This window comes from Nuphar pumila, chromosome 2 (assembly GCF_984573655.1).
Source record: "Nuphar pumila chromosome 2, dmNupPumi1.hap1.1, whole genome shotgun sequence".
NCBI classification, from domain to species: Eukaryota; Viridiplantae; Streptophyta; class Magnoliopsida; order Nymphaeales; family Nymphaeaceae; genus Nuphar; species Nuphar pumila.
Genome location: NC_143250.1, coordinates 62578398 through 62722576, shown reverse-complemented (window position 1 = coordinate 62722576; position 144179 = coordinate 62578398). Strand labels below are relative to the sequence as shown.

General features: G+C 39.4%; 5 protein-coding genes and 1 long non-coding RNA gene across 6 annotated transcripts; 4 read left to right on the top strand and 2 right to left on the bottom strand.

Annotated features, from left to right (window-relative positions):
* The first annotated feature begins 20104 nt into the window (after positions 1-20104).
* Positions 20105-25705, top strand: LOC149845568 (uncharacterized). Its single transcript, XM_089988435.1, has 2 exons — positions 20105-23030; positions 25191-25705. Exons 1-2 carry the CDS (start codon positions 20105-20107, stop codon positions 25703-25705), a joined length of 3441 nt encoding a protein of 1146 aa, XP_089844561.1.
* A 17741-nt stretch (positions 25706-43446) lies between these two features.
* On the bottom strand, positions 43447-63015 carry LOC149845566 (protein FAR1-RELATED SEQUENCE 5-like). Its single transcript, XM_089995838.1, has 3 exons — positions 62808-63015; positions 45758-45817; positions 43447-45672 (listed from the first exon to the last, which is right to left on the bottom strand). The coding sequence occupies exons 2-3, from the start codon at positions 45776-45778 to the stop codon at positions 43654-43656; spliced, it is 2040 nt and encodes a 679-aa protein (XP_089851964.1). The 5' UTR covers positions 45779-45817; positions 62808-63015; the 3' UTR covers positions 43447-43653.
* LOC149845567 (uncharacterized) lies at positions 55995-56376 on the top strand. The gene is made up of 2 exons (XR_016430452.1): positions 55995-56050; positions 56104-56376. It is a non-coding gene; the product is annotated as an uncharacterized LOC149845567 (long non-coding RNA).
* A 3343-nt stretch (positions 63016-66358) lies between the features above and the next one.
* On the bottom strand, positions 66359-77892 carry LOC149845565 (protein RDM16-like). The gene is made up of 6 exons (XM_089995837.1): positions 76712-77892; positions 68946-69227; positions 68277-68753; positions 67995-68189; positions 67754-67917; positions 66359-67662 (listed from the first exon to the last, which is right to left on the bottom strand). Exons 1-6 carry the CDS (start codon positions 77666-77668, stop codon positions 66801-66803), a joined length of 2937 nt encoding a protein of 978 aa, XP_089851963.1. The 5' UTR covers positions 77669-77892; the 3' UTR covers positions 66359-66800.
* Positions 77893-108048: 30156 nt separating this feature from the next.
* On the top strand, positions 108049-115889 carry LOC149845564 (protein LUTEIN DEFICIENT 5, chloroplastic-like). The gene is made up of 15 exons (XM_089995836.1): positions 108049-108409; positions 108758-108968; positions 109137-109208; positions 109302-109412; positions 109544-109735; positions 109825-109986; positions 110542-110637; positions 110723-110824; positions 111865-111897; positions 112045-112125; positions 112220-112302; positions 113895-114026; positions 115071-115131; positions 115325-115390; positions 115463-115889. The coding sequence occupies exons 1-15, from the start codon at positions 108153-108155 to the stop codon at positions 115631-115633; spliced, it is 1830 nt and encodes a 609-aa protein (XP_089851962.1). The 5' UTR covers positions 108049-108152; the 3' UTR covers positions 115634-115889.
* An 18487-nt stretch (positions 115890-134376) lies between these two features.
* On the top strand, positions 134377-139367 carry LOC149845563 (uncharacterized). Its single transcript, XM_089997669.1, has 2 exons — positions 134377-136233; positions 138713-139367. Exons 1-2 carry the CDS (start codon positions 134620-134622, stop codon positions 139052-139054), a joined length of 1956 nt encoding a protein of 651 aa, XP_089853795.1. The 5' UTR covers positions 134377-134619; the 3' UTR covers positions 139055-139367.
* Positions 139368-144179: the final 4812 nt, after the last annotated feature.

Here is a 144179-nt window from a genome sequence, read left to right as displayed (position 1 = left end):
GCCCCATTTTGACCGGGGATGGAGGACATGAAATGACGGGGCGAGGGTAGAGACCTTGTCCCCTGCCCCGGTCCCTAATTGTTCGAAAGCTGGAAGTAATAGGATTTTGAACACAACTTTATCAAGCTCAAACTGACTCCATTATAGAGAGAATGCACTGTTTGAAGTGCCAGACGCAATAGGATTTGAACTCTAAACCTATTTCTTGCTAGCCAAACACTTTAACTATTAACTTAACACTTCATAATGTGATGTAAACATATCTAGAATATTCTTATTACTACTTATACGAGCTTGTAAGAGCTGAGTTGAGCCAAATACCTGTTGTTCAGGTTTGGTTTGCTGAATCTATTACGAGTTTGAATGAGCTCTTTACAAAACGAACAGCTTGTTTCATTTGCTAGAATGCTACTGCTACCAGCACTAACCTCCTTCCAGCCTGTTGACATGCTTATATCCCACCGATGCGACCATTGCCGGCACATGCTTCACCCAATCAGTGTGTTTCCATGGACACAGTTTTTCGCTTACCAAAATGATATTTGGTCACAGCGTTGAGCTTAAAAAATAAGTCCAGACATCCATATGCTGCCACTTGTGACCACAGCAAAAGAAATTTCCATCAACTACCCAACTTTTACCCATACTTTTTATGGCCAACCCAAGTTTCCTGAAAAAAAGTTTTTTTTTTTTTTGAAAAGGCAAGCTGAGGTTGACTGCCACCTGTTATTATTCAACGTATCACTGGGGTTTGAACCTGCAACGTCCCACGACAAGGAGACGTGCATTGACAGCTCCTACCAACCACGCGGAGCCCCCATTGGTTTCCGGACAAAAAGTTGGTACCCGACCTTCACCAGACTGTTTTGGGCAAATGGTATTATGACATTATGGTGACTTGAACACCGGATCAAAGTACTATCTCTATAATTCCTAGCTTTTGAAGATGGGCCACTTAAGGCAGGGTGGTCGTGAACCCAACCCAGGGTTTCCCTCGATGGGGTGCGGGTCCATTAAGTGGCCCAGTTCTCAGCAGCACGGGTTCCTCGTCATCAAAAAAGGTACCATCATTCTATAAAAATGATTGGCTCATTGCCTGGTGTGTTTGCAAAGTGTTGCTGCAATCCGCATTCACCTAGCTTTGACCTTACCCCAAGGGATGTACACACATGGATTTGTTAATCAAAAAAAAAGAAAATGATCGTACTGTATGGCTGACATAATTTCTTAAAAACCCTGCAATTTTTTATACTCTCGATGCCTAAAATCGTAAATATTCGATATCATCAAAACACTTTTACCCTCACAACTGCGAATTTAGGCATTTTTTTGATAAAATTGTATTGCCCGTCAAATATGTCCAACAACCACTTAAATCCAGAAACGCAGGTTTTTTTATGCGAATTTAGATCTCACGAACTTGCATAAATTTATTTGCAAAATCTTGGTGAAATTGAAACCACCAAAATCGCAAATATCATACTCTTTCACATATAATAAATATTTTTGCATAAAAATACTTGTGAAACGTCTCTCGCAAATAACATAGTTTCGTATATATCCTGAAATCGCATAAATTTATGTGTGAATACTTACCACTAATTTTGCAAATATCTTACATTTTCGCATATATTGCACGCTCTCGCATGAAGTTATTTATAAATCTCTAGATATCGCAAATATCATACTTAAATATTTATAAAACTATGATAAATATGTGATATTTTTTATTTTTATGAATTTCTCGAATCATATAGAAACTCGTTGTAGTCCCTAACCTACTTATTTTTGCATAATCTTAGGTTTTTTTTGTCTTTTCTCCCTAACCAGTGGTCCACAACCTACTTCTTTTTCTGCTACTAATTCTGGCAACTATTTTCAACTCATTTGCGTATATCATACTTGTTCGCATATATCTTCCAAAATCTCGTGAAATATATTTGCAAAAATTCTATTGATCGATAAAAAACAAACAATTTTACAAAATTGTTTCTCCATTAACAATTGTAAAAATTGAACAGTCAATATGATTAACATAGAAGTAAATATAGTTGGTTTTCACGAAATCAGATAACTTGAAGTTTAACAATTCAATTATAAAGTTTAACTTAATCCATTTAATTACAAAGTTTAACTTGATTCATCCAATTACAAATATAAGTTTAACTTGATCTATTACAAAGGTGTATAATTGTCCACATCTCAGCTAGCTGGACAAATTCTTTTAGCATCTCTCTAACTGATGTCTTTGCCTTTTCATTATCTTTTGCATTCTTGAAAACTCTTTCTTTTATGTGCTTGTAGAACTTGATTATATGATTCCTTATATATGTGATATGTTGTTGAAAATAACTCTTTATTAGCAAACTAACTACAACAAATATCTCAAACTAGTGGACAACTGACATATAAACACATATATGCATAAAGTTCAATCTCAAATTTCTGCCTAAGTACTACATATATCATGACAAATATACCACAATCATACCTGTAAAATGAGAAAATACAAAGTAAAAAATATATACATTTACAAAATAAGTTAACAAATAAATACAAAGTAATTACTCATTCATTTATTGAGGAATATCCTTCATCCTCTGTTCCATTCAATCTTTGTAATAGTCGAACCCAAATTCTGTTAAAAAAACCTAAAACACATGCACAAAAGGGAAATAATAAACATACACATAAAAAAAGATAACAAGCATACACAAAAAAATACATTATTGTGTAAGTTATGTTATCATACTATTTATTTGAGGTTTTTATCTACTAAATATGTGTTTGGCATGGAATTGTACAGCCTGAAATCATTTTCCTTCATATTCTTTTCCAAAGAACCTAGTGCTTATTGTCCTAGTTGAAAGGTATTAATAGTTGAAACATAAATCTAGTGTAACATCATTGTGCACGCAAAATTTTATTTATAAGTATGCAAAGTTGTGTAAAAACATATCTTGTCACCATCAAAGAAATTATGCATCAAGTCATTGCTCTTCAAGCAGTCAGTTGCCTCACCTTGTTGCCCTTTAGTTATGACCATTTGTTGTGAACAGACAAAGTTTACCAGTTAGTTTTATTAATCGATAGTAAAACAATATAAGCATCGCTTTTATAACTCAAAGAAATACGGGGTAAGGTAAAAGGTCTTCAAAAAGTTGTCTCTTTTCATGTCCTCGTTGTAAACCACTTGGATTCTTTTTACGAATTTTGCTAGATGCTACATAGTAAATCCAATATGATAACAAAAGAACAAAAAAATTTATGTGCAAATGTCATAAAAAAATAAACAAATTAAAATACAAAACTAACACTTACATCACTTGCCAAAAAACTGTTTTTGCTAAACTCATACTCTTTCGGCTCTAGGGTGTTCTCTTCTATAACTTTTTCTTTCTCATTAACCTCCTCTTAACAACAAAATAAGTTATATATGATTAATATCAAATATACACATATGATTCAAGATATTGCTTATATGAACGGCAAATTATTCCTTACTCTTTGAAACTCAGGGCTTTTTTAATCTCTTTATTTTGTAATAACGTGTACGGTCATACATCTCGAACTACCTAGATATATACATAAAGAAGAAACTAATTACAAAATACTAGATATACACATAAAGAAGTGATTAATTAAAAAATACTAGATATACACCTAAAGAAGCAATTAATTAAAAAACAATGGATATGCATACAAAGAAATAATTAATTATAAAATACTTGATATACATATAAAGAAGTAATTAATTAAAAAATACTGGACATGCAAAAGAAAAGTAATTAATTAAAAAATATTGAATATGCACACAAAGAAGCAATTCATTAAACAACATTGGATATGCATATATACTATTATTCGTGGTATTGTTTGTTATGGCCAACCTCTTCACATAGACTGTACTTGTATGGCACAACATCTTTGTGTTTTGTTATCTGTCTATTAACCTTAGGTCACCCTGCTTTGCGAACCACTTTTAGTAGATAGACATTATCCGTCATCGAAAAGAATTGATATTAATTATATGTAACTCGATATGATTCAATTTTGAACCACTTATCGCAATTATACTCTGGTAGGTTGCTCTTATACAAAATGCATGTGATCGCAAGTTCGCAAAGAATCCTACTAACCTGTCACTCTTCATAAGAGCACAAGTGCCTCTAAAGATCAACATTATAATTGTGAGATCGATCGCGAGTTCCGTACCATTGTCGAAGACAATGCACTACTTACACACGTATTTATTGTGCCTTTTTTCAGTTCCTCTAGCTTTTCTTTGACCTTCGGTACTACAACGCTTGTTATATGCTGCCCCATAATCTTTCTTTTCTTAAAAAGTTTCATCAACATAAGATGAAGTGTTTCAATAAGTGAAATTAGTAGCTTGTCACATATGGCGAGAACCCATGAATTAAAGTTTTTTGCTATATTAGATGTTAAGTAATCATATCTTTTAGCTTTAATGTGACAGTTAACCCAATGTTTCAGATCCACATTAGTGGTAATATAATTATATATGCCTGTATTTTGTTCCTTAACTTTGTCAAAAAAATAATTACATTGTTATTTTGTGACTGCTCAAGCTGCACTCCACTAAAGTTCACTGAGTGGTGAACCAATTTTTTTTGAAAAGTTCTCAGTCAAATGCTTCATGCAAAATCCAACATGACATGTAGGTCATGTATGGGGAACAACATACTTTAAACCTAGATGCCTATCTAAGATAACTGTCAATACTCTGCTCTCTCTAAACTCATCGAAGTGTATGGATTCGTGTTTTAATACCTCTAAAAACCATGACCATGAATCTTTGGATTCCTTATCAACAATTGTAAATGCTACAAAAAATATCTCACCACAAGGATCAATACTATGAGTCAAAAATGATATACATGTGTATCTTTCTTTTAAGAGTGTGTCATTTACCATAAGAACTAGAAGACATCCTTTCAAAAACCCATCGATGCTTGTCAAAAGTATAAGAACATGTACTTAAATTGATCTTTCTGATTGGTTTTAATATACCCTAATGATCTTTGGGTAGCATTCATCAGATGATCCAAATTGGCAGGATGCATCTTGAAGGATTGTTCGAATGAACCATATAATGCAGCTTTAGTATGTTCTCATCCACGACATGCTTGTTTGTAAGTAACCTCTACACATTTCTTGTGATTTGTGAATAACACTTAAAATCCACTTTTAAGGCACTTTCTCTACTACAATGTTGCCTATTGATCCACCACATGTATGCTTGATATCATACATCTTCACTTGAAAGAAATATGTTTTGTGTACCTTTATGCAATGAATCTTTAAGGACAATCAACCATCATATGAGTATTCTTTTTCATGCATAAGACAGTGACTCTGTTATTGTAGCTCTTTAAGAATTTTGCTTTATAGTTATTCCTGATCACATGATCTTTCAAAAACTCATGGCAGTGTTGGAAATCATTAAACCTTTTACTCAAAGTGATTTTTTGATTGTTTGAGTGTGTTGATAGCCAATGGAATTGTTCATAATCATTCAGTCTTTCATTACATAATTGCTTATACAAATCAGTATCTCTGCTTCAATGATTTTTAATTGCTCTTCATTGCATGAAAACCCATTGAATGAGAACCAAGGGTTCACATTCTCCAATGTCATTGGTGCATCACTTTCACCCTCTCATATCGACATGGTATACTCATCATCATTGATGTCATCAAATTTTGCATTGTCAACATGATTGTTGTTATCACTAATTGACTATTCAATTTCACTAAAAACATCAAAAATTATTATATCTATCACTGCATTAGCTTTCATGCATGCATCATTTCTGCATTTCCAACATTCAAGATTAACCATAAAAATATCACATTCATCATCACACCTACATCTCAACCATAAATTACATTGAAATTACAACTTTTGCCTAGCAACGTCATATGCCTAGGAAGGCTACATCTCATTCATATTACAGCAATGAAGATCACAGATACTAGTTTGTCTATGTGGTTTCACATCCTTTGCAGTGATTCGTTGATCATGTATAACATCAATATTGTTCACTATTTGAGACAGTTAGATAATCGGCAAAGGGCTCTAATTGATAGATGGTGTCAGAGATAGATGCACATTCTTCACATGATTTGCATCATTCCATTGATCAACTACTCTTTATTTAAGTGCTCATTTATTAATTTTGCATACTTTCAAATAAATATCATTGAATAATATCGATTATACATCATCATCCTCAACATATATCCATATTTCTTAGTTGCTTAGAGAATAACTATACTAAAGGGTCAAAGTCACATATCCGATTTTACGAGTCATCAAAGTTGCAAATTCTTTAAAGGTAATATTTTAGAGACCATTATAAATTTTCAATTAGTGTAATCAAAACTGTGATAGTATACTTTCGCCCTTTCAGACACCATCATTAACTACCTACAACAAACACGATAGTTTACTTTAGGCCTTTTAATGCTTGTGCATAGTAAACCCTAGCCCTATTACACCAACACAAGAACAATAAATATTAACTAAATGACAAACAAATAATCATAAATTGTCTACAACAATAAATATTTCTATAAAAAATCATAAATATAGTAAACCCTAAATGGAAGTCGATCACAAGGATGATATCGCAACCTCTAAAGAAATACGTGTGGGGATGAGTAGGTATATATTGTATGAAACTCACCTTTCAAAATTGTAGATGAGAAATTCGATCACAAAGACGATACCATGACCTTCTTGAAATACAAGAATCATCGCAAGGGATCTAAAGAGAAGTTTTTTGCAGAAACAAATGAGAAGAAGAAACCTTAGAACAAAGTGAGTATATATATGATTTGAAAAAATCACAACTATTAAGAAAAATTACATATAATAAAAAATTTGTAAATATGTAAGTAGCATATTTTTTATTTTGTTGGTTTCCTTTAAGTGGAGTTTTGCATATAAATTTATGCAATTTCAGGATATAAGAGAAAGTATGTTATTTGTGAAAGAAGTTTTGCAAATATTTTTATGTAAAAATATTTATTTTATGTGAAAGAGTATGATATTTGAGCTTTCGATGGTTTCTGTTTCACCTAGATTTCGCAAATAAATTTATGCTAGTTCGTGAGGTCTAAATTCTCATAAAAAACTTGCAATTATGGATTTAAGTGGGTCTTTAACATATTCAATAGGCGGTATAATTTTATCATAAAAATGCATAAATTTGCAGTTACAAAGGGTAAAAGTATCCTAATGATGTCGAATATTTGCAATTTTGGATATCGACATAATATCAAAAATTATAGTTTTTAAGGAATCATGTCAAATTAATCATATAGTACGGTCATTTTCCATTTGTTAATTGTAATCCCGACACACCACCCAAATTATCCACAATGTGGCTCAAAACTAACTGAAACATGACACTGTTTGGCCCACAAATAGGGGTGGGAAACGAACTGAGCAGCTCAGTGGCTCAACTCAGTTTGCCTCATTATAAACTCGTTCATGCTCGGTTCTTCTAGTTAGCGAGCCGAGCCATGAGCAGTTTGTTTGCCTTAAACGATTCCAACACGAATATATGGTGTTCAGCTCGGCTCGGTTGGGATGAGCTGGTGTAGATAAAATACATAGGTTTTTATGTGTAAAAATCCTAGTTAAAAGTCATCTACTTTAAGTGTATAACTGGTTAAAGTAGATGACTTTTAACTTGAAGGTTCAGGGTTTAAATTGCATTGCTATCATCTCTTAAAAATGCATGAGGAACTTTTTAGGCGAGTCAGTTTGTTTGGCTCGGAGCCAAGCTAAATTTGAGCTTGTCTCGCCCAGACAAGAGGCCGCGGCCGAGCCCAAACATTTTCTTGTAGTAAACAAGCTGTGTTTGGTTCGTTTGGCTTGTTTACCAGCTCTACCCTAGACAGAAAAAAGCCATCATATTAGGGCAGCTAGTTGGCTTTGTGTCAAAAAAATGCTCCAAAAGAGCATTGTAAGCGAGCCTTCAATGTCTAAATGCAACATTTTTTTTAGAAGGCAAGCTGGGGTTAGTCTGACCCCTACCAGTTATACAACTATACCATTGGGTTTTGAACATGCAACGTCCCAACACAAGGTGACGTGCACTAGCTGCTTCTACCAGACAGACAAGCGGAGCCCCCCCCCCCCCCATTGGTTAAATGCAACATTTTTTTCTAGAAGTGAACAAGAAGATGCATGGATGCATTTTTCAACAACAATGTGCTTGGAAACGAACGCCTCCCAGCAGCAGCTTCACATTAAGGTACACCGAGTCTCCTTTGATAGGGACCTCCTCCTCAACTCAGATTTACCGTCTATGAAGAGCAGGTGGTTTTTTGTGTGGAGGTGTTGGCTGCTCACTGCATGGTGAGCAGTTTGGAAGCAGGGCCGGCTGGCCTCTTTGAGATTTGAGGCCACCGCCTAGGGCCTCAAATGACAAAAAATATATAAAGCTTATATTTCACATTCTGAGAGCCTTCAGTGAAAGATGGCACATGTTAAGGGCTTCCAATGACAAAAAAAATATATGAAGGAATATGGCCCCTCCAATGAAATATGCCTAGTGCCACAACTTCTCTTGAGCAGCCCCTGTTTGGAAGGAGCGAAACACCAGGATTTTTTAGGACCGGGTTAGGCCGGTTGGTCTCCTTGCTGATTGCACATATTTTATCTAGGGATGGGAGTGGACTAGGGTGGGGTTGGGGGACAAGGTCTTCACCCCCACCCCATCTCAAAATCCTGCCCTCCATCCCCGCACGGGTTTTGATTTTAATCTCCATCCCTGTTTCAATGTCCTCCATCTCCGGTCCAAGCGGAGTGAGGTCGGGCGGAGCCCCGTTTCCCCTCAGTCCATTGTCATCCCTAAAGAAGAATTAGGGATGGTGCAAGGCAGGGATAGAGATAGGGAAGGGGCGGGGCGGGAGAAAACTGTAAGTTCATCCCTGCCTCCATCCCTATACGAGCATTGATTTTAACCTCCATCCTTACTTCATGTCCTCCATCACCAGTCCAAACCGGGCAAGGAAGGGTGGAGCCCCGTTTCCCCCCCCCCCCCCCCCCCCACACACACACACACACACACACACCACCACCACCACACACACACACACACTTCCATCCCTAATTTTATCTGATGCTTTTCATATTATAGTGATCAAATGGCCAGATGGGGACTTTAACTGGATCCATCCTATCTTTGTATGCTGCCCTGTTCTTCTTGCTAAACTCGGATCGATACATCATCGCTCTGTGTTATCTCTCTGCTGAATAATAAAATTTTAAGTTTACTTTCAAAAAAAAATATGACTCATTTAACAAAATGTGATCTTCCAGTTCTCGCTTCCTATCATAACGAGAAGTATCCTTATGCCTCGTAATCTTAGGGATTAGCACTGCTAAGATACCCTTTTGTTGTTGCAGACACAAATCTCGTTGAGTGTGAAGATTAATAACTTGCAAGTTCAAACAAGAATGAGATCATTTAAGCTTCATACGAACTATATATTAAAAAAATAATTAAAACCAAGACCAATCCCAAAACCAAAAAAGGAAAAATAAATGTTTAATGACTAACCAATGGCTAGCTTGATATGTTTTATAATATATGGGACTTGCCTAATGTCAAACTCAACCAGTTTATTATTAGGAAATGCAAAATTGATGTAACTTTTATAGTAAATAAGGGCTATCTTCTGTGGTTCTTTGACACGGTTCTTGTTTACTCCCAACGATCAATAACTATTAAAAAAAAAGTTTAGGCAATGCATTGTATGTAGGGGTGTCAACGGATCGGGGTTACCTGGACCCGACCTGTATCAATCTTATAGGGTCTGGGTATGGTGATAAATAAGAAGACTCGATTAAGACCCAGGTTCGAACCTGAAGGTCCGATTAATACATGTACCCGAGTATAGTTTGTGAAATTTTATACCAGACCCTGGCCCGACCCGAATTCTGATTAGGACCTGCAATTTTTTATTGTAAAAATGATAAAAAAATGATGTTTTACCGGGTCTGGTTCATGTAGTTCTTATCGGATCTGGGTATGGTTTCTCTTATGGTGAGCTCAATTAGACCCGGGTTCGAACTCGATACCATACCCAAAAATTGGGGCCAGGTCTGGTTGCACCTGGGTCCGAACCAAACCCAACCAGTTGACACCCCTAATTGTATGGCTAAACATAAATTTTGTTTTTGTTTCAGTTATTTTTAGCCTTCTTCCTTTCTTTTTCTAGAAATTGTCAGAAAACCCTCAAACTGTAATACCCGTAGAAAAGGGTAGTTTTATGCATTATGAGCATAGGATCCATTACTGGGATCCATATAATAATTGTGGGTGAGTTGGGTTTGGACCCACACTGGAGCCAAATGGACCCAACCAGTGGATCCTACTGTTTATTGCCGACCCGGATCCACTTGCATCCCTCATTTTAGGCTGACCCGAATCCATTTGTGGATCTAGGGGAGAGCTAACCCGGATCCACACAACAGTGGATCCAGCATAGCGGGTCACGGGGTTCGGACCCGACGCCATTTTAAATAAGGGCCGATTACAAGAATTGTTCCTAGGGCACGATTCTTGCAAGAGAGCCAAAGAAGGGGGAGGTTACAGAGAGTAACCAACCCCACCCTTCTCGGAGAGAAGGGGGTGGGTTCAGCTCGTTAAAGGGGGCTAGAGGGGGGGTCTCTCCTCGTCTCGGTCGCTCATCTCTCTCTTTCCCTCCGCCTCTTGTCTTTCTCTCAATTCATCGGGCAACAGTAGGTCCACGATGCCGGCGACCTCCCATCTGCGGCATACACCTTCTCTCATCTCTCTTTGTCTTCTCCTACCCTCTTTGTTGCATCTCCATTGAGCCCTTGCGCGAGCCTTCCCCAACAACTGTTGACATTGACGATAGTCCCCATTGTCGACCCGCGGCCAAGCACCACTGTCGACCAATGTTCCCCTCTTTGGTAGCCTTGTCGATGACCTCTCAGCAGTGTCAGCCTCCTCCTCTTGCCAGTTAAGGTAGGATTCTGACTTTTCTTGATGGCTATGGATTGAATTAGTCTGTGGTTAGGTCGGTCAAGGGGGAAACCTGATTCCTTTCACTTGCTGAGCCTTTTAATATGTTCTTCATTACATTCTTGCTTGACAGAAACCCAACGTTGTGGGTTGGGATTTCTTGTAGGGGAGACGTTAGAGATTTGGGGGTTTTCTTGCTTAACCCTAACTTGGAAAATCCCAAATCAAACTGATTTGGGATTTTGGTTGAAGCAATGGATGGACTCATTCGTGGGATTTTCGATTTCTCGGATTTGATAACCTCAAGTTTGCGGGTTTCCTATTTAGGGGTGTGCGATTTCTGAGGTAGGGTTCTTGTGGTTTTGCATATGCGTAAATTTCCAGCATGCATTGTGTTGTTGTTCGAGCTTGTTTTGGGATTTTTCAATTCAAAGGTAGGATTTCCTATGTTTTCCCCTTGGGTATTCTGCGAATCGAGCATGGTGCGTTGGGTTGCTATGTTTTTGCAACTTTACTTGGTTGCAAGCCTGTAGGGTATCTATAGTAAACCCCAAATTGGTAGATTTGGGATTTCAGTTGTGAAATCCAAAATGAAAGGCATAGTGAGAAGTAGTATCTTACCGTGTCTCTGTTTTATATCTGTATTTTTTTGTGTGTGTGTTCTAGTTCAAGCAGGTTAGGTGTTGCACATAGGTTGCTTTTGGATCTTCGATAGTGGGAGGTTCCGATTTTTTTGGGGGGTTATTGGCAGAGTGAAGGGTTAGAGTCTGAGTCGGTCATCAATGGTCAATTATTTCCTCTTCTTTCTGTTATCTGTATCTCTATTGGATACAGGATGGAAAATCTCGGTTGAGGTATCATTTGAGTTATGCATATTGCTCACCCTACTGTACGTTGTTATTGACTGTTAACATATTAAGTTCTTTTCTTTTTGTATTACTGTTACGTGACCGAATGAATTGTTCTCTATTGATTCTTCTACACAACATTATTTAATTTCTGGTTGTTAGCGTTACTAGTCTATTGGAATATAATTGTTTAATTAGGAAATTTTGCCAGGATTTATGACCACTTACACCAAACTAACTTGGCATGCTTAGTTGGTCACTTCAACAGTACGTAACTACTGAAACAGTAACATATAATTGATTGTCCATAAAATTTTGGAACGAACCCATTCTTGAGTCGTGATGTGCAAATAAAACATGCTTGTAACTATTGTATGTTCATCTCAAGTAATGTCCCTTTGAGGTTGGTGCATGGACGAATGACCCTTGTATAGAAAGTTCTTTCTTTGAGAAAGAATAGATTTTGTAGTTCATTCAATTTCGTGGATAGTGCTACTGATTCCACATGATTTTCTGTCTATGCTAAGACAGTCCTTTAGATTTGAATCCATAAGGCACTACTATGATAGAGCTGAGTCACATCAAGCAGATGGGGAACCTGTCATGATTGTTATAAAGTTACACAACGGAATAAACATGATATATATATATATATATATATATGTATATATATATATATATATATATATATATATATATATATATATATATATATATATATATGTGGTTGAAAGTGTTTGTATGGCTACATCATTAGGTGACACTATTAGGTGGATAGTGTTAGATAATTTTTTATTTTCTTTTAGGTTATGAAAATCTTGCTTTACACAATCATTAAATTGTTATTGTTTATTCCCTGATGAAAATCATGAATTGTAGCTTTTTGAGAATATGTCTTGTTTGAAAATCAAAATGCCCTTTAAAATCGTCAAATGGTGTATGAACGATTATATATGTACTTAATCAGCACTGTGTGGCAGCATGGTCTGTCTGGCCGAGACAGAAAGACGAAATTTGGTTTATGTGGAGAAACTTTGGGTTTTGGCACAGGTCAGTGTTTAAGCATGTACATGACATACATAGTTAAGTCAATGTTAACAAATTTATGTTGATAACTCTATCTATTATTATATACATAAATTTGAGTTTGTGAATATTTAATGGTACGTGTTAGTATGCTTTATAGTTTGCAACATGTGAGGTATTTGGTGCCTGTTAACATATTATTGCAAAGTTGATTTTGGAAAGTGCATACATGAAATCAATGTGTGTTTAGCATGTAAGATCATGCATAAATGTTCTCATGTACTTATGAATTATGGATGAATGCATGTGTGTTAAGTGATTACATAAAAGCACTTACACATGGATGGTGAACACATGCATATGACTGTGGAAGCTCATGCACATTGTTAAAATGGTATGAATGAATGTGTGTTTGGAATCATGTGGGTATTATTGCATACATTGCAAGTTATGATTTTTGCATACGATGCATCGATGGTCTAGATGAATCATCATAGGCTTGGAGAGCCTTGAGCTTGGGTTTGCTTTTTCTTTAATTTTTTAAATGCATCACAAAAACCATACTTTATATTATTGTTCTATATTGCACTATTCAATGTGTTTCCACGAGATGGAGTCTCGTGATGGTTCTCGCAGGGGTTGATGCGAGCTTTTGCCTTGTTTTTGCATGTGGAACTGCAAAACTCAATAATTGGCTCTTAATAAAAAAATAATGAATAAGAACAGTGTAATGTACATTCTGAGATATCTCATCTGGAGTATGAGAATCTTAGAGATCCGATCTTGGGGAGACTGTGAGGATACAAAAACTCTGTGTGCTGTAATTTTGTCCTCTGAACCCGATATTGAGGTTCTTTCTCCTGGCCACGGTTTTAGGGAGAGTCTGTCACTTTACCCAAGAGTGGTGTGTTGGTCACAGCTGTGAGTTTGTTTATGGTATCAAGGAACTGGCACTTGTGGGCGTGGGGTGTCCCTTGTGTCCCCAACATTAGATGTGGAGGTCTAATGTTCCGAAGGTGATTCGGTCGAGGGCTAAGTTGGAACCCAGTAATAAAATACAAATTGTGTGTTAAGCTACCCTGGAAACCTACTTGACCTCAGGGATTGTACCCGTTTGGTGTATCCGCGGGCAACAGTAATTAAAAATAGGAACTTAAATTGTATGCATTTAATAGGGCATGCATATGGAAAGGGAAACTTAAGAAAAGATAATAAGAGGATTCATGCATTACACATAAGTCATGCATTTTCCTGCTATGCATTAGAACATGCATATGTTATCGGTTTCCTTAATTGTTATATGTTTGGTGGATGTGTGATGTTTAACTTTCAATGTATGTTAAATGTCTTGTTGTACTAAAATTGTGCATCATGGTATGGTTTAATGTTTCTTTATGCATAATGGATGTACCTTGTGGTATGAATGCGTACCTAAATTGTGAATTGTCATAATTGCATTTTTTCTGAATAATTGTGTGGATTCATATTATGGTTGTGGGATATATAAATGCTGCTATTGATGTTACCTCCCAGTTAACTTCTGATAAATTATTGACTATCGTAGCATAGACCTTTGTTTATTTTTGGTATATACTGAACATCATACTTGACACCCATATCACATATTGGATTCATGATGTACCACATTAAAAGTTACGGATTTCCTACTTAGACAGTTGTAGTCTAATTACTATAAATCTCAGGTGAAGAATTGGAGTTAGGAGCGGCCGCGGGATGAGGCTTCGATTGGGATTTTGGATTTACTGTTCCAAGGATAGTGTGAGAAACTCTGATCTTAATTTTCATTGATATTGAAATGAAAAGAATGTTTTGGTCTTGCTCCACCTGTAATGTTCTGGAATGCTTAGCCCTATGGTATGACTGGTTTCCGCTGTATAAAAAAAAAATCCTCAAAAAAATCTGGGTTTAGATTTCGGGGCGTTACACAAACGGGCCATAAATAAAATAGTATCCAAACAAGAGCATTTTTAAAATTTGAAATAAAAATAGGAAACTCATGAAAATAAAACAATCTTATCCATCTCTTTTGTCAAAGATTTCAAATATAATTCTTTATTATGTTCATTAAGACTTTTAAGACTGGGCAAGTTGTGTATAGGGCAGGGGTTGTTTATTAAACTCAATATAATTATGTTTATTAGTTAAGTGTTGACAGTATTAAAATAGAAAGGGAAACACTATTAAGTGTTTGTATGTGCCTGCAAAATGGGCTGGATCTGATCCTCTCGTTTTAGATTAGATCCAAATCCGGGTAAGCTGCAATTCATCTCAAGATGCATGCATGAACAGATATTGGCCTATAAGATTAGACTTGGGTCAGACCAGAAAGACCAATCCAATTTTAATTTGAATATCTCTCTCTCTCTCTCTCTCTCTCTCTCTCTCTCTCTCTCTCTCTCTCTCTCTGTTAAACAGCTTCAAAAAACAAACTTTTCCAGTATTTACTTAACCCATATTGCATGAAAAAATTGGAAAAAGAAAAATCAGGGCTTCACGTTACATAGATTCAATCTAAAGCATGGTTTTTTCAATGAATAAGCAATAGTATATAAGCAAAAAAAAAATGAAACTATGTTTTTTAGAAGTATTTAATATGGTTTAAGACATAAATATAAATATATAGTCACTAGAATATGTTTACTCAAAATATGTTTACGAGAGTATGAAGCCAGATTTTGTGGGTTTTTTCTTTTCTTTTTTTTAACATGCTTGGTTTAATGGGAACTGGTTCTCAGATCGGCCGATTATAACACATAAGCATGTTTTTTTAATGCTTGAAAATCAATGACTCGTAATTCTTGTAAATATTAGAGCATCAAAAAATCATATTTTTTGACAAAAAATACATGATACAACCGTCGATTCTTATCAAATGGACCTTGTCGAACGCATATGCAGGGTCAGATTCATGAAAAAATGTTGAAAATACCTAGTTTAGACTTTGGTAAACATATTCTAGTGACTATATATATATAGAGAGAGAGAGAGAGTAGGTGCCTAATGATTTGTGCTTAATGGGTAACTGAAATATGTAAATTGATATGCATAGGTATTTTTATAATTTTTTTATTTATTTTTTCTAAAATTTCATCATACAGATGCAATCTAGATGCTTGGTTTTATAGAAATAGACTTGGATCATCCAATTACAATGTCTAAGAAAGATCTTGTAAGGCTTGAAAATCAACATCTCAAAATCTTCATAAATATTCAAGCATAAAAAATCATATTTCTTGATCCGATTCGGATGATCCAAGCAAATGGACTACACTGAATGCATATGCAGGGTTAGATTTGCAAAAAAAGCTATGAAAATCATGATTCATACCCGTACATATTTTGCTGGTTTATTTTAGTTTCTTATATATATATATATATATATATTCACTAAAATATGGAAACTAGAAATATGGGTATTTTTAACAACTTTTTTTTTAAATCAAACCATGTGGATGTGCTTGACCTGGTGATATATATATTTTGTGGATTGTTTAGTGGACTGCGCGTGTGCTTGTACTGGAATATTTAGGGCAAAAAGCAAGCCGTTTATTAAAGTTGAGTATAACTACAATTGAACTTATAGAAACTAATGTATTGTTTAACACTAAACCCATATAATTAACTGCCTGAAGTTTACATTGCATATAAAAATGTAGAGATATGAATGACTGTGGACTCTTCCTCTTTAAGCCTAATTGTTTCTTTTTTTATGCTAGGTCATAGGTTCTTATGGGGCTTGTTTGCTTTAAATGAGCAAAGGCACGTGACCCTCACCCTAGCCCCTCATGGGTTAGCCCTTCATTTTGAAAAAGAAACAAAGACTAAAGAGGCTGTTTTTATTTGATTATAGTAGCCTCCCTCCACAGTGTGAGAACGTGTATAGATTCGATTTGGGAGCCCCCCAAGGCCATGACCCTAAAAATAAGGGCGTGGTTGAACATTTTTTTTCTTATTTTTTGTGGGCAAAAGTCTTTTCTAAGAACCCCACCACCTTTATCTTTCAATTTAAAATTTTAAAATCAGCACAAACACTACCCCAACACAAACATTAAAAAACAGATAAGTAAAACAACTCATTGCTTTCATAAACATATATATATATATATATATATAAACAGTGAAGAATAGATTTAAAGGCAGACAAGTGGAATTCCAAGTGGGGGTGAGCTCCTCGAAACCTGGGATCCCTTAATGATTATAATATAGGTGCTTCTGATAATAACTCGCCCCACTCCCACTCCCATCCTTTGTTGCCCACAAAATCTGCTAAAACAAAACTTTTTCTTTTTACCCTTTATTGTCTCATATCCCTTATATTATTGAGGCCACCCTCTTTAGCTTTTGTGAGTAGTAATAGTAGTAGTAGTTACAATGTAGTGATCATCACTTGGATTATGAGGGATTTTTTTTAATTTATGACACGAAGAAACCTCCCCTGCCACAAAGACCGGGTTGCATTGGCTAAGCTTGTCATACCTACGGTCGTTGTGCTGGTAGCATAAAACTCTTAGGCCTAGACCCTTGCCCTTGGGGCCTATGCTACGCGTTGGCTTACGACATAGGGGTGACACCCCATGATAATCGAACCTTGACTGCCCGTTTACCAGCCAAGGCCCCACCCCACTATGCCAAACCCCCCTTGGAGAGGCTATAAGGGGGTGGAATGTCGTATTTTCCAAGTATAGAGATATTATTGGCTACCCTCATTAGTACAGTGGTTTTTTAGTAAATATCAATTTATATTTTGTGCAATTTTTTGTGGATCAAGCATTACAAATATGACATATGTATGGTTGGAAAAAAAAATGTTATTAATGAAGGTAAGGAACTAATGAGCTAGAAATGATAGGTGCAAGTTGTATTGACTCAATCTAACCACATAGATCTGTTTGGCCTTGTTTGTTTGCTAATGACCATACCTTGGATCGTGCTTTTCTGATGTAAAAACGTTATCTTTTGAGTTATAAAATTTTGGCACGTTGTGAGCCATTGATTTTTTTAATCCTTTTACAAACCTAATTACTTGTCATAATAACATGATTCAAAATAAGTTTTCTACTAAACAAACCATGTAGATCACATCCGTAACATTTGATGTACAAAAAAAAGAGTGATTTCTACTCCTTAGATTCTTACCTTCATTAGTAGCCAATATTAGTCATGTTTTTTATTGTTTGAATGTGTTCTATAAAAAGTGTTTTAGGAGCTTCAAAAGCCAACTGTTCACGATACACTGAAATTTCATAGTTAAAAAAAAGGATAATATTTGCCACTCTCATGGATTTTTGAAGCTCTAATGAAAATCTTTTTTTTTTCACATCTGATCTGACCCACCAGATATGATTTGTATGCTTGATTTGGTAAAAAGGTACCCCATGGATTTTGTTTTTCCGACGTGTATGTCAGATTTTTTTTATGGTGGAAAATCAACGGCTTACAGTATACTGGATTTTTATCCATCAAAAGAATGTGAACCGAAGTGTGTTTCTACTAAGGGGTTCCTTACAATAGTGACAATATTATCTTGTTAAAAAAATCATGTTTATCACTCAAACCACTCGGTTCAAAGTGTGTTTCTAATAAATGAATCGTGTTGATCAAACCGGGGTAGTCAATTTTTTTTGAAAGGCAAGACGGGGTTAGACACACCCTTATCAGTTATACAATCATACCATTTGGGGTTCGAACTTGCAAAGTCTCAACACAAGGTGACCTGCACTAGCTGCCTTACCAGACATTAGTACACTCGAGGGATATTAATTAGTTGTTGATCCATTTTCTGTAAGTAATTAGTACACTCGAGGGATATTAATCCAGGTTCAATTCATTTTCCATTACAGGGTAAAATTCCATTATTAAAAAAAAAGGAGAAGCCATTAATTCAAGGTCCAATTTGGACATTCGTTTAGCTGGACACAGTTATGGCTGTGTGTGTGTGACTAAACCCAAGCTAGGCCCAACTTATGTCCTAACTGTCAAAACCGCACCGACCCTACCCATTGTATGGACCAATTCAGATCCAACTTGAGCAGACCGGATTTATGAGTTACGGGCCTTACGGCTTAAGACCGAAAATCTCCACTTATACCAATGCTGGATTCAGTTCAGACCAACAGCTGACCCAATCCCATCACCCATGCTGTTATTACCCAAATTCCAAGCCAAACAAGATCCAGTACAAACCAGGTTTGGGCACAATGAAGTATGTCTTGTTAGCTGAGATCCCACACCTACGCGGTTCGAAGTAGCACATGGACTGTGCTATCGTTTATGAAATTCCATACCAAATCCAGGTCCGACCTGATTTCTCATTAAGACCATCTATATTTTAAATTAAAAAAAAAAAAAGATATTAATAAGATCAAAACAACATCCCTGGATCTATATCCAAAGCCACAGATTGATTCTACCTATACTAGTTCCTGGTAGGATCCGGATCTAGATCCGTTCTAGTACTTTAAGATGAAACTCCGGTTTCACGTCCTTTATTTTCAACTGTGTGCCACGTTCTTAAACCTTTAATACACAGAAGAAGAGAGGAAAGAGAATAAGAATCCACTCTACACTCAATCCCATCATTTGAAATAGGATGAGTTTCATTCTACATTCAATCCAAACCATCCAGCAGAATCATAGACCACTTAAAAGCAAACCACAAATCACCTCAGAAGCGACCTAAGAAGCAAAAAAACAAAGAAAAAAAGTATAATGCTTCCGATAACTCTGATTTTTATCATACATTCAATCCTAACAATCATCTAGCCATTGATTGGGTGGCTATGATTGAATCTATGATAAAACCCATCTTATTTCGAATGATGGTTCTCTTCTCCCCGCTAGAACAACCAACCAAATGAACAAAGGAAAAAAAAAAAGCAAGAGCTCATTTATTGACTACCACCAGACAGAACCAGAAGCCCTATTAAAAATAACAACAAACAGAAACCCCTGCATGCATTCATGCAATGCACTCACACATGGCGCCCCTCCCTAAACAAACCTAGCTTCCCTGTGTCAAAAAAGAATACTAAATTACAAGCGCACATTCAAACACTAAACTACAAAATCAAACCACTCTCACTCCCTCTTCCTCACTCTTTTTATGTCCAGCAATCCGTTTTGAGTTTAGCGACGCATTGGAAACCCAATGCAAGTTAGGGCTTGGGATTCGTAGCCATGTCTTCACCCAAAGCCCTCCACCACCACCACCACCACAAAACCACCACCATCTCCTCCTCGATTCTTCTGTCATTAATCCTACTAACCCTTCTTGTTTTAGAAACAAGTGCCGGTAACCATGAGTCGCTAGCCCTGCTCACCCTGGTTCGAAACCTCAACGCCACCCCGCCGGCACTGTCTAACTGGAACCTAGCCGACCCCACGCCCTGCAACTGGACCTTCGTCACCTGCTCCCCCCACGGCCTCGTAACCGACGTCGACATCGAGTCCCTCGAGCTCGCCGGGTGCTCACTCTCCCCACAGCTCGGCCAGCTCGGCTCGCTTCGCAGGCTCGTCATCTCCGGCTCAAACCTCACCGGACCCATCCCCGACGAGTTCGGCAACCTCACCAACCTCGCCATCCTGGACCTGACCTCCAATGCGCTCACTGGACCAATCCCCGACTCCATCGGTAAGCTCTCCAGCCTACAGACCCTCGCCCTCAACTCCAACCAGCTGGAGGGAACTATCCCGCTGGAGCTCGCACACTGCGCCACTCTCCGTAAGCTGCTACTCTACGACAACCGACTCACCGGCACCATTCCGCCGGAGCTCGGCCGGATTGCCTCCCTAGAGGTCCTCCGTGCCGGGGGGAATCTCGGTATCTCCGGAGAGATTCCGGCTGAGTTGGCGCGGTGCTCGAACCTCACAGTGCTTGGACTATCGGAGACGAAGATCTCCGGCGGAATCCCGCCGGAGTTTGGGAGGCTCGGCCGGTTGCAGACGCTTTCCGTTTATACTGCCATGCTCTCCGGTGAGATTCCGTCGGAGATCGGCAACTGCTCCGAGCTCGTCAACCTCTATCTCTATGAGAACTCTCTCTCCGGATCTATCCCGCCTGAGATCGGCCGGCTGCAGAAGCTCGAGAAGATGCTCCTCTGGCAGAACGACCTCGTCGGGGCGATCCCGAAGGAGATCGGGAACTGCAGCGTGCTGAAGACGGTTGACCTCTCGCTGAACGCTCTCTCCGGCGGGATTCCAGCGGCTTTCGGCGGACTCTCTGGCCTCCAGGAAATCATGCTGAGCGACAACAACATATCCGGATCCATACCATACCAGATCGCCAACTGCACCGCGCTCACGCAGCTCCAGCTGGACACGAACGAGCTCTCGGGGCCGATCCCGCCGGAAGTCGGCCGGATCTCCGGCCTCACGGTGTTCTTCGCGTGGCAGAACCGGCTGGAAGGGTACATTCCGGCGGCTCTAGGCGGGTGCGCCGCCTTGCAGTCGCTCGACCTCTCGCACAACTCCCTCGCTGGAGCCATCCCGCCGGCGATCTTCCGCCTCCGGAACCTCACGAAACTCCTCCTCCTCTCCAACGACCTCTCCGGCCCGATCCCGCCGGACGTCGGCCTCTCGGCGTCACTCGTCCGGCTCCGGCTTGGGGGGAACCGACTCTCCGGCAGGATCCCGCCGGAGATCGGCCGACTCACTAGCTTGAATTTCCTGGAGCTCTCGGACAACCAGTTCTCCGGCGGGCTGCCGGAGGAGATCGGGAACTGCAGCCAGCTGCAGATGCTCAACCTCAGCAACAACACTCTCCAGGGGACCCTCCCGGCCTCCCTGTCGTCGCTCGTCCGGCTCCAGATCCTCGACCTATCGCGAAACCGCTTCGTGGGTCAGATTCCGGCGAGTTTCGGCGGTCTTACGTCGCTCAACAAGCTCAGCCTCAACGGGAATGCTTTCAACGGCTCGATCCCCGCGGCACTAGGCCGGTGCTCTGGCCTTCAGATGCTCGACATGAGCAGCAACCAGCTCTCCGGCGAGATCCCGCGGGAACTGTGCAGGATTCAGGCACTAGACATAACGCTAAACCTCAGCAACAATCAGCTCTCCGGCGGCATCCCCGCCGAGATCTCCGCTCTCACGAAGCTCTCGTTTCTGGATCTCTCCCACAACATGCTCACCGGAAATCTCACGCCCCTCGCCGGGCTCGATAACCTTGTCTCCCTCAACGTCTCCTACAACCGCCTCTCCGGCGACCTCCCGGACACGAAGCTCTTCCGGCAGCTCTCGGCGAGCGACCTCGCCGGGAACGACGGCCTCTGCACGACGTGCATGGCCGACGAGTCCGCCGTTCCGGCGGGCCGCCATGAGGCGATGGTTAGGCTGGCGCTCGGGGTGCTCGCCTCGCTGCTGGCGACGCTATCCGTGGGCATCCTCGTGGCGGTGCGCGCACGCTGGATGATGGCGGAGGAGTCGTCACCCGCGTCGTCCGACCTGGAGGACCCGGAGACGATGATGGCGTGGCCGTGGCAGTTCACGCCATTCCAGAAGCTGAGCTTCACGGTGGAGGAGGTGGTCCGGTGCCTCGTGGACGGAAACGTGATCGGAAAAGGGTGCTCCGGCGTGGTGTACAAGGCCGATATGGGCAACGGAGAGGTCATCGCCGTGAAGAAGCTCTGGCCTTCCTCCAACGACTTCACCACCGCCACCACCACCAATAACAGGAACTACGTCGTCAATGGTGGGAACAACCGGGACTCCTTCTCTGCGGAGGTGAAGACGCTGGGCTCAATCCGGCACAAGAACATAGTGAGGTTCCTGGGGTGCTGCTGGAACAAGAGAACGCGGCTGCTGATGTACGACTACCTGCCCAACGGGAGCTTGGGGAGCCTTCTGCACGAGAAGGAGAGGACGGGGTTGGTGCTGGACTGGGGGGTGCGGTACGAGATCATTCTGGGAGCGGCCCAGGGCCTGGCCTACCTGCACCACGACTGCGTCCCTCCCATCGTTCACAGAGACATCAAGGCCAACAACATACTCATCGGCATGCATTTCGAGCCCTACATCGCTGATTTTGGCCTCGCCAAGCTCGTCCACGATGGCGACTTCGCCAAGTCGTCCAACACGGTGGCGGGTTCCTATGGGTACATCGCACCAGGTTAGTAGCTCAATTAGCTTCGTATCCTAACATTTCTTTCAACTTTGAGATCCAATATATCGTTGTTCTTTTCGTTTTGTTTAGTTGGTTTTTGTTTTGAACTCTAATGGGATTGGTGGGGTGTTGTGTAACACAATTCTCTAGAGAAAGGGAGAGAATCCCTACTCTGCAAATCCACCAATGTATTGCATTTCGAGAAGCTGCACTGAACTTGTAGCTCCTGTGGAGCTTGGCTGATCCTTCCTTTTGGATAAGAGTCGCGCCACTGGGTACTGGAGAGCCCAACCTTCAAGACTAGAGCGGGCCCCAGTTTTTTAGACAATTAAAATTAAGAACCCTTTTTTCAGTAGAGAGGCCAGGTGCGACTCGACTATCAATACATTTGGTGGCCCCGAGATGTACACTCGACCGGGGGGAAATGGGATCAGTCCAAACCCGTTTCATTAGGAGCGAGGATATGAAACGGTGAAAATCAAAACCCGTGCGGGATGGAGCACATGAAACGGGGAATGAACTCTTGTCCGTCCCGATCCACAGTCATCCCTACTCTTAGGTAGGGGTGGCAATCGGGTCGGGTTGGCGGGTCGGGTTGGCGGGTTGGCGTGTCAGCATACCTCAACCCGAACCCGACCGGTTTATTAAACGGGTCGGTTGTGGCAAACATGAACCCGACCCGTTTAATAAACAGGTAACCCGACACGCCAACCCATTTAATAAATAGGTTGGGTCGGGTAAACGGGTTTTCAGGTTCTCGGGTCAGGTTGGCGGGTCGGGTTGGCGGGTTGACGGATCGGGTTGGCAGGTATGCAGGGTGGCGGGTCGGGTTGACGGGTCGGGTTGGCGGGTTGGCAGACTGGTTGGCGGGTCGGGTTGGTGGGTTGACCCACCCGTCTAACCCGTTTATTAAACGGGTCAGCCGGGTTGGCGGGTTGGCATACCCCCAACCCGAACCCGACCTGTTTAATAAACGGGTTACGCGGGTCGACCCGTTTATTAAACGGGTTGGCTTAAGCCCAACCCGAACCCGCCTAAGAGGCGGGTTGGCGGGTCGGGTTGGCGGGTAGTGTCAGAAATTGCCACCCCTACTCTCAGGTCCTGAGGTGTTCAGCATCAAATAGGTTCTACTCATAGCCTATGTCATACCTATCTTCATTCCCGTCTTGGGGATTTCATTGATACAAGCTGCTTTGATCAAATAGGACTCTCTAGATGTGATCTTATGTTATTCATTTAATAAAGATCAACATTTGAATTGCCGAAATAAGATGTGTGCTGGTTTTCTTTTTTTCGCAATTCAATAATCAACGGTTGACAAAACACCAAATTTTGCAATTTAAAAAAAAATTCATATTTTTGATCAAAACGCCTTTTAAGAGGGGTATGAAGATGGAGGATGAGTGGCAACAGGACCATCGTTGCACGGATAGAGCCAAGTTGTGCAGCACAAAAGTCCCTCAGGGTGGGTCACAATTGCCTGGGCGGGCCCACCGACCACATAAGTGTAAGATTTTGAGTTTTGTTAAGAGTCAAAATATCAGAGAGGTGAGGCCCAGTTGTACTTAGCAACCCCCATAGCTAGGTTTGCCGCAGTGTAGTGTTATCTGCACCCATAGGGCAATGGTGGTGCACAACTAATGTGAACGGAGCTATAGTTTGCTTGATGCCCACAGATCACAAGTTTTTAGATGGTGCTGTGCATTCATTATGTTGTGTATTAGCAAAGGGTCGTATTCTCGTATTCTTTCTCTCCCATATCCATGAGGACAACCTTTTCCCATGTGGAGTTCGGTGGGGGCCCTTCCTCCTTTTAGTTACTCGAATTCAGGGCAATCATGGTGTGATTGTTGTCTGCTCCCCAGTGCTGTTATTGCTGTATACGTCGTTTTCATGGGGTTGACAACCTTTGCCCCTTCCCACTACCACATGTTGTGCCTGAACCTCATGATGGAAAACCCAGGCCAGTCATATGATAGATTCCTCTCGCACATTAAATTAGCAAGTCACAAGGCCTTGTTTGCCAAGAAACCAAGTTTGAGTCTCCAAGTCTATGTATTATTGACTTTTGAGAGACATGCCAAGTTGCTTGAATACCATGTTTAGTTTAGCACCAGGATCATGTAGAACTTAAAATGACTGATTCCTACCTCACTCTGCTATCAGAGTATGGATACAGGATGAAGATCACAGAGAAGAGCGACGTTTATAGCTATGGTGTTGTGGTGCTCGAGGTGTTGACAGGGAAGCAACCCATCGATCCTACCATACCGGAAGGGTTGCATGTGGTGGACTGGGTGAGGCAGAGGAGGTACTCTTGTGTGGAGGTGCTGGATCCTCAGCTCCGTGGCCGGCCCGATTCGGAGACCGAGGAGATGGTACAGGCGATCGGCATCGCACTGCTCTGCATAAATTCGTGCCCGGAAGAACGGCCAACGATGAAGGATGTGGCAGCCATGCTTAAGGAAATAAGGCATGAGAGGGATGGTGAATGTGCTTGCAGTAAGGTTGACATGCTATTTAAAGGATCATCAACACCAGAAATCCCAAACCAAGAGATGAGACCAACCGGTGCTGCTGCCACTTCCTCTCAGTCCAACAGTATCGGTAGCAGCAGTTTCTCTACCCCCTCTCTTCTTTGTGCATCTTCTGCTGTCTCGACAAAGGCTACATTTCATTGACTTGGCCACCATTCATCCACTTCCCTATCCCTTCCATTATTATTTTTCTTCTAGGAATCCATAATCTTGCTAGCCTTGCAATGAGATGAAAATGGTGGAGGTACGATGTAAATATGATGAGAAAACCCTTTCTTCAGAATGATGTTCTGATTACTGCTGCTAATAAGTCTGAGTTCTTCTTGCCAGTGCTCATAATTCTTAATGTATGAGCACGGAAATTAGATTATCCCAGCCAAAGGGATTTCCATAGGATTTAAAGTCGCACCTCTCACCATGTGACTTCAATTCTCATGACAGTTCTTCTCGACTCATAATTCTCTCTCTCTCTCTCTCTCTCTCTCTCTCTCTCTCTCTCTCTCTCTCTCTCTCCTGGTTGGATACGAAAATTACCAAATTCAACTTAATAGGATCTAATGTCAAATAGAATTGGGATTTGAGTTTAATATTAAATCAAATATTTACCTATTAAAATACATTTAATTTTTCATTTCAAACTTTTAAATTTGGATTGTATCTTATATTACATGTGATAATAAATCTAACTTGTAGGATATAAAAAAAAGTTTTGGATCTATATAGATGAAACTTGCTATAATATGAACCAAACATGGCAAACTACATTATATCGCATTTCATATAGTGCAAAACAAACATAATGAACTAACCATAATTGTAAATGATATGATTAACTTTTACACCTGATTTACTTAGTCATAAAAAAAAACCGTTCATGTGAGGAAATTTCCTTTTTTTTTCAAAACATACCCTACATGTTTCACCATTCTCTTTCGTTCGTCTTAAATTTCCCCAAAAAGAGATGCCATACAGAGTCCGAGTAGTTTGAGATCTTGGCTCAGCAATTTTAAGATCCTAGATGACTCAACCTTATTATATAGTGTCTTTTAGATGATGATTCTTAGGCTCAATAAAAAAATGCACCAGAACTCTAAATTGGAGCCTACTAATTTCTTTCAACTCGTCGTAGAGTTATATCTCAGGCACGCCTACTAACCAAACAGCTGAGTTACCGATCCAAGATCCAAACGGATCCAAACACACGCGGAAGGTAATATGATGCAGAGTCTGAACAGAACTCTGTAAAACAGATTTTCGGGACCTGTGCACTCTGTTTCGACAAAGGCGGTCCAAATGAAAGTTGTGCGTAACTCGCACAGCTTTCCAACGAATCCAAACACACTAGATTTGGGGCAGGAACGTCCGCTCCACAAACTCGTCACCGGGACTGCTAAACAAATCTAACTCAGATTATCGTATTTCAGGGACAGATTGTTTGAAGTGAATTTTGACCCCTCAAACGTTGGAGTTTGCGAAAACTCACAACTGACGAAAGGAATGTCAAATCTCAACCTTTCCGGAACACTAAAGATTGTAATTTTTGGAATTTTCTACAGTCCTCTATGAATTTTTGAATTTCGGAATCATATGAGTTATTGTTTCAGAAAATAAAATTCAAAGATTCGACAGCATCAGAAAAGATTAATATTTTTGAGGTAGCTAAGCAACGATTCAATCAAAACCAAAAACATGAAAGTTGTAGGTCTAGATTACAAATTTCCATGAAATCAAAAAAATCAAAATTTCATTTAGGGAATCTCCAGATAATCAGAGAATACCGAACACTATTAAGTTGGTTCTATAGCAGAAATGTAACAGGAGACTTTTGTCAGTCCGACAACTTGACAGACAATTTCAGAGCTTCAAACGGACGAATCGCAAAGAGGTCTCAACTACAAAGTTGTAGACAATCGTCTCAGATTTCCAGGAAGCTAAAGAACACGAAAATTCGTTCAGAAATGAGTCTGACATGAATGTTTTATCAGAAACATCTCTGTTATCTCGTAATAGGAATTTAGTATTTTTAAGGGGATCCGAGTTCATACACACCCAACAATAGCCCCGAATAAGATTAGATCAAATGAGTCAATTCTTAACCTAAACCCTCCTAACATGTATTCACCACTCCTTAATGAATCAAAACAGTTTAACAATGATAAATCAAGAACAATCACAACACAAATGCGAATAAGAGTAACAAGGGACTAGAACGAAGAACCGATGAAGATATTCGGGAAGAAATCGATAATGGCCGTCGTTGGAAAGCAACCGACGCCACAAGATGAACCACGAACAGTAGGGATGGATTACCAACCACCACGAACAAGTTTGGTGCAGTCACAACGATTGTAACCTCTCGCAAGGTGATACACGGTTTCACCTTCTTCTCTAAGCAACCTTCCACCAAACATCCACACTCAAAAGCTTTTCTCAAGCACCAACCACACCAAAAACTTGATTTTTCTCACTCTAAAACCAGTCACAGTACCAATTTCGAAAATGAAGAAGACCCCTCACCCCTTGGTCTACCTCCCTAGTTAAGGGCTTAGGTTGCTTGGGAAGAGCCGCAATAAAGAGACCTTGGCATTCTCAAGCTTTGCACAAAAAATGAGTGTGCAAGCCTAGATTTTGTCAAATGCTAATAACTCCGCCAACAGTCCATTTTTGACTTTGGGTTGGTCAACATGAATTCAAATGTGGTTCAAGATGGATCACACTAAAGTGGTGCCACCTAGGACCCCCCTCATGAAGATGGATCAAGATCTGGATCCAAATAGGCTGCGAATTGGATCCTGCACCAACACCAAGAGATAAGCAAATTTGTGAAAAAATAAAAACTACCATTGGACCCCATACACCCTCTAGTACCACAAAAAGATCCTACAGGATACCAGAACTATCTGGATCCGTAGAATCTGGCTCCTAAAAAAAATTACATGAAATAACTATTGATGAAACAATATCCAAAAATATGATTCTGTAATGGAATCAAAGCAATAAAAGGATCACGATGAGCATCGACTAACTGAGAGATCCACTAGGACCACGGATGTCCTGCAAGCGTGTGGATCACCTTGGGTAGCGATGTCCGAAACGGGTCTGGATATTTGGATTGGAATCCAAATCCGCTTCTGTCTCTAGATGCTCTGTATCATCCCCCCAGGTTGAAAAGGCTTAGTCCTTGAAGTCGACTCATCGTCTTCAGCATCACCACGGTACCGCTCCAAGTGTTTGATGTTGAACACATTCGAAGTTTTGAATTGAGGCGGCAACTGAACCCTGTAAGCATTAGAATTAATGATATCAGTAACTGCACAAGGACCAATGCGCTTAGGCGCCAACTTACCATGCAACTCAGGAGGTAAATGTTCTTTAGTAAGAGTAACCCATACCAGATCTCCAAGTTCAAACAATATTTGTCGATGCTTCTTATCATAGCTTGCTTTATACTTACTGATATTGTCTTGAAGATTCAAATGTACCTGTTCATGAATATCTTACAACAAAGAAACATGATCTTGAACAGAATTTAAAACAGGACCAACAACAGAAATAGGAGCTAAGTCAACAGAAGAACATGGATTAAAACCATACAAAACAGTAAAAGGGCTAAATCCAGTAGAACGATTCACAGATTTATTGAAAACAAATTCAGCTTGTGCAATTATTTGAGTATATGACATAGGTTTATCACTAATTAAAGCTCGCAACAAATTTTCTAAGGACCGATTAACAACTTCAGTTTGACCGTTGGCCTGAGGATGATGCACAGTGCTAAATTGTAGATTGGTTCCTAACTTTTTCTATAATTGACGCCAAAAACGACCTACAAATTTAACATCTCTATCAGAAGTGGTAGTTTTCAGAATGCCATGCAATTTATAGATTTCCTTGAAAAACAAATCTGCAATATGAGATGCATCCATGGTTTTTCTACACAGAATGAAATGAGTCATTTTTGTGTATCGATCGACGACCACAAAGACGGAATCAAGACCATGAGAGGTCTTAGGTAATCCTAAAATGAAATCCATGGTTATATCTTATCAAGGTTTTAAGGAATAGGCAACGGCAAATACAACCCAGCATTTATGACATTTCCTTTTGTGATGTGACATGTATGACATTTTTCTACGAATCTATTCACTTCCTTTCGCATGTGGGGCCAAAAATATGTTGAAGACACTAAATGCATTGTCTTGTCCCGACCAAAATGTCCCTCATTATGTATCTCAGAAATCAATTGTTGCCTCAGCGAACAGTCTCGGATACAAAGTAAATTGCCTTTAAATAAAAATCCATCAACGAGTGAGAAATTGTCATGATGATTTGTCACTTCATTAATAATTTTTGAGAAATAGCTATCTGACTCATATAATGACGCGAATTCCTCAAAACCCCAAACGGATGATTTCATGGTAGACAAGAGAATGGTTTTCCTACTTAAGGCATCAGCGACAATATTATCCTTTCCTGCCTTATGTTTCAGAACGAATGTGAACTATTGCAGATATTCTACCCATTTGGCTCTACGGGCATTCAACTTATGCTAACCATTGATGTATTTGAGAGCCTCGTGGTCAGTATGGAGAATAAATTCTTGATACACCAAATAATGCCTCCAGTGCATTAATGCTCTAACGATAGCATAGAATTCCTTATCATAGGTACTATACTTTAATTTGACTTCATTCAGTTTCTCACTAAAATAAGCCACAGGTTTACCTTCTTGACTCAACACAACACCTATACCTACACAAGATGCATCACATGACAACTCGAAAGCAAGATTAAAATTAGGCAATACTAATACTGATGTCGAACAGAGATAGGATTTCAAACGCTCAAATGATTGTTGAGCCTCCGGATTCCATTGAAAGGTCTTACCTTTAATATAATCGGTCAACGGAGCAGCAATACTGCTAAAATGCGGAATGAACCTCCTATAGAAAGAAGCTAACCCATGAAAGCTACGCATGGCAGTAATGGAGTTTGGTACAGGCCAACCTCGAATCGATTTTCGAAGGGTCAACAGATATACCTGTCGTCGAGAGCACGTAACCAAGGAATAAAACTTCAGTGGCCCAAAAGACACACTTATCGATAGATGCATAAAATTGTTCCTTTCTGAGGATATCAAATACTAAACGTAAGTTTTCTAGATATTCAGGTTTGGTTTGACTATATATGAGAATGTCATCAAAATAAACAACCAGGAATTTACCGATGTAAGGTCGAAAAGTTTGATTCATGATTCTCATGAAGGTAGATGGAGCATTGGATAGACCAAATGGCATTACGAGCCATTCATAGAGACCATCACGAGTTTTAAACGCGGTTTTCCATTCATCGTCAGGCCTAACTCGTATTTGATGATATCCGCTATGCATATCTAACTTAGAAAATATCTTTGAACCAGTCAATTGGTCCAACAGATCATCCAATCTGAGAATGGGAAACCTAAACTTGATGGTTATCTTATTGATAGCTCGACTATCAATGCACATCCACTATGTTTCATTCTTCTTGGGAACAAGAAGAGCACGAACTGCACATGGACTAAGACTTTCACGAATGTGACCCTTAGTCAGCAATTCTTCAACCTGTCTACGAAGCTCTTCATACTCCGTAGGACTCATGCGATAATGCGAAGCATGTGGCAATACCGCGCTAAGGTGTAGATCAATATGATGTTGGACTTCCCGCAGAGGGGGTAATCCGTCTGGTAATTCATCGGGAAAGACTTCATGAAATTCCTCTAAAAGGGGTGTGACTCTAGGATCTATGGTGTCAGACTTTGACTCACCACGCGATGAATCAGAATCAACAGAGAACAAGAAGTAACACATGCTAGATTGACTCAAAGCCTCCTAGAGCTTGTGTCTAGCAATAAAAGCACTTGAAAGTTTAACTTTTGAATGAGCAAGTTTGAATGAAGTGGGGTGGAAAATTTGAGTGGAAATTGGAGTACGAGAAGATGAAGCAGATGACGAAGATGAAGACAAAGGTGGTAGATCCTTGGATGGCTTTAAATAGATCGTTCGTCCCTCGAATGTGAACGAGTATGAGTTGGATCGACCATTATGAATAACGGAACGGTCATACTGCCATGGTCTTCCGAGTATGATATGACTAGCATCCATGGGAAGCACATCACACCATACTTTATCGAAATATGTGTTTCCAATCGAAAATTTGACCAAGCATTGTCGGTCGACACGAACATCAACGCTCTTTTGGAGCCAGGACATTTGATACGGACGGGGATGAGTCTTACAACTCAAACCTAGCTTAGTCATGGCTTCAACTGAAATAACATTCTCACAGCAACCTAAGTCTATGATAAACCGACAAACTTTCCCATTAATGGTACAAGCGGACTCAAATATGTGAGTTCTTAGCCATCAATCACTCATTTTTTTTTCTCGGGGCCAAACAAACTCGACTCGTGATGAGTGCTTCGCCTCGATCTGGTAGCAATATATCTTCTTCCACAAACTCTTCTTTTGGTTCTTCTTCAAAGGATTCAATCTCTAGGTCATAAATGGGATCGAACTCAGGATTGAATTGAACATCCTCTTCTTCATGAATTCCTTCAACAAATAGGGCTTTGCCACGACATTCAGTGGACTTATGATCGGGTTTTCCACAAGTATAGCACTTTATGGGAGTGCTCGAACTAGAGGTTCTAGTCTGGTTTCCTACTGGGCCATTTTTGGCTCGCAACCCTAGGTAAGTTTGACGCATTGGGGTGACGGTAGGGTGGGGCAACTTTCGCATTGGGGACCGTAGGAGCCCACGCTACTGGTTTAGTCACAGGACTAGGCCTAGCCAAAGTCTTTCTCTGGGTGGACCTCTCCCATTGACGTGCCTTTTGATGTGCTTCAGACACAGTCCAGCACTCTACGAAGTTCAACATATCTTGTAATTGAAAATTCAGTCCTCCAATATACTTCAAAACTAATTGTTCTTCACTCTCACGGATGTCGTTCCATGCCACGAGATCATGAAATTCTTCAGTGTATTGATCCATCGATCTGGTTCCTTGTTTCAAACTTTGATATTTCTGATATAGCCCACGATGATAGTTTAACAGCAAGAACTGAGCACGAAGCTTCTGGTCCATGTGCTCCCATCGCTCAATCGGGGCTCGACCCTGATGTTTGCGTGTCTGCTTGAGCTGACGCCACCAAGCTGCAGCTCGACCCTTTAATTTGAGGGATATTAATCCCACACGACGATCTTCGGGTACCTCCTTAAATTCAAGGATTTCGCGAACTTCGCTAATCTAATCCAGAAATTCTTCGGGAGTTACAGTTTCTTTGAATTCTGGGATATCAAAACGTAAGCCCGAATCCCAATGGGATCTCCGCAGTTGTAGGTTATCTCTTCTCTCTGGACTTTGTCGATGTGACTCGAAGTCATCATCAAAATCATACGATTGAGTTTCACAGTTTCCTTGAGAACTGTGTGAACTCCTCTCATCACGTCGATCGTTAAATCTAACATTTTCGACCATCTGACGAGTTAAATCTTCAACTCGGAGATTAGCCTCAGTGAGTTGTCTTTGCAAATCACGCACCTCATATCGGTGGTCACAATCATTGTTTCTCCTATTAAAATTATTTTGACCTCGACCGCCCATTCGACCCGCCATGTTCAATGCCATTTAAAAAAAAATTGAGCCCCCACAACACCGAAAATCATGTCAGATTGAGAAATCCGACAACCCTCGCTCTGATACCAAAATGATGCAATGTTATGGTGGACTCGGTACACACCGATCCACGATCCAAGATCCAAACAGATCCAAACACACGCAGAAGCTAATATGATGCAGAGTCTGAATAGAACTCTGGAAAACAAATTTTCGGGACCTGTGCACTCTGTTTCGACAGAGGCGGTCCAAATGAAAGTTGTGCGCAACTCACATAGCTTTCCAACGAATCCAAATACACTAGATTTGGGGCAGGAACGTCTGCTCCACGGACTCGTCACCGGGACTGCTAAACAAGTCCAACTCAGATTATCGTATTTCAGGGACAGATTGTTTGAAGTGAATTTTGACCCCTCAAACGTTGGAGTTTGCGAAAACTCACAACTGACGAAAGGAATGTCAAATCGCAACCTTTCCGGAACACTAAAGATTGTAATTTTTGGAATTTTCTACAGTCCTCTACGAAATTTTGAATTTCGGAATCATATGAGTTATTGTTTCAGAAAATAAAATTCAAAGATTCGACAGTAGCAGTAAAGATTAATATTTTTGAGGTAGCTAAGAAACAATTCAATCAAAACCAAAAACATGAAAGTTGTAGGTCTAGATTACAACTTTTCATGAAATCAAAAAAATCAAAATTTCATTTAGGGAATCTCCAGATAATCAGAGAATACCGAACACTATTAAGTTGGTTCTGTAGCAGAAATGTAACAGGAGACTTCTGTCAGTCCGACAATTTGACAGACAATTTCAGAGGTTCAAACGGACGAATCGCAAAGAGGTCTCAACTACAAAGTTGTAGACAATCGTCTCAGCTTTCCAGGAAGCTAAAGAACACGAAAATCCGTTCAGAAATGAGTCTGACACGAATGTTTTATCAGAGACATCTCTGTTATCTTGTAATAGGGATTTAGTATTTTTAAGGGGATCCGAGTTCATATACACCCAACAATAGCCCCGAATAAGATTAGATCAAATGAGTCAATTCTTAACATAAACCCTCCTAAACATGTATTTACCACTCCTTAATGAATAAAAATAGTTTAACAATGATAAATCAAGAACAATCACAACACAAATGCGAATAAGAGTAACAAGGGACTAGAACGAAGAACCGATGAAGATATTCAGGCTGAAATCGATAATGGTCGCCGTTGGGAAGCAACCGATGCCACAAGATGAACCACGAACAGTAGGGATGGATTACCAACCACCACGAACAAGTTTGGTACAGCCACAATGATTGTAACCTCTCACAAGGTGATACACGGTCTCACCTTCTTCTCTAAGCAACCTTCCACCAAACATCCACACTCAAAAGCTTTTCTCAAACACCAACCACACCAAAAACTTGATTTTTCTCACTCTAGAACCAGCCACACTACCAATTTCGAAAATGAAGAAGACCCCTCACCCCTTGGTCTACCTCCCTAGTTAAGGGCTTAGGTTGCTTGGGAAGAGCCACAATAAAGAGACCTTGGCATTCTCAAGCTTTGCACAAAAAACGAGTGTGCAAGCCTAGATTTTGTCAAATGCTAATAACTCCACCAACAGACCATTTTTGACTTTGGGCTGGTCAACATGAATTCAAATGAGGTTCAAGATGGACCACACTAAAGTGGTGTCACCTAGGACCCCCCTCATGAAGACGGATCAAGATCCAGATCCAAATAGGCTGCGAATTGGATCCTGCACCAACACCAAATGATAAGCGAATTTGTGAAAAAATAAAAACTATCCTTGGACCCCATACACTCTCTAGTACCACAAAAAGATCTTATAAGATACCAGAACTATCCGGATCCATAGAATCGAGCTCCTAAAAAAAATAAAAAAAATTACATGAAATAACTATTGATGAAACAATATCCAAAAATATGATTCTGTAATAGAATCAAAGCAATAAAAGAATCACGATGAGCATCGACTAACTGAGAGATCTACTAGGACCACGGATGTCCTGCAAGCGTGTGGATCGCCTTAGGTAGCGATGTTCGGAACAGGTTTGGATATTTGGATTGGGATCTAATTCCGCTTCTGTCTCTAGATGCTCTGCATCACAAGGTCTCCACCCCTGTCCTATCTCAAAATTCTGCCCTCCCACCTTCATCCCGTACAAGTTTTGATTTTAACCTTCATCCCCGCCTCATATCCTTCATCCCCGGTCCAATCGGGCAAGGAGGGGCAGGACTTCATTTCTTTCCGGTCCATTGTTATCTCTAAAGGTATTTTCGTAATAACGGGAATCAGGAATCGGGACAGGGCTAAGAAAAGTGTAAGTCCATCCCCACCTCCATCCCGCACAGGACTTGATTTTAACCTTCGTCCTCGCCTCCATCCATGTTTCATGGCCTCCATCCCCGGTCCAAATGGGGCAAGGCCGGACGGGGCCGTTTTCCTCCAGTCCACTGCCATCCATACTCTCTCTCTCTCTCTCTCTCTCTCTCTCTCTCTCTCTCTCTCAGCATCTAAACAAAATATGGACGGTATGAAGCTGCCAAGCTAAAATCTGGCGCTACTTCCTGAACAGAAACGAATCCTTGATTCGGCAGAACAAGATGACGCACTGCAGTTGAAGCTGCAAAGATGAACTTATCCAGACGGTTCAATAGAAGAAGCTTCCATGGTCGTGGCTTTAGCCCGCAAGGTTAAGATGAACAAACGAAAGGGAAGGACCAACAGCAAAATGACTATTTTTTTCAGACAATGAAGTAGAGGGACCTCTCTTTTATCGAAAATACCATTGTTAACCACAAGTTAAAAACTAAAACGACCATGGCCAATTTACTGTTTACTTGACACTTTTCCCCTTTCTCGCCTAAAAATTTAAGCGCCTGATTTTTCAAGCAAAAACTTGCATGACGCCTGATTTTTTCCAGCCGACAACCGACATGGCACCTGATTTTTGCAGGTGCCATTTACATTATCAAGGCATCTAATTTGTTAGGTGACAAAAGGGAAAAAATGTCAACAAAAAAATCAAGTGACCATGTTTGCCATATTTCCCTAGTTTCTGCCAAAACAAGGAATGGTGCCAAAAATGAATACTATCAAAGTCATTTCCAGTTTTTTTTTAAATAACTGCATATTTGAGATTTTATATGTTACATGTTGAATATAAAAACACCATAAATTAGGTGGCTGTACATAAATTTCTCAATATCTTTTTGAGAGCTCAAGAATGCACTTTAAAAATAGGCAACCAGAACAGGGGTAGTTCTCAAAGGAGAAGACCTTGCAAAGGAAGCAACAACCATCAGTAAATAAAATAACGGACCACAAGTGGAAACAGAAACGTGCTATGAACTTGCCATTAAACTGACCTCTTTCATCCTGTGTGTTTTGGCTGTTAATTTAGCTTAGCCTCAATGTTGCAGAATCTAGCAAATACATGCACAATACTGAGTTTCATTGTGTCTGCATGTGCATATGCAAACACACAAAAGAAGAAGTCACTTGTGTGATTTCTTACCCTGTATTGAAAAGAACATGAAGGAAAAAATAATAATTCCTCACAAATGCAAAGAAGTGGACAACAGTAGACACCAATGAACACACTCTCTACCTCGCAACCTATTGACGGTATCTGCACCATCAGAATACTAATGTACATAAGCGAGTTCTTCCCTATTGACGGTATCTGCACCTTGACAAAAGTGCACCTATGCAATAATGCAAGCATGTTTCTTTGAGAGAACATCTGATTCAGAAGAAAAGGATACATGCATTAAGAGTCTTAGACACCAACCCTGTATTGAAAAAGAAGTGTCTGCTCCTATTTTAAACCCCACAAGCTGCAGCTAGCAAGAAATAAGCCCTTCCGAATTCAGATATATTTAACATGTTCATTATTTTCTTTCACTCACACAACCACCACTTGTCCCAGCAAATCAACAGTAAGGAGGAACAGGGAAGCTAAAATGGCAACAAAGTTGCAATTTTTTGAGTTATTTATGGTAGGAAATCAAAGCGCCTAAGCTACTAATTGCTATAGTGGAAACATGTTTTGAACTCCATAACAAGACAAAAAACATAAAAGGTCCATTCAAAGTGCTACATCATTATGACATGACTCACAACAGATGGAAAATATATACGAACAAAAGTTAAAAGTATGCAGGTGCAGTTGCATCAAATATGTACTTTAGTTGGGCCGTACATTTTGCATGTTGTGTATAAAAAAATAAACACCAAAGGAGAGCAGGCCGTGAAGAAATGAACAATAAAAGCAGACAGAGTTATAGAAAATAGACAAAGTAGAATACAGTGGACTTTATAAAATGCACTTTGCCATGACATGATATTTGGTTATGCACAAGCATGAAATATTCAAGGTTGCAATAAGGCTTGGAAACCTTTTTCCACTATTTTTAGAGCATGAATGTGATCACGATAGGCAAGGGTTCCCTCACTTTGTTGGACGGGTGGGGGTAAAGAAGTTAGTCCAAGACCATAAAATTAGGTTAGCCACTTGGAACATAGGGTCTTTAACTGGTAAGTTGGTAGAGTTAGTAGATGTTATGTGTAGGAGAAAGATTGATATTTTATGTCTTCAAGAGACCAAATGGGTAGGTGAGAAAGCTAAAGTGATAGAACCTTGGGGATATAAGATTTGGTATACAGGAATAAATAGGAATAGGAATGGAGTAGGGATTGTTATGAGTCGTCAGTTTATAGATAATGTAGTTGAGGTCCGTAGGAAGGGTGATAGAATTTTACTTATTAAATTAGTATTAGGTACGGATATTATTAATATTATTAGTATTTATGCACCTCAAGTAGGTTTAGATGATTCCATTAAGCATCAATTTTGGGAAGATTTAGATGGAGTAGTACAAGAGACATCTTATGGAGAAAAGCTTTTCATCGGCGGTGACCTTAATGGACATGTAGGCATTAGTAGGGATGGATTTGAGAATATCCATGGAGGCTATGGTATAGGAGAAAGAAATGAAAGTGGAGAAAGGATTTTAGATTTTTGTTTGTCCTATGATATGATCTTAGCAAACACTTGGTTTAGGAAGAGGGAGTCTCACCTAGTAACATTTAAAAGTGGGGTTAATACGAGTCAGATAGATTTTTTCCTACTTAGAAAGAGAGATAGGGGTTGTTGCATCGATTGTAAGGTTATACCAGGAGAAAGTGTAGCTACACAACATAGAGTCTTAATTTTAGATCTTAGAATTAGACAATGCCGCAAAAGGGATAGACATAGGATAAATCCTAGAATTAAGTGGTGGGCACTGAAAGGAGCTAAACAAGGAATGTTTGTAGAGCAGGTAGTTAAGGAAGTTGATTGGTGTCTCGAGAAGGATTCAGAATCAATGTGGAATAAGATAGCGGGTGGTATGAGAAAAGTAGCTAAGGAGGTATTGGGTGAGTCTAAAGGCGGTGCACCACTAGGTAAGGATACATCATGGTGGAACGAGGATGTCAAATTAGCTATTAAGGTTAAAAAAGAGTGTTATAGAAATCTAAGTAAGAGTCGTGATAATGAGAATTTGGAGAAGTATATGATAGCAAAGAAGGAAGCTAAAAAAGTTGTTCGAAACGCGAGGGCTAAGGTATATAAGGAGGTTTATGACAAGTTGGATACCATAGAAGGCGAGAAGGATATTTATAGGCTTGCAAAGATGAGAGATAGGAAATCGAAGGATTTGGGTATGGTTAGATGTATCAAAGATGAAACGCAAAGGGTTTTAGTCAAAGATGAGGAGATTAAGGAGAGATGGAAAGATTATTTTGATAAGCTATTTAATGATAGTCATGCTCAAGATCTTGGAGACTTCTCCATTCCTTTTCATGAGATAAATCGTGACTTCATGCGCAAGATTCAAAAGAAAGAAATTGCAGAGGCTTTGAAGAAAATGAAATCAAGAAGGGCAGTTGGCCCAGATGGTATACCTATCGAGGCTTGGAAATGCTTGGGAGAGAAAGGTTTAGAATGGTTGACAAATCTTTTTAACTTGATTTGGCGAACAAATAAGATGCCTAATGAGTGGAGGAAGAGTACTTTGGTGCCTTTATATAAGAATAAGGGTGATATACAAGATTGCACAAACTATCGTGGTATAAAACTCATGAGTCATACTATGAAACTTTGGGAGAGGGTGATTGAGTCTAGGTTGAGGAAGGTTGTCATGATATCGGAGAATCAATTTGGTTTTATGCCTGGAAGATCAACTATGGAAGCTATACATCTTCTTAGACAACTTATTGAAAGATATAGAGAGAGGAACAAAGATTTGCATATGGTTTTTATTGATTTAGAGAAGGCATACGATAGAGTACCTAGGGACGTTCTCTGGTGGACAATGATGAAGAAAGGTGTTTCTCTCAAGTACATTAGTATAATTAAAGATATGTATGAAGGAGTAGTAACCAATGTCCGCACTTGTGGAGGGGTGACAACCAATTTTCCGATAACGGTTGGGTTACATCAAGGATCTGCTTTAAGCCCTTTCCTATTTGCGATAGTGATGGATGAGCTTACGAGATCAATTCAAGAAAATGTACCGTGGTGTATGTTGTTTGCTGATGATATTGTTTTGATTGATGAGTCTAGAGCTGGGGTTAATGCTAAGTTAGAATTATGGAGACAGACATTGGAAGCTAGAGGTTTTAAGTTGAGTAAGAGTAAGACTGAATATATGGAATGTCGGTTTAGTAAGCAACGAAGTAGTGATGGGAGTGTAGTGAAGCTTGGTGAGCAAGATATACCGGTGAATGATTATTTCAAATATTTGGGATCCATCATTCAAAAGTATGGAGAAATTGATGGAGATATAAATCATAGGATAAAGGTTGGGTGGATGAAATGGAAAAGTGCTACTGGAGTGCTGTGCGGTCGTAGAATGCCATTGCGGTTGAAGGGAAAGTTTTATAGGACGACTATTAGACCCGCTTTACTATATGGTACGGAATGTTGGGCTGCCAAGAGACATCATATTCAAAAAATGAGTGTAGCTGAGATGCGGATGCTTAGATGGATGTGTGGAAATACAATAAAAGATAAGATTCGGAACGAAGAGATACGTAAGAAGGTAGGTGTTGCACCCATTGAAAATAAGATGCGAGAGAATCGTTTACGGTGGTTTGGACATATTCGGCGAAGGCCTAATGATGCTCCAGTTAGAAGGTTGGAGAAATGGGAAAATATATTAGTTAAAAGAGGTCGGGGTAGGCCTAGGAAGACTTGGATGGAGATGATAGGAAAGGATATGAATGCTTTGAACCTCACCGAGGACATGGCGTTGGATAGAAATGATTGGAGGAAAAGGATTCATGTGGAAGACCCAAAATGAATTTCTTTTTTGGTTCATATCGCTGACCCCAATTGTTTTGGGATGAAGGCGTAGTTGTTGTTGTTGTTGTTGTTGTAATGTGATCACGATAGCTGATTTATTGCGAAGTCCTGAATGGTGCTTCCAGCATGGTCTCCCTAGGTGGCCCTTGGTAAGTTGAAAAAATCTGTGTAGGACCCAGGCAAGATCAAACATATACCCGCATAGTACTGATGCAGCCACTTGTTATATATGCTGTTTGCTGACATTTGCAGCTAAACATGGAATTGGGACTGAGGCATGATAACAAGGTGGTCATTTGCAGCATAAGTGCTGACACATGATAGCATGATAGATGACATCTGGTCAATATCTGATGTAGCTTGACCATGTGGCAGCTGGGTTCAGTGATGTCATAGATCAATGTAGATATGGCTTCATATTGCAGCAATAAGCCAGAACGAGATGTTAACATGATGCAAACATGCATCAATTTAGAGCTGGTCATTTGCTCATATGGCAACCACTCACAGGTTGAGCATCAGTGAGGTACTTGGTCATGTATCAATTTCTAATAGGGCAGGCATGTGGCCAGATCATGTGGCACCTAGCTGATGATTGGAATGTTAACATACCAAATATGGAACCGCTAAGAGCAAACGCAGCTGCTGTTGATACAATCTGAAACTCCACATTGAAGCAGCTAAGTTTGCATCCAGGCACTACTTCACTAAGCCGTTTATATGAACTGTTCACTTGACCCATTGGCAGGTCAACTAAATGGCTCACTCCCAATGGTTTGAACAGGCCATGAAAATATTTTGTACAAGGTGTCAACTCTTGGAAAAGCTAGTGTATAGACAAAGCATCAAACAGAACAACTATTATTTGTTCAAATCTATTTTCACTCAAGATTGAGAAAGTTAGTAGATAAATGCACATTGTTTTGAAGATATCAAGTATTAAATGTGATACGTTTATGAGCATCAGCCTGTGTTCGTGCATAGATCTGTTAATAGAGCTGATTTCAACTGTATTTTGTGAACTCACAAACATGTAAGAAACAAAACAGCAACATTCTGCAGTTTGGGAGATATAGTGAGCCCATTTATTTGAGGCACATGAACTAGCATATCGGGTCATGGGTCATAATAAAACCTATGTACGAAAGAAATGAAAGAAAGAATGCCTATGGAATCAAATAAAGAAACACATGCACAATTAAATCATTTTACAACCTACATAAGTGAATAGAAAGAATCTACAGCTTAAACTAGTATAACTGCATAACAGGTCTATAAAACATAGCAACAATATCGCATTCCTATTTTCCAAGTTGGAAGTAACAGCTCTCTACAGAACATTTTTTAATTTTAGGTTGATGCCACTAGGTATGTAAAACCATTAGCATCAAGAAATGTACTATTTCATATAGTAATATGATGAAATTGCACAATTAACTTCACAAAGTACAGCGCAGGAATATTACCCACCAAGAGCAAAACCCTTTTTCTTTTCTTTTTTCTGAGAAGAGACTAAGAACAATCTCAAAGTTTGCAACAAAATAATTCCAGCACAATTGACTAGGTTAGCAGCCCATGTTATATCATGGGCCAATTATATCAAATGGGATGACATAAATCAAAATGAAAACTTAAAGAGAGAACAGCTACTAACCCCACTGTAACAGAATATCACAATGAATATGAGCTAGTTATTAACTCGGTCAAAAAAGTCATGCCTGCTTACATTTAAAGGCCAAGCAACAAAATTTTGAAACTGTTCTAATAATTAGCACATATATATAAAAAAACTAAACAAGGAGAAGCCAAGAATCAATCTGCGCATAGAAGCAAGATATGGATGACAGACTATGTCACATAGGTGCAGGTGCAGGTGCAGGTGCGAATGCGGGTGCGGGTACAGGTGCGGATGCGGTGATGCAGCACTTTAAAAAAACTTGGGTGCGGGGGTGATATATATATATATATATATATATATATATATATATATATATATATATATATATATATATATATATATATATATATATATATATATATATATATATATATATATATATATATATATATATATATATATTGTGTGCATTTATGTATTTATATATATAATATAGTTAAAAATGAACTTGATTAGGGTTAACTGAATCTACTTTTGAATAGAAATGGACCTCAGTGTGGTTGACTTCACCTAACACAAAGGAAGTTGTGTCCAAGTGTCGGACCCGCCTGGGTGCAGGTGCGACGCAGGTGCAGTGCCCTGTTAGAAGAGTCCGTGTGACATAGATGACAGAAGAACAGTAGAACCAGAATAAAGAGCAAATACTACGAAGTATTACCTACCCATCACATAAGGCCTAAACGAAAATGGAAATAACCAGCTCAAGTTGATTACTAATTCCATTATTGTTCACTAAGGGCAATGAGTTCATCATTTGAAAGCATGCTACAACAACTACAGACACAAAGCAGGCGACTATTTAGTCATGGTCATCTAAGCACCCCGTGAACACTTCATGATTAGCAAGCAATATTAGCTTTAACTATAACAGTATAACAACTTTGAATACTTTGGAGTACTGTGTTCACCTCCGTCTCACTAGAGTAAAAAGAAAACATGAACAATAATCAACAATTTAATATATCTACAACATAGCTCAGTAAAGGATGAAAGAATCAAAACTTACATACACATAAAAAGTAGAACACAAAAGAAGATGAAAGGATGAAAGAATCAAAACTTACATACACATAAAAAGTAGAACACAAAAGAAGATGCAACATGAGCTTATCTTGAAAAATAAACAGAGGACAACAGGACATACCAAGAACTGTCTTAACAGGAAAAAAAGGCCATCAATGTGAGCTCATCACTTTCACCAACTGTTTACCATAACTGCATCGTCAAAATATCATGTGCAACAATATAACATACTTTAAAAAAATTGAACCACTTTACAAGGATGTTTCTTTCAGACAACATCTGATTCAAAAAAAAAAAGACATGCTCTAAGCTTTGCTTGAGAATGATTCTAGTGAAAGTGTTGGTGCCAACAACTACTACAAGTTTTACAAACGCAAGCTCTGGGCACTTGGATGTACAGTACTAGGGTTACTTTTCAACATGTCCTCCACAACTTCCATGATAACCATGGATTGACTTTCAAGGTACTTGCAAGTCTCCTCACTTTCTGAAGCTCTTGCTGCAATTTTAACTAATGCATTGCTTATCAGGCTGTAACGTGTTGCTACAATGGACTTCTCGTTGCTATTAAATTCAATCCCATATGAAAAAGGTTGTATTATCTCACTTTTAGCTTCCTTTGTCCACCTTTTCAAAATGTACTGTTCCGGGATGCATTTGATCCTCAAGTGATCGAGCACTTTCAAAGCATGACAACATAACATGCCCATAAACTCAAACTTTTTGCAGCTACATGAAACTGCTTTGCTGGACGCATCATAATTAACATGATAATCTTTAACACCTTCTACCATGTTAACCTTGTAGTTGGAAATTGTTCCTTCCTCACCCAAACAATCAATGTCACAATCAGAAATCATCAATACGTCCTCTCTGAATTTTTCAAAAACATTGGGAGTGTATATTCTTGCAGCTTCTCTTAACAAAAATGAAAATAACATGGCTGGGATTGTTTGGTTTGCCTTAACATCTTGTAGAACCTCTCCATATCTTCGCTCCTCCACTAGTCTATCATAATGTTCAAAAAAAGATGAAAGGTTTGATTCCGAGTTCAAATGTTTTTTCAAAACATTGTACATGTTTTCATTCCTCTGAATAGTTATCATGTCGGCACAAAATGTATCCCGTCCATAAGCTAAGGCCCATTTTTCTTTATCATTAAACAATTTTGTCAACCATTCATTGCCCACAAGGTCATGTCGCATTAACATATCCTGCCATGCCAATAAAAAATTATCTTCATCATCACAATCAAGCACACATTTGCTATAGTCACTTTTGAAATCACTTTTGTTGTATATATGACTTAAATGCTTGGATGCATTTTGGTATACATGCCATGCACATACTCGATGATATGTCTCGGGCCATACTTTAGCTAGTGCACCTGCCATTGCTGAATCATGATCGGTCAAAATTACTTGTGGCCGTTTCCCTTTCATAGCCTGCTCAAAGGTTTGAAACAACCACTCAAAAGTCTCAACTGTCTCATCATATACCAGAGCTGCACCAAAGATACTCACTTGCTTGTGATGATTGACACCAATAAATAGTGTGAATGGTCTTCTAGGGTTGTTTATAGCGAGTGTAATATCAAAACATAGAACATCTCCAAAATAATCATAATCTACCCTCGACCTTCCATCTGCCCAAAAAATGTTTGTTATAAGGTCATCTGCATCAAGTTGCACTGAACTAAAAAAGGATGGGTCATCTGCTGATTTACAAGCTAGATATTGCATCACAGCTCCTATATCTCCACATGAAGGTGAACATGTACGTTTGGTTCTTAGGTAGTTCTTGAAATCCATCGACAAAAATGCCAAGTTTTTACGGTCGCCAGATTGTTTTTTGGGTGCTATGCCCGATTTATCTAGCGTATCTGCATTTGATGGATTCCTGTGTGACCTTAGCATGTGAACTTTACTTTGACTGGCAAGTAGATGGTTGTGATTGGGCTCAAACTCTACTACAGATAACTTGCCACTCAACCCTCTCTTCAAAAGTAGTTTCGCAGGACAACCACATCTGGCATTTGCCTTCATCTTAAATATTCCATCTTTCTTTTGTGTCCTAGGATAACCTTCTTTGTAACATACAAACTCCTTGCGCACCAGCAAGCCTTTGCTATTCTTTCTCCAATTATGTATTCGAACACTAAATCCTAGTTTACGAGCATACAAATTGTAAAACTCGAATGCAGTATCTTCATCATCAAACTCCATACCAACCTTTGGCACACCACTATTACCCTCAAAATTAGCAGCATTTTCCATGGTGCGACATTGTTTAGCCTTGTCACTACTATCAATCGCCATAGAAAGGGTACCGATTCCGACAGGGGGATTAAGGGTACCGATTCCCACAGGGGGATTAACCATGCCCTGAGAACAGGAGAAAAGAAAAAAGGTCAAAGATCATGTAGCAATTTCACAATTAATTACTCTTGGAAGCAGAAACCAAAATCACCTTTACGTGAAAAAGATACATGTTAGGACTCGGGAATTAAAGTTGAAGCAACCACTGAACCTGTACCATGAACAAACAAAAGAATCATAACCTTTTTCATATCCATATAGAATTTAAAAACAGACTTACAAATGCAGCATGCCTTCATAATGTTAAATCATGGAAGAGGCTGCATCTAAGATTTGTAATTAAGAGAACCATAAAAAAGAAAAGAACAAGATACAACTGTAATGAGATATTGCGGAAATATAAAGAGTGCATACAAGCACTTACAACAATGAATAAAAGAGATAATATCACAAGTCCACAAAGGGACAATACAAGCACAAGCCTTTAAGAAGGCAACAATATAAAAAGCCTCTTATTGAGAAGACAGAAAGCTCTCAAGAATAAGAAATATACAAGGGGTTCACCCCTATTTATACAAGAGGGAGAGGAGCAAAGGGATGGCCAAAATGCCTCAAAAGGAGAGCCAAAAGGGGGCTCCCATAGAGTCGTTGGGAGCCCCCAACGGTCACATTTGTGACCGTTGGGGGCTCCAACGACTCTAAGGTTGGAGCCCCTTTTAACCCTCAAAAGAAATAAAAAAAGAAATAAAAAAAATAAGAAAATAAAATTACATTTTATCAAAAAAACGAAAATAGTTGTTTTCTAAAACAACTATGTGAAATTACAAAAATACCCCTATCGGGTATATATATATATATATATATATATATATATATATATATATATATATATATATATATATATATATATATATATATATTAGATACATTTTAACACCCCCCCTCAAACTTTACGCGGAAATGACGGAAAGTTTGCCAAGAAGAAACATGAAGCGAGGAGCCGGAAGAGCTTTAGTGAAGAAGTCCGTCAACTGATATTCTGAAGTGACATATGGAAGAGCAATGGTTCCTCGTAAGAATTCGTCACGAACATAGTGGCAATCCATTTCGATATGTTTTGTACGCTCATGAAAAGTATGATTGCTCGCAATATAGATGGCACTCTTGTTGTCGCAACATAGTTTTGAGGCTTTGGTAATATCAACTCCCATGTCTTTAAGCATACTGCGAAGCCATACAAGCTCCATTGTCGTGGTTGTCATAGCCCGGTACTCAGTTTCAGTGGATGATAGTGAAACTTTCTGCTGCTTCTTGCATCGCCAGGCAATCAAGGAGTCCCCTAAAAAGACACAAAAACCAGTAGTTGAGACTCGATCATTGGGATTACCTCCCCAATCGGCATCAGTATAAGCAAGAAGATTCAAGGAAGAAGAGGAGGATAGAAATAGCCCTTTATTGATAGTATTCTGAATGTAGCGGATGATTCGGAGAACAGCACTCATATGCACAGTTGTAGGAGCATGCTGAAATTGGCTAACTTAGTGAACCGCATGAGTGATATCTGGTCTGGTGATGGTTAAATAGGTAAGAGACCCAATGAGTTGTTTGTAAGGTGTGGGATCTTCCAGAAGAACCCCATCCTCCAACCGTAATTTGGCATTAATAACCTCGGGAGTCTCTACTTTCTTGTCATCAGAAATCCCAGACTTAGAACATATATCTGCAGCAAGCTTCATCTGTGACAAAATATATCCTCTAGGAGAATATGCAACTTCAATTCCAAGAAAATATCTGAGAAAACCTAAATCAGACATATCAAAATTATTTTTTAACATATTTTTAACAACAATAATACTATTTTGATCATTCTCAGTGATAATCATATCATCAACATAAAGCAACAAAATTACGATACTAGAACATGCATGTTTAACAAAATGAGCAGTGTCAGTATAACAAGAGTGAAATCCTAACTTTATCATGATATCACTGAAACGATCATACTAAGCCTTAGGAGCTTGTTTAAGACCATACAATGCCTTCAAAAGCCGAAGTGTTTGACCTTGCTTAATATTAATTCCGGGTGGTGGATCCATGTAAACTTCTTCACTTAAACTTCCATTTAAAAAGGCATTTTTTACGTCAAGTTGATAAATAGGTCATTTTTTGGTTGATGCGACCGCTATTAAGGTCCTGACACTGGTCATTCGAGCTACGGGAGCGAATGTTTCTTCATAATCAATGTCATATTCTTGGGAATATCCCTTAGCAACTAATCTAGCTTTATATCGTTCTAAGGAGCCATCGCTTTTAGTTTTAACTTTGAAGACCCAGGAACAACCAATAGGTTTTTTGTGTGAGGGTAGATTAACTATTTCCCAAGTATTGGCCTTTTTTAAAGCATTTAGTTCAACTTGCATTGCTTCAACCCAATGTGGTATAGATTTAGCTTGATTATAGTGAGCCGGTTCAAAATAAGAATGTAGGGTTATTAAACATGCCTGATAGTTGGGGGTTAAGGAATCATAGGATACAAACCTATTTGGGGGTATTGATATTCTAGAAGAATGCCTAACTTGTGGTTCCTCAGTGGATTCAGAAATTTGAGAGTATTTTTCGAGGGCACTAATAGGATTTTCTTGATTTCTTCTTGAGTAAACATTTATATCACTATCATGAACATTTATATTTGGATCACTATCATTTGAGGGTGTTATGTCAAGAGGGGATACCTCACGTGTATCGTCTATGTTTTTAAGAAAATCTTCTTGTATGTCATCAATAAGATCATATAAGAATATATAATCAATTTCATTTGTTTCTTCTATTTTATCAAAACCATTTTCTTCTTCTAGAAATGTTACATCTTTTGAAACATATAGTTTATCATTCTTAAAATCATAACATCTATACCCTTTTTTATTTTCACCATATCCTAGAAAAACACATTCAATTGCTTTTGGAGATAACTTATCCCTTTTATGTAATAAGACAAAACATTTACAACCAAAAATACGAAGACGATTGAAATCGGGTGAAAAATTAAAGAGTTTTTCATAGGGAGAAACATTTTTTAACTTAGAAGAGGGCATTCTATTGATTAGATAGGTTGAGGTTAGAACGACTTCGGCCTAAAACTTCTTTGGAATATTCCTAGAAACAAGCAATGTTCTAGGGGTTTCTATAATGTGCTTATGTTTCCTTTCCGCTAGGCCATTTTGTTGGGGAGTCCTAGGACATGACTTTTGATGGCAAATGCCATTTTGGGTCAAATAGTTTTGGAATTCGTGAGATAAGTATTCGCCACCGGAATCGGATCTTAAAATAGACATGTTATTTTGAAATTGATTTTGAACCTTTTTATGAAAATCTTTAAAGAAAGTAAATACTTCCGATTTATGACTAAGAAAATAAATCCAAACATACCGAGTAAAGTCATCAATAAACGTAACATAATATGAATAGCCCCCTTTAGACATAACCGGAGAAGGCCCCCAAACATCCGAATGCACCAATTCAAAAGGTCTTGATGAAAGAAAAGTTCTAGTTGGAAATTGAATAGACTTCATTTTTCCAAAAATGCAATCTTTGCAATTAATTTCTTTTTCCTTACAAAATTTGTTTCCAAAAGGAAAGAGATACATTTTGGAATAACTTGGATGACCAAGTCTTTTATGCCAAGTTTCCATGTTTTTTTCTTGGACATAAGAACAAAAATAATTTGTAGGGAGATCGAGATGGTCCATATAATAGAGGTCTCCCTTTCTATGGCCTTGCCCAATCCGCTTCCCGGACCGGAGATCCTGCACAAAGCAACCATTAGATGAGAAAGATATTTCACATCCATGGTCGGCAATTTGAGAAACCGAAAATAGGTTTAAATTTAGTTTGGGAACAACTCTTACTTTTGGAACACAAAAATTTTGAGAATCTTTAAAAGAGCCAATACTTGAAATTTTTAAAAAGGTTCCATCGGCCGTAGAGACACAAGAATCCTTTGAATTGGTGCAAACATCAATAAGTGCATTTTCATGAGGGGTCATATGAAAAGAAGCTTCGAAGTCAAGGATCCAAGAATACGTACCAGGTGATGATGTCGAGGCAATAGTCGCACCCGATGTGGAGGAAGAAACTTTTAGTATTTGTTGGAGAGCCATAGATATTTGTCCAAGAGTTTCTTTGATGTCATTGTTCTTGCCTTCATCTTCTTTGGTGGTGGTTTCTTCAAGAGAGGCCACCTTAGGCTTGAAGGTTCCAATAAGCTTTGGACAAGCGGGTTTAATGTGACCCGGCTCATTGCAATAATGACAAACAATCATTTTTTTTCCTCCATTGTAGTTTCCTTGTTTCCCAAAATGAGGAGGCTTATAGGTTCTAACATTGTTACCCGGTTTTGATACGGCAAGGACTTCATCAACATGCTTACTCATGCCAAGCCTTGTCTCCTCTTGAGTGATTTCGGCAATAGCATCCTCAATAGGAGGAAAAATAGATCTATGGAGAAGTGAGGATCTCACTTGCTCAAATTCGGGACGTAGCCCAAAAAAGAATTGAAACAATCGCTCTTGTTCCATTTGTTTTTGCCTTAAATCAATATCTTCCATAGAAACCCATTTTGGCTCCAAAAGAGCCAATTCATCCCATAGTGGGTTTAGGGCACTATAATAGTCTTGAATGTTAGAATCACCTTGCTTGGTGGTTCTAATCTTTTCTTGCAAGAAGTATGCTCTCGCAAGATCCTTTTGAGTATACATACCCTTCATAAAGGACCAAACCCCATTGGCTCTACGAAATTTAGCTATATTAGCACATACCTTAAGCTCAACATTGTTCATAAACCACGCAAGGATTTTTGTGTGATTGCTTTCCCAATCTTCCACTTTTTTTTGATGATTTTCAATGGCCTTGTGGCGAGCATCTCTTTCAAGAGCCTTTTCTTGACCTTCTTCGTCCTTTGTAAGCATAAGCTTAGGTTCCGGAACGGTACCCATAACAAAACCCCAAAGTTTCTTTCCTTTGAGATTATTTTCCATTGCCGATGCCCACATCATATAATTCTTTCCATTGAGCTTGAAAGATAGGTCAATCTTTGCCTCCATGATGTTGACAAGAAGTGAGAAGATATCCACTAAATATGAGATACACGAACCACACCTTTCCTTCAAGAATCGAGTGGCTCTGATACCATGTAATGAGATATTGCGGAAATATAAAGAGTGCATACAAGCACTTACAACAATGAATAAAAGAGACAATATCACAAGTCCACAAGGGGACAATACAAGCACAAGCCTTTAAGAAGGCAACAATATAAAAAGCCTCTTATTGAGAAGACAGAAAGCTCTCAAGAATAAGAAATATACAAGGGGTTCACCCCTATTTATACAAGAGGGAGAGGAGCAAAGGGATGGCCAAAAGGCCTCAAAAGGAGAGCCAAAAGGGGGCTCCCATAGAGTCGTTGGGAGCCCCCAACGGTCACATTTGTGACCGTTGGGGGCTCCAACGACTCTAAGGTTGGAGCCCCTTTTAACCCTCAAAAGAAATAAAAAAAGAAATAAAAAAATAAGAAAATAAAATTACATTTTATCAAAAAACGAAAATAGTTGTTTTCTAAAACAACTATGTGAAATTACAAAAATACCCCTATCGGGTATTGATGTAATATACAGTATATATATATGTATATATAATAGATACATTTTAACAACATCCACATGATACAATTTAATTGCAACTTGCCACTATTTTAAATGAACTTTGTTGGCTGTTCCACTTTGAGCCAGAACACAGGCTTTATGTATTTGCAACAGCACCAGCAAATTAATGTCCATCTGGGCCCAGCACAACTGCCAATGCTCTCGTTGATTGCACCATGGTAGAGGAATAAATACAGCAGAGAAAATAAAGTTAGAAGGGCTGGACTAACTCAAACAGGTATTTGCTCATGTTGCCCAAATACTAGGAAGTCCCAAGACGAATCCTTGCTTTAAAGTTGCCTTCTGCAGTCAGATGCTATTCAAAGATCTGGTTGAGCCACATTAAACTTCCCTTCTCCAATGCGCTCAGCTTATGGCTCAACTATGTAAAGGAAATCTAATCTTACAAAAAGGAGGCATTAATGTTTCCTGTGTTCAGTAGAAATAACCTTGTCAATCAGTTCATGACTGAATAGTAAATCATCTGAGGCATATATAGACATGTAAACTTTGATACAAAATGCATTGATCTCTCCATTGACAACGAGAATAACCATTTCAGTTTGTGCATGGATAAAGACATTTGTCATAACTTACAAGATAGATACAATATAGAATCAGATATTTTCAATCTCACAAAAGGACATATTCTATGAACAATAAACACCCCTACACAATTGATCATTTTTTTCTCTTAAATTGCTTGTTTCTCAGGTAGTTTTTTTTTTGGTGGAATGGCTTCAATCATTACTCAGATATAATGCATTAATTATAATGATAGACGTGCATAGAATCCTATCTGAATGTCAAAATCCTATTTTAATTACTCATTTCTTGAAAAATCCAATTTTTGTAACTTCTACATTTTAAATTCATGATATACTACACCTTGAAACTCGAACAGTACATTATTAGAACAGAAATTTACAATAGATAGCACAATAGTTTGGTTGAGCCATACAACACATGTTAACATCCAACATCCCTCATAATCTCACTCATTGAACGATTAACTACTTGAGCCCAAAATTAAGCTTGCCTTCCATATTACCATGTGAATGAAGTGTTGCACATTGCAGAAAATAGATCAAAGTCACCTACTTTTAGCCAGGGGCTGATGTGCCAGACCACACCAAGCTCAACCTAGGTCTTAACAAAGTGAACCAAGCTCACCAAGATCTGCCAAGCTTGAGAACAAGCCCTCTACATCATCGCAGGATCAAGCACTCTACTTACCATGCCTCAATTGAAATTAGAACCGTGAACAGGAATAGGCAAAAGGTTGTCTTTACAATCCTCCGGCTTGCCCCGCAGTACGACAGGAGAAATATGGGTAAGTGTCATAGCAGAAACGTCAAAAGCAGTGTAGGGCTTGCTCCGCATCAGCTTACACCATGTTATTTACACCCATATCCACGAGGACATGGATCAGGCATGCGCACACCACGAAGAAGACAAACTCAGCACAAAATGGTTTGAACTTGAATCAGAACTTTATAAGGAAAAAAATCGGCTTTTCCAGCAATTTCTGTAGGCTGGACTCATCTTACTAGCTTCCGCCATTCCCCCACCCAGTTCAGATCAATAGGAATTTCGGCCACCCCAATCCCATTTTCATTTCTTGCTTTTCATATGACAGATCATATAACCCCAAACAAAATCCCACTTCATCACTTAGGCAAATGCACATTCTATATCTATGATTTACCACAAAATTTAAGTTGTGAATTCATATTTCTATACGACCAGTTTTCTTTTTCATCCTATTGTTGGATCTAGGTAATGGATCATCCAAGAAACCACGCGTATGGTGGCTCGCAACTCATGGGAAAACAAAAGACAGGGATTAAAATCTCCATTCAAGGCTGGGGAAACAGCCACCAAGGGGAGGGCTATTTATGCCCCAGCCCCTGTGCACTGCAGGGACAATCCAAGTGCACGTCCCCCCTGAAGCAGGTTGTTTCCCAGTATCCCCCCACTTTCTCTCTTTTCTCTACAGTCCCTCTATTTTCTATCTGTGCACACCCCCAATCCTAAAATATCCAACAGTGGTATCAGAACGAGGTTACCCGAGTGCGCATAGACCCGGTGCGCGCGTAGACTAGGCCACCGCTTGAAGCAAAGCCACCGTGAGCGTGGGTTCAGCCACCACCGGAAAGAAAACAACAAAAACAGGAAACAACGGAAAGGAAACCACCTAAACTTTTATGGTTAACTCAAACAGTTCTGATTTTTCAGATTTGGTTTCTTGTTTTTACCCAGAATTGCTTCTGACTTTTTTGAAATTACAGAAAAGTGGCTGGTCCTTTTTGTTTAACTCCACGAGGACTCTTCTCATTTCCAAAGAAATTCCAAAATGCTATTGGGTCGAAACCGCCTTAACTTCCACTTATTTGATAAATAGAATGATATCGACATCTCTACAAAATATATCTCCATATGAAAAACTCTTTGAAAGAGCACCCGATTTTAATAGATTAAGAATTTTTGGGTGTAAGTGTTTTGTCCTTACACATAAAAGAGATAAGTTATCTCCCAAAGCTATCGAATGTGTGTTCTTAGGATACGGAGAAAATCAAAAAGGTTTTAGGTGCTTCGACCCCAAACGCAACAAACTATATGTATCCAAAGATGTTACCTTTTTAGAAAATGAGAACGGCTTTGAGAAAAATAAAGATATTGATGAAAGCGAATATGCTTTCTTATTTGATCTTCTCCCTCAAGAAGATGTGACTCCTCACGAAGAGGAAGTTCCTAATGATTTAGAGAATACTCATCTTAGTAATGTTGAAAATGGAAATAATAATTTTGAGAATAGGTCTATTCAAACCTATGTTAGGCGTGGTCAAGAAGCTCCCATAAGTGCTTTAGAAAAATATTCTCAAAATTCCAACATAGAAGAAACCTCTTTAAGGAGATCTAGCCGAATCTCCAATCCTCCTAATAGGTTTGTTTCCTATGAGTCCCTAACACCTAAATATAGGGCATGCCTAATTGCATTACACTCTTATCATGAACCATCACACTATAATGAAGCCAAAAACATTCCTCAATGGGTTGAAGCCATGAAACTAGAACTTAGTGCCCTTGAAAAGGCTAAAACTTGAGAAATAACTTCGTTACCCACTGGAAAGAAGTCTATTGGATGTAGATGGGTCTTCAAAATTAAAACTAAAAGTGATGGGTCATTAGAACGTTATAAAGCTAGGTTGGTAGCCAAAGGATATGTTCAAGAGTACGGAATAGACTATAAAGAAACCTTCGCTCCCGTAGCTAGAATGACTAGTGTTAGGACTCTTATTGTGGTTGCACCGGTTAAAAAATGGCCTATCTATCAATTGGATGTTAAGAACGCATTTCTTAATGGCGAACTAAGTGAAGAGGTCTATGTGGAACCTCCACCAGGAGTATCTATTGGTGAAAATAAAATTCTTAAACTTAAAAAGGCAATATGGGTTAAAACAAGCTCCAAAGGCTTGGCATGACAGATTTAGCAATGTAATGACTAGCTTAAATTTTCGTTCATGTTATACTGACACTGCGTTTTGTGAAAAGTGCAGGGTCCTCTGTAGTAATTCTACTACTATATGTTGATGATATGATCATCACTGGAAGTGATGAGCAAGGAATCCATGATATTAAGAAAATTTTGACATGTCTAACCTTGGTTTCTTAAGATATTTTCTAGGTATTGAAGTTGCCTATTCTCCCCGAGGGTATATTCTCTCTCAGATGAAACTTGTCGCTGACATTTGTTCCAAGTCTGGAATTTCGGATGATAAGAAGACAGAAACCCCTGAGGTTATCAATGCAAAGCTAAGGCTGGAAGATGGGACACTTCTCGAGAATCCTACTCCGTACCGTCAACTCGTTGGGTCTCTGACATACTTATCCATCACTCGGCTAGACATAGCTCATGCAGTTCACTCTGTCAGTCAGTTTCAACATGCACCCACAACTGTGCACATGAGTGCAGTCTTAAGGATTGTCAGATATATTAAAGACACCATAACTAAGGGAGTTTTTCTTTCCTCTTCATCATCTCTTGATTTAATTGCTTATACAGATGCTGATTGGGGAGGAAATCCCAACGATAGAGTCTCAACCACTGGTTTTTGTGTTTTCCCAGGTGACTCTATGATTTCTTGGAGATGCAAGAAGCAGCACAAAGTGTCATTGTTCTCAACAGAAGCGAAGTATCGTGCAATGGCCACTACAACCATGGAGCTTGTGTGGCTTAGAAGTCTCCTCAGTGATATGGGCATCAACATCTCAGCTCCTTCGAAGATGTGTTGCGATAACAAGAGTGCTATCTATATTGCAAGCAATCACACCTTCCATGAGCGTACTAAACACATAGAGATGGATTGCCACTATGTTCGAGATGAATACCTAAAAGGCACCATAGCACTGCCCTACGTCACATTCGAGTATCAGTTGGCGGACTTCTTCACCAAAGCCCTTGTTGCTCCTCGTTTCATGTTTTTTCTCAAAACGCTTTCGGTTATATCCCTGTAAAGCTTGAGGGAGGGTGTTAAAGTATATGTAATCAATATATTTATATATATATATATATATATGTTTATCACACACTACCTGATAAGGGGTAGTTCTGTAAACTCGCCCAATAGGGGCATTGTAGTCTTTTTTACTTTTCTTCTTTTTCCTTTTTCTTTTTCCTTTTTTTCTTATTTATTTTTTGTTTCTTTTTTGTTCTTTTTGTGCATTAAATGCACAGCCATTGGGGGGCCCAACAAAGAGTCGTTGGGCCCCCAACGGTCACAATTGTGACCGTTGGGAGCCCAACGACTCCTTGTTGGGACTCCCAATGGTCCCTCTCTCTCTATTTTCTCTAACTCTCCCTCACTTCTCTCTTGCCTATAAATAAGTGGGGTCTCCCCCTTTGTAAAGTGTGGCTTCTTCAAGCCTCTTTGTGCCTTTATAAGATTTTATGCTTTCTAGCCATTATTGGCTTTTGTGTATGTCCTCTTTTGGACTTGTTCTTTGATTTCTATGTGTTAATGTCCATTGTAGGACATACTTTCCTTTTCCGCATATTTCATTACACCCTCCACTGCATCAAATGGTATCAAAGCCCAGCCCCGTCTCCTTCGTCAACGGCATGACGCAAGGGGCGAGGAATGGTCCTACAAACGAAAAGGCACGAGAGAAGATCATGAAGCGGATGCTCGACATGGTGACGGAGATGCAAGAAGATATGCTACGCCTAGAGAAGGAGGTAGCCGGTTTGTCAAAATGAATGGATGGAATCGAAGATCGGTTGGTTGTTCTTGAATCAACGATGGAACAACGCGCATTTCCAACACCAACGCCGATAGCAGATCCGGTCGACAGCGCAGCGGCTCGCATGAATCCCATCTTCGCGAAAACAGGTCAGTTGATGCACCCTCAGCGTGAATCCCATCTAACAACAGATAATCATGCCCTGCCCCACAGTTCAAAGGTAAATGAAGGAAAGGAGAATGGTACTCAAACAGTAAACCATCTTGAGTTGCCAAAAATGGATAATAAGGGTGTGAATGCCTATCCTGAAAATAATATCAAGTCTGGGGGTGTGACACAATCTCTGATGCGTCTTCTTGGAGATACTGATTCAAAGGGACCTGATTACTTAGACCTTCCATTGGTCGAAACGGTTTGGGAGTTGACTGCAAATAATATTATTATGGTTTCAGCAACAGGGAATGACGGGCCTCTTTATGGAACATTGAACATTCCAGCAATAATTGATCTTTTGAAGCTATTTGGGTTTGCTTTTGGGAGCAAGATCCTGAACAGGGATTTCTCTATGGACGGTGAGCAGAGCCACTATGCATTCGGGGCAGATATAGTGAAGTTTTCAGCAGGTGGTCCAGTTTTTGGTAAGCATGCTTGTATTGTTGGGATTCTAGCCAAACCCTTAAGACCACGTGCAGGAGGGACAAAAATTCAGCTTGTGCTTCCATGGGGTGCCATAGCAGATGGTATAGACGGTCAATTTCAAAACCAATCTACAGGCTTTAATTTGGAATCGTCCAGGAATATCGATACATGTGCCTATCATCAATGTGTTTGATTTATGTGTACCGTGATGACAACAAGTCGTCAGAGCCGACTTCTTTCCAACCAAGGGAGAATGATGCAGAGCACGTCCCATACCCAACAACACACAGTCGTGTTTCGTGTTTCGAGTTTGGGTCCGGACCCGAGACCCAAGACTCGGATCCAGCCAATCCCTTTTAAATAACCCAACTTAGGGTTGCATGCGGGGGAGGGAGAAAATATCAATACTGCAGCAGCCTTTTCCTTTATGTTTTTTTCTGAGTTTCTTTCTTTAACGCACAGTCGACAGTAGCCTTTGTCTTCCTTTTCTGTTTCTTTATTACTTTCCTGTCAGCCTTTTCATTACTTTAAAGATCTGTCAGTTTTGATATGGTTTTCTTTCCTGCAGTTTTCCTTTTGGTTCCTTCATTACGCTCATTGTTATTACTCTGTTTCGATTTCTTTATTTGTTACTCTCTGTCATGTCAATTTCCTTTTGCTTTCTGCAGTGTCCTATTTCCCTGTACGCAGAATATTGAATTGGAAAAAGCTTGCCTTGCTTCTTTTGCTTCAACCGCACGTTCTTACTGCATTTTTATTTCTTCCGTCAGTTTCATTACTTTGCTGTTAGTCGTGGTTTTCCATTTCACTTCATGCATTAGGAAGATCATCCAGCATCAATCAATAACAGGACAACACCAGCTTCCTCCCTGCATTCGTAGCCCTCAATGTCAGCCCCAAGAGCGGACAACATCCATTTCGTCGTTGTTTCAAAGAGCACCAACGTCGCCAACCATCTCAGCAAACAGGAACATCGCAGTCGACCTTCCACACTGCATCAGTTGGTAGGTCTACCCTGTGACAGTCCCTTAACGTGGTTGTTTGGGAGTTCTCACGTGACAGCAAAGAGCAGCCCCATCAGATTCAAAACACCGTGAAGGCTTCATCGTGCCCTCCACTGCATCATATATATATATATATATATATATATATATATATATATATATATATATATATATATATCATAAGAAAATTTCAAAAAATAACTACAGCAGTTATATATTATGGAGAGACGATGGTCAAACACACAAAATTACATATTATAAAAAAATATTTAACAAGACCATTTTAACATTTTTCAAAAAACAAGAAATCATTAATTTGAAAAAAAAATCTAACTTTTCAAACACAATAGTCATAGAAAAAGACTCACCTCAATAGATAATTTAAAGAAAACATAGTTTTAATTCATAAGAGAACATAATTGCATATTATCACAAAGAAAGATGCATGCATAAAATATCTCAAAGATAAGTTCATAAATCATTAATCACTTTAAATATTCATGAAAACATACATTATTCAAAGTCAAAGCACACATATATCTATCACCAAAAGCTCATTAATGCATAAAAGGCATGAAACATGGATTTTCAAACAACATCAATATCAGGAATAAATAACTCACAAAGGGGTTTACATCATAAGAGCCCACAAAGGAGAATAAATTACTCATAGATTGATTTCCTTTTAAGAAAGAATCATTTTTATACAGCGGAAGATACAAGAAATGATTTAAAACATTCAATAAAGATTTAAGAATAAAAACAATTTAAAAATAGATCAATTAACTATTACTTTTTAGAAGCAATATCAACCACACAACTAATGCATACATGAATGAACCATGCAATAGTTTAGAACCAATGAAGAAAATCACTTATGGACCAAATTCAAGAAAAACTTTCAAGAGATAACTCAAAAAATATGAAGAGATTTAAAAACCCACAAATATCAAGAAATGATATTTTGCAAATATCAATATATATATGCAAAATATACACAAGGCAGCCAATTATGGAACAAATTTAAAGTATTCTTAAACATGCAATTAAAGTATATTCAATGCAAAATATATGAAAATATTTCAATAATCATTTTCCATACAAGACAAATGAGTAGTAAAAATTTAAAAAGTTTATAGAGAGATTTAAAAATCCCACAACACCATGAATGATATTTGCAAATCTTAACAATCGTTCAACCACCACAAGCGATCACCCCGCTAGACCTCCAAACCTCAAAATTCAAGTGTATCAGTTATTAAAACAAAAGCACAATACAAATGTCAGCCATTACCAAACCAATGATCATCCACCAACAAACTGATAATTGAAACTTAACACAAATGTCAGCAATAATCATTCTTATGACCATGCACATGCAATACAGGCACTCTGACAATACAAACTAAGAAGTCAATCACAAATGTCAGCAATAATCATTCCCATGACCATGCATAGGCAATACAGGCTCTCTCACAATATAAACCAGCTACAATCCACAAGAGGTACACATAACTCACCTCACAAATGATTGTAAAACTGTAAACAACATAAGTTTCAACAAGTGCACATAACTCAACACACTGATAAACCAAAATCTATTATCAACAATAACATCAGTTTCAACAAATGCACATAACTTACCACATTGATAAACATCACGTCTACATAAAATTACACTTAAACAAGAGGCATAACAAGAGGAAACACGCGAGGCAAGAGAGCTTGTAATGAAAATAAACTAATGTCATCAAGAAGAATAAGGATATCAATTTTAACCAGTGTTGTGAAAAGCGTTGAGGCGTAGCGAGGCGCTCCACCAAAATTTGAGGCGAGGCGTAAGCCTCGAGGCGTAAAGCGTAAGCCTCAAAGTTTTTTTTAAAAAAAACTTTAAAAAACTATAAAAAAAATATCTAAAATTAGAAATAAATAAAAAAATCTTTATTGATGAAGCAACAACCAACAGGAAATAAAAAATCTCAAAAAATAGTGAGTTCATAAAAAATAATAGTGAGTGAGTTCATCAAAAATAAAACTTTAAGCCTTAGGATTTTTCTTCATAAGCTTCAAAATAGTTTTGAGCAAAAATAATAAATCGGAACAATGAAACATAATTTTTAAAACTTTTTGAGTTAAATAAAAATTATAGGTGCTTTTCTGTAATTTTAAAAAAGAACCAATTCTGAAAAAATTCTCAAACTACAACTCTGTTTCTATATTTTTCAGAGAACTGTTTATTATTTTTTCGAAAAATAAAAGCCCTCTTTCTGTAAAACATAGGTTGAGATCAGGGTAATATCATAATTTTATCTAAAAAACGTGCAAGGGTTCTCGACCCATCTCAGACCCCTTTTTTTTCATTTTGTTTGTTTTTTTTTCCTCTTCTTCTGCAAGTTCCACCACCGTCGCTAGTTTCAGCACAACTCCACCATCTCCGGTTACTCGTCGGTGCTCCACCGTTCGGCCATCCTCCGCAAACCACCACTACAGTCAGAGACTCCGACACGACCATCTAACGGAGGGGGGTCTCCTCCATCCACCCTGCTGCTTCTGTGTCCCGACCTCCACCACCGGGATGTCGCCTCCGCCCTCCTTCACGAGCCCTCCAACGCAGTCGTGGTAGGAAAGTGGTTCCTCCTCCGTGAGCTCCCCCAAGGGCTTGTCCAGGGGCGACCGAAGCGTCCCCTCCGACGCCTTTATCTTCCTCCCTAATTTTGGCTGACCCGCTGGATTCCTCCTCTTCCTCCATGGTGGAAGAAGTGGTGGCGGTTGTGGTGCTTGGCGTCGTAGTAGCCCAGCGGGTTCTTCTCATCCCTCCTCTGACAGCAGCCCAAAGAACTCCGCCACGTCAGCCTCCACCCTCCGTCGAAACTTCGGTGGGACCCCGTGGTTCACCAACTGAAAGAACCCCCACTCCTTGCACGCCTTCCCCACCAACTCGGTGAGTTCGCCGGAGACTGAAGAGCTGTCAAAGAGCGGCACTTTAAAAAAATTGGGGTGCGTGGTTGCGGGAGGGTATAAATTTGCGCGATGCAGCACCTTTACTAAGGGGCTTATGGTTTTCCACATTAACTGAAAACAAAAAGAATAAATTAGTGCATGAACTACAGCAAAAAGAGGCGTGTACGCCTCAGTCCGAGGCGCGCCTCGCCTCAAGGCGTGCGCCTCAAGGCCTATGAGGCGCACGCCTCATGCGTGTTGCGCTTTATACCTGTGCCTCAAGGCACAAAGGCCCTCGCCTTGAGGCGAGGCGCGCTTTTTGCGCCTTGAGGCACGCTTTTAATAACACTGATTTTAACAATATTTCGAAACACCATGGTTTCAAAATAAATAGTCATCACAGATAAACATTATTATAAGCATCCATAATAATAATGGTCAAATAAATTTGTTTGAATCACTATCAACGATATCGCCAATATTTTAAAAATATCACAATATTATCGGTTATTTAAAGGTAGCCGATAATATCAAGAATATATCGCGAAATTTAAAAAAAAATCTTTTTTTATTTTAAGTTCGCATTTCTTATTTTTTTGTTTCTTTTATATTTTAAAACCTTCAAAACATGTTTTTTTATATTTTTGAAAAAAAATGCAAAACCTATTCTTTTCTTATCTTTTTTGTTGATATTTATATTTTTTTTATTTTCTGAGATTTATCAACTTTTGAAAATCTTTCCAAGAAATATCGTTGTCCTTTAACAATACAGGTGACTATGGTTTGAATATGGTATTGCACATTAAGGGTTATGATTTAAATTGTGATATGATGAAAAACTCATACCATATTTGAAAAGAATCATGGTTTATATGATGATGAAAAGACCACATAACTATGTGAGAAATAACTCATTGCATGTGTGAAAAACATCATACTTGAAAATGAATAAAAGTGCACATAGTTATGTGAAAAATAACCCATAGTTTGTGAGAAAAACATCATTCTTACATATTGATAAACCCAAGAAATTATGCAGGTTTATTTTATGCATGTTTTATCATGGAGTATCATATATGTTATACTTGATGCACGAGTTATGATATAATATGTTTGTTTGCCCAGTATGGTCAAGTGGGAGATTCTGGATCTAGGTAATAGATCCAATGTGGCCATATGATCTGGCAAGGGAATCCAAGGAGCCGCAGATATGGTAGGCTCGTAACTCATGGGAAAACAAAACCCAGGGATTAAAATCCTCATTCAAGGCTGCAGAAACAGCTACCCAGGGTACAGCTATTTATACCGCAGCCCCTGAGCACTGCAGCGACAATCCGTTTACTATTATCCCTCTCTCCCTCTTTTCTCTACAGTCCCTCTATTTTCTCCCTCTCTGCGGACACCCTGGTCCTAAAATTTCTACAGCTATATCACCAACCCGTGAGAGTGAAACACTACTAAACAGCTTCAAAACACAAACAACTTATTAGAAAAGCATGTGATAATTCTAAAGCATTCAACACGGGTAACCGATCACAGATATATAACTACAATCAAAACCTTAGATCACAGAAATCCACCTTTATCCCCACAAATAATCAACCAAGAACTAACTACCGACAATGAAACACACGCAAACACAGAACGAGAGAGAGAGAGAGAGAGTCCGTTCGCTTACCGGCGAGTGAGAATAAGGAAGAGAGACGTCTGATCGGAGAAGAGGCTGAGAGACACTGTAATCTGAGAAATGGTGCTTTCCGGAGAGATGAAGGGCACGAGAAAGACGTCCCTGCCGGAGAATCAGCGTTCGCCGGAAAGAGATCGGATAAGTAGGGTTCGCCGGAGGGACGGAGAGCAGGGTGAAGTGTGTGGGTGCGTCGCGGCCCGGACTTCAAAGGCGTTGATTTTTTTGTTTTTATGGAGTTTTTGAAGATCGGGAGCCTTTTAAATGGGTCCCATAGCAACGGACGCGTGTCACCCTCACGTAGCGATCTCGTGATATGCGGCAGAGCCCCATGGTCAGTGATGCTGCATCTCCACCGTCCATCCTATCCATCGTTGGGAACCATTGCAAGACCCATTACCGGATCCAAATCCAATTGGCCCCGTACTCATTAGGGATTCAAACGGATCTAGTTCATCCATACATCCAGTCCAACTCCGGCATTTCAAGTACGAATCCAGAAAATAAAATCCCAACGTGTATGAGAAGTGGTTTCGAGCCTATTTAACCGAACTTTGTGATGTTCAATTAAGTTGGACGTTTGTTTGGATCCAAATCAAATCCGCTCCATATAATAATAGATTGCTCCCGTTTCTTACCATATTCTTCTACATGTTACTTTCGGAATCAACTATGCCCCATTAGATATCAATCAAAGCTAGATTAAGATTTGGACCCATCACCTACAATTTTGATTTGGATTCAGTTCAACCATGCCTTTGCCAGTATCCAATCCGTTCGCACTCCCAATCTCTATCTAGACTTACATGTAAAATTACCAATCCAGATTTGGATATTCAAACAATTCAGAAAACTTCAGGACTTTCATGGAGTTACTATTTGAAAACCCAACTAAACCAATCTATTCAACAAACAAGAAGGATCAAGCATAAAGTAAACCAGACACGAATCCAATTCAAACTAAACCAGGACCTTGCTCAGATTCAGGGCTGTGTAGAGTATTAATTCGAGGCTACAATTTGATGGTAATATACATTTGAACTGAGTTTAGATCATTTGGGTTAGGATATATGAAATCATCGACCACTCAATAGACTAGTTTTAAGTTCCCAAACCACTCCACACTGAACACACAAGACAAATTTTGAGCAAACAAGATGAGCAGATGCAGCGATATCCCTATGCCACGCCCAAAGGGCTTGTTTTCCAATCACCACAAGCGGGCAGTACATGGACACTACTCGAAAGTGCCTAATCGACTGCAAGCAACCCTGCTTAAAGCTGCATTGTGACACGAGCAGGTAAGCATGCACAACCAACCGCGCTGTCCCAGGCTCAGCCCGGTTAAGCTCGTCAGACGAGGAAAAGGAGCCGAGCTCAGACATGGCCCTGAGGCTCGGACGAGCAAAAGAGCCGAGCTTGGTCAGCCTACTGAGCTTATGGAGCTCGAATAGCCTCGATAAAGATAGGCTTGTATTCATAATATAATATAATATATATTAATTATAAAAATATTGCCTCCCCCAGCACCCTTTGCCTTTAGAGTTTTCTAAAAAATGTCCCTTCGTCCCCTTCTCCGCTCGTGCCAGGGAATCTCATGGAGGAGGTTGGGGCAGGCGGTGGAGTTGGCCTGGAGCTCCTGGGATTTGAAGCCATCGGTGGAGAGGATGACTTTCAGGTGGGTGAGCACTGATGCGGAAGCAGGTTGGTCGAGGAGGGGCGGGAGGATGTCCTCTGTCCAGCAGTAGAAATGGGAGAGGTCCTGAGTGGTAGTAAGGAGAGAGGAGGGGTCTTCTTGCCGCAGAGCTGGGGAATCTGATGGTGGCCATGGCGGTTGAGGAGACGGGGGATCCTCCCAACAGTAAGGCGCTAGGGTTTCCCAAGAGCCGTTGACGGGACAAGGCGTAGTGAGGATGGTGGGTTAGGTCACGGGAGCGTGCTTGTGTTGTGAAACACAAGTGACCCCTGTTTCTGCTGCTCTGCTGAGCATTCAAGTGGCTCTCCTTGCTTCCACCCTTCAGCGGCCGCTCCCAAAACTCACCCCTTCGTCCCCTTCTCCTTCCTCGACAGTTGCCCCTCGGAGAATGGCAACTCGTCCGGCTGCTCCTTCAGGCTCCGCCACCAGCTTCGTTGTGCATCTGGCATACACCACTCAGCCCACTCCACCAGAAGGCCCAGGCAGCACCGCAGCAGCTTCAAACTCCACCACCACTGACGGTTCCTCTGAGATCAGATTGTCCACGTCTTGATCCAACCTCATCGTAATGTTTTGCTCAAAACGAGCATACGAACAGGGCAGAGCCAAGCTAGTACTCAGCACAAGCTGAACCTGAACATTCAGGTATTTGGGCAAGCAGAGCTTGTACATGCCAAGCTCGACTCAGCCCAGTTCGTGTGCATCCCTACAAGCAGGTGATCTTCTTTGAATAAGCTGATGCACAGAATTAGACCCTGGGGCGAGGGTCCTGACCACGGAGTTTTCCTCCCCTGGGGTCGATCTATGGTCTACCTGTTACCAGGCTGTCCGTTTCTCCATGTAACTAAACCAAAAAGAAAAAAAAGCAGGTGATCTTCCATTGCTTTAAACCAAATTAGACAACCTGCCGAATGCTCCAAAGCTTTGCAGATATAATCGAGCACCTTGGCCCAACTTCCGCTTCCAAAAACCAGATGGAACCAACCAAGAACACAAAGATGAATGTATTCCATCTACATCGGTCTCAGTTTCTGCAACCACAAAAACTCCACCAGAGAGCATATAATATCATTCAGTTAACCCACTTAAAGGCTCTGTTTGAAGCCTTGCATTGAGATGGAAACACCATTTTCACGTGTTGCCAAAATAAAGTTTTGCCAAAACCGTAGTGTTAAAGATGGAGTTGCCAAAAACATCCTCTTGTGGATGGTGTTGAAATGTCATGTTGAGGCAGCTAACTCCATTCTCATTCCAGTGTTTTGGCAATACTACTGCTCCCAAACAGCAGAGCAGTGGGGGAAACCACAACACACCTCCGATTCATGTTTCCCAAACAGAAACTAAGAGGCAAAACCAAAACATCAGACGTGAAGCAAGCTGAGAAGTTGAATCAATCCACAGACGGGAAAATTTTACACGAAGACTTGCACAAGATAGCATACAGATTTCTGGTTCATAAAACTTGCAGGAGCTAAGCTGTCTTATTGCATGAACTTTACCAAGAATTTATGTACCATATCTACATAGACTAAGCGAATAGCCAAAACTATCACAAAAAAACTATCAAGTTATCAACAACTTTGTCATCAAGAAGACCAAAGAATGGCAATTCTTACTGTTACCTCACCCTCTCTCCAAAATCCATCTGGTCAATCCATAAAGATGTAGGCATTGCCATCATAAACATGACCTGCAAAGTTCAGCACCCTTGACCTACAGAAAACTCATTTAGCTTACAGTGGATCTATCTGAAGCTGATTATTCGGAAAACATAACAGAAGAAAAAATAAAGCCAATTGCAAGACCCAAACAATTAAGCGAAGTGTGAAGCCAGGAGAGGCCCATGAACAAAAAAAATCAAAATTTAGAGGGGGGTGTTGGAAGAAAACACGTAGTTCCTTACAAATATTTATAATTATTTGAACATAATGCATGCACTCAGTTTCTATTTAGAACAAGTTTGCATACAGGCATCATCCACAGACAACAGTAATGAGACCAAAAAAAGTGCACAGATTGCATATATCCGAGATTTCGCTAGTATCAGCGAACTCACCATAAACATGGTCAAAATCAGCATGAGTATGCAGCCTGTATCTATCCCTTCTAGAAAATTCAAGGCCCCAGCAACAAAAGCACTCTAAATCAGCTCCCAGATTATTGGGCATACAAGCTGCCAATCTAACGAGACCACCTTCGAGGTGCACTTTGTACTATATGAAAAAATTTGACCATGAACGATTTCAGAGCAATCAGTGCATAGAGCAGAGTGTCCTGGAAGAATCATCAGTTTAGATTTGATCATCAGAAAAGTTAAAAGCAAGATCCCAATAATGAGCAACCCTGGCATCAGAGAAAACTTTGCGAGCAGCAGCTTCAGTGCGACACTGGTGAACAAGAAATCTGTTGAAACTTGCCTTTGCAACACTACCCTGCCACACTAGTAGGCATTTATTAACCGAGGTGTCAGAATTTTCTTCATTCTCGTCTTCATTTACCACAGCAGCAGCCCAATTTATGCGCCGGAGCATCAACTTGGCATATCGCTTGATAGGCTTTGTACCACCTTCAACAACCACAATGCTAAGCCCTTCTGTTATCACTGCACAACCAGTCAGTCTATTTTCTTGAGCATTTACATCAACCTTGAAGCGAGTTTGCACGTGTGAAAGATCATTAATCTTGTAAACTGAGACGACTGTCTCCAGCGTATTTTCATCAAATAGTTTCTTTTCCTTCTTCTCACGACGCTCAGCAGGAGTAAGCTTACGAGCAATATTTCTATCGACATGAGCCTGCTCACGCTCAGCTGCTGCAGCACGGATTTCCTTTTCCAACCTTGTTGGATCTTGAGTAGCTTCAGAACCAAGCACTTTCATAAGGTTGCTCATCTTTACTTTCGGCTTTGGAGGTTCAATTAAACCTTGTCGAATCATCTCCTGCCTGTCCTTTTCCTTAGCAAGACGCCTCTGTGTCCTTAATTTCTTCTGCTCTTTCTTTGTCAGCTTTAGAGGCTGTGGTGGTGGTGGTGCAGGTTCAGCTGGAGGTTCAATTGGAAGAGGATGCTCAATGTAACAGGTGATCTTATCCTTCTTAATTTTAATATCTTCATCATTCTCATCATATGTACCAGACTGTAGAAGTGGCAAATCCCTACATAGCAATCAACACAAGAGACAGATCATATGAGGGAAAACACTCAATTGTCAAATAAGCGAAGAGGGAAAGATAAAGAAAACCTTACCACCACTCAACTTCAGGAATGGGTTCCTTTGGTTTCTCTTCCTTCAAAGGAATTCTTTCCGACACCTCTATAAGATTTGGGTTTATATCAAGTTCGGACTTGGCCTTTGCAAGCTGAGCTTGCTTTGTTCTCAACTCTTTAGCTTGTGCTTCCCCAAATTGACTCTAGAAAAAGAAAAACCTTTAGTTCACAAAAATATATAGGAAAATAAAGCAGACTAGAGAGCATGCACATCAAGTACCTTGAATTTTATTATCTCTGCCTGCTTAGACCATTTTCCTTCCTCAACAAACAGGAAATTCATCCTCTTAGGTCTCAGAAGTTTTGTTTTATTGATACCCATTCTTTCATCAAAATAAGGGTTGGACTCTGCATCAGCATCTAAATCAGGCCGGATAATTTGAAATGCTTCTTTTTTCTGCTTGTTTATGTTGACCTGGCATTTGTGGACAAGTGGAATGTTACAAATTTAGTCATGCATATAGAGATTAAGGATGAAGAACCAAATAATACAAGAACAAACCTTTAAAGTACTAAGATTAGTCAGCTTTGGCAAGTTTATAACATTTCCATGTTCATCTATTTCTCTTCCTTGTGCATCTAGGCGCAGAACAGGAGCCTTGGCTGGTTTCTGCTGTGCAGTTATATTTACTGGCATCTGTCCAGGAAACAAATTCAAGAGAGGAGCAAACTCAGGGTCATGTCGAAAGCCCAACTTTGCTGCAAGCTCCTGTGCTTTTTTTACAGCTTCTATATTTGCCACATTCGGGAGCCCGAAAAGACTGGGTGTGCCACCTGGAGTTGGTTTCATAGAGGTAGGAGCAATCACAGGCAAAGTTGAGGTACTTGCTGAAGTCTGGTTACGGGTGACTGGCGTAGACGTTGCAGACACTGAAGAGCCATCCTGTAACCCTACACTTGATGTCAGAATATCAGGCACTCCTTGATCTAATCCTGCCTGAACCCCACCAGATGAGCTCAAGCTAGCAGGCTTATTCAGCTACAAAACCAGCAAGAAAGCATTAATAAATGTCCTTTTGATAAAATGATAAAAATTAGAACAGAAACCACTTTCAGTGTCTCCAAACTAGGAAAAAATAACGTCATCTAAAACGTCCCCAGAATTTTCCTTTAAGGATCAAGAGAGGAAAAAAAGAAAAAAAAACATAGAAAGAAAAGAAAAGAGACTCACTTGAGGGTATTTCTTCAACTTCTCTGACAACTCTTTCTGAATTTGTAAAGCCTTCTTAGCTTTCGCTAAAGCATCAAGAGACAGACTTCCGCTTTTTCCAGATGCTGAAGTTGCCCCATCTGTACTAGATTTTCCAGGAACCTCATGAGATCTGGCAATACTAACTCCCATAGTTTCATGGGTTGTAGAAATGGGAGATACCTTTGAGGTGGGTGGATAGTTAAAGGCAGCTGAGGATTCATGCATATTACTTGATGCCACTGACTGGGTTTCCAGAACACCCTGCAAGGGTTAAAAACATGTCCCCATGTCAGTGAACTTAAAAATGAAAGATTATCGAGATTCAATGACAATGCATATGAACTTGATATCATGAAGGAACAAAAAATATTGCATCCTTGCAGACAGGAGAATTTGTACAAAAAACAGAAGAAAAATTAACTTCATGGTGTCATGTGGCGGTATGCATTTTATGTACAACAAAAATATGCTACGATCCTTAAAAACCCATTTCATATACAAGAAAAATATGTTATGATGCCTAAAAACATTCAAGAGCAAATGATGTGTGTTTGTGTCGTTGCACAACCGCAGCAGATTGCCTAACAGCTAGGAAAGATTTCTTTTTGTAATTCTAAATGTATTTTTTTTATTTTTCAAAATATTGTCATATTAAACAGGACAAAACCCGAGCCATCCTAGAGATCTACTTTGACTCAGGGAGTGACAAGCTGCAATCAAACGGCTAAGTTCTTGGGTTGGCCAACCATGACAACAACAAGAACCAAAGCCAAAGACAAGTATCTCACTAGTAGTAGCTACAAGCTCCAATTGACAAATATAGCAAGAACCAAAGCCAAAGCTTAAAATATTCAACCCTGGCCACCATCACCTTAAGACATTTCAGATTGTGACTTGCAAGCTTTGAATGACCAATTACTCCACAGTTTCTAGTCAAGACAATAAAACCAAGAGGTTACATTTCAACCACAAAAAAAGTCTGTGATCTTTTTAACAAGTTTTGGGTTTCAAAAAATGGCATTCCTTCTGTTGATGACATGAGAACAACCATCATGAGTAGAAGGGCATGCCTCATTAGTAGAAAAATCTTTCTTTGAATCCCCTACAAACACAACGAAAATATGTGCCTAAACAGACAAAATTTTTGCCATGGGATAGGTATTCATAATTCCATAGGCTTAACAACATTATAGATAAAACTAGAAACATCATGGACAAAATGAAACCTCGTGAAGCACTTCCATTACAATGAATCAAACCTCAATATCTGTTGCTTCAAGTTAACAGTGATCATTCTACTCCAGCAATTCTTGCAAAGGGAAAAATGACCATCGTGCAGCTCAATAATAACTAGATCAACATGCATCAAGTATGTAATATCAAAGTCAAGATAATTAAGATTGCTGAAAACATTGACAGTATCAAAGAACATTGAAATAGTTTCATTTTAACATATTACCAAAAATCTTTCAAATATATTTGCATTTAATAGTATAAATGATGCTTGTGAAAATTTCCTAAACACCTTTTTTTTTCTGCATTGGCAGTCCAGTTGGTAAAACCAAGGTTGTCTGTATCGTACCGTATATGTATAGTAACTATCAAGAAAATCGATATGAAACGCACTTGTATCTTGACAAGTATCGTAGTTGTATTGTACAATAAGTACCCGTATCGTACCATATCATACAATATGGCTTGACACGTATGATACAGTCTCGGCACAGTTAAAAAGGGACGAAAAGTCATTTTTCCGTTTTGGGGTTTTAAAGACCTCTTGAGAGCCAACTCCCTCATTTGTGTAGAGGTCATTAGAGAGGTATCCACGCACCCTATGACCCGTGAGAGCGATTTGGGGGCCGATCTGGGAGCAAGGGAGAAGGCTTTTGCGATTTCACCAAAAGTGCATTTTCGCCATTTTAACATGCAAGGAAGTGGGTTAAGGTAAAAAAAACTATTTTTTACTTTTATTGAGCTTTTTTGGGAGAAGATGGCATTAAATGGTCTTACATGGCAATGAGGCACTCAAATAATGAGTGAAAACCGGTTGAAAATCGAGTGCAACTATTTTCATATTGTTATTTCGGGTGGTATCTCTCGATTGAAGCATCATTTAGCCGGGACACATGATAATGTTGCCGCATGCATGTCAAGGAAATTGCCGAATGTCGTGAAATGCAATGCCAGCAATTACATACTAATTTGAAAGAAAAAAAAACAAGGAAAAGAGATGAGAGAGACAGAAATAGGGTACGTGGAGTCCTGAAAGGAAGAAGATGAGCCCCTACTTTTTATCCTTCAGCCCCTAGCGTAGCATCAGAAGTAAGAAGTTTTGTAACGAAGGGGAAAGGTATGGTTGGTGCTAATTTTAATAAACTGGATCCCATCGGAAACAGGAAGTTTATTCAAAACCCAACTAATTTTAATTTTTTTCATGTCATCTTTTTAAGAAAATCAAAAAGTTACCAACATAGAGGCACAAAGAGCAATTTGATACCATCAATTTAGAACATTTTGATGAATTGAATGACATGGGTTGAAGAAGAAGCAGACATTTTTTTGAACGAATATGGCATTCAGTAGATTAACATGGAAGGAGCACAAGAGGTAGATGATGAACACCCACATATCTTGGAGACGATGTGGATGTCGAAGGAGGAGAAGAAGAAAAAGAAGATAATGATAAAGATGATTAAGATTATTGAGGTTTTATGTAATATATTTTAAAAAAACTTGGTTATTTAACACTTAATTGTTTATAAACTTGGTTATTTTGTTTTTGTTTATTTAATATTAAAGTATGAGTCATGTGTCATGTTCTTAATTGCAAGATATTTAATATTTTGCATTGTTCTTGTGAGATATGCATGCAATATTATCTATGATTCTATATTAGTCATGTTTGATGATATCCAATGCGGCTCATAGAGAGATAAATGTTTCATATGTGATTTTATGGTTGTATTTTGTGCAATTCATCATTGTTTCATGTGATATAATTTTTTTAAAATTTTTGCTAAAATTTTATTTTTATTTTTTTATTTTTTATTAAAAATTTATGATACATTTAAGATACAATACCATGCGATGTAACTATGAGCCCGACCAATACAATCTATACATACAACCTTCGGTAAAACCCTTGAGCCTCCCCTCCAACCCCCTCCCCCCCGGATCGGGGGAAAGGGAGTACACCCAGCTTCCATCTTACAGCAAGGGATACCCGTGTGGTGATGTCACCACGACACGACAAACTACTCACCATACCCACGTCAATACGGGGCAACACGGGAGCAAGTACCAGACGCAATACCTATACATTGTGGGTCAGGTCTGGTCCTAGACCAATTTTTTATTTTGCCTTGGTCAAACCAAGGTCAAAGCACCCCCTCCTCCCTCTCTCTCCCTCTCCTCTCTAGAAACCCTCGCCACTCTGTCCAGAGGGGAAAGGGAGTGAGTGAGAGAGGGGGGGGGAGAGCGTACCTCTTCTTCTGCTTCTTCTTCTTCTTCTTGTTGTAGAAGGGACCAAGAGAGAGAGAGAGGGAGTGTACTGATATTCATGCATCCTCCTCAACCTCTTCTTCTTGTTGCAACTTTCGAGAGAAAGGAAAGGGCAAGAGAGGGGGAGAGAGAGAGAACAAAAAAAAAGCAAAAAGGGGAAAGAGTGGTAGCCCTTCCCCTTTTTGTTTTTCTTGTTCTCTCTCAAGTCCAAACATGGTCAACGAAGCTGAAGGTTTGGACAAGTCCAAACCTGATTGGTCCAGACCCAAACTCTTTGGACCCATGGTTTAGAGAGTTTGGGTTTGGACCAAGTTTGAACTTGTTTATTGTTTATATATGTATATATAGTCGTGTTCCTGTACCCACATTTTTTGGAATTGTTGTGTCGTACCATCTGTATTTGTACTCATACCCGTACCCCGATGACATAGACCTGGGCTTTAAAGTTTAAAGAGTGGTTGTCCCATATGTCAAGTGACAAATTAATGTCAGCGCTAGCTAAAAAAAGCAAAGCCATTGTGGGATGTTTTAGAATGCCATCAAAGGAGTGAAGCCTTATGTGAATTTCTTACTGAGCTTGAAATTGTTAACCAAAAATTTAACATTTCATCCATTTCAGGGTCATCAATGAGTTTACCATCCTATTTCCAATATCTTATCATACTATTGTATTCACCAATAAACTTAGAACCATTGAGATATCATAATCAGCATGGATGTCAAAAAGTAGGTTGAGTAGGAGGTTTCTTTTCTTTAAGATTTTTTTTTTAACTTTGGGACAAAAATCTAGAAGTTATTTGCAGACTAAACCAGAATTCAACTTTGACAAGCATAATCCTCGTATAATAATTTGGTGTAGCATATAAAGGAGGTCGGGTTTTCACCTTTTTCTCTGCTAACATTTGTTTCATCTAGTGTTGTTAAAAACTCGTTTTGAGGCATAAAAAGTGTGTCTCGAAGCGAGGCTCATCTATATATGCCTCAATACGCACCTACAAAGCACAAGAGGGTATGAGGTGTGCGCCTCATGTGCTTTGAGGTGTGCCTCACACATGAGGTGCACGCCCCATATTCAAGTGGTCAAATGGGGTCAAAGGCCCAAAGTGACCGTTTCTATGTCATTTAAAGAGAGAGATAGAGAGAGAGAAATAAAAGTCGTGAAAGGAAAGGGGTTTAAGGCAAACCGCTTTCCCCTTCTCCCCTCTTCCACATCCCTTCTACCGGCGAGGGCATTCTAGTGAACGGACAGTACTCTCCTCTCTCTCTCTCTCTCCACCTTCTTCTTCTTCTCTTTCATTTTTTTCCTTCTTATTTCAGTTTTTTCCTTCTTTTGTGCCCATTGTTCTTCTTCTTTTCTTTATTTCATTGTTCGCCTGTTTTTTCACAACTCCTTTTTTCTTTTCTGTTTGTTTTTAATCTTTCATTCTTCTTTTTATTCTTCTATGTTCTTTTTTTATAGTTCTTCCTTTTTTTTCATTTTCTTTTTCTTCTTCTATGTTCCTTCTTTTTCACTTTTTTCCTTCTTCTTTCAGTTTGTCCCTCTTCTTTTGTGCCCTATGTTCTTTCTTTATTTCATTCGTCTTCTTCTATTTTCTCCATCTCCTTCTTTCCTTCTTTTTTCTTCTTCTTTTTTTTCCCTTTTCTTTTTCTTTTTCTTTTTTCTTTTCTTTTCATTTTTAATCTTTCTTTCTTGTTTTTCTTCTTTGTTACTGTCATCTTTCTTCTTCCTTTTTTTTTCTGATGTGTGCTTTATGAAGAGTGCATGTGTGTAAGTGAACATCAGTGTGTGTGTGTGTGTGTGCTCCGTTTGTATGCATTGTCTATGGCACATTGATGTTGGATTTTATAGATGGGGAAACATTCAATATGCAAGATTTAATATGATTTCATCTTCCCTAATATAGTTTACATATTACAACAGTTTGCTTCTTCTTCAATGTGTGTAAAGAAAAGTCAACATATGGTGTATGTGACATTTTGTAAAATGCTTTCACCAATAACTTAAACCTTGTGAATTTTGTTGCACTTTCAATTTGTAAAAGATTGCACAAACTATCATGGTATAAAACTCGTGAGTCATACTATGAAACTTTGGGAGAGGGTGATTGAGTCTAGGTTGTCATGATATCGGAGAATCAATTTGGTTTTATGCCTGGAAGATCAACTATGGAAGCTATACATCTTCTTAGACAACTTATTGAGAGAAATAGAGAGAGGAACAAAGATTTGCATATGGTTTTTATTGATTTGGAGAAGACATACGATAGAGTACCTAGGGACGTTCTCCGGTGGACAATGATGAAGAAAGGTGTTGCTCTCAAGTACATTAGTATAATTAAAGATATGTATGAAGGAGTAGTAACCAATGTCCGCACTTGTGGAGGGATGACAACCAATTTTCCTATAACGGTTGGGTTCATCAAGGATCTGCTTTAAGCCCTTTCCTATTTGCTATAGTGATGGATGAGCTTACGAGATCAATTCAAGAAAATGTGTCGTGGTGTATGTTGTTTGTTGATGATATTGTTTTGATTGATGAGTCTAGAGCTGGGGTTAATGCTAAGTTAGAATTATGGAGACAGACATTGGAAGCAAGAGGTTTTAAGTTGAGTAAGAGTAAGACAGAATACATGGAATGTCGGTTTAGTAAGCAACGAAGTAGTGATGGGAGTATAGTGAAGCTTGGTGAGCAAGAAATACCGGTGGATGATTGTTTCAAATATTTGGGATCTATCATTCAAAAGTATAGAGAAATTGATGGAGATGTAAATCATAGGATAAAGGTTGGGTGGATGAAATGGAAGAGTGCAACTGGAATGTTGTGCGATCGTAGAATGCCATTGCGGTTGAAGGGAAAGTTTTATAGGACGACTATTAGGCCCACTTTACTATATGGTACGGAATGTTGGGCTGCCAAGAGACGGCATATTCAAAAAATGAGTGTAGCTGAGATGCGTATGCTGAGATGGATGTGTGAAAATACAATAAAAGATAAGATTCGGAACGAAGAGATACGTAAGAAGGTAGGCGTTGCACTCATTGAAAATAAGATGAGAGAGAATCGTTTACGGTGGTTTGGACATATTCGGCGAAGGCCTAATGATGCTCCAGTTAGAAGGATGGAAAAATGAGAAAATATATTAGTTAAAAGAGGTCGGGGTAGGCCTAGGAAGACATGGATGGAGGTGATAGGAAAGGATATGAATGCTTTGAACCTCACCGAGGACATGGCATTGGATAGAAATGATTGGAGGAGAAGGATTCATGTGGAAGACCCAGAATGATTTTCTTTTTTGGGTCATATCGCCGACCCCAACTGTTTTGGGATGAAGGCGTTGTTGTTGTTGTTGTTTGTTGTTTTCAATTTGTAAAAGTGCATTAACTGTTATGTTTAATAACTTTAATTGTTGATATTTTATTAGTTTTTACTTCACAAGTCACACATTTATTTATATATGTTGTATTTATATTAATTATCTCTTGTTCCTTGGTTAAATAAACCACTTCACCCCATTAGGACCCATCCACCAATTTAACACTAAGATTGACATATAGCCTGATATCACTCCATGCTAATCTGACACTCGCACTAATTTAACAAGTATCTCAAATGCTAAATCATTTCAAAGATACTTTGAGTATGTGTTAATGATGCACAGTATAGTTCTTCAGTATTTCAATAGGCTATTACTAGCAAAGGTGTGTCCCACATACCTGTATATGCTATGCCTCAAAGCCTCAAACTCCTGCTATTCGCTCTTTAAAGCATCAGAAACAAGAACTTCTCTCTTTCTTCAGAACCTCTGGACTTCAGTAGTACGGCAGTTTAGTGTGAACCCTCCTTAGATTTCTAGCTTAAAAGCTTTAACATGACAATCAATGTTTCGAAAACGAGAGAATTAAGCCATTCCACAAAAACAACTTTTTTTTAATTGAACACTATTTCCACAATAAGATCTTAGATATTCAGCAACTTGCAGCTTGTATAAATGCTTACGATGTGGTTACACATTATGAACCAGTTTATCGAAGTTTGTGCACGTGTATCGGATTATCAAACAAGTCAGGCAAGCAATGGGCAAGAAAAGAAGTAAAAATGCAGAATTACTAGATACAAGGAATAAAAGATCAGATTCAGCAACCATCTTTCAATGCATAATATAAATAATAATTATCAACAAAAATCCTACAGAATAAACAAAAGGCATATAAAAAACGTTATTCAAGCTCGGGAGCCAACTTACATTAGCCAAAGAGCTGCTTTTTGCCGAAACATCACTGCTGTATGGCCTATTAATCGGCTCCTTAACAGCCATATTTTCGGAAGAAACTAATGTTCTTGCCTCTATGATATCCGCCTTCATCAGATCTTGAAACTTCCGTTTCTCAGCCTTATTTCTCCTCTCCTCTCTAGTCACATCCTTCTCCGTCATACTGGCTTCCACACGATCATCCTTTGGTACCTCCTCCTCTTCATCCAAAACTCTGATCCGTTTTCCGTTTTTCTCCTCACCCCAATGTTCCCTGCGTTTCACAGATTGACGTTCCAACGATTCCACACGATCAGACTGTCTTTCACGATCCACCGAATCCTTAGGCCGGTGATGATCTCTGTGCTTCTCCATTTCTTTATCCGCAAGCCTCTTCTCATCTTTAGCAGAACGAGCGGCCCTATCCATGGATACCTCGTCTATATCTCGGAGCACCTCCCCCCGGTCAACAGATTCTTCACGGTCAGTGCCAACTGATCTCTCGCGATCAACCGAATCCCCGGCACGATCGCGACGACTCCGGTGATTCTGCCCATCTCTGCCACTATGCCTCCTATCATCCTTAGTAGAACGAGAAACCCTAACGCCTTCATCTTTCTCGACGCTCCGACGCCTTTCTCTCCGCTCGACGGATTCATCGCGCCCAACCGAGCGCTCCCGATCCACAGAGTCCCTCGCTCTACGGCGATCCAACCCATCCTTATCCGAATGCGAGACCCTGCCCTTCGATCCCTCGTCCCTGTCCGAAATCCGGTGCTTCTCTCTACGCCGATCAGAGTCCCGGCCGTCCCTTCCGTGGTGCTTCTTCTCACGGTCGCGGTACCGAGACTCGTGCGAATCCCTGTGTCTATCTTCAGACCTCTCCCTCTCCCGATCGTTCCTCTCGTCGTGGTCTCGACCTCTGCGGCCCTCCTTCTCCGTCGACGGCATGATTACCCGCTAAAACCTTAACCCTAGTGCTTCGCACCGATCCCTGACCACAGGAAAGAGAAAGCAAGAAGAAAACCCTAGAATCCTTTTCCCTCCCTGTGGACTCTGTTTGGAAACCGTATCGGAGGGAGTTGGGAGGAGTCGGGAAAGTAGATTTACTGAGATTCAAAAGAGAAATGGATTTGGGAGGAGTTGTAGACTCCCTTTTTTCTGTTTGAAAGCATAGGCAACTTCCTCGAGACTCTCGAAGATATATGATATAGAAATGAATACGATAAGTTCTAACTATATATATATATATATACAGAGAGAGAGAGAATGAAAGCCTCACCACCAATGGAAACCCTTTCAAACCTTAATGAAATATTTTTGGTGTTTTTTCAAAATTTTGATTGTACAGATGTGTTAGATGTGTTCAGCATGATTGATTTACAACACTTGGACCATGAATTTTTTATAGAAAAATGGTATTTTAAGCCTCAAAAAATTATGAAAATTGTTAGTCTTTGATTTTGAAACTTATAAAAACCTATCTATGCAAGGGAATCAAATGCTCCAAAGCTGATTATTATGAAAAAAAACATATAGATCACCTCTGTATAGTGAGAATTTTGAAAAAACATAAAAAAAAAAACAATAAAATACTCATTGGAGAGGTTTGGAAGGGTTTTCCATTTGTGAGGTTTTCATTTCCCTATATATATAAAGGTAAATCTTGATTGATTGTGTTCGAGCACATGATGTTCATGTATATATATATATATAAAGGTAAATCTTGATTGATTGTGCTCGAGCACATGATGTTCATGTGTGTATATATATATATATATATATATATATATATATATATATATATATATATATATAGAGAGAGAGAGAGAGAGAGAGAGAGAGAGAGAGATTTTCAGGAGTATATATTTGTATATGTACGTATAGACTCAATTGACTCTCAACACGAGCTATTTCACCTCTCACGCCTATACCAATTAGGGGTGGCAACACTACAACAAAGCAGTAGATTAGCGACGACCACATTCTGTCGCTAATCCGTCGCTAACATGGTTAGCGACGGATTAGCGACAACGAGGCGATAGTATGCTTACGTCGCGAATATTTCGACGCTAACTGGCGACGGAATTATTTTGTCGCCAGGTCCGTCGCTAATTGCGACGGAATAACGAGCGCTATATTCCGCCGGTACTAAACGGCGACCACGGCTTGGCAACGGATTTACTTCCGTCGGTATGCCGTCGCTAGATTAATATGAATAGCGACGGATGGTTCCGTCGCTAATCCGTCGCAAACACGAAAAAAAATTTAAAAAAAAATATTTGAAAATTAAATACCGAGAACTGTACAATTTTTATTTCCTGTACAATTTATATTTCCTGTAAATAAAAAACATACCACACAAAAAATTTTATATAACAAGAATCTACAACAATTAATCGTTCCACCTTAAAATTAAGAAGTTTAATTATTTACAATTCAACAATTACAATTAGGAAACATAAAAAAAATAGAACTTCTTCAACACAGTCCTCTAATCATCGCCAAGATTTTGTGCGTCTTCTTGTTCATTGTCTTTATCTGTCCCTTCAGCTCCACTACGCTGATTATCGCTAGCAGCCTACACAAGAAAAGAACAGTCAGTATTGATAAACAAAATATAATGAAATAAATTACACACTATATGTGATTCTATCATGTGTGATCTAAGGCAATAAAAAAACTCTATATGTGATTCTATCATGCTCATATGTGCTCTAAGGCAGACATAAAGTTATATATATGTGATTCTATCATGCTCATATGTGTGCTAAGGAAGTCAAAAAATTGAATATGTGATTATAGCATGTTCATGTGTTCTAAGGCATCTAGAAAAACTCTATATGTGATTCTACCAATGCTCAGATGTGCTTTAAGGCAGGCAAAAAACTATATATGTGATTCGATCATGCTCGTATGTGTGCTAAGGCAGTCAAAAAATTGAATATGTGATTATAGCATGTTCATATGTGCTCTAAGGCAGGCAAAGCAAAAAAATTTATATGTGATTCTATCATAAATGATATATAGCATGTTCATATGTGTTCTAAGGCACTAAAAAAACTCTATATGTTATTATAGCATGCTCATATGTGTGCTAAGGCAGTCAAAAAACTAATTATGTGATTATAATATGCTCATATGTGTTCTTAGAAAGTCAAAAAACTGAATATGTGATTATAGCATGCTCATATGTGTTCTAATGCAGTCAAAAAAACTTTATATGTGATTCTATCATGCTCATATGTGTTCTTAGGCAGGCAAAAAAACTTTATATGTGATTATAGCATGCTCATATGTGCTCTAATGCAATAAAAAAACTCTATATGTTATTATAGCATACTAATATGTGCTCTAAGGCAGTCAAAAAACTGAATATGTGATTATAACATGCTCATATGTGTTCTTAGGCAGTCAAAAAACTGAATATGTGATTATAGCATGCTCATATGTGTTCTAATGCAGTCAAAAAAACTTTATATGTGATTCTATCATGCTCATATGTGTTCTTAGGCAGGCAAAAAAACTTTATATGTGATTATAGCATGCTCATATGTGCTCTAATGCAATAAAAAAACTCTATATGTTATTATAGCATGCTCATATGTGCTCTAAGGCAGTCAAAAAACTGAATATGTGATTATAACATGCTCATATGTGTTCTTAGGCAGGCAAAAAGTTATATATGTGATTCGATTATGCTCATGTGTTATAAGGCAGACAAAAAACTGAATATGTGATTATACCTAAGAGGGACCTGGAATCGAAGATCCCCTATCCTGAACAGCGGCCTTGATCTCATTTCGGAGAAAGGGGGCGACGGTGTATTGGAAGTAGTTATTCAGTGATTCATTAATGATCTGGCGTACATCATCACTGGAAAGAATAGTCGGCTGCTTGGAGCTTATGTCGGCGCAAGAAGTCGGTGAGCCGTAACTGGAAAAACCAATAACTGGTAAAGTGTTCATATTACTCCCAAACCCGAACACGCGACCTTTTTTGGGTTCACCTGCTGCAGTCACCCATGCTGTAGGATCAAATGATGGATGCTGAGTAGTGTCATCGCCATATCGCTCTACCATCTGTTGCTCATATGCCTCCTACAAAATAATGTTTAAAGTATTCATTAATAATGAATGATAACATTATGATAACTTGCATATATATTGCAATGATTATTAATAGAATTAATACATATCGTTGTCGTTCTCGCCTTCTCTGATATGAAGACTCCCGTGGTCTTCCGTTTATGTGTTTCTACAAACACATCCTTATATGGTACACTACCTCCTTTTTCTGCTTCCTGCGAAGTTAAATGACAAAAGATTTAGTACACAAGTTTGCAACAATACTTATAAAATTAATATTATATATTAATGATTTACCATTTTCTTTAGGTGGCTCCCAAATGTCTTAGATCCACCTGTGTGTAGATGGGCTTCGGGCATCTTCGATCGATTTTATGCAGCCTTCGCAGAGCGATTTCTAAATGCATCTCCCGCCCACTTATCGCACATTTCATCCCAGTAATCTCTCCTGATAGTAATAGGTCCATGGCCCTTCCACAGTAATGGATCATCTACTACGCCAGATGCTTTTTTTGCTGCAGTCTTCATAGTGTGCAACATGTCTGCAAATCGATTGGCAGCCACCTTCTGCCACACCTTCCTTGCATCATTTTCTTCCACTGTAGTTGCGAAGCGATTCGAAGCCTACAAATATTTTCAGAAAGTTAGTAGACATTGCTTAAATAAATTAAATATGAAACACATTAACTATGAGGAACAACTGTATACCATGAATGAGGACCACAATCTGTCTAACACCTCCTTTGGGTACTCTTTCCATTGAGCAACTGGTCCTGGTAGATGTTGAAGAAGTGAATTCCTAATCTCTCGTACTACTTCTTGTGCCTCAAACCTCGTGCTGCACATGAATTGTTACACAGTAAATATCAATATAAAATATTTAAAAGATATGCAATAATTGAAAACAAAATACTTACGGTCGATTATCGATATACACTATTCGAATGAGTCTTCTTGTGCCAGCTTGAGAAGACCATGTTTCCTGTGTTGGCTGTTGACTTGTGTGATCAACTGGTGTAGGTGGGTCGTGTACAGGTGCAATATCATCTGTAAAAAAATACATTAGAAATTCTCAGAATGCACATTTGAACTAATCAAGCATCCAATTAGTTATATGATATATCTATCACAGGAGCCCGTGAAGATGAAGGTTGAGCCTAGCTACTACTGGATGAGCGACCACTATAACCTCCACGAACCATATTCTAACAAATAACATATGTCATACAATACATTCAAATAATTCACATCAAGTATTACAATGCATTCAAGTCATTCACATCAAGCATTGCAATGCATTCAAATAATTCAAATCATTCACATCAAGTATTGCACTAATTCAAATCATTCATTGCATAAATTATAATACATTCAGATAATTGAAATCATTCACATCAAGTATTACAATGCATTCGAATCATTCGTATCAAGTATTACAATACATTCAAATAAAATTTTTAATCATTCACACCAAGTATTGCAATACAACTCACATCAAGTATTACAATGCATTTAAATAGAGGTTTGTAGTATAAGATTTTGCTCACTAGCTTGAGAATTCTTCCTCGTCACTAGTTTGACTTTCTTATTCTTCTTCTTCTTCATTGTTTGCCCATCCACTTGGTACATCATTTGGATCACATTCCTCTATGAATGTTTCATCGGCCAATGGAGATATGACATGCATATCATGCGCAACATCGTGACCATAAGCGGAGTCATAGACATCATCTGATTGATAGTAATCACTGTCTTCAGCTAACTCATCTTCCTGTAACTGATCATACTCGGGGTATAGTTTGGATTTCACCTTGCAAACTGCCCACCATTCATTTCTATCTGACTTTTTTATACTCGGATATGAAGTATAATAAACTTGTTGAGCTTGCGAGGCTAATATGAATGGTTCATATGTTCCAAACCTGGATTTATGATTCACCTCCACAATGCCTGAAGCTTTGTCGAGTCTTGTTGCAGTTGGATTAAACCAATGACACTTGAATATCGTAACCCTGTTATTCATGCCTAAGTAAGTCAACTCCATTATTTCCTCTATAACACCGTAATAATCATGTTCATTTTCACCGTAGCTGCTACCCTTGACACACACGCCACTATTTATCGTTGATTTTTTATACCGCAGTCTTTTGTATGGAATCGATAACCATTTACGATATACCCGTTGTAGCATTGCACAACTTTGGTCGGACCATTTTCTAAATCACATATTCCTTGATCTTTAACATCACCATGGTGAACCTACGCACAAACATAAACAATGATTGTGATCACGATCAATTAAGTAACTTAGTGTTGTTTATAAGTACAAAATTTATGTTAGCTTCTTTACCAACTGTTTCAATCACTCCACAAACTTAGTTTCACGTTCTTTTTGTACTTTTGCATCAGCGAGATTCTTTACATCTGATACAACGACCTCCGATGCGCACAATGTTCTGAAAAATCCGCTCAACTCAGACAATACCCCCCATATAGGTTTGTCTAACATATCATGGAATGCTAGGGGTATCAATCGTTGCATAAAGATATGACAATCATGGCTCTTCAACCCATATAATTGTTCATCGTCAATCTTCACAGCCCGAGCAATGTTAGAGACATATCCATCTGGAAATCTCAGTTGTCTCAACCATTGACATACATGTTTTATTTGATCAGGTCCGTGCACGTACTTCACCTTTGGTTTAAGTACTTTGCCATTATACTCTTTGAGTTCCAATTCTGGTCTTTTACATATTAATTTTAAATCCATACGGGCCTTCGGATTATCCTTCGTTTTTTCCTTTAATATTCATTACTGTATTGAACACATTATCAAACACATTTTTCTCTACATGCATCACATCCAAATTATGTCGTATCAATAGGGTCGGCCAATACGGTAGTTCCCAAAAAATAGATTTTTTCGTCCAATTGTGATCCTTCCCAAATCCACGGAAGGGTGTAGAACTGCGGGCATCTGTTAATACATCTGAAAAGTATCGCAATCTTCTTAGAATCTCTATGTCGGACAATCTTGAGGATGGACCTTCCGTTTCAGTTGTGCCTGCTTTAAATGCATTCTTTTGACGTTGGAACGGATGATCGCTGGGTAGAAATCGACGATGACACTCAAACCAGCAAGGTTTCCTTCCATGCCTCAATCTAAAAGCTTTGAAATCCTCCATGCAATACGGACAAGCCAACCTCCCATGTGTGCTCCAACCAGATAACATACCATATGCAGGGAAGTCACTGATTGTCCATAGAACAGCGGCCTTCATGTTGAAATTTTGTTTTTTGTGGGCATCATACGTGGTAACACCGTCATCCCACAGTACTTTTAGTTCATCAATCAATGGCCTTAGATATACATCAAGATTTTGGCCAGGTAAGGTCGGACCAGGGATCAACAGAGACAAGAAAAGATTTGGACGTTTCATACACAAGCTTGGTGGAAGGTTGTATGAAGTTACAAATACTGGCCAGCATGAGTATGGAGTTGATCTACCTCCAAATGGATTAAATTCATCTGTACATAGACCGAGTCTAACATTTCGCACTTCCATTGCGAAGTTCTGATGAGTACAATCAAAGTGCTTTCAAGCTTCAGCGTCAACAGGATGCGTGATCTTGTTTTCATCGTGTCGAACTTTATTTGCATGCCATCTCATGTGTTTAGCTGTCCTTGAAGACATATACAATCGCTGCAATCTAAGAGTGATAGGAAAGTAGCGGAGCGACTTGTATGAAACTTCATTTGATCTCGTGCTACCATTGCCTCTTGTATTTGGCTTGAACCGAGGATGCCCACATGACGGGCATGATATGTCATTTTCCTGATCCTTGAAATACAACATGCAGTGATTTGGACAAGCATCAATCTTTTTGTAACTCATACTTATAGCGTTGACCATAACTTTTGCACGATAGAAATTTTGTGGCAATTTCTCATCTTTTGGCAACATACTCTTCACAATCATGCACAAACGGTCAAAACATGATTGACTCAAATTATACTCGGACTTCAAATTCATTAGTTGAAGAACTGCAGACAAAATAGTGTGACTCTCACAACCGTTCGAAAGTGGCTCATCAGCATCTCTAAGTAAATCATAAAATCTATTAGCTGCATCGTTTGGTGATTCTTCATCTACGACAGTTCTTACATCACTAGAACTCATAGCAGAACCCAGTTCTGTTCATGCGGCATCAAATATCAAATCCGTATATGGATTATTGTGCACCACATTCACCCATGCATCAAAATCGTTTCTAAATTCTTCTCCATGAAACATCCAGTTCTGATAATCACTCACAAAACCCTTCCTGTATAGGTGATGTCTAACGCTATGAGGTTCTACAAATCAATTATTCTTACAAATCTTGCAGGGACACTTAATCTGACCTGTAGGATCCACTGTACTGACACTTGCCATTGCAAATTCAATAAAACTGTCAACACCATCCATATATTCATGCGATAACTCATTGTCCACTATCCTACGGTACATCCATTCACGGTTTGCAGTCATTCTGTCGTATGATGTTACGAATAGTATCCTAACGAATTAAAAAAAAACAATCAGAATGCTACGATGAAAAAAATATCAAATTTATCATGCAATATACTATGTCAAACAATAACAAGAATTTTGATTCATGCATTGATAACTTAATATTTTCATGTGCAAACTATTAATGACACGATACAATCATTTGAAGCATGCTTTTATTATAAAATTTCACATGGAAGTCAAAATCAAATTGAAAGTAACTACATGCAAGCATGGATACAATTACATCAAACATTGCAATACATCATAATCATTCATATCAAACAAATGGCAAACATGTACCTGCAGCAAACACACTTCAATATCTCACTAACTACTACCATGCTTAGCATGGACTCCGTACTCCAAAAATAAGAACACTTCCATATTCCTACATTAAAATCATGCTCAGCATGATCTCCGAACTCTAACAAAGCAACCCTAAATATCAATAACTAAGTGAGTGTGTGAACAATAAAGTGTTACATCTAATAAATTAAATAACATGTGATACGCTTGCATCACTTACTCACCACGGGTATTTACCCGATTTGCATTGTTTTTGTCATTTACTTACCACAAGTGGCTAAGCACGAGTTGGTTCCGTTGAAAAATCTCCACAAAAAAATGCAGTTTTAAAAAAAACTCGCCACAAAAAAAAGGAAGCTGTTCCGGCAAGGGGTCGACTCCCCTGCTGTTCCGATAGAGGGTCGACCCCCTTACGGAACATAGGGGGTTAACTGACCCCCAGCCTTTCCGCCAGTGAGTCGACCCCCTGCCGGGGTCGACCTGTTGGAAAGGCAGAGGGTTCGACCCCCTGCCGGAAATGCAAGGGGTTAACCCCCTGCCTGTTCCGTCATGGGGTTAACCCCCTACCTGTTCCGGCATGGGGTTAACCCCCTGCCGGAAAGGCAGGGGGTCGACCCCTCATGCCGGAAACGCAAGGGTTAAACCCCTGCGTTTCCGGCACGGAAGAGAGTTAAACCCCCTGCCTTTACGACAGGGGGTTTAACCCCTGCTGGAAACGCAGGGGTTAAACCACCTGCGTTTCAGGCAGGGGGTCGACCCCCCTGTCGGAAACGCAGGGGGTTAAACCCCCTGCCGTAAAGGCATGGGGGGTCGACCCCCTGCCGGAAAGGCAGGGGGTCGACCCCCCTGCCTTTCCGGCACGGCAGGGGGTCAACCCCCCCTGCCGGGGTCGACCTGCTGGAAACGCAGGGGTTAACCCACCTGCGTTTCCGGCAGGGGGTCGACCCCCCCTGCCGGAAACGTAGGGGGTCGACCCCCCCTGCCGGAAACGCAGGGGGTCGACCCCCCCTGCCGGAAACGTAGGGGGTCGACCCCCCCTGCCGGAAACGCAGGGGGTCGACCCCCCCTGCCGGAAACGCAGGGGGTCGACCCCTCCTGCCAGAAACGTAGGGGGTCGACCCCCCCTGCCGTAAAGGCAGGGGGTCGACCCCCCTGCCTTTTCGGCACGACAGGGGGTTTAACCCCCTGCCTTTCCGGCAAGGGGTCAACCCCCCATGCCGGAAAGCACGGCAGGGGGTTAAACCCCCTGCCTTTCCGGCAGGGGGTCGACCCCCTATGCCTTTCCGACAGGGGGTCGACCCCCCATGCCTTTCCAGCAGGGGGTCGACCCCCCATGCCGGAAAGGCAGGGGTTTATCCCCTTCTTGAAACGCGTAGGGCGGGCGAACCTGTCTCCGGCGAGGCGACGGTCGGTCGGCGGGGTGACGGCTCAGGCGGAACGCGGGGCGGCAGGCGACGGGGCGGCGGCTGAAGGCGTCGGGCTGCGTAGGGAGGGCGGGAGAGAGGAAACAGGAAAAGACGGAAAAGGGTTCTGATCAGATTTACGCAAAAATTAGCGACGGATTGGCGACGGAATTATTCTGTCGCTAAGCCGACGTAAATATATACAACTCCTTAGCGATAGAATATGTTTGTCGCTCACGGCGTCGCTAAGTAGCGACGGAAAAATACCGTCGCCCCATCCGTCGCTAACCGCAGCATGTTGTTGCGACAAAACTGGTCTGTCGCTAAGCCGTCGCTACGTAGCGACGAACCATTTTCCATCGCTACATCTGTGAATATCACGAAACGTAGCGACGGATTAGTGACGGTCGCTAAGTCGTCGCTAATTGGCGACAGAAAAATGTCGTCGCTACTATCCAGCGCTAATTAGCAATTTTCTTATAGTGCAATCGGGTCGGGTTGGCGTGTCAGCATACCTCAACCCGAACCTGACCCGTTTATTAAACGGGTCGGCTGTGGCAAACACGAACCCGACCCGTTTAATAAACGGGTAACCCGACACGACCCGCCAACCCATTTAATAAATGGGTTGGGTAAACGGGTTTTCAGGTTCGCGGGTCGGGTTGGCGGGTTGACGGATCGGGTTGGCAGGTAGGCAGGTTGACGGGTCGGGTTGGCGGGTCAGGCAGACGGGTTGGCGGGTTGACCCACCCGCCTAACCCGTTTATTAAACGGGTCAGCCGGGTTGGCATACCCCCAACCCGAACCCGACCTGTTTAATAAACGGGTTACGCTGGTCGACCCGTTTATTAAACGGGTTGGCTTAAGCCCAACCCGAACCCGCCTAAGAGGCGGGTTGGCGGGTCGGGTTGGCGGGTCGTGTCAGAAATTGCCACCCCTAATACCAATGACACACAAGGAGTTCAATTTGAACAGCAAAATAGCCACTTACGGGCAATTTTTCAGGAAATTCACAAACAACAAAACACAATTATTTACAACACATTCAGTCCTAACAATGAGGTTTCGATAAAACAACGTGAAGATCCAAAATTCAATGTTGTTATGGACTGACGAGCTTGGAGAGACTTAACATTGGACTGGTTCCATTGTTGGTCATCCAAAAGAGGGATTGTGTCGAGTAATATGACATATATGTCATGCTTTTTTAGGTAAAGGTAGAGGTAGATACAATTAGGGGTATCAACGGGTAGGGTTTGATTCAGACCCAGGTGGAACCAGACTTAGACCAGATTTTTGAGTATGATATCGAGTTTGAACCCGAGTCTAATCGGGTCTACTATAAGAAAAAACATACTCGAACTTGATAAAAACTACATAAAACAAACCTGGATCATACCCAATAAAACCATATTTTTTATCAAATATATATTAGAAATTGTAGGTCTTAATCGAAACTCGGGTCGGGTCCCGGTCTGCTATAAAATTTCATAAACTATACCTGGGTCCATGTACTAATTGAACATTTGGGTTCGAACCCGGGTCTTAATTGAGTCTATTTATTTATCATCATACCCGAACCCTATAGGGTTTGGTTCGGGTCAGGTCCGGGTAAACCAGGCTAATTGTATAACACCCTCAAAATCTTGGGCTTATAACATTTTAGAAAATTTTTGAAAGCTTTGCAATCATTCCTTTTTCAGAGTTTAAAATAGTCAGTTCAGCGAAAAATGGTGTTTGAAATAACAAGTCAATAGACCTTGGGCGCATTACAGACGAACTTTTCCTTTACACAATGGATTTGTATCTCCGTACAAATATTGAAACCATATAGATTCAAAATGAGGTTTTTTAATAATTTAGAATCTATACAAAAGGGGAAGTTTTAAAGGAAACCCTTATGCAAAATTAAAAAAAAAATGCTTTGGAACAAAACATCAGCGAAAGAGTGGGATCTTGATATCATCACGTCATCGCACCATCACCTGTCATTCCGAGCTAATCATCACATTTACCCATGAAACGGGTCAGACTTATAAAAATTTGGTAGGTGCATAAATATTAAAATTCAAAACAAGAGTAACATATGCATTGTTTCTTTCATGATGCGTAATTTAGAATAAGTAAAATAAGCATGATAACCTTGTTTCAATGTTAACTGTCTTGAGGATACACACAATAGAAAAGTAGAAACAACTGAGACTGCCTGGAGGTTTGTTATGCTATGTATTTTGATACCCCAGACAACTAGTTGAGTTCGTTCCCAAGTGGACGACCAGTGACCGAGAGATAATTTTCCAGAGGCATTCGTGGTAAGGGATGCATCCAACTTCTGCAGAAGTCCATGGGATCTACCACCTAGGATAATTTTTTGTAGCCCCGTCCCCTAACTCTGATAATTGGAGACAATGAGTCAATTGCTACTCGAGGAGTGTAGTTGTTAACAACCTGTTCATCAGAGTTTTTTTATCATCTCATCCTCTCTCTTGATGGAACCAAAGAGACGAATGGGTATATCAGGTTCTATTTTAACTGACGGCCCATTCTGCATGCTCTGGTCTTTCAAACCAACTCGAGCATCTTAGCTGTGAAGACGATTATCACCATTTATGTGATTTCTCTTTCATCATTGTGCATTTGTACGCTATAAGGTTACCATAAATCTCGCATTCAATCATCGTAGTACTAACATATAGTGCATGTTTGATAGTACAACTATGATGAGAGGGATATCGGTTTCTTAGAAAGAAACCTCAACATCATTTAGAAATTTCAATGTTTCGTGCTTTAGGTAAGAAATATCTAAGTCATTTCGGATACCAAAATGAAGGATCGGACATACGTACCACCTAGGGATACGTAGTCGATGCCCTTTTGTTATGCAAGGTTAAGGAAAAGACTTGGTTGTGAATATGCAAACGCCAAATATTCATTTTTTTGCTTTTCAAAACAACGAATATTACGAGCTTTAGAATCTCTCATTTAAAATCCTCTTTTTCTTTAAAGACTTGGCAAGCATTCACAAATTTGTGTCTTTAAATATAAGCATAATGTAAAGTAGGTAGGTGTACGCAAAACTGTATACTTTACAAAGTTATATATATACATATAATACATATATATCAAAGCATAAGCATGTGCACATTACAGCGCGGTGATAATGTAAATAATATAATGCATGAATTGATGTGCAAAACCACACATCAAGCTAAATAAACTATGTAAGGGATGCACGATGTATAAAACTGTATATCAGCTAAATAAATTACATAAGTAATGCACGATGTACGAAATGGTATATCGGCTAAGTAAACTGTGTAAGCAATGCACGATGTATGAAACCATACATGGGGCCAAATAAATTGGGTAAGCAGTGCACAATGTACAAAATCGTGCATCGGCCAAATAAATTACGCAAGCAGTAGCCCGTGCACATAACATCGCGGCGGCAAAGTAAATAACATAAATTTTAAATGAACAAGAATATGCAAAACTTCATCCTTGAGTTAAAAGCATATATATATATATATATATATATATATATATATATATATATATATATATATATATATATATATATATATATACGTTAGAAGTATTTTGTCATTTGTCCTCGTATGTAACTTTCTCCTACTTCGAAGATGGTCCGACTCGCTGACAATTCTGAAAGTAAGTTTTCAAGAGCTCGTACCTTGGTGAGCATGTCGCGTCAGTTGCGTTGATGTGGTGTGCTAAAAAATATTTTATCATGTTGTGAAAGAAACGATGCAACCATTTTAATTTAACGAGTAAGCAATGTTTGCATTGCAAGGGTCGAACCCAAACCTAGTTCGAGCCTACCAGACTCGATGAAAATTGAACTGAGGACCCAAGCTTTGCTCGATGTTGGTAGACCGAACCAGGCTCAGTAAAAGCTGAACTTGACTCCGTCCAAGGGAGGACTAGGTGTCTGAGCTGGGCTCGACCCCCCCCCCCTTCCTAAAACAAGTGATCGAGCTCAACTCGGCCTCAGTTCGGTTCTAGTCGAACTCGAGATAGCAACAATAATAGTTGTTGCTACTACTTGAGTGCAGTAGAGGGTCAGTGAGGGTGCCACGGTGGCTGAGACGTCACCTTGGCTCCTCCGTTACAGCCAGGGGAAAAAAGGGTGATGATAGGGAGGGGTGCCTGCCGACTTTCAGCCTGCTGACTTTCAGCCTGCCGAAAGACATATACAGAGAAGAGAGAGGGAGCAACAACCATAGGCTGTTGCTGCCTTTTGGGGAAACAGAGGGCTTGGCCTGGTAGCTGAGCTGGAACTAGCCCCCAATCTAAACAGGATCGAGCCTAGGCTCGGTCCTCCAGTTGTGAGATAGAGGGCAGGTAGAGGGGGCAATAGGGTTCATTAGAGAGAGAGGGAAGGAGGTGCGACACCCTCCTGTTGTGATGCTAAAAGAGAGATGAGAGAAAGGACAGGAGGGGCAGCACCCTCCTGTTGTTAGTTAACAGGGAGACAACGGGGAAGGTGGCGGCTGGTGGCTGCAAACAGGGGAGATCGACATGGTGGGAGGTGGTGCTGGTGATCACCACGAGATTGGTGCTCTCATTTAACAAAACAACGAGAGGGAGAGAGTGGGACAGGCAGAGGAGGGTGTTGTGCCCTCCCTCCAGCTGCAACAGAGAATAAGGTGGGGTGGGAGCCGGCAATGGCACGTGTTGAACCGGTCGGGCAGGGTGTCGGGCTGCCACAGGGGTTTCCCGACGAGGTGGGTGGTGCTCGACAAAATAAGGTGCAGGCGTGGGGTGGTTGTTGTGAACTACCACATGAGAGAGAGAGAGAGAGAGAGATCTGAAGGTTGAGGGAGAGAGAGAGAGAGTGGCACGTAACTGAGGGTTCGGGTTCAGACGAGTGGGTTGACGAAGGGAATCTCAACGAGAGGGGGGATAGGGAAGAGAGGGATCCCGATGGGGATTGGGGTTCAGCAAAGAAAGGGAGACGGGAGGGGGAGAGGGGTTGCACAGGGGAAGAGTCAGGGTAAGCTCGGGGGGAGTGGACCTGGATCCGATCGGATCCAAAACAAAACAAAAAAAAATTGAAAAGCACAAGTGTTACACATTGACATTCCTAGATACAATCATATATTTGTCATACTACCCTTAGCTACGTGACATGTATGCCATCTGTCAACAAATCTAGTGATATCTTTACACATGTGGGGCCAAAAGTATGATGATGAGACTAATTTTATAATTTTATCTCTATTAAAATGACCTTCATTATGCAAATCAAAAATATGTTTATATCTAAGAGAACAATCAAGTACATAAAGCAAGTTACCTTTAAACAAAAATCCATCAATAATAAAAAATGGAATATGCTTTTCATCATTCACTTTATTAACAATTTAAAAAAAGTAGTCATCACTAGCATACAAAGAAGCAAATTCTTCAAAACCCTAAACATATAGTTTTATTGTAGTAAGCAAAGAACTTTTATCTAATTCTTCCTTGTAGGGTTTCATTGCACGTGGGATGAAGAAGGAAAAGAGAAGGGAGAAAGAATAGAAAGAGAAAACTTCAATGGGCATGTGGGAGGAGGTAGAAAGACCTCTCTTTTATAAGTTCCTTGTAGGGTTTTTTAATCCCACAAGGAAACTCTCTCTCTAACTTATGTAATTTAAATCCTTCTTAAAAATTACATGTAATTTAAAATCCTAAGCTAATTTGGACTTCAAAGCAATTATAAAATAAATATACACATTAGATAACTAGGACTCTTTGGGAATATAAAAACTAATTTGCTACTTTGACTTTAACCGAAACAGTAGACTTCTAGGTAATTTAGAGGGCCTACATGGGGTAGCGTCCCACCCTATGACTTTAATTTACCTTAGTTGGTTCCAATGTATTTCCAAAACATAATTCAATCTAAACCCATATTATGTTATACCATATATGGGTTTGTATTATTCAATCCAAACCCATGTTATTTTAAAAAAGATACTTATAAATTTAGAATTTTATTTAACCTAAATAAATAATTATATATATATATATATATATACATGATTGTACTCATATTTTTTTATATTTGTTGTGTATACCTTTAAACCCACACCTTATTGGATCCAATTATCGGATTCAATGTAGCTATAGGGTTTCACAAGTGGAACCCCAATAGCCACTAAAATGGTGAGTCACTGACCTCAAACAAACTCAATTAAGGAACTCACATGTTTTCAACATTGGTATCAAAGTCATGAAAGATGGGGTTAATCAAATCGAACCTAAAGATGTGGACAATGACATCCAATGACATCCAAAGAGCGTTCATGCCAGCCAAGCTTGGCATGGGCCTGTGATGGTATTGAGCTCGCTGCTTAGAGCCCCCAATCTTGAATTGAAGCCTCATGTCAACATCATATTTATATGCATGATGTTGAACAACACAACTCTGCATCCGTAAAAGTTCATCGAGTTAAACCCACCAAGCAAGATGCTCATAATCTTAATGAAGTGCTACTGCACTTGAGTATAGATATTACTGCATTGCAAGCAGTTCAATATTGCGAGTGGTTCCAAATAAGACACGAAGCTTGCTCGAAGAGGCAAAGATGATGAACGATGAAGCTCTAACACATCCATTGGAACCCATCTCTATGAATTTGGTGGCCTACGCCAGTGTTTGTGCGGTTAGTGATGAATATAAGACACTCCCAATGGCATATGATCCCTGGTTCTCCTTTTCTGAGTACAACTGTGGAAATAAGATGCATTGATTTGGAAGAGAAGGATTTTGTCCCTCTGCTCAGACACAAGTTGTTGAGTGTTGACCAATAGACACCAAGCTTGTTGCTTCCTGACCAGACTAGGATGAAAGAATGAGAAAGTGTGAGAAGTGCAAAGGGTTTTCAATCCTCTACTCTGAGCTAGAGAACTAAAAGAACGATCTTCATGACAGTTCCTGTGACATAGAATTGATTTCAGTCTAGTCCTCAAGCTCAACTAAGTGACTACTCTTGTGTTGAGGTTTGAACCCACTACGATGAAGAAAACCAATTATCTTTTGTGAAGTTGTTGGTTGAAAATCATGATGTATATAATCAGTTGTCAAGCTGGGTGACAACAATAACCAAACCAGACTCCACCATGTGGGATGGCAGTGGACCAAGGGAAAAGGGGCCCCACCCTGCCTCGCCCCGTTTGGACCAGAGATGGAAGACATGAAACGGGGTGGAGGCCGGGATAGAAGTTAAAATCAAAACTTGTGCTGGGATGGAGGCGAGGATGGACTTATGCTTTCCTCTGCCCCGTCTCGGTCTCAATCCCCTCCTTGCCCCGCCCCGTCCCCAATCCTTCTTTAAGGATGACAATGGGCTAAGGGGAAACGGAGCCCCATCCCACCTCGCCACGTCTGAACCAGAGATGGAGGATATGAAACAAGGATGGAGGCAGGGATGGAGGTTAAAATCAAAACCTTTGCAAGGGTGGAGGCAGGGATGGAGGGCAAGATTTTGGGACGGGGCGAGGGTGGAGACCTTGTCCCTCGCCCCTGTCGTGGTCCACTGCCATCCCTACCACCATGATAGGACAGAACACCCATCTCAATTGGTCAAACAGTGGATGTCCATCGAGGGTGGTCTAGTCTCTTCCCCTCTATCTCCTTCAGTTGCCAAAGAAAATGTATAAAACACATGCAATGCAATGCCTTCAAGCACCCACCTCCTTGACCGATGGAAATTGAAAGAGAAAAGAGAAGAAGATAAGTCTTCCCTTCATGATGATGAGCATGAAACGTCTATCCACCACCACATGGATTGAAAGAGAGAAAGAGAAAAGGTTGAAAATATAAGAAATCCACAAAGATGGTCAAAACTTGATTGAATCCAGGATTGGAAACATAAACTCAAACCATGCTCATTTGGATTTGGTTGGATCATATCCAATTAAACTTTATATGCATCCATTGAGGTCTAAATAATATTCAGTTGAACCATATTGAATCTCATAATGAGATTTGGATTTAGTGGACCTGAATGGAACTGGTCGAAACAGTTTGAGCATAACAGTTCCCAATCTAGGATTTACAAGCTGGTATGATGGACTATTGTTTGCACTAAATCAAGGTCAGAAGTCCTCAAACATTATTTCTTAGCTTATTGGATGATCTATGATCAATACCTTACTTGAATGGGTAAATTTATGAATTTTGTGGGTATTTACGTGTTGGGTAAAGTAACACAATGCTGGATCTGAATATTGAGATTCGATTTTAACATTGTATTTGCTCTAAACTCATGGTATGCTATAGATCTTGTTAGGGTCTAAGTTAAACCTTTACATAATATGGGTGAGTTAGATCTAAAATATCATAATGAGATCTGAGATTATTTAACTTAGTGTGTGAATTATGAACATTTTAATGCATGTGTTCTATAGTTAGTCCCTTGTCATATGGCCTTATTGTAGTGCCCTAAAATTTAAACTAAAAAATATAATATATATTTTTTAGATTGAGGTCTTATCTATCACATTGCCCAATCCTAATTAAGCTCTAAAGAGTTAGCTTGTGCATGCACCATCGTTTAATAGCTCCTTAGAACAAAGTTTGGAAAAAAGCATTGAACTGACAAAATCATTTTTCAAATAAGTTTGGAAATACAATGGAAAATACTAATTAAAATCAATTAAACATTCTGGGTGGGTTACAGACAATCACATATATCTCATCTAACTAAAAAGTAAATTAGAGTAAATTAAATATTTTATTACATGAATAAAGTTCATATATCTAATCTTAAAGTTTAAAATTCAAATAATAAAATAATCAATTCATGTCCTCAGGATTCTCAATTCATTGATTCACACGGCACCCCTCGCAACATCCTATTCATTACTTGTATTTATTTAAAAGTTGGGAGTCAGACTTCACAAGGCTTAGTAGGTTACATGTTAATCAAGTACATATATACAGTATTAAGCATCCATGTAACCAACACGAATTTAAAGTAAAAATAGGATAATTATAATAATTCATCTCAATTGCACATTAGCAGAACATATCATTAATTTACACAAGAACAATAGCATATGCATGCTTCCAGAAACATATGTGATATAAATGTGATTACATAATTAAAAAGTAGTTTATAATAAGCTAATGCATTATTTCACTTGATTGTAAATTTCATCGAATACACGTGGGTATAACATAAAATTGTCTAGACCACTCGAGTGTTTATTATGCTATGTATTTTAATTTTGTTTGAATGACTGATTGAGTCGAATCCACCAAGAGTGGTCAAAGACCGAGAGAAACTCTTCTAGTTGGGTACGGCAAAAAAGAAAGATTGATCTTATACTTCTGTAGAAGGCCTGAACATACCTGACTAGGACTAAAACTTTTTGTAAGTCATGGTCCTCTACCACCTATGGATTGGAGACCTAGTGAGCAGCAATTCAACAATACTTTCACTGAATATAATACTTGGTCACATGGGGTTGTACCACCTACCTTCTCAAAGGTAGGCTTGGGTCTTCCGGTTTCAGCATACCTTTATGAGGTATACCCGAAATTCCCAAAAGGGTTGTTTTGATTAGGTCATGGATCAAAGTAGCTGTCACACGTGAATAGCCCATTATATCAACTAAATCCTGGTTCTCATTTAGAATCCCATGCCACACATGCAATAATATGCCTACGTAACTCTGTAAGCATCTCATATATACACTGCATGTTATCCAATTATATGTACATGACATGACATGTACATCATAAATATTCAATTCATCATTATCACACACAATCGAATATAAACATATGTTAAACATTAAATGAATATGCATACACAAATAGATGCAATATATCATCGTCACATGATAAACAACATAACATAAAAGCATGTATAATCTTCATATTGCATAACATAAACATCATTAGAATCACACATTGATCTTCAATAATTAGTGTGTTCACTTAGTTTAATTCTAAAACCAAACTATATCCCATTAGTCCACTTTCAAAACCAAGATACTAAAATCACAATACTTCCAACTCAAAAATGCATGAACTGAATTTTTATCAATCGTTATAAATTCTGTCTCGGTCAAATTATAATGAGAACAAATTTGAAAGTTTAACAGTAAACGTACGAATATGTTAGCTAAACATAACCACAAACCTTGTCTCCATCGGATATGGAGCAGGGAGAAATAAATATTTTACCAAAATTGCTTTTTTTGCTTTAGGGCTGATCTATCTGAATCAATCCCTTAGAAGAAGCATCAATTTAGTAACTTTATAGAATGAAAAAAAAAATCTATAAAAATTATTGTAGATAGCTGAACATGTATGTAACAATTTCCTATAAAGATCAGGTCCAAACTTCATCTGAATTGTGAAGTAAAATTTATAGGCCACAACCTATTCAAGTTCTTGGACAAAAGTGCTCTAAAAATTTTCAAGTTTCATAATCAACTTTCATGATTTTTAACTAACAGGCCGAAATGAATCTGTATATCATTTTTTTAATAAAGGTTTACCAACATGTAAACTAATATACATAAAATTTTTGGCAATAAACATATAAGAATAAGAGAAATAAAATCCACAAGGAAATGCAGTCAAATACAAAAATTTTGTCAAGACAGAAATTCTATTTCGACTTTTGAAAGCCGTATTTTCTTATCCGGACTCGAATGGAGCCAAAATTTCTCTTGGGACTTTCTCCATGAGTCTGAAACATCCTTCTAAAATTTGAGAATTTCTGGTAAAATGATTTGGGTGTACGATAAAGTTCTTAAAAAGTGTCAGAGCTTGTGAAATGAGGCCAACATGCTAATTTCTTTTGACAACCATGTACATTTCATGTTTTTACAAAATAAACCACATAAACATGATTTTCATGATTAAATTCATCATAATACAATTAATATTAGTTCAAACATGTATCAATATAATTTTATTCTACATATGAAATAATCCTTCATATGTACTCAAATTTGAAACATACAAAAATAGTTTATTTAAAAAATAAACACTCGTACACCGAGTTTTTGTTATTTTTTTAGTTTTTCTTTGATTTAAACTATAAATATCAATTTAAATATGGTATTATCATACTGATCATGCTAAATACACATATATCATGGATTTAGAATATTAAACACAAAATCGATTCCATAAAATATATACATGAATCTCTCCAAAACTATTTTTTTCTAAAATTGTTTTTGAAGAATCAATTATATTAAGAAATTGATAGTATTAACCACATCCATGTGATTAGCTAGTATACATGTGTTGTTGAGCATATGTGTATCATCCACAACATTTACATGCATCTTAATTGTAACACCCTGATCTGAAAACTTGAGAGTTCGAGTTCGGTTAGTATTACTTCTCAGAGGAAAAGCATATAGAGTTCACACAGAGAACACATGGCTAAATATTTATTTTCATTCTTTTTCAAATAACTCACTTTCTTTCACAAAGTTCATCATTCATAATAAAAGAAAATCATAAATATATGGGTGCTTAATTGACAAGAAAATAAAACAACTAAGTACTCTACTGAAGTAGTCGATCGCGTCATGTCTGCGCTAGTGTGCCTGAAACCTATAGTTGTAATTATACAGAGGGTGAGTCTACAATCCAGTAAAGAGTAATTATAAGCAAATAAGAACTTTAACTTACAATTGTAGTGAGCTCTAAGCTCCTAGTCTGAGTTTAATTTTTGCATACCACACAAGTTTTTTATATTTTAATTATCCCTCTTTAAACTCTCTCAAACACCTACTCACATCAAACTAAAATACTAGGTCGGTTATACCGGTCATAGTCGTCTATGAGTGTAGCAACCCGCATAGAATACCCCAATTCTACATATTGGTTAGACTATGAACCATCATACACTCTCAGTGATCCCTGGACCACTAGGCAGTACAGTGAAATAAAAAGCGAGCTCCACCGGTAGTTAGTAGGGAGATCAGACTCATTCTCATTCTTGGCATGATTCATACTACATCCTAACCATGATGGTTTTCAACCATCCATGGTTGTCTAGAGTACCAAACACTATGTAAATATAACCCTAAGTTATATTTTAAGTTCATTGCATTGAACCATATTCTCAAACTTGTGTTTCACTCATTATCTCATGAGTGATATCGTAAAATGATCACGACAGATCTCACTCTCATTCTCACAACGACATTAGGGTTCACACTTATCTCATACTAAGCACACAATGATGTATAGTCCCTATATCGTTAAATCACCGATGACCCACTCTCCATGGTGGTTGCACTCTGACCGCGAATTTCTGCAGGTCACCACTTTTGAGATTTAATAGGTTGTGCATGATAATCACAATCTCATCACAATACATGTTATTTGCATAATTTAACATAGATATGCTATCACAAAAATAATATATTTCTAACATATATGACATATCATGATTAACATGTGTATGTAATCATCTCAGAATTTCATACATAATCATTTTATGCATATCATGTTTGGAGTTATCCTTCTAATCATGCTAATACACAACATCAACAATAACATGCAATGAAAAAATGTTTATTCACAACTAAAATTACTTATAATATCCCTTCAAATACGAATGTTATGCTCTGATCGCAATTGAGTCTCAAGAGTCTCTAACAGTAGGATATGATCATCACACAAGCATGTTCATATTCATATAGGCAACTTTTCATATTTTGACAAAATTACCAAAATACTCCTCTCCAGTTGTCTCATCAGACCTTGATTTTTGTGTCTTTCATTTGACCATAACTAGAGAACAAGAAGATTCCTCTCTATGATACGAGTCCAATGCACCAAACCTCACTGAATTATGAGTTTGAAGTACAAAGTTATAACCATTTTACCTAAACGGATCTTGGGTACACACAAGGGTACTTTGGTTATTTTGATAATTATGATTTGACCTGACTCATCCTAGGTCAAAACAGGTTTGTTTTGAGCTTAGAGTACTAAGTTTACTGATCTTAGTCTCAACCCATCTGGGTTTGATTAAAAAACTCAATTAGATTCCCAAAGTTCGAAATTAATCATAAATTGGATCCATATCCTCTAAATCCAAAACTGTCAGACTGGATCCATACCCATTTTTTATCTGGATCCAGAACTGATCCATCCAATTTGGATATGAATTCAGCTCTGATACGGATCTAGACCTTGTTCTAATCTGAATCCAAAATTGATCTATTTAGTTGGATCCAGATCTAGTTCTAATCTGGATCCAACATTGATTCAAATCAGATCCAGTTCTGATCTAGATCTGATAGACAAGATCCATACTCAGCTCTATCTGGATCCCGTTCAATTTGGATCAATCAAGACTGGCTGGATCAAACTAGATCCAGATTCGGTCTGATCCATATCAGACTAGATCCAAATTGAGAACCGAGACTCAGTCAGACCTGACTCAGTTTGGTTCACACCCAGACCGATTTAGTTTGAACCAGTTCAACCCAGTACTATTTTTTTTATACCCAGTTTGGTCTGGGCTGCACCCAAACCAATCGGTCTGGTCTAATTAAAAGGAGCGGAAGGGGCTCAATCCCCTTCTGTCTCTTCCTCTTAATATCAGAGGGGTTGATCGCCAGAGCCAACACTCTCTCCCTTTCTCTCTGTTGCAGAGGGGTCTGCCATCGGTGCCGACCAACCGACCCTCTCTCTCTCTCTGTAGTTGCGTTTTGCCTTTTGTTTTTTTTCTGCACCTATAACCTGTCAGCGGCCATGGTTGTCGGCCCTTTATTTGATCGAAAAAAGAAAGGAGAAAAAGAAAAAGAAGAGTGTCGTACCTGATGTCACTGGCCTAGATTTCGATAAGATCCCCTTCCCTATTGTTCCTCATTTTTTTCTTCTCACCACGCTCTTTGTCTGTAACTCGCTTGATCAGTGGTAGAGGGGATGCACCGTGAGGGTTTTTATAGCCCTCACGGTGGGTAAGGATAAACCTCAACCCCCCTCCTGCCGATCATGGGGGGTGAGGTTAATCCTCATCCCCATCCTCTTTACGCAAATTGCGGAAGGTGATTCCTCGATTTTGGAGAAACCATCTTCTTCTGTTTTTTTTTAACTCTCCCCTCCAATAAAGTCATCAAGGTGGTTTTACATCATTATATATACATATGCTAGAGTATGTGTATCTACCTAAAAAGGGAAAAAAATATGATACCAAACACCGAAACACAATTCTGGCACCGTAGCAGGTTTTTTTCTCTCATAAACACTATACACCAATGTGTTCAACTCTAATGGAGGCAAAACCAGCCATGGATTAGTCTCCTAGGAGTCATGGGCTAGGGAGGAAGAAGAAGAGAGAAAAAGAGAGAGAGAGAGGAAAGACCATTATTTTGTACCTTTAATAACATCAAATATTAACCTTCACACACACACACACACATATATAGATAGATAGATAGATAGATAGATAGAGAGAGAGAGAGAGAGAGAGAGAGAGAGAGAACCAATATTGGGATAAAACAAACAAGTTTAAGTATGTCATGTGAAGACAACAGGAATGCAATACAAAATTGAGTTATTAATATTTGGTTGTGCGAACAAGAACATATAAATTATAATAATTAACAACAACAACAACTACTACGCCTTCATCCCAAAACAATTGGGGTCGGCGATATGAACCAACAAAGAAAATCATTCTGGGTCTTCCACATGAATCCTTCTCCTCCAATCATTTCTATCCAATGCCATGTCCTCGGTGAGGTTCAAAGCACTCATATCCTTTCCTATCATCTCCATCCAAGTCTTCCTAGGCCTACCCCGACTTCTTTTAACAAATATATTTTCCCATTTCTCCATCCTTCTAACTGGAGCATCATTAGACCTTCGTCGAATATGTCCAAACCACCGTAAACGATTTTCTCTCATCTTATTTTCAATGGGTGCAACACCTACCTTTTTACGTATCTCCTCGTTCTGAATCTTATCTTTTATTGTATTTCCACACATCCATCTAAGCATACGCATTTCAGCTACACTCATTTTTTGAATATGATGTCTCTTGGCAGCCCAACATTACATACCATATAGTAAAGCGGGCCTAATAGTCGTTCTATAAAACTTTCCCTTCAACCGCAATGGCATTCTACGATCGCACAACACTCCAGTTGCACTTTTCCATTTTATCCACCCAACCTTTATCCTATGATTTACATCTCCATCAATTTCTCCATACTTCTGAATGATAGATCCCAAATATTTGAAACAATCATCCACCGGTATTTCTTGCTCACCAAGCATCACTACACTCCCATCACAACTTTGTTGCTTACTAAACCGACATTCCATATATTTTGTCTTACTCTTACTCAACTTAAAACCTCTTGCTTTCAATGTCTGTCTCCATAATTCTAACTTAGCATTAACCTCAGCTCTAGGCTCATCAATTAAAACAATATCATCAACAAACAACATACAGCACGACACATTTTCTTGAATTGATCTCGTAAGCTCATCCATCACTATAGCAAATAGGAAAGGGCTTAATGCAGATCTTTGATGTAACCCAACCGTTATAGGAAAATTGGTTGTCACCCCTCCACAAGTGTGAACATTGGTTACTACTCCATCATACATATCCTTAATTATACTAATGTACTTTAGAGAAACACCTTTTTCGTCATTGTCCACCAGAGAACATCCATAGGTACTCTATCATATGCTTTCTCCAAATCAATAAAAACCATATGCAAATCTTTGTTCCTCTCTCTATTTCTCTCAATAATTTGTCTAATAAGATGTATAGCTTCCATAGTTGATCTTTCGGGCATAAAACCAAATTGATTCTCCGATATCATGACAACCTTCTTCAACCTAGACTCAATCACCCTCTCCCAAAGTTTCATAGTATGGCTTATGAGTTTTATACCATGATAGTTTGTGCAATCTTGTATATCACCCTTATTCTTATATACAGGCACCAACGTACTCTTCCTCCACTCATTAGGCAACTTATTTGTCCGCCAAATCTTGTTAAAAAGATTTGTCAACTATTCTAAACCTTTCTCTCCCAAGCATTTCCAAGCCTTGATAGGTATACCATCTGTGCCAACTGCCCTTCTTGATTTCATTTTCTTCAAAGCCTCTGCAATTTCTTTCTTTTGAATCTTGCGCATGAAATCATGATTCATCTCATGAAAAGGAATGAACAATTCTCCAAGATCTTGAGCATGACTTCCATTAAATAGCTTATCAAAATAATCTTTCCATCTCTCCTTAATCTCCTCATCTTTGACTAAAACCCTTTGTGTTTCATCTTTGATACATCTAACCATACCCAGATCCCTCAATCTCCTATCTCTCATCTTTCCAAGCCTATAAATATCCTTCTCGCCCTCTTTGGTATCCAACTTGTCATAAACCTCCTTATATACCTTATTCCTCGTGTTTCGAACTACTTTTTTAGCTTCCTTCTTTGCTATCATATACAAATTATAATAATTAACATGTAAAAAATATTATAGATAGTTTTACAAGTAAGTTCTACACCATCCCAAACTCCTTTTAAAAACATATATACATGTATTTTTTTTACTTAATCTAAATGCATGAGTAACTCCGCCTGTGTATAACTGTTTAGTTATACACTGTCGGTCCCAAGTCCGGATAAAGGAGGACGGTTGCGGTAGGCCAGTGACAGCCAACATAAAAACTTAGTCACACCTTATGAATATGAACCAATATGAGAATTTCGTTGGGGCGTTCCCTACTGAGCGACGCGTTGTACTCTATAGGCTCGGAGGCAGTGATAAATGGGCAAGTGTTGCTAGGTCATCGCCCAGAAGCGACGTGTCACACCGACGCTCGAGTGTGGTGTCAAATACGCAAGGGTTCTCTCACTTTGTTGGACGGGTGGGGGTAAAGAAGATAGTTGAAGACCATAAAATTATGTTAGCCACTTGGAACATAGGGTCTTTAACTGGTAAGTTGGTAGAGTTAGTAGATGTTATGTGTAGGAGAAAGATGGATACTTTATGTCTACAAGAGACCAAATGGGTAGGTGAGAAAGCAAAAGTGATAGAACCTTGGGGATATAAGATTTGGTATACATGAATAAATAGGCATAGGAATGGAGTAGGGATTGTTATTAGTCGTGAGTTTATAGATAATGTAGTTGAGGTTCGTAGGAAGGGTGATAGGATTTTACTTATTAAATTAGTATTATGTATGAATATTATTAATATTATTAGCGTTTATGCACCTCAAGTAGGTTTAGATGATTCCATTAAGCGTTAATTTTGGGAAGATTTAGATGGAGTAGTACAAAGGATATCTTATGGAGAAAAGCTTTTCATCGGCGATGACCTTAATGGACATGTAGGCATTAGTAGGGATGGATTTGAGAGTATCCATGGAGGCTATGGTATAGGAGAAAGAAACGAAAGTGGAGAAAGGATTTTAGATTTTGGTTTGTCCTATGATATGATCTTATCAAACACTTGGTTTAGAAAGTGGGAGTCTCACCTAGTAACATTTAAAAGTAGGGTTAATACGAGTCAGATAGATTTTTTTCTACTTAGAAAGAGAGATAGGGGGTGTTGCATCGATTATAAGGTTATACCGGGAGAAAGTGTAGCTACACAACATAGAGTCTTAATTTTATATCTTAGAATTATAAAATGCTGCAAAATGGATAGACATAGGATAGATCTTAGAATTAAGTGGTGGGCACTGAAAGGAGCTAAATAAGGAATGTTTGTAGAGCACGTATTTAAGGAAGTTGATTGGTGTCTTGAAGAGGATTTTGAATCAATATGGAATAAGGTAGCGGGTGACATGAGAAAGGTGACTAAGGAAGTATTGGTTGAGTCTAAAGGCGGTGCACCGCTAGGTAAGGATACATCATGGTGGAACGAGGATGTCGAATTAGATATTAAGGTTAAAAGAGAGTGTTATAGAAATCTAAGTAAGGGTCATGATAATGAGAATTTAGAGAAGTATATGATAGCAAAGAAGGAAGCTAAAAAAATAGTTCAAAACACAAGGGATAAGGTATATAAGGAGGTTTATGACAAGTTGGATACCAAAGAGTGCGAGAATGATGTTTATAGGCTTGCAAAGATGAGAGATAGGAGATCGAGGGATCTGGGTATGGTTAGATGTATCAAAGATGAAACACAAAGGGTTTTAGTCAAAGATGAGGAGATTAAGGAGAGATGAAAAGATTATTTTGATAAGCTATTTAATGGAAGTCATGCTCAAGATCTTTGTGACTTGTCCATTTCTTTTCATGAGATGAATCGTGATTTCATGCGCAAGATTCAAAAGAAAGAAATTGCAGAGGCTTTGAAGAAAATGAAATCAAGAAGGGCAGTTGGCCCAGATGGTATACCTATCAAGGCTTGGAAATGCTTGGGGGTGAGAAAGGTTTAGAATGGTTGACAAATCTTTTTAATAAGATTTGACAGACAAATAAGATTCCTATTGAGTGGAGGAAGAGTACTTTGGTGCCTCTAATAAGAATAAGGGTGATATACAAGATTGCACAAACTATCGTGGTATAAAACTCATGAGTCATACTATGAAACTTTGGGAGAGGGTGATTGAGTATAGGTTGATGAAGGTTGTCATGATATCGGAGAATCAATTTGGTTTTATACCTGAAAGATCAACTATGGAAGCTATACATCTTGTTAGATAACTTATTGAGAGATATAGAGAGAGGAACCAAGATTTGCATATGGTTTTTCTTGATTTGGAGAAAGCATATGATAGAGTACCTATGGATGTTCTCTGGTGGACAATGATGAAGAAAGATGTTTCTCTCAAGTACATTAGTATAATTAAAGATATGTACGAAGGAGTAGTAACCAATGTTCACACTTGTGGAGGGGTGACAACCAATTTTCCTATAACGGTTGGGTTACATCAAAGATCTGCATTAAGCCCTTTCCTATTTGCTATAGTGATGGATGAGCTTACGAGATCAATTAAAAAAAAATGTGTCGTGGTGTATGTTGTTTGCTGCTGATATTGTTTTGATTGATGAGTCTAGAGCTGGGGTTAATGCTAAGTTAGAATTATGGAGACTGACATTGGAAGCAGGATGTTTTAAGTTGAGTAAGAGTAAGACAAAATATATGGAATTTCGGTTTAGTAAGCAACAAAGTAGTGATGGGAGTGTAGTGAAGCTTGGTGAGCAAAAAATACCGGTGGATGACTGTTTCAAATATTTGTGATCTATCATTCAAAAGTATGGAGAAATTGATGGAGATGTAAATCATAGGATAAAGGTTGGGTGGATGAAATGGAAAAGTGCAACTGGAGTGTTGTGCGATCGTAGAATGCCATTGCGGTTGAAGGAAAAGTTTTATAGGACGACAATTAGGCCCACTTTACTATATGGTACAGAATGTTGGGCTGCCAAGAGACAACATATTCAAAAAATGAGTGTAGTTGATATGCGTATGCTTAGATGGATGTGTAGAAATACAATAAAAGATAAGATTCGAAATGAGGAAATACGTAAGAAGGTAGGTGTTGCATCCATTGAAAATAAAATGCGAGAGAATCATTTACGGTGGTTTGGACATATTCGGCGAAGGCCTAATGACGCTCCAGTTAGAAGGATGGAGAAATGGGAAAATATATTAGTTAAAAGAGGTCGGGGTAGGCCTAGGAAGACTTGGATGGAGATGATAGGAAAGGATATGAATGCTTTGAACCTCACCGAGGACATGACATTGGATATAAATGATTGGAGGAGAAGGATTCATGTGGAAGACCCAAAATGATTTTATTTTTATGTTCATATCGTCGACCCCAATTGTTTTGGGACGAAAGCGTAGTTGTTGTTGTTTGTTGTAATCTAAATGCATGAGTGATGTGTATCTTTCATACAATTTATCATCCAAACTATCCTGAACCCCTTTAAAAAAGATACTTGCATATATTTTTTAATCTAAACTTATAAATGTGATCTCTATGTTTTATTTAGTAGAAAGCATATATTAGTATAAGCATTTTTTATGTTTAAATATATTTTTATTTCAATATAAGAGCCAACGATATATATTGCACCAATTTTTTGATCAACCATAAATAAATTTTTTTGTTAAATTGATTCGATCATAAACTTTTTTTGTAAAATGATGAGTAATAAGCACATCTACAAGTTTGGATTAATAAAAAACTTGCACAAATATGTTTTTTTAAAGAGGTCTGAACCAGGAGATAAATATTCTAGAAGATACACAGCACTCCTAAATGCTTTATTTAGTAGAAAACATGTATTGTTTTAAACATTTTTCATGTTTAAATGTGGTTTTGGCTGAACAAAAAAAGTAAAAGGTTCATGTTAAAAAAGAAACTTATGTTGATTAACTAAAAGTCAAGATTTTTTGTTAAATGAATTCAATCCATGAAGAAATGTAAACACATCTGCAGGTTTAAATTAAGTATCTTTTTTATAAAAAGTTTAGGTGGGTCAGGGAGATAAATGGTTCAAAACTTACACATTACATTAAAATATGTTTATAACAAATAAAATACACTAAACGACTAACATGTGACATCAGTCGACGTGTAGAAACACAGATCCCATCATTTGGAATAGGATGAGTTCTATCATACATTTAATCCTAGCCATCCAATCATCGGCTGGCTACTGGATGGTTAAGATTGAATGTAGGATGAAACCCATCCTATTTCAAATAATGGATCCGTCTGACATCTCCTTAAGGTGTTCCTGTGACATGGTTATCGAGTATGGCGCAAGAACCCAGCGAAAGGTTCATTGAGGCCCATGTCTTCAAACTCGAACCGAGCCCGGTCACGCTGAACCTTTCTGAACACATGCAAGCAGAGCCAACCCCATTGACCCGCCCAGTCCGCGACCCATGTGGAACCTAGCCGTATCGTAGTAAGCAGCCACCCAGGCGATTCGAACCTAGCTAGGGCCAGTACTCCGTCCCCTATCATCAACCGATCCGATTTTATCGAACCGAGACGTTCCAGTTCGGAGTCCTCAACAGTATCCATTGGGGGGATAAGGCTCGAGCGAGCGTGGTGGCACCAAAGCCAGATTCCGCCGCCACAATGGCTGCCTCCACCGCTTTTCTCCTGCAGCCTTCGTCCTTTCCGAACCACTCCACCTCTAAACCATCCAAAACGCGCTTCGATTCGCTAGGGAGAAGTGGTGCTAAGGTGGTGGTTTACTCCACCAACGGGAGATCTCCTCCTCCCCAGAGAAGCGACGAAGGCGTGAAGGGCGTGGATCGGTTGTTGGAGGAGAAACGATGGGAGGAGTTGTCCTCTCGGATCGCCTCCGGCGATTTCACCGTCGGAAAATCCAGGTACCCTTTTGTTTGGTTTCTCCCCTTCTTCCTTGGGCGTCTCTCTGATTCTGTATGCTTTTTGTGGAATGAATTTTGATGTTTGGAGTGCGATGGAATCGATTTTCCAGGAATTATTTTATGGGTGTTCGCTTTTTTTTAGTTGGGTGTCTTTGATTTTGTCCGTGAATGTGGGTTGGCGTACGTGGCTTCTGTTTGGATTGACGGAAGAGTTTTTTTAGGTTTTCAGAGCATCCTTTTGTGGGAGTTTTTTCTTTTTTTTTTTCTTCTTTTTTATGTTGGCTGGGTTCCTTCCTTTTCTGTGAATTTGGCCTGAATTGTTTCTGTTTGAATGTTTGGTGGGCAAAGGCGGTTTTCCCGGTTGAGGGAATCATTGTCGAAATTTGGTGGCCCTGGAGTGTTTCTGGGCGATGTTCTATTGAGGTTCATCGATGACGGTTCGGGAATTCCGGAGGCGAGAGGATCGGTCAAGAGCATTAGGAATCAGCCCTTCTTTATTCCTCTGTATAGGCTGTTTCTTACATATGGTGGAATTTTCAGGTTGACGTTTGGTCCCAAAGTGAGTGTTTCTTCTCTGTAGTGTGTTCTTTTCCTTCCCCACTTTTGCCTTTTTTTTTTGTATGTATTTATTCATTTATGTTTGTTCAGAGTTTATGCACATTATCTTATCGAGTTTAACATATATTGTTAACCGATTGTTTTTACTCTTCATTATTGTTTTTTGCAGTCGTTTATAATAGTTTCTGACCCTTCCATTGCTAAACATATATTGAGAGAAAATTCAAAAGCTTACTCAAAGGTAGCAGATTTAGTTTGTTTGGCTTTTTCATATCTGAAACTTTCTTTGATCGTGAACTAGCGGGTTTGTGCTAAAAAACGAACAGCAATTCAGGGTATCTTGGGAGAGATTCTTGACTTTGTCATGGGTAAAGGACTGATACCAGCTGATGGAGAGATATGGCGTGTCAGAAGACGAGCAATTGTCCCGGCATTTCATAAGAAGGTGGTGTGAGAAATTGAAGTTTTACTGAATTCCCAATACTGCATGTTTTTCGTAGTTTTCATGCCTTTTGTCGGGAAAATGATTAGTTTGGAATCTTGGATTTCCGCTTAAAGATTTTCTCTGGTGTGTAGTATGTGGAAGCCATGATCAGCCTTTTTGCACAAGCTTCAGATAGGCTTTGCCAGGAGCTAGATGCTGCTGCTCAAGGTGGTGAGGATGTCGAAATGGAATCACTTTTTTCAAGGTTGACATTGGATATCATCGGCAAGGCAGTGTTTAATTACGAGTTTGATTCTTTAACCAATGATACTGGAATTGTGGAGGTAAATTTGCCTCATGGGTATCTTTTATGCTTGGTTCCATTTTCTATTCGTCAATTCTAGTCAAGTTACCTTGTACTTTGTAAGTTCAGGCAGTTTACACTGTGTTACGTGAAGCGGAAAATCGAAGTTTTGCTGTTGTGCCATACTGGCAAATACCCATATGGAAAGACATCTCACCTAATCTTAGGAAGGTTACTGCTGCCCTCACATTGATAAACGACACACTTGATGACCTTATTGCTATATGCAAGGTAAATTTCAAAATTCTCTTGAATATAAAGTTACTCATATTGGCCTGATGGTACTTTTTATTAGGGGTGTCAACGGGTCGGGTTTACCTGGACCTGACCCAAATCAAATCCTGTAGGGTGCGGGTATGGTGATAAATAATAAGACCCAGGTCCGGACCTGAAGGTCCGATTAATACATGGACCTGGGTATAGTTTGTGAAATTTTATACTAGACATGGACCCAACCCGAGTTCCGATTAAGACCCACAAATTTTCCATGTAAAAATGATAAAAAATATGGTTTACTGGGTATGGTCCGGGTTTGGTTCATGTAGTTCCTATCAGATCTGGGTATGAATTTTCTTACAATGGACCCGATTTGACCCAGATTCGGACCCGGCACCATACCTGAAAACCGGGTCCAAGTCTGGTTCCACCTGGGTCGGAACCAAACCTGACCTGATGACACCCCTACTTTTTCTAGTCCAATTGAGTTGAAAATTCCCTTACCATTGTTACAGTACTAAATTCATGCCTAATGCTTTGGCTTCATTCTTCTTTTTTCTGCATGCACAGAGAATGGTAGAAAATGAAGAGACGGAGTTCCATGAAGAATACATGAATGAACAGGACCCTAGCATTCTGCATTTTCTTTTGGCATCAGGAGATGACGTATGACTGCCCTCTGCTTCATCAACATGTCTTCCCAATTGCCTTTGCAGACCATCAACAGTTTCCGTTTTGCTATTTTGTGTAGGTCTCCAGCAAGCAACTGCGTGATGACTTGATGACCATGCTGATTGCTGGACATGAGACATCTGCTGCAGTGTTGACTTGGACCTTTTATCTTCTCTCCAAGGTAAAGGTCCTTCTGTTGTGGACTCTTGTTCTCGTAGTCTGGGAAAGGTTTTGGGGAAGCTTTCATCAGTGCCATAAATGCAGCTGTTTGATATCTAATTTCACTTTAAATGTCTAAATGCTTATGCACGATGATGCCCATCAGATAATTCCAGTGGTAACACATTAGTACATGAACTGACCTGAAAAACAGTTGAGTCTCCTGATGAATCCAAATCATTTCACCCATCAACTTGTTAGCCAACTTTTGAGTGCTGACCCTTTCTATGTTCTGTACTTTGGCGGTGGTGTCTTTTTTCTCCTTTCAACTCTTTTCCAAGTTCGGAATTTGGACAATAGTTAGTATCCATTGACCAGATAGCTCTAATGGCTAACTGCTTTGTTTACTTTTATCCTTTTCCCATAATTGAAAATTTGAGGCAAAAGTTGTGTTTGCATTGTGTGATTGCAGTTAGTTTGTAACTATATTCAGTGTAGACTGGTTATACTGTTGCTTGTATTGTCACATATTGGATCTTATGGCATGCAACACGTTACATGTTATTTTTGCAGTAGTTTGCAATCATCACAACCGAATGCTCAATCTGTTATCTACCATTTTTCAAGGCACTCTCTTTCTTAATGACAAATTGTATAGGCTGAGTACATCGAAGTTTGTGTTGGCCCTACTTTGGGTACTATTTTCTTTATTTATTTCTTATAATGTAGTGTAGTGTCTCAATTTGTTGATGAACAGTCTAGAGATGTTACATCTGATGAAAGAAGAGTGAAGCTCAATGACACTGAGTTTCTGCATAAAATGACTCAAAAAACTTCAGAAGAAAGAAGAAATAGTTGGGTTTTGTTGGAATTGGGGAAGAAATATGGGGTTATGGGTAACCCCACATTGGAGCTTATGACATGCAACATGTAATGTTTTATTTCTATGTTAGTTTGCAATCATCACAATTGAATGCCTGTTCTATTATCTATAATTTTTCAAGCCGCTCTATTTCTTAATGACAAACTGTGACGAGTTTAGTTCTCTTTCCTTATGTACAGGAGCCTACTGTCATGGCAAAGCTTCAAAATGAGGTTAGTTCTTTTGTTTTAGTATGAACAAAGTCATACACTTTTGGAACACTAGTGTGGCGATGAATTGAATCCTCTGCATTTAAATTATCACTGTTTTGTCACTGTTGGTTTTTCATTCTTTTCTCAATATTGTGCTCTGACTTGCAGGTGGATTGTGTATTGGGAGATCACTTTCCAACTGTAGAAGACATGAAAAATCTGAAGTACACAACACGAGTCATCAATGAGGTAATATTTCTGGGATCTAGCAATATACACCGAGCACTTAATTGTTTATTCTACATTAACTATATTATTTTGTTGTTTGTGTTATTTCTTGTAGTCCATGAGACTGTATCCACAGCCACCAGTGTTGATTCGTCGCTCTCTTGAGGATGATGTCATTGGAGACTACCGAATCAAGAGGTTTGTCACAAGCAAAATCTTTAAGCATTTAATATTTGTTAGATGTAGCATAAGAATATTTTTCCTGCTTATTACATTATTTATGGTTTTTATTTTCTATAATCAGCAAACTGAAATTTTATGTTGAGTGAAGATAACAGTATACTGGATATAAACAACAATAGCTGAGTCAAATATGCCAGTCAATCAACAAGGACCTGCAGGCTATAGCCGTTTTAAACTACATCTGATTGGAATCTGATAAGATTACCCAGTCTGAACTCTGAACCCCATTCATCTCTATAAATATGGTTCATTTAGGATTTGCACATAGTGGTCTGCACCAATTTTCTATGTCTCTTTCTTTAGGTGCATAACTGATCCTGTTCCTAACTCCTCTCTGGGTGACTCCCATTGTTTGTCTTTAAGGTCTTTGTTTCTGTGTAGAACCAAACTCTCCAATAAGTAATGTTTATAATTATGGGCTAAAATATCTGCATCCCTTTTGATAATACTGACATTTAAATACGGGGATCCACTACATGGCAGACATGTTGCATGTAAACCAGTACCCTGATAGAATACAATCAGTTTATCAAAATCTTTAGACAACTGAAATTCCGGCACTCTCTCCAGTATTCCAATGAAGAGTTTATGTCTTGGGCTTTCATCTAAACAAATATAACGTGTACCAGCTGAAATAGTTGTCAACATCTCTGTTCTTTTTTGGAATAGATTTTACATGTGGCCCAAAGTCTACAATTTATGATATGCACTACCTTATGTTTGTGCAACTTGATACATAGTGGCCCAAAATCTACAATTTATGTCTTAGTCCAAACTGGGCCCAAAATCTACAATTTATGTCTTAGTCCAAACTGAGGAAGCTTAATAGCTAATATGTTTGTGTACCTAATGTATGATGAATTTTTACACTAGCCATGTCAGTTTTCAAATATTTAAGATAAAGGCCTACCTTTAAGAAATTGCTCAAATGACTGCTTGTGTTGCTTTTACCATCTGAAATTACTTATTTGCGATTAACTGTAGCTACAAAAATGAGGAAAAAGTGGCAATTCAATAATTTAAGGAAAGGAAAAGGTTAAAGGTGTCATTTTCAAGAGTTACTACTAGAGTTACATGATATAAAAAGTAACTCAGGCTATCATTGAGCAATTTCTTGAAAAGGTAGGTGTTTGTCTTAAATATTTGGCAATTGAGGCAGCTAAACATGAATTTGCCATATGTTAGGCACCTATATGTAAATTATCCTAAAAACTATGTGAGCAGAAATGGTTATCGCATCCAAAATTTTTTTCTTTCCTTTGTAGATTTCTTGAACCGAAAAAATTGTTCACAAACTTGCTAAAGGGAATCCATGCAACATTGGGTGATGTAAAAGGCATCACATAGAAGAATGAATGTATGCTAGCGCCTTATGCATCAGAATTAATAAGTTCAAAAGAGGAAAACAGGCGGAAACCTTATCCTATTTGAAAAAGAAAATGTAATGGGCCTAATTAATCACAGGAAATTGGTATTTTTTATATTATTCAAGACACTTTTCTTCTTCTATTTGATTGCTTCACATATTTGCTTGACCACGATGGCAGGGGGGAGGACATTTTCATCTCTGTTTGGAATCTTCACCATTCCCCTGATATTTGGGTTGACGCAGAGAAGTTCAATCCTGAAAGGTGGCCTGTTGATGGACCAAATCCAAATGAGATCAATCAAAACTTCAGGTTTGTTCTTGTTTGTTCTTGTTTTTTCACAATTATATATCATGAACATTTACAATGATGACTAAGAATATGATGATTTAGAACTCCTTTGTAAGAATAGGCATGTTAGTGCCTTTTCCATTTTTCTGTTGGGAGGCTTGATGGATTGTCAGGGAGGTGACACGTCTTTTGAAATTTAGTGGAAAATAAAATGATGCATACCCATGCATACATATGCATATACATCTCTCTCTCTCTCTCTATATATATATATATGTGATTGACTGATATTGTCAATACCTTACTATAGTATGGTAAATAAATTAGCTATTTGAATACCTCTTTGTGATAGGCATCTGTGGAAGGCAACATTAAGTGCGTGTTTGAATCAGTGAACAAACGCCGCCCAGTAGAGGTGTCAACGGGTCGGGTTTACCCGGACCTGACACGGACCAAACCCTATAGAGTCTGGGTATGGTGACAAATAAGAAGACTCGATTAAGACCTGAAGGTCCGATTAATACATGGACCCGGGTATAGTTTGTGAAATTTTATTCCAGACCTGGGCCAGACCCGAGTTCCGATTAAGACCCGCAATTTTCAATGTAAAAATGAAAAAAAATATTATTTTACCGGGTATGGTCCGGGTCTGGATCATGTAGTTCTTATGGTTTCTCTTATAGTAGACCCAATTAGATCTGGGTTCGGACCTGATACCATACCAAAAAATCCGGTCCAAGTCTAGTTCCACCTGGGTCTGAATCAAACCCGACCCGTTGGCACCCCTACTGCCCAGACACTCTGGGCACCCGTGAAACCACCTGGGACGCACCTGCATCATGCATCAAACGTGGGACAACACCCAGGCAGGGACCAATCGGTCCCACCCGAGCACATCCCATGAGTCAAACACCCCCTAAAAGCACCTTTGAATGGTAGCACATTATATGTGCTTACGGCTAGATGATGATTAATATGCCATTTTTTTGTTTCTTAAAAAAAGATGATGTTGAATATACTGATAGGATTCATTATGCATTTCTGATCAAATGTTTGAATTCTCAGTTATTTGCCTTTTGGTGGAGGTCCACGCAAGTGCATTGGAGATATTTTTGCTTCATATGAGGTAAAATCTTACTATCAAAATCGTGACACAAACTTCACTGGATATTTTATTGAAAATTTGATCCGGAACCATTGCTAGTAGAGGCTGCTGATGGTTGCATCCCTCCACAACTGTCTTTGCCTATGATGATTTCTGCCCATGATTGGAGAAACTTGAAGGACAATCATAACTTCATTGCAAATGGTCTTTACAGGTCATTGTAGCTGTCGCAATGCTTGTGCGGAGATTCAACTTTGAGATGGCTCCGGGAGCTCCGCTGGTAATAATTTCGTTTGCCTGAAACTTTACTTCTTGAGTGCACCATTTACAAGCAACCATTCTGTCCATGCAGGTGGGGATGACAACAGGAGCGACCATCCACACTACCGAGGGACTGAAGCTGACTGTCACACGTAGATCAAAGCCGCCTGTAATTCCTTTCTTGGGGGTACAGACACCAACTGTAGACTCTGATCTGACTGGAAAACCTTTTCCTGATCAACCTGCCTCTGTTGGTGCGTGAAAAACAGTCATGATCTATGGATTCAAAATTAATCCTGATTAATTATGTGCTAAATGAGTGCTGCAAAGCCCCATGATCTGTTGTATACACGATCTAGATTGTGCAGTGAGTGGTTTAACTTGTAAGCGGGAGAGTTCATGGGCAATTCTGCAAATTACCCTTTAGCTTCTGCACACTACTCACAAAGCACCGGGTCAAAAACTGCAAATATGAACACTGAGCATCTGCTATTGCATGTATATTATGCTTCACAACCTTGTAAAGAACTCTCTCTCTGGCTCTCATTTTCTTTACAATTTTGATATATTTTCTATAATTTTAATGTTTTTAGTTGCCTATTCTTAGGATTTTATTGAGAAAAATAAGGAATTTTTCTTTACTGCAAGATTTCCATCTTGAGTAGCATTTGAAACAAACTGGGGGAAAATTCACTGTATTGAATTATACTGTTGCAACTTGCAATAGGTGAAAAGACCTAAAGACGCTGGCGTCAGCCAGATAATGATTGATATTTTGTAAAAATCATAGCCCAATCCTGACCTACTTGTTACTTGGATCGGGTTTGGGCAATCTAAGTTGGGATGCAAACAGTTCGGATCTGGAACAACTAAATAGATGGGGGAGTGAGATCCCGAACAACCAAAAATTGTGAAACCACCATCTTGGATCCAACCTATTTGCATCCCTAAATCTAAGTGAGATTCGGTTGGCGTTTTTTTATGCCCATACTTGGATATTGAGGTTCGGATCGGGTATGTACCAGACCTGTTGACATGAGTATTTGATTAGTATGCCTGTTATACTTGTTCCTACTAAAAGGAAAACAATCGAAGACCATTTGACTAGATGTAGGTATAGACAGAGAGACCAATTCGACAAATCTGGATCCAAGTTCGTGTGAGACATGAACTGGTAACCATTTGGAAAATAAGTCTTGCCAGCTGTTTGCTGCCAAAATCTATGAAAGCTTTTTCCCAAGATTCCCTACACCTTTCTTTTTTCTAAGATCCAAAAATGCTCAGGTTTTCTGCAACTGGTAGCATGAGACTTTTGGACTAAGAAAAGATTCCCTACACCTTTCTTTTGGGTTCCATCCTGCCAAGAACAAGAAAAGATGGAAGCACTTTATGAAGCAAGGAATCAAGTTACAAAGCATAATGAAAGTTTTGACACGAGTATGATGTCACAGGGATACGCTGTATAGGCCCAGTGTTCAGGGGACACGACACGTGGACTCGCGGTATGACACACTATGATGCATTCAACATTATTTTACAAATTTCAAAATATTGAAAGTAATAAATATATTTTATATACTAAAATATCACATATTTTTATCAATAAATAATAAAAGAACCACATCCTCATGTCCTAGTTTTTGAAGATATAATTTTATCAATAGATAGTAAAAAAAATACATCCTCATGATGTCCTATGTGAATCTCAAGGCTTCGATTCTCAAATCAGGCGCATTTAAATGCGTCCACATTTCCACCGATACCTTCAATTACCACAAGTCTAGCCATTTAGTTTTGGATATAAATTTGCTACAATACATGCAATCTATTAGAAAACGTTAATTTTGTCACATTTTTTAAGTTTTTTTTTTACATCCAACTTTATGAATGTGATTTACGTTTTTCTTAGTAGATCAATGGCCCCCGAATATAATAAAATTTCATGCCTCAAAAAATCATCATATTTTTTACATCGAAAAAAGATGATCCAGATTATGATCCTAACAAACAAGCTATTCGAATGACCTTCTCTCGAACAAAGTGATAATCAATCGCTATATGTTTGGATCGATTGCAAAACACGAGATTGCATGTTATGAACAAAACAGATAAATTGTCACAAAATATAGTAAGTACTTGAAAAATATAAACATCAAGGTCCCAAAGAATATAAGTGGTTGAGGCTGACCAATGATATTTTGCTTCGTTGCTGGATCTAGCAATTATAGGTTGCTTCTTAGCACTCCAAGAAATATTGTTTTGGCCAAAATACACACAATAGCTAGAAGTAGACCGCCATGTGTTTGATCACCCAACCCAGTCAGTGCCAAAGAACCTATAGAGAACAAGTGGGTTTTTTTTCAAGAAAACAAAGTCCATCAATGGTGCCTTTAATGTACCTCAATTTTTTTTTTTTTAACCAACTGAAAATGATACTTAGTAGGAGCATGCATATGTTGGCCTACTTAATTGACAACTATAGGATATATTGACCCTTGTGAAGGTGAGATATTGTTGACTACCCTCGAGACTTGATAATATTTGATACCATCAAATGGTGAATCACCACTTGGTGGTTGGGACGCCCAACCATGGGGATAGAGATGAGTCTACCATTTGGGCTTTGTCCAAATCTCATAAGCATTAATGAGTCTGATCAAGGAATAAAACTCAGTCCAAAGTTTTAATTTAAAGGATCAAGGATATCTCCAAGATCCTTAGCAGCAAATTCTTTGTTAAGTTTATTTATGACTTTTTTGAGAAATTCATTATCACTCCCGGTTATAATAATTAGGGGTGGCAATCAGGTCGGGTTGGCAGGTCAGCATACCTCAACCCGAACCCGACCCGTTTATTAAACGGCTCGACTGTGGCAAACACGAACCCGACCCATTTATTAAACGGGTAACCCGATATGACCCGCCAACCCGTTTATAAACGGGTTGGGTCAGGTAAACGGGTTGGCGGGTTAGCGGTCAGGTTGGTTGGCGGGTCGACCCGCCCACCTAACCCGTTTATTAAACGGGTCAGCCGGGTTGGCGGGTTGGCATACCCCTAACACGAACCCAACCCGTTTAATAAACGGGTTAGGCGGATCGACCCGTTTATTAAACGGGTTAATTTAAGCCCAACCCGAACCGCTTCGTGTCAGGTTTTGACACCCCTAATAATAATGGTGTCTACGTAGAGTAGCAGAAAAATACATCCTTGAGAACCGAGACACTTGATGGTTCAGCTCTCACTATAATGCTCACACTCTAGAAGGTTTAGCTGCTACTCTCACAAGAAGGCTCACACTGTAGATGGACAGTTGCATTATTAAGTGTTTCAAAGGATACTTAATCCAAGAGCATTAAGTTATTCCAATTTCAAAACATAATTGATAATTGAAGTCACATGTTGGGTGTAATAGGGATCAATTCATGACTTGAATTATTATATGTAAATAATTTGCATACCAGAAATTTGTGGCTATAATTGTTGCAATCATACGCAGTAATATCATTTACTTTTTTTAAGAACGAACGAGGAACTCTAGCTGAGAACCGAGACACTTAATGGGCCCATCCCTTGCGACACAAACCTTAAACGAGTAGGGATGGCAATGGACCGGGGCTCCCCCACCCCGTCTCAAATTCCAAACCTCCATCCCAGCACGGGGATGAATTTTAACTTTCAACCCTGCCTCCATCCTTGTTTCATGTCCTTCATCCCCGGTCCAAGCGGGGGCGAGGGAGGGTGGGGTCCCATTTTTCCTCGGTCTATTGTCATCCCTTAAAAGGATTGGGGATGAGATGGGACGAGGCGGGGAACGGGACGGGGACGGGGATGGAGACAGGGCGGGTGAAAGTGTAAGTCCATCCCCATACGGGATGGATTTTAACCTTTATTCCTTCCTCCATTCCTGTTTCATGTCCTTCATCCCCGGTCCAAACGGGGTGAGGCAGGGTGGGGCCCCATTTTCCACCAGTCCACTACCATCCTTATAAACGAGGGGCCTGATTTAGGAAAAAATTTTAAACTACAAATTATCTAGGAAATCAAAAAATAAATCTGAAAATAATAAGAAATAAAGGAAATTATAGGAAAATGCAAAAAATTAACAACAAAACTAAAAATTAACTGATTTCAATATCTCCATGAACTGACCAATTACAAAGATGAGTTTTATAAATAAATGAAACTTTTCTAATTCTAAATTAAGCAAACTACCTATTTTGATAACTTCCTAAAAATATAAAACTTATCTTAGAATTTTGGATTAGATACAAGATTCAAATATTAAAGAATTCAAAGTAACAAGTAAAGATCCAAAAGGATCCAACTCAATTATGCAGGAACCTAAATAAAAAGTCTTTTTTTAAAGGATTTTATAGCGGGATTGAAACTCCCAACCTGTTGCATACAAGAACGCCAAACCACCAGGTTGAAATAACATGCTTTTTTTTTATGTTTAAAGTGCAATAGATTCTACATAAGCTAACTAAACGAGTTTACATGAGCCGAGCTGAGATGAACACCCCTTGTCTGTCCTCAACTCGGCTATATATAATGAGCGAGCTCGTGTTCAGCTTGCCATCCAAATGAACCGAACATGAAAGAGTTTGTGACGAGCCGAGCTGAGCCGAGCCATGAGTTTTTTGGTTCATTTACCAGCCCGATCTAGGGTACAAGGGTTTTTAGTTTTCGTATTTTAGGTGCTTGTTTAGGTTGGATTCCCTAAAACCCTAAACCTAGCTGGCCATGGTGCTCCTTTGACTACCTTGTGCTTGTTGTCAGGTTTTCATTGAACCATGTAAGTGGCCAAGCATTGGACTAGGGATGGCAATGGACTGGGGCGTCTCAAGATTAGAATCTCCATCCCTGCACGGGGATGGATTTTAACCTCCACCCCGCTTTCATCCCCGTTTCATGTCCTCCATCCCCGGTTCAAACGGAGATGAGGCAGGGTGGGGCTAGGCAGGGACGGGGCGGGGAAAAGTGTAAGTTCATCCCCGCTTCCATCCCCGAACTAGGATAGATTTTAACCTTCATCCCGGTTTCATACCCTTCATCCCCAGGGGGCCCCCCTTTCCCCTGGTCCACTGCCATCCCGACTCCGGACAACAACGGCAATAAAATAATTCCCCATAATACATTTTGTTCTCATTTTTTATTAGGAGTAGGGTTACTGCCCCTAAAGGCTCACTGCCATCACGTCAGAGTTTCATTGTAATTGCTTATTGTGGACATGCCTATGGGGCCCTTGTTTGGAAAAGGATAGGGTGGACCCACGCATCCATAAATCATTTATGTTGAATGTACATACTACATATATTCAGTGAGAACCGTACCTGTCCGACACCCTCCCCCCTCTCTCTCTCTCTCTCTCTCTCTATATATATATATATATATATATATATATATAGAGAGAGAGAGAGAGAGAGAGAGAGAGGTCTCATGTGAGTAGAGCCTAGGTGTGTGTTTACGGGGTTTTAAGTTTTTTTTTTTATTATGACCGTACAAATATGAACTATGTTTATGTTTAGCTCTTGAAGTGTTAGATTGCGACACATTGGTGGGTTTTTACTGGGTTTGAAAAATCAATGGTACAAAATCTTTATAAATTTTTTAGTATCATTTTTTTCATCCAAAACACATGATCCATGTGTGGATTGTAGGTAAATCGATCATGCCCAACACATTTATGGGGTCAAAACTATGAAAAAAACACTAAAAATATCCAAAAAATTCATCATAAGCACCTAATGTTCAAGCACCTATGCTCTACTCTATAAATATAAAGAGAAAAAAAAATTGATAGCTGCTCACAGGTGCAAAATGATACATGCTAAATGGGTTTTTCTGCCCATATGGTGTTTTTTTAAGCAATTACAACCCCATAAATGTGTCCGGCATGGTCGACTTATGAGGAATCCACATTAGGATCATTGTTTTCGAAGAAAAACATGATACTTGGAGGCTAAAAAATTTACAAAGATTGTAGGCTGTTGATTTTTTAAACCTTATAAAAACCCACCCATGTGTCAGAACCGAACGCTTCAAGAGTTGATCCCTATAAAATCAAGTACATAGATCACATCTTTATAATTAGAATTTAAAAATAAAATAAAATAAGACTGAAAACCCCAATTAACATATTCATTTCACACTTGAAGTGTGAGCAGCTACCAATCACTCTATATATGTGAGAAATGCACCTTGATATGTGATAAATGGATTTTTCTGCCCTTTCAATATTTTTTTTGCAATTTCGACCCCATAATTGTGTTGGCCATGGTCGATTAACAAGGAATGCACACTTGGATCACATGTTTTCGATGAAAAAATGATATTTGGAGTCTTAAAAATTTATAAAGATTTTTAGACCATTGATTTTTTGAACCTTATAAAAACCCACCCATGCGTCAGAATCAAATATTTCAAGAGCTAATCCCTATAAAATCAATTTCATAAATCACATATATATGGTCAGAATTTAAAAATAAGATGAACCCCCCTCAAAAACTCATTTAACATGTATCATTTAGCACCTATCATTTCACACCTACCCATTACTCATATATATATATCACTTCTATGGCTTATTGTGAGCTTACCAGCAGTCACCGAGGATTTTAGGGTATTTTTAAAATCTAAACATGCAGCATGGTAGAGATTTGATAGAAGATGATACCTGAAACTTGTTTTTTAGATAAAAAAATATGATTTTTTAACTCTTGAATATTTATAAAAAATTTAGCCTATTTGAAAACTTATATGCATATTGGAATCAAGCAATCCAAAAGTCAACTCCTATAAAATCAAGTATGTAGATCACATCTATATAGTCTGATTTAAGAAAAACATGAAAACAACTTTAAAATGCCCGGTAAGCTGGTTGTAGGCTAAAAAAGTGGTAAACAACTTCCACCTACACCCCCCCTTCTCTCTCTCTCTCTCTCTATATATATATATATATATATATATATGAAAACCTATAAAATACAAAATCTTTTAAATAAAATATGATAATGGATCTTTTATTATTTTTTTTGAATTATAATCCCATAGATGTGTTCAACACAATTGATTTATTAGAAATTGACACTTTGATCATGCATTTTTTATGAAAAAATGGTATTTAGAGCCTCAAAAATTTATGAAAAATATAGTTATTGATTTTTGAAACCTTATACAAACCTGTTCAAGAAATTATTCCTATAGAAAGAAGAATATAGATCACATCTGTATGGTCAGAATTTCAACAAAATATCAAAAATTCATGAAAATCCAATTACATCTAGAGAGTTGGATGTGCAACCAAATTAAAACTCACCTTGTGTTGAGAAACAGTTGAAAAAGGACCTATGCAAGTTGCAAATACTACTTTTTAACTTAACCAAACATGTATGTTACATCAAGAGAGTTGGATGTGCAACCAAATTAAAACACACCTTGCGATAAGAAACAATAAAAAAGGACCTTGGCCCAAGTTTTATGGAAAACACACTATTTTTCTTGCTCAATCATTTTGTGTTGTGAAACAAAAATCTTTCGGTCATTGTTTGTTTGTAAGTGGGACATAAGGGCAATGAAACAAGAATTTTATGTTCATGTTTGTTAGCGATAAAAACTTCTTATTAATCAAATCTTTTTGGTTCTTCCAGACAGTGAGTTCCTGTGAGTTTTTCATCGCAAGAATATCTGATATCGGTTTCGAGAAGAGGACCATGTATGGTTGTTGGTTGCAACTTGCTTATGAAAACTTAAGATAAATGTGGCGTGTGTAAATTTCAGGGTTTAAGGTTTATTCCAGTTAGAGGTGTCAACGGGTTAGGTTTACCTAGACCCAACCCAGATCAAACCCTATAGGGTCTGGGTATGGTGACAAATAAGAAGACCCGATTAAGAACACAGTCTGGACTCGAAGGTCTGAATAATACAAGAATTTTGGTATAATTTGTGAAATTTTATATCGGACCTGAGCCCGACCTAAGTTTTGATTAAGACCCTCAATTTTTTAATATAAAAATGATAAAAAAATATTTTACTTGTTATGTATGGGTTTGGTTCATGTACTTCTTATTTGGTATGGGTATGGTTTCTCTTATAGTCGACCCGATTAGATCTGGATCTAGACCCGATACCACACCTAAAAATCTAGTCCAAGTTTGGTTGCACATGAGTTCGAACCAAACTTGACCCATTGTCACCCCTAATTTCGGTATGGATTAGAGTGTTTGGTCTTCCACCCGCTCATTGGTGCAATGATGTCTTTTGTTTAATAGCGGATGAGTTGGAGTGAAAGTTGATTGTTATTGATAAAAGAATTTGCCCAAGTTCGCTTACAATTTTCAAGGATTTTCATACAAGTTTAATTTAATTTAGAGATCTCTGATTTGATCCTTATTGTCTTGAGCAGGTTCTATAAGGGAGACCTTCACATTAAAGCTGAATCAAGCACACATATTTGTGAGGTGTGTAAGGAAAGATCGCATGTCGTTGTAAATTACCCTTGTAAGAATCTAACATCTAATGTGTCTGGTCATGGCAAAAGGTGTCAGCAACAACGCAAAGCCAAAAAAAGTATGAGTCCCGAAAATCTCATTTGAAAATCATAATTCTTTTGAAGAGAATACGAAAGAGGAAGAAATTGTTGCTCCCCCACAACAACCAATTAAGGATTTAGTTGCACTTGATGATGCTTCACATCTTAAGAGATACATTTATTTTGCTCTTCAGATTGATGATTGTTTTGTTCGAAGAAAGAAGTTGATCCTTGCCTCTCTGCCCAGGACATCGATAGCTCAACTCTTCTTCTCTTTATGCATGTACACCACACTAAAAAAGCAAATCATTGAAGACACTTTTTTTTTATTTTGACCCAGCTTTTCTCCTTGTCATCTTAAGAAGCAACAAGTTCAAATAATGGCTAAGGTTTGTAGTATGGATCTTTTGCGTGATCTTGCTTCATTACCTTTAAACATGGTCTTCAAATTATGGGGACTCACCCTACATTTAAACAAATGCTTTGCGATGCCCAAATTAGTGTAACAAGCTTTTCTTTCATGCCCCCTATCAAGCTAGTGCTCAAGAGAGTTCAAAGTGTGCACAGACCAAAAATGATTGAAATTGAAATGTTAAATGTGAACTCGTTCCATGAGGAGGACCTTAAGATGTACTTCCATCATCATGTCATCCTTAGTGATATCTCTTGGTAGAATCTTTAATATAATTCTTTTTTCTTGTGAGTTAATTCATAAATTTATTTTTCTTAAAAAATAAAATTTAAAAATTAAAAGCTAGATGTTACAATGGGTTTGGAATCTACGAGGGTAGCAAACATTATCTTAAGATATTTATTTGATAGTTCTCACAAAAAATTAGGTCTATATTAATAAATTCAAGCGACGTCACTTTTTGAAGTTAGCGCGAGAATGTTAGTTTCTAAACTCTCAAAATAAGGAAAATAACATAGAATTTTTCTTCATAGAATCATCAAGCTGGGTTCAAATTGTTCCCTTGCGACTTACAGTGTACAGTTGCACTTAGAGTCTGTTTTGCTTTTGTTGAGTCTGATGTAAGCTGCCCGGTTCAGATGAATCAATACCCCGAAGGGGCAGCCCGTATACTTGAACTGTAATAGCCTGCGGGCAAAATTGTGAATGAAGTAAATGCGTTGAGCTTTCTTTTGTTCACCCTCGTTGTGATTGCTTCTTGTGATTGTAATTTCTCTCCCTCTATTCTCTCTTGCACTCTGATTACAAGCTTCCGCGACCGGCAAGCGAGCTGACGAGTAGGCTTGCAGCGGTAAGGAAGGACCGTCGCGCCGCGCTGGCCCATTGAAGGAAATAGGCCCGTGACAAGTGGTATCAGAGCCCGTTCTTGTGCTGGGGAAGGGTCTCCGGAGTCGGTGTCGACAGACACGCCGACATGCTGTGATTTGTGAGCAAGACATCGTGGCGCCTTATCAACACTTGCGCAACACCAAAGGCAAGGCAGTTGTCGAAGCTGAGGAGATGGGTTCACCTCGGGGCCAAGAAGAGTTGGCTGCAACTGTTAACAAGCTGGTGGAAGATGTGACTTCGCATGATGAAGCGATTTCACGCGCATGTGAATCATTCAATGGATTGAATGATGTGGTGGCAAGCCTGCAAGACCAGGTGAACTTACTAATGGGGCAGGTCACTTCATTGACGACTACAGTGACCGATCTTGAGTTGAGGAACCGTACGTTGCAGTGGACGGTGACCCTAAATGGCGGAAATGGTGAGAGACCATCAAGGATTGATGTACCTAGACCCGCAAAATTCAATGGTTCTCGTGACAGCAAGGCCATTGAGAACTTCTTGTTCCAAGTAGAAGACTACTTGGATATCCAGAATGTGACCCTCGAAGATCTGAGGATCAAGGTTGCAGCCGCCTTACTTGATGGGGATGCTATTGCTTGATGGAGGCGGAAGTGCAATGACATGGAGAGGGGTTAATGTGTGATAAACACCTTTGATAACTTCAAAGTAGAGTTGCGCAACTACTTCATGCCAAGAAATGCGTAGAGACAGGCTTACCGGATGGTTCGTGAGCTTAAACACACTGGTTCGTTGAAGACTATGTCAGAACGTTCCAGAAGCTTATGCTGGAGATATCTAACATGCCAGAAGACGACATGCTCAACTGGTTCATTGTGGGACTTCAACCATGGGCACAGTCTGAAGTGAAAAGGAGCAACCCCCGTATTTTGGAAGATGCATATGTGGCGGCAGAGCGCTTAGTTGACACTCAGCGCAAGCCTTTCACCCCATCAACCAAAGTTGGGAAGAAGCCTGACCACGGAGGCAAGAAGGATGAGCAGCGCAATGATAAAGATGAGGCGTCGACACGCCTTCAATCCGAAAAGAAACAGAACTTCACAAAACATAACAACAGCAACAAGGGTGCGGTTGTGACATGTTGGTTCTGCGGCGATAGACATATCGCCAGGCAGTGCCCAAAGCACCTTGTAAAGGACGACGAGCAAGCCAATGCTGCACGGAAAGAATGCAGCGATACTAAATGTAGTGACACTGAGATCATGCAACCAAGGATAGGGGCCATGCGATTGATTAACGCAGCTAGAAGTTGCACAACTAAGAACATGCAGGTCAGTAAGGAACTTATGTACGTAGAAGTCATTATGAATTGAAAGTCTACTTCAGCAATGGTAGACTCGGGGGCCACACACAACTTTGTCTCACGGGAAAAGGCAGAGCGGTTGGGCTTGAAAACTGGGCCAAAGCAGAGGACTATCAAAACAGTAAACTCTCAGGCCAAGCCCATCCTTGGTGAAGCAAGAGATGTGGCTACTCAAGTGTGGAGTTGGGTCGGCAAAGCCAACTTCTCAGTGGTGCCTCTAGACGATTTCAAGGTGATTCTGGGGTATGGAGTTTCTGCGAGGCCAGAATGTTATGATGCTGCCAAAGTTTAACACGTTGACGATCATGGGGTCAGACCTGTCACATACAGTGCAGTGCCTTACACAGAAAGGCAAGTCTTCCGTGTTATCGACAATGCAACTGAAGAAGGGTGTCAAGCATGGAGAGCAGACATTCTTAGTTGCATTGCGTGCAGATGAAGGAAAGGTAGAAGCAGCAGTGCCGCCGACCCTAGCCCCACTATTGGAAGAGTTTCGGGGGGTGATGCCCCCGGAATTGCCAAAGCGTCTTCCGCCAAGACGCGAGGTCGACCACAAGATTGAGTTGACCCCGGGAGCGAAGCCTCCTGCAATGGTTCCATACCATATGGGGCCAGCTGAGCTGAAGGAACTGCGCAGGCAGCTAGACGAGATGTTGGACGCAGACATTGTTTGTCCATCAAAAGCCCCATTTGGTGCCCCGGTCCTTTTCCAGATGAAACATGATGGCTCTAAACGGTTATGTGTGGATTATCGTGCCTTGAATAAGATCACGGTGAAGAACAAGTACCCATTGCCATTGATAGCGGACTTGTTCGATCAGCTAGGCAGTGCCCGTATCTTTTCCAAGCTAGATCTGCGATCGGGTTACTCGCAGGTGAGGATTGCCGAAGGTGATGAGCCAAAAACAACTTGCGTCACTCGCTATGGTGCTTACGAATTTCTAGTAATGCCATTCGGGTTGACAAATGCTCCAGCCACGTTCACGAATTTAATGAACCAGATCTTCTACCCTTACTTAGACAAGTTTGTGGTAGTCTACCTGGATGATATCGTGATCTACAGCAGCAACATGGAGGAACATGTCGAGCACTTGCGAACAGTGTTTCAGGTGCTGAAGGAGAATGACCTCTGTGTCAAACGAGAGAAGTGTCTCTTCGGGCAGGAGGAGATCAGCTTCCTTGGTCACGTTGTGGGGCGTGGTGTACTGCGTATGGATGGGCAGAAGATAAGGGCCATCCAGAAATGGGTTTCGCCAAGCAAAGTGCCAGAATTGCGGTCATTCCTTGGTTTGGCAAGCTATTATCGGCGTTTCATCAAAGGTTATTTCCTCATTGCTGCGCCTTTCACAGATTTGTTAAAGAAGAATCGGGTATAGCTCTGGACATGAGCGTGCCAAGATGCCTTCGATGGCTTGAAGAAAACCTTAGTGAGGGAGCCAGTGTTGCGACTGCCTGATCATTCGAGACCCTTTGAAGTCCACACTGATGCCTCAGACTTTGCCATTGGCGGAGTTATTATGCAAGATGGTCATCCGATCGCATATGAGAGTCGCAAGCTGAAGGATGCAGAGAGGCGTTACACAGTGCACAAACGTGAGATGACCGCCATTGTGTATTGCCTCAGGACCTGGCGGCACTACCTTTTGGGTGCCGAGTTCGTCGTCAAGACGAACAAAGTGGCCACGAGCTATTTTCAGACACAAAAGAAGTTGACGCCTAAACAAGCTCGATGACAGATGTTTTTGGCTGGGTTCGACTTTGCCTTGGAGTACAAGGTTGGAAAGACAATGTTGTGGCGGATGCCCTGAGCCGTAGGGCTGAACTGGCAGCTGCGCGCGCGGAGTCTTCTGAAGTGCATTTGGAGGGTGCATTGTTGAGCCGCATCCGCGAGGGTGCGCAGCAGGATCCGACCGCACAACACCTTGTTTATCTAGCGCAGACAGGGAAGACTCGACGATTTTGGCTACAGGATGACCTCCTCGTAACAAAAGGGGGACGCATATTTGTACCACGGTGGGGAAGCCTTCGCCGAGAGCTACTCAAGGAGTGCCATGATACACTATGGGTCGACCATCCTGGTCAGGAGCGGACCTTAGCACTCCTTGAGCGCGGCTACTATTGGCCGCAGATGAGAGACGACATTGAGAGGTATGTGCGAACATGCCTCATTTGCCAGCATGATAAGGGGACAAACCAGAAGGCTACCGGTCTCCTTGAGCCTCTACCAATTTTTGAACGTCCTTGGGATAGCATCTCCATGGACTTTATTGTTAGTCTGCCGAAGGTAGAGGGCCTCGGTTCTATTTTTGGTTGTGGTGGATCGTTTCTCAAAGTATGCCACCTTCATCCCAGCTTCCAAGGAGTGCCCTGCAGAGTTGTTCGTAAAGCATGTGGTGAAACACTGGGGCATACCAAAGAGCATTGTGAGTGATCGCGATGCCCGCTTCACAGGCAAGTTCTGGCGTGAAGTATTTCGGCTACTTGGCTCTGAGTTGCTGTTTTTAACAAGCTTCCATCCGCAGACAGATGGGCAGACAGAGCTTATCAACGGGATACTGGAGCAGTACCTTAGACACTTTGTTAGTGCCAATCAGAAAAATTGGGTGAAGCTCCTTGATGTGGCACAATTTTGTTATAATCTGCAGAAGAGCGAGTCTTCAGATCACAATCCGTTCGAGATAGCCACTGACCCCACACACTCTTGCCACACAAGAAAAGGGAAGGCCATCATTCACATATCAGTTTGTTCGCGACTGGCACAAGCAAAATGAGTTGGCGAAGGCATTCTTACACAAAGCGGCAAAGAGAATGAAGAAGTGGGCGGACAAACATCGTCGGCCCGCAGGGTTCCAAGTTGGGGACCAAGTGTTGGTGAAGTTATATCCTGGTCGCACAGGCATCTTCCGCGGGCGGCACCACAGACTACTCAGAAAGTATGAGGGACCCTTCACCATCACAAAGAAGGTGGGCAAGCTGGCATACAAGCTGGAGTTGCCCCCAGACTTCAAGGTGCACTCGGTGTTCCACGTGTGCAACCTCAAGCAGTTCCATCCAGATGATGGAGACCCGGAACGCAGTGTGCCACAACGCGCTCCCATCATGCAGAGGGCCCCGACAGCACAACGGGCCGAGAAGCACCTCAGTCAGATCCTTCGCCACAAGGTCAACTACTTGGGACAAGCGAAGAAATACTTGGTGCAGTGGGAGGAAACAACAGAACCAACGTGGGAGCCTGCATTTCGAATGAACAGCCGCTACCCGGCTGAAGTCAGGGCTTACCACGAAACAGATAGCGTCGAGGGCGGCACATGATTTGAAGGGGGGAGCATGTTCCCTTGCGACTTACAGTGTACAGTTGCGCTTAGAGTCTGTTTTGCTTTTGTTGAGTCTGATGTAAGCTGCCCGGTTTAGGTGAATCAATACCCCGAAGGGCCAGCCCGTATACTTGAACTGTAATAGCCTGCGGGCAAAATTGTGAATGAAGTAAATGCGTTGAGCTTTCTTTTGTTCACCCTCGTTGTGATTGCTTCTTGTGATTGCAATTTTTCTTCCTCTATTCTCTCTTGCTCTCTTGCACTCTGATTACAAGCTTCCGCGACCGGCAAGCGAGCTGACGAGTAGGCTTGCGGCGGTGAGGAAGGACCGTCGCGCCACGCTGGCCCATTGAAGGAAATAGGCCCGTGACACAAATAAACATAAAAAAAAACAAAAAGAATTCATAAGCTCCTAACATGTTTTCAACATAAAATTGGGTAATGGGCTATTAAATGATTTAATGTAGGTGGTACTAGTGCTAGTATAAATAGGAGTTGTCAATGGGTCTGGGTCGGGCATCCGATCCCTCAGCATGTACTCTAATCCACCCACATCACTAGCTGATGGATTCAGGTTTGAGTTCAAACTTTTTCGGGTCAAGAAAGTGAAATCCCAAAAGATCCATGTAATTTAAAGAGTTTATTTTCATTTAAAAATACATATAAAATAATCTGTCGAGTGGGGTCACATCAGATCCATGTCCACAGGGACATGCCATTTTGGCCGATACGGACACGAGACATATGATACTATTATATTTTAATTTTATTTAAATAAAAAATATTTTTAATGTTAAATATTAAAACCATTTTTTATTGATTAAAAATAAAAAACTGTCCTCGCATCCAATTTTTGACAAAAAAAAATGAATTTTAGAGTCGAATCCGAATCCCGCATCTTCGAGTTCACCAATCATTGTGACATAGCATCAGGATATCTGACTCACATCGTAACCCAAACACCACCCACATAATATTTGGGTTGACCCAAATAATATTCGGATCCGAATTTTTATATCCATACCCAAGAATTCAGATTGGGGTTCGGTCGGGTGCCCACCATGCAAACCCAAGTCATTGACAGCCACCTTGAATGAAAACAAAGAGCAAAATGCAATTGTTTTTTTTTCTTCTTAATCCAACCCATTTACATCCCCCAAAAACACTATAAAAAATAATAAGGCTCTATTCTCGAGAGAAAATAGAAACATCAAATCACCTTAAGCGTCGTTGTTACATTTAGTTTAATTAAAAAAAAAAACGATTTGTTCAACAAAGTACAGACTATGACTACGGTTAGATTCTAGTTTTTCTCATCATTTTTTTTTTGTGGAGACGGGATCAGGTCAGAACCTGTTTTGATGGGTGTCGTTCATTTTGAGATGAACGGCATCCAAGGCATCTCTGACGGTCAGAAATGCTTTTAGAGCACCGTATTGCTACTTGTTTGGTCAGGCACCACCAAGTTAAAGCTGGCTGGGCAGTGGCACCAAAAGCATCATCTGTCTTACTGATGGCCGTACGTCCCTTTGACCAAACATAAAAAGACGCCAAGCGTGCATCTACTATTGGATTTAAGTTATAAGGGCCGGGATTTCCTTAACAGCGGTGGCTAATTAGTGGGGGTCCTACCGTTGCACTCCAAATGTCCCCCGTTGTGAGCTTTGGCATACTCTCTCTCTCTCTCTCAATATATATATATAAAGTGGTAGTTGCTTATATAAGGCTTTGGAAAGATCTTTTCTATTTTTTCTAAAATTCAACCATATGACATGCTTGATTTTATAGGAATCTACTCTTGGATTGTAATATTTCTATAAGCAGTTAGATTTTATAGAATTTTAAAATCAACTGTTTATAATAAAAAAAATCAAAAAATCAAAAAATCATCTTTTTGTCAAAAAACAAAAAACCATGATTCAAGTGTCATTCGCTGAACACATCTACAGGGTTAGAATTGCGAAAAACAATCCAAAAAACACTAGTTTTATCATGGCAGGCTGGCGGTAGGCTTAAAATGTGGCAGGCAGCGGCTACCACTTTTTCATACAGACACACACACATATATATATATATATATATATATATATATATATATATATATATATATATATATACATACATACATACAGTGAATTTGCTAGGAATCAACCATTGGATAGTGTATTTTCAATGCAAAAATGTAATTTTTAAATGCTTGAATATTTATGAAGATTATGAGCCATTGATTTTAAAGCCTTAAAAAAATCTGGCTTATGCATCAAAATTGGACAATTCAAGAGCGGGTTCTTATAAAACCAAGCATGAAGATCACGTGTACGGTTATATTCAAGAGAAAAGAACAAAAAATACATGAAAATCATGGTTCCCACATTAGTTCTCATATTCTAGTGATTCTCATATATATATATATATATATATATATATATATATATATATATATATATATATCAAGTGGTAACAACAAGAAGGTATTTTTGGTGCACTTAATTATAATTTACTCATAAAAACATTTGTGAGCTTTACCTTATCAATCTGACGACAACTCTTAAAAATGCAACCCTTCCCATTCATGACATTTTTAGTGCACTATGGACATTGAAGCTCTTATAAAAATGCTTACACAGTGCAAGCAGATAATCCAAAACATGTTTCTATTAAATAAATAATATAGACATTCTACATAGATTTTTTTTTTATAACCCGAAAAAACCACACCCAACATACAGACTTGGTCACTTTAACTCAACTTGCCATACCTACAATCGTTGTGCAGGCGGTGTAACAAGAGGAGCCCCTCCCCCCACAATGGTGGCCGTAAGGCATGTTGGAACAGGGCCCTTGATATAAGCTTTGTTTTATTATCATCATGTTAGGTTAGTGATGTAAATTGAGAGGGCTAGATTTACGAAAAATCTAGTAACTATGATTATATCTAAGAAAACCTTAGTATAAGAGACAACTAAAAAATACAAGAATTTAACGTAAAGCAAAAAACACTGAAAGAAATTGCAGAGAAAACAATAAATAATTAAAAATAACAATTTCAATAATTTTAGAAACTCTCAACTGTGAACATCAGAAACCCTATAACGAGCATTTATAGGAAAACACGATAAACCCTAGGTTTATTTTGGATATGACATAGATCCATTACATAAAAGAATCCAAATATAAGTAAAAAATTCAAATAAAAACTCTAAACTAAATTAGATTCAAATGAATCTTTATGAACCGGAGTCTTTGGGTCCTTACATCATTGTTCTCGGGTTAGAGAAAGACTTGTCCTCAAGTCTCTATCTCAATTTATTGCTTGAAAAAACCCGATCAAGGTTTGGTATTGGATAAGCCTGTCTGCTTTTGGTCACCTCATTGAGAATGCAAATGGGTCAGATCTAGGATGGAGGTTTTTGCAATTTTTTTACTGTTCAGAATCGGACTCTCTCTGTCTCTCATGTATTTATCTGTTCCGAATCCAATCCGTTTGCATATCTGCACCGTCCCCAAACGCGTGAAACTCCATGGTCCTCTAGCTTCTCTCTTTCTTGATGCAAAAATACAGGCGTCCTACACCTACGGAAATCTAGGGGTCTCTTATCAATGCAATATCGAAAAACAGCAAAGCTTGGAGCCTAACAAAGAGGCTAGCACGAGACAATGCATAAAGAGACAAGCGAATGGTAAGAAGGAAGAAAATCGCGTCGCATCTTTGACTGCCCCGTGAAGAAGGGTCTTCCTTGGGGGCATCAAATCACCAGAACCAAATATTTTTGTATTCATATTCTATTCCAAACTTTTGCCAAGCTACCAAGCAGCAACGCCTTTTTCATTCGTTATTCGGTTCCCACATTTCATTCATTTTCATACTCTCCCGACAATAATTAACTATTTCTTCCCCGTCCTAATAAAGCGCAAAAGCAAAATAAAACAAAAAAGAACGCCAATTAAAAAAAGGAAAAGAGCACGAAATTTTGCATTCAATCCGATCTCTGTATGACTCATGAACCCATCACCATTCTTTTGATTATTTTATGAGCTTCTTGCCTTCTTCTTTATATGATGGTCACTCTTATCTTCTAGTTCAACCGTTTTACTTTCACCCCATTTACAAAATTTGAACATTACCACTGTATCCTTATCGAATGACCCAGATAAGGTAAGTTTCTCTCCTGCCATTTATGCTTTTGTGGCTTTTCTGATGCGATTGTTCCTTTCTGTGAGAGTGCATGAGTTTTTCTTGAGAATATTTTTGTGGGTTTCTTTTGTGGAAGTCTCTGGAGTATTGGGTGTTACTGTGGGATTTCTAGATACCCATTTCTTTTTTCTTGAATAGTCGATACCCATTTCTTTTTTCTTGAATAGTCGATACCCATTTATTTTTTCATCACCCTTTGTCTTTTCTCTTTTCTCTTTTCTCTTTTGGGTGGTTTCATAATTTCATTCCCTTTGGGTGATGGAGAAGTTGGGGTTGAGATCTAAGTTTTCTTGGTGTTGATATGTTGGATGGTTTGGATTTATATTGTTTGTATTGTTTTTAGAGGGTTGAGAGGTGACTTCTTGGAAGGAAATTGGTGGGTGGTAGGTTTTCAGGTTGAAATTTTCTTTAGGATATTGTGTGTGTTTTTGAGGGATGGGTTTCTTGCAGTGTGAAAGAAAGATTTGGAATTGGGGCAGTTGCTTTCCCTTTTGATGATGGAATTCAGGGGCTGGTTGTTCTGAAGAATAGATTTGTCATTGGGTTTGCTTCTGTGAATTGGGAGGAGGCCAACCTGTGGTAGCAATGGCCACCGTGCCGATTGATGTTTCTAAGTATGCCCACAGCCCCGTTCACAAGGCTGTGGCGACTCGCGGCTACGCAACACTCAGGCGCATCGTCGCCGCCCTTCCTCACCTTCGAGATCCCTCTGAGATCCGAACGGAGGCGGTGTCCATTTCCGAGGAGGAGAAAGCGGATGCTATCTCTGCTGTTCTTGATAGGAGGGATGTTCCTAATCGGGAGACTCCTCTTCACCTTGCTGTCAAGCTTGGTGATGCCGCCGCCGCCGAGATTCTGATGGCGGCGGGCGCCGATTGGAGCCTGCAGAACGATCAGGGTTGGAGCCCCCTCCAGGAGGCAATCTGTGCCCGGGAAGAAGCAATTTCTCGGATCATTGTTCGGCATTACCAGCCCCATGCTTGGGCAAAATGGTGTAGACGGCTGCCTAGGCTTGTAGGTACCATGAAGAGGATGAAAGATTTCTACATGGAAATCAATTTCAATTTCGAGAGCTCGGTGATTCCATTTATCTCTAGCATTGCCCCATCTGATACATACAAGATCTGGAAGAGAGGGTCCAACTTGCGGGCGGATATGACGCTGGCTGGTTTTGATGGTTTCAAGATTCAGCGGTCGGACCGAAGCATTATGTTTCTTGGTGATGGTTCAGAGGATGGTAAAGTTCCTCCTGGATCATTATGCATGATTTCACACAAGGACAAGGAAGTTATGAATGCATTGGATGGTGCTGGTTCTCGGGCTTCGGAGGCAGAGGTGGCACAAGAAGTCACTGCAATGTTGCAGACCAACATTTTCCGACCTGGAATTGATGTCACTCAGGCAGTCCTGTTGCCGCAGTTAACATGGAGGAGGCAGGAGAGGACAGAGATGGTAGGCCCTTGGAAGGCCAAAGTGTATGATATGCACCATGTTGTCGTCTGTGTAAAGTCTAGGCGGGTACCAGGTGCAATGACGGATGAAGAGATTTTTTCTTCTTGTCATGAGAATGATACTGAGAGTGAAGATTATGAGGACCTGCTAACAGATGAGGAGAAACGGCAATTGGAAGTTGTCCTGAAAATGGAGTCTTCAGAGACCGCTGATGATGGTATGGTGGGTCACAGACATAGTTGCTATGAGCCCGGAGATATCTCTATTGAAGACATGCAGAACGGTACTAAAGTTGAGACTAAGCAGGAGAAGAGCGGATGGTTTGTTACCCGGGGAAAGCGTGGAGTAAAGAGTGAAGGGCAAAAGAAAATAATTTCCTCAAGAAGTTCTCTCTGTGTTGATGAGAAAGTGAGTGATCTCCTCGGGGAATCACCATCTAGGTGTCAAAGCAAATCTGGAAGGCACTCTGTGGAGGTTGTTCGAGGGGAGGATTTGCGAAGAGATCGGGATAAGGAAGCTAAAAAGGGGACCATGAGTTCTGAAAGTGTGAATCGCAAAAAGGATGGTAATCGTGAGAGTGAGTATAAGAAAGGGTTGAGACCTGTTCTCTGGCTCTCTCCTAATTTCCCTCTTCAGACTCAAGAGATCTTGCCACTTCTAGACATTTTGGCCAACAAGGTCAAGGCCATTCGTCGTTTGAGGGAGCTTTTTACGACAAAGCTTCCTTCAGGGTCTTTCCCAATCAAGGTATGTTTGTGCTTTAAGCATGAAAAATGATCAAAGGTATATTAATGTTATGTTCTGCTGTTGATTGTTTAGTTTATCTTGTTTCTATGGATATTGATGCGTATGGTCTTGTTTATGCAACTCTCTTGGCTTCTACAGGTGATAATGGCTCGTTTTATTTATAAACCTGTTATGAATGATGTTTTTCCTAACTGTAGGTTTGATTGATGTGTATGGAATCTGGTGGCTGTGGTCATGGATTCAGATTCCTTGGATGCCTGGTGCTAAATTGTGTGCTTTTTATGAATGCAATGTTGACATTGGCTACTTAAATCTAACATAGATAAGGGAGAAGGAATTCAATTAATGGATCTTTGGATTCAATGATGGAAGACTTGGTTTGTAATTTAAGCTTAGTTTGTTGGTTGAGATTTTGGAATTTTGTAGGTAGTAGCATTGATATTTTTCTAAAGGTTACAAGTTGAACTTTTGTGGTGGTTGAATTTTTGTAATAGCAACACTGAATCAGGATTCATATGTACAAATTGACACAATTTTAAGATCCTTCAGATGCGAACTTGGCTTTAGTTCAATGAGTAGAGAACAGAACAGAAGGCTAGTTATTTTTGGATTGAGTCAAGTTGTAATTAAAGTATGTGCATTAATTCTGTAAGACTAAAAAAGAAATCTCCACGTCACTATCTTAATAGGGAAAGACTGAAGGAAGTGCTGTGTGCCTTGCTTGCTTTGGTTGCCACTTGCCAGATAAGCCTCCCTAGGTATCAACCAAAGCTCTAGTAATATTTTTCCTGGGTACATGTGTAAGAATATCAATTCTTTGGCTGGTATCTATGTGCATCGGGAAACTTACCATTAGAGAGTTATGTAACACATTATCTTCTCCACAGTTATTTCTTCTTAAAGTTGATGTCTTGTACCAATCCCATTCCATTTTTATCCATCCTTGCATATGGTGCTTCAAGTTTGTACCTTTTCTAATCTGGTGCACGTCAGTTATTAATTCCTTTCTTGCATTATTAGTTTGATTCTGTTTAGCAAATTCCAATTTGTTGAGGCAATTTCTAAGCAAATATTTATTAAAGTATTAGACTGTCTCTCTGAGCCAATTTTCAAAAAGTGATGTGCAATTTTGCACTTAATTGGATAGCTGACTTGATTATTGTCAGCTTTTTGGTTGTTGCATTCTCTGTCTTTGGAGTCTGAGCATTACTTAGTTTATAACTCAAAATTTGCTCTTAAGTTGTTAATGGTCTGTCTTAGGCATTCAAACTTTTATCTTAGGCAGTCATGATCTTACTAGAGTTATAAGATGTGAGCTGCTGGTTAGCAGATCAATAGATTTCCATAGACATAGATCAAAGTTAATTTTGCTCCCAGATATCAGCTGTGCCTACATGCGTGAGTTATCTACATATATGCCAACAGTCTATAGAAAGAAAGCTTGTAGATGTTGGGTTTACAACACATTTCTGTTGCCCAAAGTGGCCAAGGCTTTTAACGAGTTCTTAAACACTTCAGGAAATTTTATTCAGTTAACACTTTGACAGATACCACCAGTGGGTATGGTACTGCCAGTCATATGCCATTGTGATACATGTTGGAATATGAGAGACCACAAGTCATCTGTTGTCTCCAACCATTGTGATACATGTTGAAATCCGTCCATTCATGTGCCAAAGGTTTCACAAAAATAAATAGTGGCCATGTGTTTAAAATTAAGTATTTTTTGTTGTTTTATGTTTATTTGTTTTGATTATTATATTATCACAAACATGCCTTCCCTAACTTTTTCCTACATATCTACTGGATCTTTGTTTGCTCTTTATGGGATGGATTGATGGTGGCGACTTTCCCCCTTGAAACCACCCTGGTTTTCAGTGTTCCTTCTAACTGTTTGAAATTCAAAGTTTCAGGAAATTTTCTGTGCTTTTGGTGGTTCCAAGGGTGCCCTTAACTTGTCCTTAATAGTAGGATGATTACTCCCTTTACTTCGAACTTACTGGGGAAGTTAACTTTTGCCATAGCTGGAATTATCTTAGTACAAGGCTTTTGGCATTTGATAAATGCAAGAAAGGATTTAACCTGTTGAGTATCAGTATCCTTTTTGGATTTTTTTTATTGCTAATGCCTTCATTAACACAAGCATCTTGGCATTCTTCTGTGTCCTGCTATGATTTCTTCCTCATGTCTCAAGTAGTAGATCATGACTATTTGGTTAATGGGTTTTGATCCTTGTTTGGATTCAATGGTTTTCATTTTCTGCTTCCAACAACCAAACTTTCTGCAAGCTGCTATTTAGGCTTAAGGTTCATATGACAGCCACTTTTTCTTTCGTTTTTCGATTGCTCTGGCTGCTTTAGTGACTTCTGATATATTCAATCTTGCACTATGACTTTCTTGGAGCAGGTTGTCCCTTATTTTTCAGCACACTCTGTGCCTTTAGTTATTGTTACTGAAATCTTCTGATAACCACTTTCAGGTTGCCATACCAGTTGTTCCCACAATTCGTGTGCTGGTGACTTTTACAAAATTTGAAGAGCTGCAACCTGCCGAGGAGTTCTGCACACCACTTTCAAGCCCTGGAAATTGTCGGAGCACAGGCAGGGAGAGTCCTGTGCATTCTTCAGGCTCTTGGTTTCAATGGATTAAAGTCCCTTATCGCCAAGGTCCTACTGTGCTCTCAGGACCTGGAAGCCGTGTTGAAGATATCCAAGACCCGTTTGCCATACCTTCGGATTACAAGTGGATTACTTTGAAAGAAAAGAAAAAGAAGATGCAAGAGAAGAACAAAACTAAGAAGGGAAGGAGTCAGAATTCTTAGGTATTTCACGAGACTAACATTGAGTCATTATGCCGTGTGTGCCGTGCCTTTGGTCGCTCGTCCGATTCCCATTAGGGAAATGAAGCCAAGGAATATAAATCAAGGATATACACTTTACTCTTTGACTGAAATCTCCATATAGGTACTGCAGTAGAGTTACGAGGCACAACTCGACCCACCTTGAGGGAATTACACACAAAATGTAGTTTGATCTTATGTCACTGTAAATTTCTGATATATTTGTAACCAATATGAAATGTTTCTATTTGTTTGCTTTTGATATTGATCAATATGCTAACATTCATTTGAGTAAGGTGATCATGTTGAACCATTTGTATTCTCTTGTGGTTTGAAAATAAACGCATGTTGTGGATAGGAGAAAAAAAAAAGGCTAACCAATCTTAACCACTCAGGTGTATTTGCTTCCTTTCTTTCAGGGCTTTACATAGCTGCATAAAAAGCAACAAACATGCATCGTACATGTATTGCAGGTGTTGGAGTAAAAAAGCCAAGAAGGCGGCAAAATTGGTTCATCCTAAATGAATTCCCGAGTTATGTGTGGTGTCTTAAGGTTGGTTATTGGCTGAAAAAAGGATAGCATTCTGAGCATCAGTCTGAACCAAGCAAAAGACTGTAAATTAGAACTGTTGTCTGTTCTCTCTTTATGTGATTGACTGGTGCAGACTGGAAATTGTTGAAGTGATTTGCTTTTGCATGTTGCAAGCCCATAATGATTTCTTAGTATTGAAGCAAATTAACATACTGGTACTTGATTTAATATTTTTACAGAAATGATGCAGTGAACTGCTGAAAGTAGCTGTTTCAGTCTCAAAACTTTATAATGATTAGAAATCCTCTGCACATGTACAGTAACAAACCTTTGGTTTTGAGATAAGTTTAAGTGGCTAGATTGTGGTTTGCGGTTGATGATTTTTTGACTGCAGAGTTCTCCGGAAAAGGTCGTGTGTGTTTTTTGTCGAACTGGAGCATCATTGTTTAAAAGTGGGATTTGTTTTCTGGTTGTTGATTTTGCTAGAAACTTTACATGGATGTTGAGATCTAGTGTGAGGTCATGGTTAGGTGTCCAGGTCCAAATTTATTATGGTTGGTGCAATGTTGTGAATATCTGTTTCAGACCTCAAATAGATTTAGAGAATCGGCTGATCCAGATTCAAAGCTGAATCTGTCACTTTTACTTCTTTTGAATTTAAAAATTATTAAAAAATGTAAAAATATTAAAACAATGGCCGATTCAACCCCAATTTAGCTCGAATCAGGCCGATTCTTACAAGATTGGGTTGGTGAACTTACTACCACTGTATTTAGCCGTCAATGTAGACTGCGTCCTTGTATGCTTCTAGCCACGCCAGACTAGACCAAGTTGCTTGGCCCTACGATTTTCATAAGAGGACGTCACTCGCTCAATGAGAAATTGAAAGGAATATCTTAAAAACTTGAGTGGTTGAAGCTGTTGTTGAAGTCATGTGAAGAAAAACAATGGTTGGAGAGAGAGAGAGAGAGAGAGAGAGTCAAAAAGAGGAATCTTCACTTCTTTCTTTCATTCAAAGTCGTTCACGAGGCTTTCATCATGCTGGCTGCTAACCAATAAAATGAGTGACTCTACTTGTTCCGGGCAGCCATGCTTGCTTTCGGTGTTTGTGATTACTGGAAGCTACGTAACGGGGCCTTCGCTTCTAAGCCCGTGACAATACTGTTAGTTTGTTTCTCCTCTATGCTGAGTCTATTGGTTGACGCAAACGCTAAATTGGTTGGGATATGTACTGGCCAGGGTGGTTGGGTTGGCTTTGTTTGCACAGGACAGCATTCCTAACACACCATCTATAAATGTGTGAGATTATTCCTTGGGTTTGTTCTGTTTTTAAGAAGATAGAAGTTGGTCCTTGGAGACCGTGTCGATGCCCATAAAAGTCAAAGGGAAGGATGGTCTTTAAGGTCAACCTCAATGTTGTCAGTATTGGTATCGGCCCTGAATCGTTTGGCCAACGATTCAGCTGTATCGGCTGGTACGGATACTCAAGTGAATCATTCTGTATCGGCAAAATAATAATAATAAAATATTTCATATCAATCATAACATGACAAGTGTTAAAACCATTAAAAATATTAAAGAATAGTTTTTAGTATTTTTTTATATTTATTAAAAAATAGCCGAGTCAGGGATGATGCATATCCGTAGGACACCATTGGTCAACCTACAAACTTTCCCATTCTTTGGTCAAGAAAACATGACTTTCATGTTTGGATGGTTAAGAAGCTATTAAAATTCCCTCCAGTTTGGGAAGTTTCACCAACATGTGAAAATGCCATACCAAGTGGTTTGTCCAGCATTTCGCGCATGTTCGGAAGAGAGAAACTTTCATAAGAAATGAAAGTTTTACCTACAAGAGTTTTTTATATGAGAAGTTTTTCAAAAGAAAGTTTTTCGATTGTTTGTGTAGCATGAAAAAAACAGAGTGAAAATGTGAAAAAATGAGAGAGGAGGAGGGTCGTGGTGATGGTGATGGTGACGGGTGGTGGTAAGATGAATGGTGATGGTGAGAAGGTGGGTGGTGGAGAGTCTAAAAATATTTTCTTTTGATAGAAAACATTCCTCCAACCTACACCGAGAAATGTTTCTTGTCAAAAAATGTACTTTTTAGAAAAACTCTCCCTCAAAAAGTCTCTGGTTTGGAAGGTTGAAAAATTCCTATAGATTTTTCATTTTATATAACTTTTCCTACATCTTTCTCGCCTTCAAACATGCCCTTCATTGGAGTGTGACAAGTTTTTCCTAAGAAAATCCTTACATAGCTATAGAAAAAACAAAAAGTTTTACATAGTTAATGTAGATAAATTGTTCATTCGGACTGACCATCAATTTGTAGAAAGACATGGATGGGTGCCTATATTGCCACGAGTTCCATGATAATGGTTTTCACATCAGAATACAAAAGCTTTTTAAATATATAATAAACTTAGGCCTCTAATGGTGGCAGTCCAAGAGATACGAGAAGTTACGTGATTAATTTGGCTAAATCAGGTAGAATGTTCTTGGATTTAGCGAGCAGTTTCTTTCATTCAAAAAGTTGGTGTCCCTTTCTTTCTTTTTGTTTTTCTTGTATTTCTTTCCTTGGCACATATAAATATTTTTAGGAAGAGAATAGGGACGGGGGATGAAGGGCATGAAACTGGGAAGGGACCGGGGATGGAGGTGAAAGTCAAGACCTTTCCCCCACCACGTATTGACCCGCCCCCTTATTTCCATCAATAAAATGATCAAAATACTCTTATTTATTTTATAAAATTACATATAAATCATATATATATATATTTATATATGTTTTAAAATTTTAATGTTTATCTAGCTTAATATATAAAATACTTAATCATATATATATATATATATATATATATATATATATTAAAATAAATTCAAAATTTTGTTATTTATTAAACTCAGGGCAAAGACGGGGATGAGGATTAAGTAGGGGTGGCAATCGGGTCGGGTCGACAGGTTGGTGGATCGGGTTAACGGGTTAGCGGGACAAAATACCTCAACACGAACATGACCCGTTTATTAAACGGGTCGAATGTGGCAAACACGAACACGACCCATTTATTAAACGAGTAACCCGACATGACACGATTAACCAGTTTAATAAATGGGTTGGGTCGACACGACACGATTACATGACATCGTGACCCGTTTATTAAACGGGTTGACCCAATAACATAGACACGATAACCGCCCCGAATAACACAATTTGAAACACAAAAAAAAATACATATTATATATTTAGGGTTATATATATAAATGGGTTGCAGATTGATGGGTTCGTATAAACGTGTTGACCGGCCCGCCTAACCCATTTATTAAACGGGTTGGTGGGTTGGCATACCCCTAACACAAACATGACCCGTTTAATAAACGGGTTAGGCGGGTCGACCCATTTATGACACAAACCCGTTTAAGCCAAACCCTAACCCGGTTAAGAAGCAGGTTGGTGGGTCGGGTCAGATTTTGCCACCCCTAGGATTAAGGTCCAAAGTTTTTCCTGCCACGAGATGAAGGGCAATATTTTGACACGGGCAGAGATGGAGACCTCTCCCTTGCACCTGATCCGGTCGACTGCCATTCTTAGAAGAAGGCGACAGCAGGTCATTTGAGCAATTTGTTGAAAACATAGGAGTGAAAAGTTTCATTAAAGTAGCCTTGATCGCCCATATGTAAAACTCTCTTAAGAAAAAAAAAAAAAACCCGCTAATGGAAGACACGTGGTGCAAATAGAGACTCGTGTTGCATTTTGAGTGGCTGATTCACTGAAAAGCTAGAAGTGGGTCCCACCTCAAGCTTACGTAGGCGCTTTGGTGCGGTGATCTTTAACGTGGACACGGTGAAGTCATCAAAACATAGGGAGTGCTGGGAGCACACGTAGCTGCAAACCCTTCACAACAAAAAACACAGAGAATTGGATACATTAGCGTAGTCCTTACCTATATTGGATGAGATCAGAAAGCAAGTGAAAAAATCTAACGGTCCAGATTAAGGTCGGACTCGCAACGATAAGTCTGGACCGTGCTTCATATGAGATGGAGGAAGAGATGATGTCTGCACCAAAGGTAACGTAGGGTCGGTGCTCATGTAGAGTTCTTTGACGTGGCAACATGATAAACGGTGACCATAATTTTTTTGTTGCTGGCAGCAGGCACGCCACGTGTAAGAAAAAATAGCCAATCGTATTCGCCTTCGTCACCATCTCACCGTTTCAAAAAGAAAGTGACCCAAACACCCTATTCTTTTTCCAGAATGCCTATTACATCCCAAGTTGGGAGTAAGCGTGCAAAGATCTCAATCAATAGTCAAACCCGGTTTCCTCAGACTTGTGTTGGAAATTAAGATCTCATGCTTAGTTCAAGTTGGCCGAGTGGATTTGGTTTGATAAGTAAACCAAGTTTTGGGCAGACGAACCACCGAAAATCAGGGTTTTGAAGAGTACATTGCCATCAATAGGTATCGATTCAATCAGCCAAACATGCTGCATCAGCAAACTCAGGCCTTACCGGTTATATTCGGCGTTTGCAGATGAGCGGGAAGAGGTGGAGATTGAATTATCATTTCATCTAG

Coding starts and splice junctions, on each gene's coding strand:
- LOC149845568 (XM_089988435.1), top strand. CDS start 20,105: ATGTCTTCACCCAAAGCCCTCCACCACCACCACCACCACAAAACCACC. Junction 23,031..25,190: donor CTATGGGTACATCGCACCAG/GTTAGTAGCTCA, acceptor CTCTGCTATCAG/AGTATGGATACAGGATGAAG.
- LOC149845566 (XM_089995838.1), bottom strand. CDS start 45,778: ATGTATCTTTTTCACGTAAAG. Junction 45,673..45,757: donor TGTATCTTTTTCACGTAAAG/GTGATTTTGGTT, acceptor TCCTGTTCTCAG/GGCATGGTTAATCCCCCTGT.
- LOC149845565 (XM_089995837.1), bottom strand. CDS start 77,668: ATGCCGTCGACGGAGAAGGAGGGCCGCAGAGGTCGAGACCACGACGAG. Junction 69,228..76,711: donor AAAGCAGCTCTTTGGCTAAT/GTAAGTTGGCTC, acceptor TAACCCTTGCAG/GGTGTTCTGGAAACCCAGTC. Junction 67,663..67,753: donor ATTCCTGAAGTTGAGTGGTG/GTAAGGTTTTCT, acceptor ATTGCTATGTAG/GGATTTGCCACTTCTACAGT.
- LOC149845564 (XM_089995836.1), top strand. CDS start 108,153: ATGGCTGCCTCCACCGCTTTTCTCCTGCAGCCTTCGTCCTTTCCGAAC. Junction 110,825..111,864: donor CCTTTTATCTTCTCTCCAAG/GTAAAGGTCCTT, acceptor CCTTATGTACAG/GAGCCTACTGTCATGGCAAA. Junction 112,126..112,219: donor CAACACGAGTCATCAATGAG/GTAATATTTCTG, acceptor TATTTCTTGTAG/TCCATGAGACTGTATCCACA.
- LOC149845563 (XM_089997669.1), top strand. CDS start 134,620: ATGGCCACCGTGCCGATTGATGTTTCTAAGTATGCCCACAGCCCCGTT. Junction 136,234..138,712: donor CAGGGTCTTTCCCAATCAAG/GTATGTTTGTGC, acceptor AACCACTTTCAG/GTTGCCATACCAGTTGTTCC.